General features: G+C 46.2%; 5 protein-coding genes and 1 pseudogene across 6 annotated transcripts; 1 reads left to right on the top strand and 5 right to left on the bottom strand.

Moving 5' to 3' along the window:
* Nucleotides 1–22,162: 22,162 nt before the first annotated feature.
* TSEN15 (tRNA splicing endonuclease subunit 15) lies at nucleotides 22,163–33,576 on the bottom strand. Its single transcript, XM_065842805.2, has 4 exons — nucleotides 33,360–33,576; nucleotides 31,772–31,853; nucleotides 30,684–30,819; nucleotides 22,163–22,604 (listed from the first exon to the last, which is right to left on the bottom strand). The coding sequence occupies exons 1-4, from the start codon at nucleotides 33,504–33,506 to the stop codon at nucleotides 22,400–22,402; spliced, it is 570 nt and encodes a 189-aa protein (XP_065698877.1). The 5' UTR covers nucleotides 33,507–33,576; the 3' UTR covers nucleotides 22,163–22,399.
* Nucleotides 33,577–33,912: 336 nt separating this feature from the next.
* On the top strand, nucleotides 33,913–88,476 carry COLGALT2 (collagen beta(1-O)galactosyltransferase 2). Of its 2 annotated transcripts, XM_065842461.2 has the most exons (13): nucleotides 33,913–34,029; nucleotides 34,465–34,621; nucleotides 70,478–70,588; nucleotides 72,129–72,246; nucleotides 72,932–73,066; nucleotides 76,485–76,689; nucleotides 80,567–80,686; nucleotides 81,124–81,200; nucleotides 83,064–83,170; nucleotides 84,157–84,289; nucleotides 85,466–85,593; nucleotides 86,073–86,279; nucleotides 86,885–88,476. In XM_065842461.2, the coding sequence occupies exons 3-13, from the start codon at nucleotides 70,575–70,577 to the stop codon at nucleotides 87,159–87,161; spliced, it is 1,521 nt and encodes a 506-aa protein (XP_065698533.1). In that variant the 5' UTR covers nucleotides 33,913–34,029; nucleotides 34,465–34,621; nucleotides 70,478–70,574; the 3' UTR covers nucleotides 87,162–88,476. The 2 variants fall into 2 exon arrangements, with proteins under 2 accessions (XP_065698533.1, XP_065698529.1); XM_065842457.2 differs by lacking the exons at nucleotides 33,913–34,029; nucleotides 34,465–34,621 and adding an exon at nucleotides 38,795–39,088.
* Nucleotides 88,477–93,143: 4,667 nt separating this feature from the next.
* Nucleotides 93,144–95,234, bottom strand: LOC139828334 (ral guanine nucleotide dissociation stimulator-like 1). Its single transcript, XM_071810601.1, has 4 exons — nucleotides 95,227–95,234; nucleotides 94,290–94,379; nucleotides 93,910–94,048; nucleotides 93,144–93,421 (listed from the first exon to the last, which is right to left on the bottom strand). The coding sequence occupies exons 1-4, from the start codon at nucleotides 95,232–95,234 to the stop codon at nucleotides 93,239–93,241; spliced, it is 420 nt and encodes a 139-aa protein (XP_071666702.1). The 3' UTR covers nucleotides 93,144–93,238.
* A 3,806-nt stretch (nucleotides 95,235–99,040) lies between these two features.
* LOC139828333 (ral guanine nucleotide dissociation stimulator-like 1 pseudogene) lies at nucleotides 99,041–99,787 on the bottom strand (annotated as a pseudogene).
* A 13,262-nt stretch (nucleotides 99,788–113,049) lies between these two features.
* Nucleotides 113,050–120,191, bottom strand: LOC139828332 (ral guanine nucleotide dissociation stimulator-like 1). The gene is made up of 13 exons (XM_071810600.1): nucleotides 120,111–120,191; nucleotides 118,743–118,829; nucleotides 118,092–118,307; nucleotides 117,759–117,862; nucleotides 117,467–117,608; nucleotides 117,051–117,137; nucleotides 116,720–116,752; nucleotides 115,607–115,720; nucleotides 115,275–115,324; nucleotides 114,895–115,033; nucleotides 114,254–114,406; nucleotides 113,355–113,469; nucleotides 113,050–113,168 (listed from the first exon to the last, which is right to left on the bottom strand). The coding sequence occupies exons 1-13, from the start codon at nucleotides 120,189–120,191 to the stop codon at nucleotides 113,050–113,052; spliced, it is 1,440 nt and encodes a 479-aa protein (XP_071666701.1).
* A 13,841-nt stretch (nucleotides 120,192–134,032) lies between these two features.
* LOC136104101 (ral guanine nucleotide dissociation stimulator-like 1) lies at nucleotides 134,033–141,062 on the bottom strand. The gene is made up of 11 exons (XM_071810599.1): nucleotides 141,057–141,062; nucleotides 138,981–139,196; nucleotides 138,648–138,751; nucleotides 138,356–138,497; nucleotides 137,939–138,025; nucleotides 137,701–137,733; nucleotides 136,582–136,703; nucleotides 136,269–136,347; nucleotides 135,237–135,380; nucleotides 134,338–134,452; nucleotides 134,033–134,151 (listed from the first exon to the last, which is right to left on the bottom strand). Exons 1-11 carry the CDS (start codon nucleotides 141,060–141,062, stop codon nucleotides 134,033–134,035), a joined length of 1,167 nt encoding a protein of 388 aa, XP_071666700.1.
* Nucleotides 141,063–141,681: the final 619 nt, after the last annotated feature.

Raw genomic sequence — 141,681 nt, 5'->3', positions numbered from 1 at the left:
GCAGTGCTGAGCTCCGGTGTGGCTCCTCATCAGCAACAGGACAGCAGATGCTGTCCTAGAATCATAGGATGTCCTGAGTTGGAAGGGACTCGCAAGGACCATCAAGCCCAGCTCCTGACCCTGAGTAGGACAACCCCAAAAATTCACACCATGTGTCTGAGGATATTGATCACTTTCTGGATGCTGTCAGTCTTGGGGCTGTGAGCACCTCCCTGGAGAGTCTGTTTCAGTGCTCCAGCACCCTCAGGGTGAAGAACCTTTTCCTAAAGTCCGGCCCAAATCTCCCCTGGTACATCTTCCTGCCGTTCCCTCAGGTCCTTCACCCTCTGGGAAGGAAGAAGATGGTCAGTGCTATGATGGTGGATGGAGAAGATACAGCAGAGCAAGCCAGCAGTGAATGGGTCACCACAATGCATGTGGTTGCCAACAGAGCCAAGGTGTGCTGCCAACGCTCTCTGATCCGCCGGTCTTCTCGGGTATTGACAACACAACACTCAAGCTCCTTCTGTGCATGCAGAGTAGACGTGGGAACAAAGCAACTTGACGTGTTCCTGTTTTCTCTGATTGTCCTCATTTCTACTTGTAGGGTGGCCAGTCTGCACAAACAAATGTAGGAGGCAAGCTCCTCGAGATGGGTTACACGGGGTGACCCCAAGCCTGGGTAATGACCCTACAAAGAGACGTCTGTCCTCGTGTCTCCTGCCGGGAGCTGGGAACGAGCTTGTTCCCAGGGCTACAGCCTGGGTGGGGGTGACAGATGACAGCGCGAGCCCTCTGCCCCAAGCAACCCCCAAGGCAGGACGCTGACTAATCTTTCTGGTGTGCTGGGAGAGACCCAGTTAAACCAGGACATCTGGGCATGTCAGTGGTTCCTCCAGTCATGCTGTACTTGAGCCCTGGCCCTTCTCCAGCACTCCTGGGGACTTTGCCTTGGAGAAATTGTGATCCAGGCTCTTGTTTAAAAGCTTAGAAGAAGTGTATATATATCTCCTATTGCCTTGTTCTCTAGAGGGTTGTGTTTACCTGGCCATGAGATGGGCGAGAAAGCTTGGGAGGTTTTTCTTACCGTAGGTCAAAAGCCAGTTGAGAAGAACTCAATTTTTATTCAAAGCGGTGCCCTGTCTTCTGTGTGGCAACAGACCAGCGAGTGTGAACAGGCAACACAATCTGAGACGTGAGAGATATCTGGAAATGGGGGCCCAATCCTTGACACCACCACCCATCTGCTTTTTGATAGAGGCCTCGTGCATCGCAGCATGTAAAATGCAGAACTGAAGGGTGATTTTACTCATATTCGCATGCTCTCTAATACTACTCGCTCCAAGAGCACTTGCAATGTTTTCTGTGACTCTTCACAATTCCCCTGTTCATCTCCTCCAGGCCCTTAGCTGAAAGCATAGCAACATCTCCTGGAACTGGGCAGCTATTGCAAGCTCAGTTGTCAAAGTGTTGTCCTTAAATCCTGATCCATTCACTCAATTTGAGAGACTCTGGATTTGTTCGCGGTGTGCAGGTACTGGGGATGGTGCAGGGGTAGCTCATGTTCAGAACATCTCCCCACCTTCGTGAGGAGCAGGAAGGGACCAGATATTGGGAGCTGCCCAGTCGTTATTCAGATGTCCCTCAGGGAAGTTCGTCACACCTAATGAGTCAGACCACCATGTGAGGTGATGCTTTTAAGGGTAAATCCTGGTAGGGCTGGTCATCACCTGGCAGAAACCTTTGCTTGTCTGTGTCATGGTGTGGCTTCACCCATCCCACATTGGTCACTGGTGATTTTTATGTGCGGTAAATGGTCCGACAAACCCACTGATGATCCTCATTTTCCCCCCCCCGCAACCTTATCAGAGAAGCTGTGTTGGCCACGACAGCTGTTGTTGAAGATGTATATATCAAAATAAATACTCACCAGAAACTGGAGATTCCCCTCGTTGAATTAGACCAGCACTCCTGCTCTAATAACCTTTCACCTGCAATGACTATGATGAGGTATCTCCAAAATAGAGGTACCCAGTGGCAACATCTCTGGGCAACACGTACAGAACTTCCCACCAATCCCGAATTAATTAGGGGATGAGTAAATTCCTGAAGCGGGAGGTGCCAAGTCTTCACACCACCTTTGCTATTTGGTGTGCAGTCTCGTTGGACAACTTGGCCAATGTAGGCACGAGAGGGGCCTTATTCAAACATAGCTTTGGTGGTTTTGGAGAGAGGCATCTTTCCCCTGGTTCTAACGATTAACCAACAAGATCACGTTGCAGAAAATTATTAGAAGTGGGAAAAGGAGGGTGAGGATGGATGTGAATGTAGAATTACTTTTTGTCTGATGCCACATAAAGGCGCTGCTCGTACCACAGCAAGCCCAGCAGCGTTTGCAGCCAAATTATTTGCTTAATTTTAACTGCCGTCCTTGTTGCATCTTGATGTGCTAATTAGTATTTTAAGCGCTTTTAAGATATTTTGGATGTATTCCTTTCAGCTTTCACACACATCTCCATCGCTATTGCTATTCCTTCCTCCTGCCCTGTGCCATCACCTAAGGAACATCGGTTTTGCCTCCAGATGGATTGAATTCTCTGAAGAGGGAGGGAAACACAATCTTCTTTGCTTATTCATGTATGAAGTGCTCTTATTTGCATGAAAAGAGATCAGGCTCTGGAGCAGCACTCCCTAAAGGCTGTGGAGAAGGGAACCTATGCTCGCAGGCAAGGAATAATGAGGCATAAATGTAGATAAGCTGAATTTTTTTGTTCTGCAGCTATCCTGCGTTTTCCCCCTGCTCCGTGCAGCTGACACGCGGAAATCGTGGGCTGGGATCGCTGCTGGCAGTCGCAGTTGGATTTCACGGGGCGATTGCCTTGGCGACGTAGGGCGCGATCGGCACGGCGCAGAGCGGGGTGTCCTGAACGGCTGGATTCAGAAAACAGGCAGGGATTTCTGAATGAACACAGCGGCTGGTGGGCTGTCGTGTGTCAGGCTGCTAAATCTGGCTCCACGGTAACGCTGGCAGGAGAGAAGGGTGCGGTGGTGCGTGGGACCTGTTGGACCTCAGCATCCCCTGCAAGAAGATGAACTTTGCATTACACTGACAGGGAACCTTAGACAAATCTTTTCATTTGCAAGTAGCATCTGGCAGTTGCACAAAGGACTGAAAAAGCCGCCCTTATTTCGTAGATCTCCTTTTAGTTTTTTGAATGTACCTTTCTGTAAGTACACAGTAACTATTAAAAAGCATTTTCAGCAGTGTCAGCTTTCAAAGCACGCAGCCACCCCAGTTGCTATTTAGGAAATGTGTTGCACGTTTTTGTACGTGCACCGTTCTGGATGTTGAGCACACAGAAGCACTTCCCAACCATTTTGTGAGAACAAAAAGCCCTTTCCCTGGCTGTTTACAGATGACTTGTAAAGAATAAGCGAGAGGTTTGAGCGTGGCTGAACTGAGCAGCTGCTGAGAATTCAAATAAGTGGTCTCAAACCCTGCTCTTTCCACACGTTCTGCTTTGGAAGATGCAGAAATGAGACGTGTCACAGGCTCCTGCTGTCTGTCAGAGCAGTGGTGAGAAGGAAAACTTGTCTCATTTCCATCTTCCGGCTTTGGTCTTTGGAAGTCGGTTCTTTAAGTGCTATCATCGCTGAAAGCTTTTTAGTGTTTAGGTTCCAGCCGTGATCTCGTGGGCTTTGATGAGCATTTTATTTTTTGAGCTGAAAAGGGGCTGTGTGAACGATGAAATGAAGATTATCGCTTGCATCTGTACGCTCTGTGCGCTGGGGTGTGTCAATCCATACGCTGAATAATGCACATATCAGCACCTTTGATTTTCCAAGCATCGATTTTCATCTCTCGTGTATCCTCAGTGGGGCAAAGTCTGACTTTCCAAATCTTCAAGGCTCCCCAGATGTATCTTCTGTAGCAATAAAGTACTGTGATGAAGAACACGGGATTTCTCCTGAAGCCTGGCTGGCCCTGAATCCCTGTGTTGCCAACATCTGCATCCTAAAGAGGTGAAAACAAAAAATCACCTGTAAAGTGGCCTGTATGTCCCCTGTCATCAGAACTAACAAGCTAATGCTCCCATTAGGCCATTCAAGGCCATGAAAAGAGGTGTTTAAATCACAAAACATCACACTTCACTATAAGGAGCATTTCTTGTAAGCTTGTTTCACTACTTTGTTGATGAATTGGGAACCTCTCATGTCCTGTTCAGAAGCCATTCGGGATATTTCTTTCTTTACAGGTGGGGCTACTGAGCCCATAGGAATATTTGGCTCAGAGTTTACCCCAGACAAACTGGGCATTGAAATAATGTTTAAAACAAAATCAAAGTAAAAATGTACCCTTTGCTGCATCCTGAAGGGAGGGTGGTTCAACAGTGGCTGCTTTCACTAACAGGTAGCTGTGCATCAGTCTCTTGAGGTAAAATAAACATCTTTGCTGTCAGATATAAGCCATCATTTAGGTTTTTTCACTGTAGCTTGCTCTGGGGTATCAGAGTTCCCACTGAAATGTCCACTAGAGAAAAAGGAAAGGACAAATGGCAGTGGTACTCTACTGCTGTGACATAACAAGAGAGAGACATAACAAAAATCTTAAATTTGCATCTTTACTGGAAGAGGTATATTTAAAAACAACTTGATTCACTCTACATCACCTCCTAGCTTTACCCATTAATTTATTAGGAGACAGAAGCTCACTAAATCTGGCCCAACCCGATGTCACTTGGGGGGAAATGGGTACCACATCAACCTCTGTCCTGCACAAAACAGGAACATCTTGGGGACAGATCCAAAGTGGGGGTTGCTCTGCCTTTTGCAAATGGCTTAGGGGATGTGTTTTGTTTCTTTGGTCCACAGGCACAGTAAATAGCCAAAACTTAGGTTGTCACAAAAACCCTCAGGAGCTGAGACAAGATAAACACATTTCTAGACTGAAAGGTTAAGTGGGGGTGAAATAACCCTGGGGTCAGGCTCATCAGGACAGCTTAAGCTTGTTTGTGGGTAGAGTTAACTGGGCTGTGGGTAGACTAAACCATTGTTGTTGGTTGCATTTAGTTGGAGGACTTTTCTGTAATTTAGTACCACTGAAAGGAGGATTTCTGACCTGGAAACGTGCTAGCGCTCCTGTCCATTTTCTTGGAGCAAAACCAGGGGGTCTGTGCTCCCATGCACAGCAGTTCGTGTTTGCAGCCAAAGCGTGGTCACAACTCCGATCAGACTTCTTCAGGAAGGCGTGCACGTGTTCGGTGTGGGATTTTGGAGCCGACGGCTGGGCTAGACTGAACTAAAACCTGCTCATGTGGTGTATGCTCATGTCATCCCTTCTCTGGATCAGAAGGCTGATTGCAAAAGTACATGATAACGAATTAATAGAGACCTAAGGGGACTTGGAAGTCAACTGTTTGACAGCAGCGGTCTGCTTGCCCATTTTTCTGACAGTTTCCCTGTCAGGCCTTGTTACGGAGTCACTTCCAAGTCTGAGGGATGACAACATGGATTAGCATAGCCAAGCTGGACGGCACTGTGAACAAACATCTTTGATCTGCTAAGTATCCCCTTTTGGAGCCATTTCCACCCTGATGGCTGCAAGGGTCTGCTGGAGGCTTCATGCTTGCTGCTGTCTTCTGCACAAGGACTAACATCCAGTGATGGCAGAGAATCAATCACAGAACAGTTTGGGTCGGAGTGGCCTTCAAAGCTCCCCCAGTGCCAGCCCTGCCATGAGCAGGGACATCTTCACCAGCTCAGGTTGCTCAGAGCCCCGTCCAGCCTGGCCTGGGATGTCTCCAGGGATGGTTCATCCACCACCTCTCTGGCCAACCTGGGCCAAGCTCTCACCACCCTCAGGGCAACAATTTCCTCCTCATGTCCAGCCTGAATCTCCCTCCTTTAGCTTAAAACCATCACCCCTGTCCTATTGCAACAGGCGCTGCTCAAAAGTCTGTCCCCATCTTTCTTATCAGCCCTTTTAAGTATGGAAAGGCCACAATAAGGTCTCTGAGGAGCATCTCTTCTCCAGCTGAACACCCCAACTCTCTCAGCCTGTCCTCCCAGCAGAGCTGTTCCAGCCCTCTACCTCTCAGAGATGAGATAGGGATGGGCCAGTTTGAGCTGTTATCCTAGGACTGTCATCTCCACTGGGTTTCTGCTCATGCTCTTGCAGCCCACAAGCTGTACAGCTGGAGATAAGCCGCTTGGAAGTGCTCTATGGCTCGTGTATTCCCAACCTTGAAGGCATGAATAACTCATAATGTGCTACAGCGCACTCATTGTCGAAGGTTGTAGAGGCCATTGGAGTCAGAGGAAGGTGCTCTACGGGCTTGAAACACTGTCGGACTGCATCCGTGCTCCCTCTGCAGTCAATAGGAGCTGGTAATTTGGCGTTGGACAGCACGAGCTCAGCACCCGCAGCTCTGTGAATAGAGAGCAGGAGGACGAGGCCATATGTGCATTTGTGTTTGTTAACGCAATTCGCTGACTTTCACTGCGTCTCGTGTTTCTGCTGTAACCTGACGGGTATTTGCAGGCTCGTGAGCTGCAATAGGAGTAATTCTCTGGGACCTTTCCAACACCCAGCTCTGTATGGGTGATGCTGGTGTCTCCCTGCGTGCTGGCAACCATCATGGTGGAAATGCCACGTTCACTAAAGGGCTGGATTTGATTCTTGTGTCAAGGTCTCACGTCCTACCCCACCACCAGCACAGATATGCCTATACCTTCTTGTAAAGACAAAGTCATCCAGACGATGTCTGACACTTGCCCATGATAATGCTTCTCGATACTGCTATCCACAGTGCCTCAGCGGGGATCGAACACCGCAGAAGATTCATTTCAACCCACTTGAACAATCAGGCTTGTTCCAGCACTGACAGTAATGGTCGTTTTTCTAGACAGAATTGACGTTATAAATGAGTTGCTGGTTAATTTGCTGCCTTCTTAACATCATTGATCCTATAGCTACATCCTTAAGCAGCAGGGCCTGAATATAAACTACCCAGCAGTAGGATGATAACTCCATTTGGATGCAGAGCACAGACTTCTCACCAGACTTTTAATCTCGGCAAGAGTTTTTAGGGTTACTCATGCAAAAATAGCTTGTCTGCTCGAGTGAGCGTACGAGGGCTGTTCATCGACATCGTACGGAGAGGATGAGGGTTCGCCATCGTTAGCTGGGGAGCAGGTTGAGGGAAATCTGTCTTTTTGGAGCCGTATAAACCCATCTCACAGGGAACAGCTCGTGGAGCTCTGAGCAATGCGAATGAGCCCAAGCGTTGACCCCATCTCCCATCGGCAGCACTGGATTGGCTTGCTCAGACCCAAAAGATACTCAGATTTGCTGCTTTTGATAAAGCCACCCAGCAAATTTTAGGCTGGTTTAGTATTTTAAGGAGTTTTGACTCTTGTAGCAGGACTGTGCAGGTGAGACATGAAGATGTTGCTTAATGGGGTTCAGTCTCTCTTGGTGGACAACAGGACGACCATGAGCCAGCACTGTGCCCTTGTGGCCAGGAAGGCCAATGGCATCCTCGGGTGTATTTCAAGGGGGGTGGTCAATAGATCGAGAGAGGTCCTCCTGCCCCTCTACTCTGCCCTGGTGAGACCCCATCTGGAATATTGTGTCCAGTTCTGGGCCTCTCAGTTCCAGAAGGACAGAGAACTGCTGGAGAGGGTCCAACGTAGGGCAACAAAGATGATTGAGGGAGTGGAGCATCTCCCTTATGAAGAAAGGCTGAGGGAGCTGGGTCTCTTAAGTTTGGAGAAGAGGAGACTGAGGGGTGACCTTATTAATGTTTATAAATATATAAAGGGTGAGTGCCACGAGGATGGAGCCAGGCTCTTCTCAGTGGCAAACAATGATAGGACAAGGGGTATTGGGATCAAGCTGGAACACAGGAGGTTCCACTTAAATTTGAGAAAAAACTTCTTCTCAGTGAGGGTGACAGAGCACTGGCCCAGGCTGCCCAGGGAGGTTGTGGAGTCTCCTTCCCTGGAGACATTCAAACCGGCCTGGACACCTTCCTGTGCGACCTCACCTAGGTGTTCCTGCTCCAGCAGGGGGATTGGACCAGATGATCTTTCGAGGTCCCTTCCAATCCCAAACATACTGTGATACTGTGAAAAGGCTCTCATTCAAAATTCGGGCAGCTCTAGTCTATTATACCTGTTGCCTTTCCCATCCCAGCCTTATGCAAATGCCAGCTATCCATGCGCAGGCATTGTAGGGAGCGAATTTTAGCAAAGCTTCTGGGCAAAAATATACAGAGAGTGGGTAAAAAGCGCGGGAATATCCCTGACAGGGAGAGCAGCCATGCAAAAAATAGGGAGCATGAAGAGTAAAACTGAACAGTGAGAAGCAAGCCAAGAACCCATGTTGAGAAGCCGCAGAAGCAGATAGCAGAGCTATAACATAATCATGGTTTTTTCCCCTTAAAGAATTTGCCTTGCTCTCCAAGGGAGAGCATAAAGGCCTTTTCTCACCTTACTATGACAAGTTACAAATGGAGGTTAAGAAGCAGACTATGAAACCTGGCCTCTCACGTCTGCTTGAGGAATACAAAAAACCTTCAAAACCAAATTATTTCATGTAAGTAGGACCGTCCAACCTTCATTCTTTCCCAGAGGCTTGGTTAAACAAATTGTTTTCTCTGGGTGAAAAAATGAACTTTTACAGTAAAATCTGCCAGCCAAAAATCACTTCCAGTGGGCAAGCCACAGAGCAGCCATAGCAAAACATCCACAGATACTCAAGTACAGGGTTTTTTTCCTTATTAAAAGTCTGGTTTTGATATAAATAGCCCCCTCTCTCATCTATACCTGTGTGTTTTTATGCACACCCCCGCACAGATGTATGTATGAATATCAGACTATTTATTCTTAAAGCTTAAAGCAGCTTTTAAATCCCATTCTGAGATGTAAATACTCATCTCACAGGCTGAAATATCAGGTCTGCTCCCACCGGTGTGGATGTGAATACTGAAATACACCTGGCTTGGAGCTGGTGCTGAACCTACCAGATCACAAGCAAGGAACATATAGATCTTGGTCCTATACATTTCCAAGTCACTCTAGCTAAGTCGTGTTTCCTCGGGAGCTGAGAAGTGGGAGAATAAGGTTTCTACTCCAGAGCACCGGGCCTTTAATTACGCAAAGAACCAGAGCCAGCTTCCTCCTGCTTTTCCTGATAAGTGTTTTCACCCAGAGATTACAGCCAGCAGAATCTGGCACCCGGTCCCTTGGCACAAAGAGGCTTTTAAAATATACTATTTTTTTCTTTTTACCGCAAAGACTCCTGCCATGGAAATTTGTGCTTATCCAAGGATCCATCCCAGTGGATCCAGTTGCTGTGTCAGCAGATTAACGCCTACAAAAGCCCAGCGACCCCGGGCAGACATTCAGCATCTCCCATAGCCTGTGAGCCGAATCCTAAGGATGCTCATTCGTCTTCTTCATCCCACGTGGGAAAATTTGGCTCAAGCCCCATTTTGCTCCAGTCCCTCCAGCTCCGGGAGCTGGAAAGGCATCGAGCAAACCCTTTTCCTCCTCCTCCTGAGCTGGGTGTTGCTGGCGGCTCTTTCCTGAAGAACAAACTGGTTTTGTGCCTGTGAGTGATACCTGGGCTGTAGCAAATTGCAGAAACCACCAGAAATTCAGCAGGGTCTCTACTACCGGCTTGGCAGCCTCTGAATAACTTTCACTGTCTGGTAATTAGACAAAAAAATAGTCTTGTTTTCCTCCTTTGCTATCTGGTTGTAGCAGGGCAGCCAGTAATTGAGGAGACGGGACCTTACCCAGGGAGAATCGGGACACAGCTGCCTCCAGACACAGTTTCATATCCAGAGGGCTGAATTTAGCTGAAATCAGATCTATTAAAAATGTCTTTTAAGTTCTTGTGGATACAGTGAATCACTGCACTTGCATGAAATATGTAGAAAACATCTTCAGAGACTTCGGGAGAAGGAAACCCTGATTGTAGAAGCTTGGGTGGAGGCTTTGGAAGTGGCCTCAGTGTCGGGTTAATGCTGCTAATTGAAGTGAACGCCGAAGTTAATTCAGACTTCAAGGGGAGCAGTCACCCCAAGGGTAAATCTTGAAGATAACTAGGATACTTTCTCCATATTTCAGTGTTTACATGGAGGAAAGGCTTCATAGCTGTGTGTTTACTGTGACTGTACGGGAGGGAGAGTGACATCTGAAGAAACATACGCAGGCTTTCTTCTCCAAAGAGAAAATTGGATCGAGACAAAAATGACCTAAATAAACATTGGAAGATCATAGGAAACTATTCCTTGGAGGCAGAGAGGAGGAATATATACATGCAGATAAGGGTTGTGTGCGAAAGTTGAGTATTGTTCTTTGGGGAATTGCAGTGCATCAAAGGAGCCTGATATCGGTTGGAATAACATCAGAAGAAACGTCATCTGAGGAGAAGAAGTAGAGGGAGTAGAAGAAATTTATCTGGGCAGGGGAAGGTACAATAGGGTCTCCAGTGTTAAATTCTGAGGTGGTTTCTGGTTGTAAGGTGTTTTGCTCACTGGGCTCGAGAGAGCATGGCTTCTCTCTGCTTGAATGCTTGTGAGTGATGGAGAGACGGATGGGTAGACTTTGTGGTGGGGCCAGGAAGTTTGACAATAATTTATTTGCTCTGTATGCGCTCAGTCTTCTATTACAAGCATGAGGTAACTGTGCTTATATCTGCTCTGTGTTGGTTGTCACTCAGGCACGGTGACAGACAAAACCCCAGCTTTGGGGAGAAATGGGGGTATTGATATGGCTTCTCCAGCCAGCACTGGGGAGAGGTGCAAAGCTCTGCGCTGTAAGTATACGTTGCGGATCGGGACGCATTCTACCTTTCTGCACCCAGGAGCATGTAGGGTCTATTTTAAGGTTGTAAATTAATATTTTAGCTGCATTGCAGCTGAAACATGAGGGTTTGTGGATGTCTTTAACTGTCAAGGTACCAGGTGGTATCTGCAGGCTCTTTGCTTGAGATCCCGGATGGGGTGACGGCCCTGAGCATGGAAAACCCAAACGTGGCTACATCAGATAAGGGAATTGGTTGTCTGTCATGAGCCAGGTGGTCACGGTGACACTGGGAAACACTGGAAATGGGGTGTTCGTTCACTCTGTGGTCAGTCTGTGTTTGTATCCTGTGCCCTGCAAGGAATATGAAACAACAGAAACAACCATAAAGCCAGAGGACAACCCAGGAAGGAAAAAAACATTGAAGCAAATAAGTGATGGAATTTGGGAATACTGCAAGAGGGTATACACCACCGGGCACTGATCTCAGGGTGCAGTTGAAAAGGATATCACAGCAGGGCAGTTTCGGGGCAGGATTTAGGGTTTATTGTAAAGAGGAAAGGAAAATCCAGGGAAGAATTTGCTTACCCCTCCCCACCTCCATTTTTTTACTGCAAGTAAGCCAAACTACAAGAGGGAACGTGCAGCTTCTAAAACTATTGCAAACCATCCATGAACCGCTGGAAGCTGGTGATGCCCTTGTGGCTGAACTGAGCAGAAAAAGGATGGTGTCTGGAGCAAACCGCTGGCCCTCATGAGCAAATTCCCTTGTAAAAAGAGCGTAAGAACTAAACATGGCTTCACGACAACGCCGAGTTAGATATATCATCTTCAGAGGCACCAGTGCGCTTTCTATGTGAATGAATTTACAAGTTACAGGGAGCGAATTAGCTTTTAAAAATAGACTGGTGCGCCTCAGTTCAGCTCGGGTGCTTTTCCCCTTGGGCTGGGCTGGATGCTAATGGTGCATCAGGCAGTGGTTTGTCCATCTGTCCTAGCCCCATCAGCCCAAGAGGGGTCAGAGTAATTGCTGAGTTGTATTTTTAGCTTCAGGTTCCTCCGGTGCTTGTGCCAGCACCGCTCTGTTCACATATTTTGGGTGAGTCACTTGCTCATATGGGCTGAATTGCCCTGCTATGGGCCAGCAGTTGTGCCAGGAAAGGTTCAGATTTGATATTAGGAACAATTTCTTCCCCAAAGGGCTGTGGGGCATTGGAACAGGCTGCCCAGGGCAGTGCTGGAGTCACCATCCCTGGAGGGTTGGACAGACACAGAGGTGAGGTTCTGAGGGACGTGGTTTAGTGCCAGGGGTGGGGTATGGGTGGACTTGATGGCCTTAAGTGACCTTAAGGGTCTCTTCCAAACAAAATGATTCTATGATTCTATTCTATGATTCTTCAGACATTCCGAAAAAAACAAAAACAAAACCAGTTTGGCTGGCAATGGGGTTTGAGTGGCCCAAAGTGTTTGAATGGCCCTGTTTTGTGCAACTGCAGCTCCTGCTTGGCCAACTCAAGTCACTGAGCATCCCTCTAAAAATGTCCATCTCTTTCTTCAATTTGATCACTTGCGCTGGCATAGCGAATATTTTGGAATATTTAGGAATGCCTCTGACAGAGGGACAAGGTTCTGACAGAGGGACCTATAAGAAAGATGGGGACAGACTTTTTAGCAGAGCTTGTTGCAACAGGACAAGGGGTGATGGTTTGAAACTAAAAGAGGGAGATTCGGGCCGGACATGCGGAAGGAATTGTTGGCCCTGAGGGTGGTGAGAGCCTGGCCCAGGTTGGCCAGAGAGGTGGTGGCTGAACCATCCCTGGAGACATCCCAGGCCAGGCTGGACGGGGCTCTGAGCAACCTGAGCTGGTGAAGATGTCCCTGCTCATGGCAGGGGGGGCACTGGGGGAGCTTTGAAGGCCCCTCCGACCCAAACCACTCTGTGATTCTATGATTAAAAGAGGAGGGGAATCAGTTGTGCATTGGCATCATACTGGCGGAGCTGCAGGCACCAGCTGGACCAGCACCGACCCTGGGACCAGCACTGATGTGCCAAGCTGTGCCCAGGGCAGGAGAAATCACTGCAATCTCTGCTCAGCAGCACGGGTGCCGCCATCCACACACACAGCAAAAAACACAGCTCCCGCCTCCCGGTGCTCGCACAGATCGGAGGCAGCTCAGCCTCTTTCCCAGGAAACGGCATTTACAAAAATAGAAAGCTGGAAATGCCGCCACACGGCAGCTAAATATAGATATCCTCACCGGCAGAGGAGCCCTGGCAGGGCCATGGTGAAAACCATGGCAGAGAGAGGATTCCCAACTCCTGCTAGGGCAAGGGGGATGCGGGGATACAGGGATGCGGGGATACAGGGATGCAGGGATGTGGGGATACAGGGATGCAGGGATACAGTGATGCAGGGATGCGTGGATGTGGGGATAAAGGGATGCGGGGATACAAGGATGCAGGGATGTGGGGATACAGGGATACAGGGATGTGGGGATACAGGGATGCAGGGATGCAGGGAGAGGTGGCAGAGACTGGGCCAGGAGGACGTGAGCTGCGAGCGTGAGATGCACCAGCAAGGGAGGTGCTTGGAGCTGGAACCCTGGCACAGGGTAAAAAATGAACTACAAAATGTCCCAGCTTTCCACTAAAATAATGTTTTCTTGCCTAATGCTTTATACAACATGATTAGAAGCCCTAGTTGTTGCTTTTTTCTTTTTCCCAAGACTGAGATTGGTAGTAAAATATTAACCTTTTGCCAAGTTTCTTTTTGCCAGCCCTGGTGTGGGGCAGCACCACCGCATCCCAGAGGAAGGGTTTCTCGGGCTTCACGCGGTAACTGCTGCTCGATGCTGGGAGCACACTGGGATTTGCCGGGGCCAGGGTGCTGCTGGGGCTGCTTACCGGGAACACCAGACACGGGTTGCTTGTCCACAGGGCTGATAGTTTGGCCATCCTCAGAGATGCCACGCATTCCCCCTCCCAAAAAAAAACCCTTCACTATTACAGTTGTATTTTTGCCAAAATGCTGATTTGGGGGGCTAATTCCCCAAAGCCACAGAAGCTGAGGAAGGTGGATGCAGTGTGACCCCCCCCCACAAAGATGCCGGGGGTGGGGCTGGGGGTCCCCATGTTTGGGAGCGATATCTCCTCAAGCAACATCCACCTCAGGATCCGTGTGTCCACCCCAAAACGGAATTTGGGTCTGTCATAGGAAGTTTTAGTGTTGCAAAGTCTGGCACCGGGAGATCCCAGAATTCAGGCTGCCTGTGCAACCTGGGCTGGATCTTCTTATCATCCTGTGCTTGATCTTCTTGCAGATAAGTATTAAAACAGTCTTTTGTTATACGTGTCAATAGTGTTTTTTTCCGTTCAGTAAATGGGGAGTCAATCTATAGTGCTCCTTATCCTTCTCATCCACACGTTACTTTATCAGTTATTAATCAGAGAGCGTCAGGACACGGCACTGAATACAGAATTCTTACCTTCTGGGTGTTTCACCATAATGATGCACAAGCATTAGTGAGCTGTAAGCATTGTAATCCTATATAATTAGATGAGGAAATTAGGCAGGGGTGGTGCTGCTCCCTTTTGCAGCTAGAGATCTGAGGAACAGAGATTAAGGCCATAAGCGTCTATTAATTTCCAGTGCTCACTTTCAGATAATGAAAGCTTAACTTTTTAATTTCATTTGATTTAATTGCTCATGCCTAGCAAGTCAACTGCACTTCACTGGTTCAACCCGCTGTGGAAGCAATAACCAAACCAAAAACTCTCCACACCTTGAAGTAATCCTTATTTTAGGGGGCTGAACTGGGATCTAAAGAGAAGGGACCTGCTCACGGCTCGTACGTGCTCCCACCGCTTTGGGATACAATGTGGTTCTTCTCCTGAAAAGTTGAGAGTCCCTAAGTCCACCTTGAAATAAATTCATCACAACAATAAAGCCCCACACCTCCTTATACGTTTTTTCATCTCAGAGACAAATCATGTGCATTAAGCAATGTAAAGATAGCTACAGGTCAAGGTCTCCACCTGGGGCTTGGTGCAGCTCCCAACACTTGGTGTTTTTGGGATGGGGAGCTAACAATTGGCACCTCAGCTCAGCAAACTGGCAAAAACATCTTTCCTTTTATTTTTTTAACTCATAGGATTGTTTTTCTGCCAATACACTCAAATCTTGTTGGATTTTTCAAGACCGTTCCAGCTCTGGTGGTTTTCTGCTGGATTTTCTGTACCCTTCTCAGATGGTGGCCGCTCAGTTTTGCTTGGCTCCGTTATTGCTTCTGGTCCAAAAGATCCACGCTAAATCACCTTATAATCTCCCAGTGGGGTAAATTCCACTTTTTTTCCCCTTTTGTTTCCATAAAACTTGCCCGATGTAATGACCACATGGGGGCACGGGACACAAGCAACAGGCAAGGCCAAGGCTGGAGCAGAAGGGAAACAAAATATCCTAAACCCCAGCCCCCACCCCAATAAGCTGTAATTTCAGACATCTTCAGCTGGATTCGACTTCAGAGCCTTGGCCTCACCTCTGTTGGTGATGTGCGTTGCTTTGATATACATCCCCATACATCTATACATGTGTGTGTATATATATGTATATATATATATAAACCCTGCTCTTTATTAACTCCCACAGCACAAGCTGCTTTGCTTTTCCCAGAGTTTCCAGATGGTGCTGAAATCTTCAGAGCTTTGGGGGGTTTATTTGCTTATTTTTAGATAACTTCCCACACTTGGGCCCTCACCAGGGCGCCTCAGCACTCCCATTTACCAAACAACCTCACTTTTAGCCCGGTTTTGTCCTCGTCACCAGCCCCCTTCCCGAGCGGCTCTGCGACGAATCGTCGTGGTTTATTATTAGTGTTGGTGCTGAAGTTCATTTTCTAAATCTCTGTTGTTCTTCCCCTTCCCCAAATAATCTCCAATTTCCTCTGCGTTGCGATCTCAGTTGTTTGCTTGCCTCTGCAATGGATTGAGACCGAGTTTCCCAATGCGGCTTGGCTGTTAAAAAATGGAGAGAACCGCTCATCCCATGCGCTGCTGGAAGAATCCCGCATAAATACATATAATACATATATTTCTCTATTTTTTTAGGCTCTTTTTTCTCTGTTTGTTTGAATGCTTTCTCAAAATTCTGTGATTTTGCGGAATGGGGGAGAAATCTTGCTTTGACGCATGCCAACAAAATTAATGTCCCTGAAGCCCTCAATAGAAGCGCGGCACAATGCAATCACCCTTCCTCCAGCCCAGTTCTCCCTTCCACCAACCCACTAGAACAGAATGATTTGACTAAATAACAACTGTAGAAAAGGCCGTTCCCCGCAGGCTCACAACAAAGGCGAGAAAAACGCGAGGCTAATTATTATCTTCCTTTCTTCGCAGGTCTTTCTGTGAGGCTCTAGCAATTACAGACGAAGCTGGGGAACACGCTTGACAGGAATTAGTCTCACTTGGGGAAATTACCACCCGGAGGTTTTCAGGATTTTCGTGCTGCTATGTAAATTCCTTTTGCTCAGCTTAAATTCTTTTAAATAGATGCATCACTTTGGCAACACATTTTAATAGTCAGTAAAAATAAAAATAAATATATATACACTTCAAAAATGTTTCCAACTAGCTCAGATCCCAGCCTGTGTTTCTTCTGGTGGTTTTGAAGCCAAGTTCCTGGAGGCATATGCTCTCCTGACCCTCCCTCAGCTTTCCCAGCAAACCTCCCTTGCCAGTCACACAGAGCTCCAAGCCAGACAGACAAGCCAAGCGGGTAAATCTCCACTCATTTCCCTTCCTGTGAAAACAAACCCGTCATCCCAACATGAAAGGAGGTTGAAGCATGGAGGGTGTCGGGCTCTGCTCCCCAGGAACAAGCGCCAGGACCAGAGGAAATGGCCTCAGGTTGGACCAGGTGAAGTTGAGGTTGGATGTGGGGAACAATTTCTTCCCCAAAGGGCTGTGGGGCATTGGAACAGGCTGCCCAGGGCACTGCTGGAGTCACCATCCCTGGAGGGCTGGACAGACGGAGATGAGGTTCTCAGGACATGAGGCAGTGCCAGGGGTGGGATATGGTTGGACTCCGTGATCTTGAGGATCTCTTCCAACCAAAATGATTCTATGATTCTAACATGACATCCCTGCTGTAGGAAGCACCCTGCATGCAGGAACTGTTCTTTCCTGCTCCAACCATGGGGAAGGTCTGTTTGTGTGTCCTGCAAGTCACTGTCTACTCCTCCAGCGGCACGAGGGGCCAGCTGAGTGTTGACCATCATGATCTTCCTTGCTATGGTGTTGTCCAACATCTGTGCTTACATTTCCATGAGAATTTGCTTCAGTCAAATGGTGAGGAAGCCTTTGAGCATGTTCAGCTCTCTCCCAGAGGGCACCCAGCCCTACCCAGCCAGGTAATGGCACCTGGATGCCCAACATGGCCCAGGATGTCCTCGAGACAGGGCAAGGTCCTTATTCAGTGCTGGCACCTCCTGGATTACACATCTCTGCTGGAAGTATTTTGCTGCCGAGAGGTCCTAGAAATTGCATTTGTCTTTTCACGCCCATGTTATTTGGTGGCATTTCACTGATACGTCCAAAACCCGGTTTCCATTGCTCCCAACTGACACACCAAAGTTTCCAGCACGAAATTTGTACCTGGATGTGCTACACAGGGGTATTTCCCTCCAGTTCTCAGTGCCATTTGCTCCTTCTCACATGATTTTCTCTTCCCCTTTCATATTTTTTGCTGCTTTGACACTTAATTAACTTTGTGCTTGTGCTTAGTCTAACACATCAATTGAAACAGTGATCAATAAGAGACCAAACATTAACCCTTGAACAAACCCCTGAGTAACCTCCTTCCACCCTGATACTTCCCTTGATTTGTACAACTCATTATTTCTTTCCTAAACAGTTTCTCTTCTATCCCAAAATTGAAAGTAGAAGGTACATGAAGTTTTCCTGGGAGAACGACTGCTTTCTCTTTTGCCCTACTGTTTTCTGCAGAATGTACCATATTTTTAAGCACAGCAAGTATTTCTAGTCTCTCTCGGCCACTTCTTTTGTATGACACAGTATTGTTTATGTCATCCTATCTTCTTCTATGTTAAATATGATCTTTTATGGCTAGTTTCCAGCTGGATTTTCCCCTCTAGATGTTTATTTTAAGCTTTCAAAAAATGCATGTATGAATCTAGGAGGTTCTGCGCAGGAGGTGGGAAGCGGGGATTGACATCGTGCTGGGGTCAATTTCCTAAACACCGTGGATATAACTTTATATCTTATATGGGGGAATTAGATGGGAAAGAGTGAGGACTGGGGCAGGTTTGGAGAAACCCGCCGTGCAACAATCAGTGTCCTGAACACCCTATTAGCCTAATTAAGTCATGTAGTGCTGTTAATAAGCAGGGGGGCTTAACCAAGCCTCTGGGGAATGCCAAAATCATGTTCTCTTTTTTATTTATTTAAATAAGTGCATCACGACGGAAAATCACACCCACCAAGTGGTGGTATCATAAAATGGTCAGATCAAAGCAGCTTGCAGAAGGGATGCTCACCTGTTGTGACAAGGAGGACATCAGGGTAAACCCAACCTGAGCTGGCTGTCCTGGGCTATACTGGGCTTGGCTTGGCTGTACTGGGCTTGGCTGGGCTATACTGGGCTGAGCTGTACTGGGAGTATCCAGCATGGATGAGGAGGACGGGGGGCTCAGGTCCACAGAAGGATTCTGTACCCCCAGCCTGTGGAAATGAGCGGCACAGGGAGACAAACACCTTCAGACGCTTTTGGTTTCCAACGAGTCCCTCTGTGAGAATCCAAAATTAGTACAGCAGAGTCGCTTGCAGATCCCTAAATCATTGAGAATAATCGAGTTATTGTGGCCTGTGTTTTTCTTTCTCTCTTCTCTTGTTTGTGAGAAGCAGGCAGTGGAGTTAGAGCAGAGTTTTGCAAAGCTCGGGCTTTCAGAGAAGCAAAAAGCTCCCAGCGCCCTCTGGTGCGAACGCAGCCGGCTCTGCCCTGCACATTTATCCAGCAAACAGCCTGAATGGGTGTTAATTTGGGTGTTTCTGGTGGTGGAAAAGGTGGGCGACAGCCACGCTGCACCATGAAGGGAGAGCAGGTTGGGCATTTGCATGATGCTCGTGTGACCTTGCTGAGGATTGTAGCTGGATTTTTAGTGGGAAATGGGCTTGGTCTGGTGGAATCAAGACGCTCAGTTGATGTGCACAGAGAAGGGCATAGATGGCTTTTTAGAGACCATCTCAGCACCCCAGCAGAAGATACGGTGGTATCAGGAAGGCTGGAAATAAAGGGGAGCTTCCAGGTAGCATGGAAAGATAAATTTGAGGGTAATTGAGGGATGAGGTGCTCCCAAGGGAAGTAGTCATGGCCCCAAGAGTGACATTATTCAAAAAGCATTTGGACAGCATCCTCAGATACATAGTGTGAATTTTGGGGTTGTCCTGTTCAGGAACAGGAGTTGGACTTGAGACCTTATTGCAGCATTTCCGTACTTAAAAGGGGTTGTTAAGAAAGACGGGGACAGACTTTATCAGGGCCTGTTGTGACAGGACAAGGGGTGATGGTTTAAACTAAAGGAGGGAGATTCAGGCCCGACATGAGAAGGAAACTGTTGTCCCTGAGGGTGGTGAGAGCCTGGCCCAGGTTGGCCAGAGAGGTGGTGGCTGAACCATCCCTGGAGACATCCCAGGCCAGGCTGGATGGGGCTCTGAGCAACCTGAGCTGGTGAAGATGTCCCTGCTCATGGCAGGGCTGGCACTGGGGGAGCTGGGAAGGGCCCTTCAACACAAATCATTCTGTGATTCTATGATTCTATGATTCTAAGAAAGGGCTGAAGCGTTCAACGCTACTGCTGCAGCCTTGCAAAGCACGATTTATCAGCAGGATGATTAAAATGAAAGTAAATTAAGGGAAGTGGAGGTGAAAGGCTATTGGGTTTGAGTCAGTAGGGCCTGAATTTATCTCAGTTTATTTACTTCAGCTGATGACTTAAGGAAATTTCAAACTTTGGGGTTATAAGGGAGAACTGAAACATCCCCAGAGGACTGGGGGAGATTAACAGTAAAGCCCATTTATGTAAAGTGGGACCTACAGGCTTGCTGGTGGAGTTCAGACTCCTGAGAACTACTAGGACATCTACATTAAACATCTAATTCCTATAGATCTGTAGTACTCATACGATGATAAATAAATTCATACATACTCTTTATTAGAACAAAAAAAAATGATTTAAATAAAGCAAAAAAGCTTAGTTGGGTTGCTGACCCAGAAATGATAAAGATTAAGATCCCTTGGCTTTAGTGATGTTACTGAAATTTCAATGTTGTGTGCAAGCGAAAGATGCTGTGGAAAACCTTGCCCAGCTTGAGAACGGGTGACAAGAGGAGACTGCGTCATTCTTCTAGTAATTTCTGAAGGACAGAGCAAGGCTTCCTGCTTCTTGACGGGTGTTTTTTCTGCATCGAATGTTCTGTGTGTGTTGCAAACAGTCAGGCTGAATATAGGACAGCTGGGGTGACGGTGCCAGTAGCGCTCAAAGGAAACAGAGTTTGCATAAACCAATGTGTGTTTATGTAACTGGGCATCGAGTCTCGGCCTCAAATCCTTGCCAAAATATCACTTTGCTTCTCTGTCATTCTTGACTCAGTGGGGAAGCTTCAATGCAAATATCTCTCCGAAGACAGAAAAGACTTGAAACAATAATCTACCTGACAAAGATATTCTTAAGGTTTTAAAATAACACCTTCTGTTGGTCAAGGGTGAGCAGTAAAACAAACCAAGCTGTGCGTGACAAGTAAAACTTAAGAAAATCAAAAAGATGGCAAGATGTAGCCTGTAAAATCTCCCAGACTGAAATAAGAGGTGGATTTGCAAAGGTGTCCCGGCTGACGCTTCCACTGAGGCCTCACAAACATGTAAAGCACAGGAACATTCGGATGCTTTAGGCTCAGCACCAAGACGCTGTGGATTGGGGAATTTCAATGCGTTACCACGCTGGACATTTCGTCTCTCTCCATCTTTATTCAGCATGCAAAGGGCCAGCACAGCTGGCTTCCCACTTATTTAACATACCCTTGTTAACACTGCAATACATATGGGACAAACAGTGCAGTGATATTATTATTCTTTTCTTTTTTCCTCAGAAATAAAGAACCAGCACAACCCAACAAGGCTGGAAAAAGGTCTGTATAATAATTATTTCTCAGTGGGACACGCAGCAGAAGTCAAAGCCTCCGGCCACAGTCTCTCCAGCCCCTGGGTAAGCAGTTTGCAGTATATAGAACAGGAGGCTCACGTTATGTGCCGCTTTCTGTGCCTACAAAAAGCAAAATGAAGGAGAAAAGCCACGCTAGCATCAGCCATGCAGCAAACTACACAATGGCAGCATTTCCCAGAAATTGAAGCAAATGCAAAAGAATTTGCTTCTGGGGTTGTGTGTCACTTAAGTGTAAATTCTGCAATACGTAGCATTTTTTATAGCCTTCTTCATGTATTTTCCCCGCACACATGGGGGCTGAGGCATCTAACAACGTCTAATAAGGACAATTTACCTGGCAGTTTGTAACGCAGCAAAGTACAAGATTTACTTTATGGAAGAAGCTGTAGAGTATAAGAAATTTTGATGTTAAGGTCAAACCCAGCACAGCAGGAGGCAGCACACAGGTACCTTTTTAAGGCCATACGGCATCGGACCAAAATAAGATTACGTTTTTCCTCCATGAGGGGAGGAAGACTGAGAATGAGAGAATTTCTCTTTGCCTTTCCCCATGACCGAAGCCCACAGACCCACGGTCTCACCTTGCTGTACAGGAAAAAAAAGCAACCAAAAAAGCATCCGAACATACACAGCCTCACGTAGGGCTTGTCTGGTTCCTCCAGCGCTCAGTGTTCACATCCACAGAGTGTGGACAGTAAAGCTTAAATGGTCTTTCATTTCCAACTTGTTTTTTTGGATTCCCTCCCATTCTTATACCCAAGCACAAAAAAAAGAGCTCTTGTGCTTCAAATTTTGAATGTGTGGTCCTTGGCCACACAAATGTCATACGGACATTTTTGTACTCAAGAAACTGCTTCTGGGATGGTATTTGATTGCCAAGAAACTCTAAGTTTAACCTGAAGAAGATTCCTATGTGAAAGCCATGGAAAATTCCCATAGAAGAAACTAAAAGTCAGGCTTTTTCCTCTTAATTTGCTCCTAGCTGAAGCACCTCTTGGGCAGCCAGTTTAAGGAGCAGAACTATGTCCAGTGTTAAGGACAGAGTTAAGACAAAGACACTCTGTGAGTTACTTTAACCAATATTTACAATATGGGTAACGATGTGTTTATTGTGTTAGATACAAAGGAGACCAGCTTTGGAAACATCTCACAGGTATATTTATTAGTTGGGAATAATCTGTCTCAAAGCGCAACCCATTTCATATTTTAAATAGCATTTCATTACAGCACAGCTGCACGAGCCTTTCTTCTCCCTGACCAGATGTTTGATATGCAGAAGACAGACTTCAGCACACTACTTATGCACATGCATAAGTTCCTGGATTTGTTTAGCTTTGAGGACAGTAGCTGAAGAAAAGTCCGTTTGTCTAAATCATTTGAAAAGCTTCTTTCTTTTCTTACTCGATTGTTTATTGTCCACATCTTCAGCATCGGCAGGAGGATCTGGCATCACGAGGCCATCAGTCACTTTATAGTAGACCACTGTGGAATCTGTCTCAACTATGGCCAAGGTAACCGACAGCGGGGTGTCGGGATTGTCCGGTGGGAGAGATGCTTTTGTCAGGATTTCTCTTATCCTGGAAGAGGAAACAGGCGGTTAGAAAGGAGTCCAGAACCACCTAACAATGGCACAAAGGTAGAAGTGCAGCATTGCTATTTTTATTCAGCCTAGTTTTGCTTTGCATGTTTGTCTTCACTAAAGAAAATATAACATAAAAAATAATACCAAGTCCAAAAATCCAAATCTACTAAAAATCCAAAGGTATAGAATCAAGCAACAAAATCAAACAATTAATTTAATAAAAATAGAATCAGTTATATCCATCTCTGTTGGAAATGGCTCAACACACACTTCCAAGGTTTGCTTAGGTGTACGACTGTGCACCATGCCTCAACCATCCTTCCACTACCACGATCATAGCATGACAATCTCTAACGGCCTTGTTTTCATCAAATTAAAAAAAAATATTAAAAAAAAAATATATATATCTCTAATTGAATAACACATGGTGTCCAATTAGAGAACAAAATAATTAAAGCTTGTTCCATTTGTAGAGATAAATCTTCCAGTCTCTGCGCTGCAGTTCTCTGCCAGCCTGTGATGACCCAGGAACCGACGCCAGGCTTCTCTACCTCCCCGTCTAGACTAGAAGCCACAAGACTAATGTTCTTCAAGACAGTTGGCATAAATAACATCTTCCTTAAAAATTCAAGACAAAGTTATGCAAGTTTTCCTGTTCGGCTTATTTGAAGAATAACATGCCAGTTACTTTTCAGTTCAGAGCTGAGGACAACATTAATTTCTGGAGTCCTTGCGTTAAAGTTCCGAGCGCGGAGCAAGTTCTGAAGCAGCGCAGAGCAGTAACACTCCCCATAGCAGCGTTTCATGGGGAGCTTTCTCCCTCACCCAAACCTTGGGTGCAAGAGGCCTCATCTGGGATTGCCCGGCCAGGTTACAGCCTGTGGAGAGGTCCCTGTGCAGTGGCAAAAATCACCCCTCGATTCGTGTGCCCCCGAGATCTCACTCATCAGAAAATGTCAATTTCTGAAGCTGGGCACTGTAGCTGAAAATAAGGTTCTTTGTAAATGCATCAGCTTTCAAACTTTAATCATCATCTTCCTTCCAAAGCTCTTTGATCCCCTAACAAAAGCCAAATGGGAAGTGGCAGAGAATAAGCAGCAGCCTGGAAAGCATACGCTATTAAGCCCATGACCCTCTTAAGTATCCATCTGTGTCCTGAGCTGGTCATAATTCAACTGGGCTGAACTCGGTAGTGCCTTTTCTTTTGCTTTCACCACCGGCCCATATGTAATGCAATACAATAGAGTGAGAGAGATCCTAAGGCTGTGAAAAGCCATATTCTGGTCCTCCTGCCATCAGCACATTTCATAACAAGAGAACAAGTAAGCAAAGAGATACTGTATTGGCCACCAACAGGAGACACCTACAGAAGACTTGTACTTCAAGCAATGTGACATTTTTTGTTGTGTTCAGCCTGCAGAAGAGAAGCTCTGGGGAGACCTTAGTGTGGCCTTTTCGAACTTAAAAGAGGCCGGTAAGAAAGACAGGGACAGACTTTTTAGCAGGGCCTGTTGCAATAGGACAAGGAGTGATGGTTTAAACTAAAGGAGGGAGATTCAGGCTGGACATGAGGAAGACATTTCTTACAATGAGGGTGGTGAAACCCTGGCATACCACAACCAGCCCTAACACAATGCAGCACATCTGCAGGTTCGTGAGAGGGGATCTTTTAAAAGAACAAGCTTCGGAATTCAGGAAGTCTGTATCAGACGCCTGCGTTTCCTCTCCTCCCCTGAAGGCACCACTGTGAGCCTCTGCATCCTGCACGTTCACAAGGTTTCTCTGCAGCAGCGGAGATTTCAAAGGAGCCAGAGAACAACTGGGCTTGTGCTGATTTCACTGCACTTGCTACCTGCCACGAACAGGAAGATGAAATACTGTAGGAAAGGTATAGGGTTTTTTAATCCTTTTGATGTATATAACACCCTATATGGAAAAAAAAAAGGCAAAAATTGTTCTTGGCCTTCTAAAACTCAAAGGAATGCACATCTGACCTCCAAAACAAGGCAAGAAGCCTTCACTTCAAGAGACACAGCCCTCTAGGCTGCCCATCTCACTCAAAGTGAAGTCCTAAACAAGAAGCCCACATGTAATGCCTCCCCCCAACAGAGCTAGTGGACTTCATTTACTGTTAATGGTTACAGATAAGCTCCTTAATGACCAGTACATCTGCTACACCATATGAGTGATGTCAGTAATAAAAGATGGCTTTTGCTTAAGTAAAAGTGGATTTAATGCTTCTGCAAGCGTCAAATATTAGAAGACTCTGGAACAGGAGAATTCAATACATCCAGTACTTTGGCCTATGTGGAGTCTTGACAACCTCCAGTCACCAGCATCCAGACCAGCCTTTTCCTCAAGAGTCACAACTTTGTTAGGACATATTCTGCAAACATTGATCCCAGAGATACCAAGGGGTCCACAATGACTCTGGTTTTGGTTCCCCAGCATTTACAGGCCATGCTTCAACAACATGAACCCCACAGAAGCCCTGGTGTCAAGTGTTTGGCATGGACTAGCTCTACGTGGCTCCTCATTTCCAACAGGCATCAGGTTTTAAGCAGAACATAAAGACTTAACATGATAAAAGGTGCAGCTGAGTTCTGCAGTGTCTGAAGAAAAGTTTAGTAAGTTTTTAGGCCAGTCTTAAGTAAAGCCTGCATTGGAAGAAGGCACTGTTTCACTTTGTCATCTCCTGAAGGACGCTGTGCAACACAATACTTAAAACACTTTATTACATCTTCATCCACAGGCTCAGCCTTGTTCCTCGCCTCAGACTTGTCCATGCACAGGCTCAGCCTTGTTAATACACAGGCTCAGCCTGGCGAGGAAGAGCACGGACAGTCAGCCCTGTACATGCAGCCTTCTCAGGGCTTATGCCACCGACTACCTGATAAAAAATAAAAAGCATCTCAAGCCCCAAGAGAGTGCACAGAACAATTGAGTGTGCTGCATGCACAGCAGGAAGGCTAGGAGTTAAAATATCCTGCAACCACTCTTCTCCCTTCTCATCAAGAAAAGACATTGAATGTTAAAATTGGCAGCACTGAAGCTTTAGGTTTCCCACACAAAAAGGTATGTCTTGAACAAAGGCACTATGAAAGGAAAACATATAGTAGCTAGGGGAACGCATACACCACAAAAAAACACTGGGAAGTTTTATTTAAGTCCCATAAACAGGAAAAACATTTTTTTTTAAATAATAATTCTCTTCTGTTACAGATCACACAGTCCAAAGTTTTCAAAATAGCTTGAAAATCTGTCTATAATAACTGATGGTGTCTGCATGTTCGCTGCCAGCTAGGATCTGCTCCCACCATGAGAAACACAGTTTCAACCCAGGAAGCAACCTCACATTAACCTCATTGCTGGAGATGAAAGGGATTTAACCTCAAATATGTGAAGGAGACGCATATAAGTAAGACCTGGAATTTCTAAAGCATCACAGGAAGGACTTTAGAAAAGGCTTTCTAGATACCTATAAACTACAGTGAGTAGGGATCACCTTTTTTTTTACCAGAGAATTAGTCATAAGAGCAAGTTTAATTTATTTAACATCATGCAAGGACAAATGCAGCTAAAGTAACTGCACTATGAATGTCCTGCATCTGCCTTTACTGCTGCATTCAAACTAAACAGCAATGGTGAGCTCACCTGGTCTTATATTATTGTTTCAATTAATAGCTTAAAAACAAAAGAAAACCCAACAACAAAGCAAAACCAAGAATCCATGCAAATCCTTTCAAAGAAAAGAATTTGCCATCTTTCCCCCATTTTACTTCTTTTTTATTAAAAAAAGACTTCAATATTAGGTAGGTCTTCAAAACACATCAGAAATCCGTACTGGTTTTCCTAATGATTTGCTCCCAACAAAATAACATTGCCCTTTTCACTCCAGAGAAAGAAACTGGTATATTACTGGTAAACTTCAGGAAACTGTAGCTTGAGGTTTTAACTGACTATCCAAAAAGTAAAAAAAGAACAGAATCACAAAGGCAAGATAACAGGAGCAGGAAGTTTTGTGATGAACAAAGGAGTATTTCAGTGACAGATGCCATGCAAATACCTCTGAAAAGCAGCAGAAACACTGGAAGCTCAGAGAAGTTTCATCAGGAGTGCTGCTCCAGACCCAGCTGTGGGGCAGGCAGCAATATTAACTTAGTGCTTTGAAATATATGGGGAGAAGCACACGGTGGTGGGAGGTGTGAATGGACACCACTATTTCTTGAGATTTGTTTCCAAACTACAGGAACATGAGACGCTAGAAGGAACTAATTTTTTTGTAATGGAAAACAAAATAAAAAAAAGCACAAACCTAAAGAAAACACCATGTGCCTCACTGGTCAGGAAAAGGAATTTAAACCTCAAGAAATAGAAAGTGGAAGTTAAAAAAAACCCAAGACATCATGCAAAAAGGAGGAATCGAAATTCAGCAAAGTTCTACAAGATACACCAACTATAGGATGTTCACTCATAGTACTGTGCAACCAACTCAAATAATGCTTATAGTAGAACAGCTGGGACAAAACTGTGAAGGGGATGCAAGATAAGGCGCATGTGACACTTTCAGTGCATGTATAACAGTGCTTCTTAGAAGTAAAACACCTTTAGATTAGACTAATATCTACTTCAGACTACAGATTTAAAAGAGGATAAATAATTTCCAGTCCTCAGATTTACTTCTAAGCGTGCTTCTTGGCTTTATAATGAAACATTTCTGTAGTCTTCTTCCAAATAGGGTTACCATTTTAACAAAACCATGCTTTCACTCTCCACCTAAAACAAACTTTACTTTCTTTTACTCCATAATGTCATGCAGGGGACTTCATCCTTCATGTCCAGCACTTGCATACAAAAACCAAACAGGGCAGCGATGTATCATTTAATCTGATGATTTACTAGCAACATTTTGCTTGGACAATGTTATATGTCTAGGACAGAGAGCACGTAATTCCACTAGATCCAGCACCTAACTCCCTGATCCTTGGAAGGATGAAGGCTTTCAACAGTATCTAGAAAATCCAGCTGTCATAGAATCAACCTACAAATTCCTCCTGCAAGTGTGAATCAGTGCTAAATTCAAAGGGGAACAAACACAAGGTTTTTCTGACCTCTGCCAGCTGCCTGTGGTTCAGAGATCAGTCCAAGACAGACATAAGTTGCATGTTATTCTCCAGATCTTTACTTGCAGAAGATTCAGTCATCTTCATTTTAAGAGCATGCTCACACAGCATGAAGCCACTTTTCAGACTGTACGAGGCTACATTGGTGGTCCCTTTGCTCCAGAATTTTGCAATTCAATGAGTTTCTGCACAGCCTTACACCAGTAGGGCAGGACAATCAGCTTCCATCAAGCCGTTTGTACAAGTGGACAATGAGCCCAGTGAGCACAACAGCTTCTGCCTCAAGCAATCAACTGTCATGCGTAAACTGGATGTGATGAAATCTTCTAACAGTCTAAAAACCACTGAGCAGTTTGGGTTTTTTTTCGGTAGGGCTCTTGTATTTATCATCTGCTCAGGTGTCTTGCTGGTAATTTCCACAGCAACTTTACTCTGGCCTTTTAAGGACACACTCCTCTGAGTGTCGGCCAGGACAGAATCTTGATGAGACACCTGGGAAGGCCGAGCCTGGCAGAAATGGCTTTAAGATGAAAACCAACCCTGCAGCCCCTCCCCAGGCAATCCTGCTCATACACACTGCTGTTTGCCAGCTGCTCTTGCAGTGAGCACATTTCCAGGCCCAGCAACGAGGACAGGAGGTTTTCACCTTCCCAACCCTTTCCAATGGCTTGTTTTCAACATTCAGGGAGCTGCGTTCACTCGTAGTCATACCTATTCCTCCACCTTTAGTAGGTAACACAAAAAGCCAAAGCGTTGCTTTGAACAAAATGGCAAAGTAGTGCAAAGTACTAAAGCTTTCCTGTCAAGTCAAGTGAGAAAATATCATTTAAGACCTCAGATACCTAACAAGCCTCCTGCTATCAAGAATCACAACAACAAATATGCATCACTGTCAGAACAAAGAGGCAGCGGTACTGTAATATTGGTTCCAACTCCTTCTGCAGGATCCCTTTTTAATGGCCTCCCTCTACGCAACGTAACTTCAAGCTACAATTATTGTCTATACTACATGTTTTTCACTTTCAGCAAAGGAGTCAAGCTGATGCTGTCCTTTCTCTACAAAAACAGACCAGGCCCTTCTGATCGGCGGTGAACTGCTAACAGAATTCCAAGCATGCATATGCACATTTAATAACACCAATACAAGCATATACAATCTTTCTGCCTGACAACATCTATGGGTGTTGAGCACCTACAGGCTTTAATGGACTCACCTGGCATTACAGCCCGGTATTCAGCTCATTTTAGCGACAATACACTCTGTGTAGTTGCCCTGTAGCAAAACTTAGTCACAAACTGTACTTTTAATCAATGTGACGCATTCACTCTTTGCCTCTCTAACACACATCCTTCCAGTAATGGATTCCATCCGTGCTGGTGCCAGCAGCAGAGCAAACAGTATCACCACAGTACAAACAAATTCAGAGGTTCCAAGTGAAAAGCTCCAATGAAACAGCACAAGATAGGACATACATGCAGTGCAATATCTCCCCGTCATTAAAAGCTAATTAGAACATACTTACTGGCATTGATCCATAGCCAGGAATCAAAGTTTCCTGTCCAGGTGGAAACCTACTGCATTTAAACAAGCACCACAACTCAGCACGTAGGCTGAGTTCTCAAAGATCCTATATCCTAATTTTATGCCTTCTATTCCCACCTAAAAATCAAGTCCAAAACACGAACAGCAGTGTGTCCCTTTCACACACAAACAGCACTTCTTGCAGAGAAGCCAAATGACACTCGGCATTGCATCTTGCAAGACATCTCAGCAGCTTTCCTCTGTTGAGATCACACCATATTTCTCTGGAAGACTGAGACCACAACAGTGATCGACCAGTATTTGCAAATGGAAGATTTTTCAGCAAGTGCTCAAATCCAGCAACACATAGGAAGTCATTCGCTTCCACCCCACAAGTTAATTCCTTCTGAAGATACCCTAAAAGGCGAAAACACACGGCAGAGAGACTGCAAGAGACTGATCTGTCACTTCTAAAACCTAAAAAAAAAAAGGCAAAACCCATAGTATGTCTAAACCACCACTCCTAGAGTGCACAAATGCACACAATGTCTGCAAGTGTAATATATTAGCTACCTGCTACTGTGTCAGGCTGCTGCCCACAGAGCAAGAGGGGAGAGTAAACACTAATGAGATCTGTAAAGCCAGCCCTGAGCACAATCTCCTTGCGGGAATAGGAACAGAAGAAATTGGAAAACATACTACTGATATGCTGCAGCTGAAATAGTTCAGGTCTTCAGAGAGATCATAGGGGAGAATGGCGAATACCAGCAGGAAAAGACGGCCAGGATAAGAGAGTAAATAACTCTGTGTTTGAGGCTGCTCGAAGCCTCCAGCCGTTTAAAATACACTGTAAAATTACTGAAGCGGAGTTTCTCTAAGCTGCAAATATCTGTAATATTACAGAGTCATAGCTGTGTTGTCCTCTGGTTGAGAATTATTTAGTTTTGCACATGCAAAGAGTCAGGCAAGATGACAGCTCAAAGGACAGTCACACATTAGATTCTAGATAAGAAAGGAATTTCCAGTTGAAAGTAGCCAAATTATACTTTCAGAACAGAAAACAAACCAAACCAAACCCACCATGCTTATCCATAAGATTAAACAATTTTTAGAAAGAGAACTTTTGAACAACACAAAGCATTAATGAGCAGGAGGTATCAGTTGCTGTGGGAAGCTGACACCAAAGGCGTTACCATTTTCAGGGAGGGAGAAGCAGAGACTGATGAAGCTTAGAAAATTAAAGAAAATGCAACTTTGCATGTATGTTTGCTACCCAAAATAACTCTGCTCAGAGGCTGAGATATTGCTTTCCTCTGATACTCCTTTGTTTCCTTCCCCTCGTGACCAAGGCATCAGAAGCCCGTCAAATATATCTGTTCTTCATTTTATCTCATTGGTAACGCAAGCCAAACACCGACCACATCCTCACCTCTCGTGGCTTAACGATATGTGCGCAGGGATCGGCACCATCACCTGGAACCCGTCCTGTTCTTTTTCACGTGCGTGTAAACAGATGAGCTGCAGTTCCGCTACCCCGACATGCTTCACTTCGTGCCAGTTTCTCCCTAGAAAGGTTCATCATCAACGAGAAGGATCAGAACACAAAACTCAAGTTTTAATCATTCAAATATTAAATTGGGTATTTAAGTTAATGTCTTAGGTCCTCTTTTCCCTCCCTCTCCTCACAGATCATTTCCCACGAGGGGAAACTACCCCATTCAAATGTCAAGTTCCCTTTCTGAGAATCAATCCTGTTAAAGAAACCCATGGGAACGGTACCGGTCTGCTGACTCTAGAGTTGCACTGACAGTGAATAGGGATCTGTCTGACAAAGCTTTGTTTCAAAGAGGCAAAAATTAGCTTAAAAAAAAAAAAGGTAAAAAGAAGATAAAACACATGCAGCTTTAGTCATGTACAGCATAGAAATACAATCCAAATCAGTACCCTAAACTGTGAAGGAGCAGGTGCTAAAACCACGATTAACGATAGCACACACTTCTTCAGTTCTGCTTGAAGGGATAAGGCTAAATGTTTTTGTTGCAGAACTACAGGAGACTTAACGCCTATTAAGGCATTTTCTTCAGACGCGTAACAATAACAGATACGGTGCTTTCTGGCTTGTAAAACCTGCCCTGACCTTGAGAACCACCAGCCTCCAAGAGAAATTCAAGTATTTTCATTAAGCTGCCTGCCTACAGACTGTCCCTTTTCAATAACACCAACGCAGGAGAATCACAGACAGTTTATAAATCTTATAACTCTGCTCGCTCCTACTCTCTACACTGCATTTGTCATAATTATTGCCACCAGGCTTCCAAATCATCGTGTTTCCTACAGAAATTCTTGCTCTTCCCAGGAAACAGCCATTTGCTAAATGGTAACCTTAGTGAAATGCTACGATTTCGTAACTTTGACATAAAGCTACAAATGAGGACTCTATTACCAGCACAAACTTTAACAGCAGCTAAAGGCAAACGGATTTGTTAAGATGTCTGTCTGGTCGCTTCATTGAATTACCTTCCAAGAGGTCCAGATATACCAGAAACGCAACATAGATTTGAGTACTGTCAGATATATCGAGAGACATCATTTCTGTGAACTGAAACCCAAAAAGTAACATTGGTGAAGGAAAGCAGAATTTATATTAAGAAGGCACAGATGAAACCCAGAATCTGTAAAGCTATCTAAGCCACTAAAGTCTGAAACCAGTTTTAAGGTCTAACAGGCAATTAAAAAGCAGGACATGGTTTCTGACGGTATCTTAAAAGCTCTTTTTCCCACATTCCTCCTATTTTGGTGCTTCAGAAAGCAAGCCAAATAAACAAAAAAATCAGAAATCGCAACTATTTCTGGAACAGCTCTAGCTTTGTGGAGAAGGGCTATGAATTTCACCTATTTTCGCTGCAGTACATCCACATAAGACGACAGCCAAATTAAATACCTCTATGTTTTCAGTGTACTAAAAATTAAGACGGGGTTAAAGTTCAAAACAGTTGTGTTTTCCAGCTGTGATGTCAGCATTTACAACCTCGTGCCCTATTAACAGAGACATTTACAGGATCACAGAACAGTTTGGGTTGGAAGGGACCTTCAAATGCCATCTAGTCCAGCCCCGCTCCAATGAACAGGGAGCTCATGTAATTCTATACACACAGATTAAAAAATGACTCCACTGAAAAGCTGAAAATCTAATATATTTGCTGCTGAAGGCCATGAGACGGCTTCCTGTTACAGATTAAAATGCACCAATGAGCAAGTGCCATACAACATTATACTTAGAGAAATTAGTTTTAGATGTTATATTTTAAATAGAAAATCTATTGTTTCTTTAGACTACTAAATAAAATCATTGTATGCAGCAGAATGACAGCCTAAGGTGTCCGGGTAACTTATAGAAGTGCTCATTAGCCAGCACAGCTGGTGTGGTAACACTGGTGCCTATGTTAAATGTTTTATGCGCACTAGGGAACTTCTTAACTCTGTTTCGCAGATATAGCTTTTGGTACAAAATGAGAATCTGCCTTTCCGTTAAACATTCGAGTAACATGCAGAAAAAATTGATTGTCGAGCTGTAACTGCAATAGTTCTAGACAGGTACGTTCCCCCAGCAACCCCCCAGCCTCTCAACAGGCCCAATAAAAAGACACATCTTAAAATCTCCCCCTTTCTGGAGGGGGGACACCCCATTTCCGCAGCCCCTCAGCCTCGGGGCGACCACCAATGTGCACCCCCCGCCCGAGATGTTCCTCAACGCCAAGGTGTGGGGATCCTGTCAGGGACTGGGGCAAGGGTGGGAGAGCGGGACCCCAAAGGGCTGAGGGGACCCCAGTGTGGCTGAGTCACCCCCGAGGGGACCCCAGCGTGACTGAGTCACCCCCGCAAGGGCCTGAGGGGACCCCAGAGTGACTGAGTCACCCCCGAGGGTACTCCAGAGTGACTGAGTCGCCCCCGAGGGGCTGAGGGGACCCCGGCGTGAGTGAGTCACCCCCCAAAGGGCAGAGGGGCCCCCGGCGTGGCTGAGGGACCCGCCTCAGCGCCGAACCCGTGACGATGCCGCCTCCGCGCCCGGGCGCTGAGGGGCCGCGCCGCTCCTGCCCACACCTACCGTAGGGTGAATCGCCATCCAGTTGCCGCCGGCCCCCCCCGCCCAGTCCCCCCGACCCCCCGGCTCCCGCCCGCCCGCGGAGGTGCCCTCGGCGGGGCCACTGTCCTCATCCTGCCCCTCCTCCCCCGGGCGGGCCGCCGGCTCCATGCGCTCCCCGGTGTTACGCAGCCCAGCGCTCCCCGGCAACGGCGGCGGCGCCGCTCCCGTTCCGCCTCCGCGCCGTTCCCGCCGAGCCGAGGCTGAGCTTCTCCCCGCGTTAAACCCTGCTTAGCTCATCACAGCGGGTCCCTCTGCAGTCACTTTAAGGTCTTATTTCGCAAGGAAGCTTGCGGATTTCAAGTAACTCCCTCGAGCAGGCAACCCGGAGAGCAGAGCCCTGAGGCTGCCATGTCTGTGTGGAGACCCCGGCAGCAGAGGGGAGCCTGTCAGAGAGATGTGGAGCTTGGACATGAGATGTTTCAGAACAACGAGGCAGGCTTCATAACCCAGGCATAAATTTCAGCATGTTTGGGCTTAGAATGTTTTCTATGAGAGACGAGGAGCACTTTAAAAATATTTTATGTTACAAGAGCATCTCCACATACTGAACATACCGTGTTCAGTTTTGGACCCCTCAGGCCAAGAAAGGCCTTGAGGTGCTGGAGCGAGTGGAGAGAAAGGAACGGAGCTGGTGAGGATCTGGAGCACAAGTGTGATGGGAGCGGCTGAGGGACCTGGGGGGTTCAGCTGGAGAACAGGAGATTAGGGGAGACCTTCTGATCTCTGAACTGCCTGAAAGGAGCTTGGAGCCAGGGGGGTCGGGCTCTGCTCCCCAGGAACAAGCGCCAGGAGCAGAGGAAACGGCCTCAAGTTGCACCAGGGGAGGTTGAGGTTGGATGTTGGGAACAATTTCTTCCCCAAAGGGCTGTGGGGCATTGGAACAGGCTGCCCAGGGCAGTGCTGGAGTCACCATCCCTGGAGGGTTGGACAGATGGAGATGAGGTTCTCAGGACATGGGGCAGTGCCAGGGGTGGGTTAATGGTTGGACTCGATGATCTTGAGGATGTCTTCCAACCAAAATGATTCTATGATCCTATGACTTAATGTGTTTCTTTACCACCCGCAGGTGCCACGCATACACTTGTCCGTCGTTCCCTGGGTGCGGTGGCTTTGCCATTCTTGCCACGGGGCCAGTGGAGCAGCCAGCGACACCGTCCTGCTGTTGTCCCAAAAAGCGGGATCGTTACCCGGTGTGCAGACACCAGTTCACACACAGGGTTGAGGTATTCGTTTTATTTGCAGTTCTGCACAGAAAAGGGTGCTAGCGATCTTTTGCGAAGCTGGCACACTAGAAGCAGGTTAAGTTACATGTTTATACATTTCAACTTTTAACCACTCCTAGCGTCTTCTACATATTTATACCTACTCAAAGTCTATTGGTCTAAACTTTTCTCGCCTTGGTTTAAAACATACAGTAAACAACATTTTCTACGCATTCTCAGTGAGTAGGGGTGTTCTGGAGGCAGGCAGCCTTCAGCGAGGAGGTGTGGTATTAAAATGAGTATATAATGAACATAGTTCATCCAAGTTCATAATATGTCACCTGTCCTTGCCAAATGTAATGGTTTGTTGCTATGTGCATGTTCTTCAAGCTTTATCACCAAGTTTGTCTTTCAGGTTCCTCTGGTAAGTAACCAATTCCTGTTCTGTTTGAATCGTATTCTTTGTTTTATAGTCTGCTTTGACCTTCTGTAAAACTCCATTAAACTTAATAGAGACATCACTGAGGCAGCCCTGGGGAGCCCTGAGGTGGGAGAAAACCTGTGGATCGCAGGGTAAACGGGCAAGAGGCAGGCAGCAAGGTGTTTGTGTAAAAAAAGGGAAGATTTTAATCTGTAGGGAAAGAGGGGAAAATAATTGTGGGGAGAATCAACTGCATATGAACATAACAAACCTAATCTGAGTGGAAGTCCCCTTGGAAAGAGAGATAAATGCCTGGAGGGGAAGTATGAAGTGAGAAGAAGAGTAAAACAGAAACCAGAGCAAATAATGTGTTGTTAATGTACAGTATCCAAAACTTTTATAGACTGGTTAGGAGATTTAGATTCAAGGTATTGTTATTTAATCATCTGGGACTGCTTTACTTAGGAATATCCCTGTCTTCCAGTGTGAGCACGGTTTGCCTAATGCAAAGTATCCCAGGTCTGGCTTAGCAGCTCCATTTATCTTGGCGTCTATTTGGATAAATTTCAAAGACTGACGTAAATGAAGTCAGGCCTGTCTCTTACAGCACTTTGAATAGCTTCAAGCTGGTGTCCATGCACAAAAAACAAAAAAAGCTGTGTGGTGTTTTAAACAGATAAACTGAGCGTATTGTAGCATGAGATGAGAGAGAGCCTTCAAAGCCCTTGCTTGTACACCGTGCTTGTTCTTGATCAGGCTACACCAAGAAAATTATGTTGGAAATGCCAAACAGCACTGATGAGAGGAAACACCAAGTGTGATCTTGAGACTGTGAGATTGATTCAGGGCCTAGTGAAAAATGAAGAGTGTTGTCTTTAGCCCTTCCTATTATATAATAATCATTAAGCTCATTAAACAAAGCATCAATGAAACTTAATCTGTATGTACTGAGTACGTAAATTGGTGTGTGGTTTGTAGCCACAGGAACTCATATTTGGGGCCAATCTTATTCAAGCAATTTTGAGGAGGTTGGCCTGTTTTAAAAACCATTGTTTTAGCCAGCACTTCTATTCTCTGGGCTCAAAATAAAAATAAAAATAGGAAAAAAGAATCCAGTCTCTGAGACTTTCACAGAAGAATTGATAACAGAAGTTCACTTGGCTGCTGAGAAGAGAATTGGATAGATTTGAGTCCTCAGAGGTGAAGAAGTATTACAAATGAAAGGAAATAGGCTTGTCTGTAGATTCTTATAGGTCTGTATGTATGCTATGCTTTAGCAGAAGGACAGATCCTCTGGTTTTGGCTGCGTGGGAAACAAGTCTAAATTAGAAGCAAGCTGCCTCTGAGAGAATTCATTACCTGCCAAACTGAGGGAGAATGTCACTGCCAGGGGCAGTTCTGTCAGCTAGACTGCTCTTGTTTGGTGCAGATATTTAGAGGAAGCTGAAACAAATGGCCTAAATTTATCTCTGTGGAACTTATGTCTGCAAAAAGCTGTTTCTTCCTCAAAGCTAGAATATTTCACCACAGGGTGGTTAATTGTCCTGTTACAGCAGGATTGGGGCTGGGCTTAAAAAAACACAGGGTATAATTTTGGCCACTAATGAAGAAGTCAAACTGTAGGCAGACCTCTTTGTATATGCACATAAAGGTACATGCATTTATAGATGTAAGAATGACTTGAAATGAGAGGGTTGACCTCAGCTTTCCAAACTTTGACCTGTGCTATGTGTCTTGGAGTAAGAAATGGAGTTGACACCTTTCTGTTATGCATGAAGAAACATTCCATATTGCAGGCATCTGCTGTTCCCTCTCCAGGGCAAGGCCAGATTTTTTCTTTTGTACCAACATGAGGCAGCCAGCAAAGTGGGTTGTTTGAGTGAGGGGAATGTCATTTTGAAGAGAAAATTACCATTTGTGGGATGCTGCTGCAGGAATCACATTTGCCCCCAGCAAATTTTTTTGGTTCTGCTGCTGTTCAAAAAACAAAAAGAAGGGAACATGAAAAGAACTGAAGGTAATTTGAATTTCACTGAAGACAGCAAGAGCTGCACAGGCTCCTGCAAAACCCTAATCACTTCATACGGGCTACAAAGCTGCTCCTTCTATTTGATTCATGAATCCAAGCAGAAAAGCAACATGTGGCAAACTAACCATGAAGTAAAAGCCTCATTAACGTATCATTCTGGAAGGACAATTATAAAGGTGTTGTGAAGGGCAAACAGGAGCGATATATTTTCACTAATTATTGAGGAAGATGCTTACAAATCGCAGAAGCTTCTCAAATTTTAATGCAATGATTTGACCTCTGGAGATTCTTTATTGAAGTTTACTCTTTTCCTAGGATGTTCCTTTTCATGTTAGTTTTTTGGGGAATCACCTGATCAGGAAACTGAGACAATATCATTTGGTGTGGGTGATGAATTAAGTTCTATAAACAAAGAATACTGCAAGCATGAACCTATATATTTGTACGCTACTGGGGCTGCAAACAATTCACAGTGAGATTATGGATAATTCACAAGACGTTGCTTGGTTGCTAAGTGTCTTGCAAGCACACAGGCAATGGTGCTGTTTGCTTGCAGCAGGTCTGTTCAAACTGGAGGAGCTACTGACCCACAGTAAAAACCAGATACGGTGGGATAAGGCCCTTAGAGTTAATTAGAGATTTCATCTTGAAAAGACTTTAACACACACAAATCCTATTAACTTCCAAGAGACCGGTGATTATTATGCCCCTTTTAAGCTCATGACACAATAATTTTAATTGCTGTAACATGTTTTATTTATGGTGTTGTTAAATTGTCATCAGTCCATTCATGGGAATGTTTCTGTGGTGGGTGGCTCAATGAAATACAGGGAATATCTTCATCTTCAAGCCATGTTCCAGCTGAAGACACTGCACGCTGTGCATCCTGGGGATTTTTGCAAGAGACTTTTTGACATAAAAGCACAAATCAACTTTCACTCCTTAACAGGGGGGAAGGGTGAGGGCATCATGGTGGTGAAGCTGGTGAAGGGGCTGGAACACAAGTGTGATGGGAGCGGCTGAGGAACCTGGGGGGTTCAGCTGGAGAACAGGAGCTGAGGGGAGACCTTCTGATCTCTGAACTGCCTGAAAGGAGCTTGGAGCCAGCTCCAAGTCGGGCTCTGCTCCCCAGGAACAAGTGATGAGAGGAAACGGCCTCAAGTTGTGCCAGGGGAGGTTGAGGTTGGACCCTGGGAACAATTTCTTTCCCAAAGGGCTATTGGGCATTGGAACAGGCTGCCCAGGGCAGTGCTGGAGTCACCATCCCTGGAGGGTTGGACAGACGGAGATGAGGTTCTCAGGGATATGGGGTAGTGCCGGGGGTGGGTTAACAGTTGGACTCGATGACCTTGAGGGTCTCTTCCAACCAAAATGATTCTGTGATTCTAAGATCTCCACGTAAGGAGCAAACTATGAGATCTCTGCGTTAGCATCTGCACTTGGAGGGCAGGCTGTAATGGGAACTGCCAACGCCTCTTTCAAACCTAAACCTCGCTGGATAAATGTAGGGGTTTTTTGTACCTTTCACCGGGGCCGGACTCACGCAGGTGTGTGCAGCCTGCGCTAAGTGCAGCCCTCCAGGTGCTGAGCCGATCCAACTTGGCTCACCCCGCCTGATGCGGGGGGAAGGCCGGGGGGCGCGGGGCTGGGCAGGCGGCAGCGCTGCTCCTCCTCCTCCATCATCATCATCCACCTCCCCTTCTCCCCCCCGCGGCGCCGGGCGCGCTGCAGCGGCCGCCCCGCACCGCCGGCGCGGCTCCCGCGGCCGCCCCGCGCCCATCATGGCTGCGAGCGCCGGGCCCCGAGCCCCCCGGCCCCTTCTCCTCCTCCTTCTCCTGGGCGGCTGCGGGGCCAGCCTGCCCCCGGAGCCGCCTCCACCCCCGCCGCCGAGCCCTGAGCCGCAGCCCATGCCCGAGTCGGCTCTGCTGCAGCCCACCGTGCTGCTGGCCATCATCGCCCGCAACGCCGCGCACACGCTGCCCCATTTCCTCGGCTGCATCGAGCGGCTGCGCTACCCTAAGAGCAGGATCGCCCTCTGGTAAGGGGAGCGGGGCTAGGGGGGTGATACGAGGCCGCCGGGTGCCCTCAGACCCCCGCGTTCCCCCCTGCTTGTGCCTGGCGAGGGGGCTCCGGCGGGGAGAGCGGGTGTTTTGGGGAGCGGAGAGTGAGGCTGTGCTGGGGAAGGGGGTGTCTCCGCTCCTCCGGCCGCCCCGTCCCGCTCTGCGGGGGCAGCACCGGGAGCCGTGGCTCGGGCACCGCTGCCCGGTCGAGCCCGTGGGGAGGCGGTGGCAAAACCCGGTCGCAGCCCCCGTTGGTGGAGCCGAAGAGCCGGACTTTGGGTCTCTGGGAAGGAGCTCGCCCACCCGATGAGGGGTCCCCCCGACCCGCGTGTTCGGGGAAAAGGGTCCCACGGCAGCCAGAGAACTTTGCAGTGTGGGAGGGAGAGGAGTTTTCGGAGCGAAGCTGGCCCGAAGCCTGGGAACATTCACCGCCTTAGTATTTATCCAAATCCACAGACACGAAGGGCTCGGTGCGGCGAGCCGGGCTTTGCTCCCAGGCTGGTAAATACCGGGCTTTGTGGGGAGATGGTCGGGCTCTGGCAAGGCTGGAGAGCAGACGGGCCGGGGAGGTGCGGATGGGCATTGAAAAGGAGCATTGTTGTAAAGCTGTGGTCTGAAAGATGAACTCAAAGATGTATTCAGAAATCACAGCATGGGGGCAGCTGTGGCAATCAAATGTGTGTCGGCATGGAGGAATTAGGGCAATTTGGGAACTGGTCAATTTCCCTTTATTTCTAATGGTAAAAAAACACGACAAAAAACCCCAGAAAAACAAGCAAAACCCCAAATTTCCCCCTCAGTCTGACATAAATGGTGGGAGGAACAGGAATTGCTTGGAGGGACCCAAAAAATTTTAAGTGTGGTAACTGTGTAAAATAAGAAATGAAGCTATAGGGCCAAATCCAAAGTTCACTGGAAGTCAGTGGGGAGATTCCTGTTAACTTAAAAAGTAAATAAAGTGGTTTTACTTTGTATAAAGGGATGTGGGGAGGACCTCTCCTGGATGTCACATCACAGATACTAAAGTGTCGTTAAGCAGAGGGCACTGGATGTTTCTCTGTGTGCTTCAGGAACATGGCTGTTCTTTGAGTACTCTAAAGGTCTTTGCAGAAAATCAGTGGCTGATATAACCAGTGCATGGCTCCTTTTAGCCTTTTTTTTTCTTCTATTTTGAATTTAGGATGCACAAAGCAAATTGTGGTTTCAGTGTGAACATGGTGTACCACACAAATATGGCTGTGGAATTACAAGCTGGTGTATGGCAGTGGTTGAATGCCAATCTTATCTGTGTTGTGGGTCCATGACTCTGCTTTCGTTTGTATCAGTAGGACTCTTGCTGGTTTGGATTTAATCTTAGCAGATGTGTGCAAGAACAGATATTGCCGAACCCTAAATATGGACTGTGATTCAGCTAAGCTTGGTGTCTATAAAATATAGTGAGAGTCGTAAATGTAGATGTGATCACCAAAGCAGGCTGAAATGCCTCTCGCTGTAGAAATGCAGGATAAATCTGGCTTTTTTGTGAAGTCCTGCAGAGCACTGGTTGCCTCTACAACTATTTCAGTGTGTTGCTTGTATTATCCTTACTGAAGGTCTCTGAAATATTGTTTGAAATTATTTGTGGGGACTGTTCGTGAAGTAACAGTGTAAGATCATGTCAAGTATGCTAAGATTCTTATATCAATCAATTTTTAAAAGGATTGCACAGACACAAGGCATGGTTAAGGCTCACATATTATATTCCTCTAGTCTCCTGAGAATAAATGAAACAATACAATCCATTTCTGGATGCATATTGCATTTCAGATGTTGTGCCTGACAGAATTTTCAACAGATAATTTCCAGGATGTACCTGTGTCCCTGTGCTGTTGCGTAACTGCCATAGCTTGGTGCGAAGGGTGGTGAAGTGGTGGTTGTCAAAGAGCTGTGTCCCTTCATTGGCGCTTACAGTCTGCTTCAAAATATGAAGTCGACACTTTGAAATACACAAATGTCGGTCTTGAGAATTAAAAGTAAAACCACGTATAATCTCTTTAGCTCACCTATGCTCTCTGTATTGCTCAAGGGCTTAAATTCAACAGCGGATTCCTCAAGCAGATTTCTGGGGTGGAAGTTTTATGAGTGACAGTAAAGACAGGTTAAGAGACAATGAGCGAGTTTGAACCAGACACTGAATTTTCTTTTCGTAGCCTTTATCAACTAATCTTTGTTAGCCTGATACCGAGCAAAAGAGTTACACTGGGTGGTCTTGTACTCCCTTTCTTCCCTTTGTTCTTAATTCTGACTTTTTCAGTTGCTAAGGTTGTCAGAAACCATGAAGGACTTGCTAGTGACTTGAGCAGGCTGTTTGGTAGGAGGCCAACTGGCGCCTTGTGACCCATGTTCTTTCAGTTAAACGCTTCCTTCCTTTCTCTCTTTCCCCTCCAAGAACGGGGAAGCTGCACCCAAACTGCCTCCTGGCCTCTGTTAACCCCGGCCACCCTTGTCTGGGAGATCAGCCCAGGATTGCACTAATGACTTAATGGTGGGGATTTCTATGATCAAAGCCCTTGAGGTGCTGGAGGGAGTTGAGAGAAGGGAAGGGGCTGGAGCACAAGTGTGATGGGAGCGGCTGAGGGACCTGGGGGGTTCAGCTGGAGAACAGGAGCTGAGGGGAGACCTTCTGATCTCTGAACTGCCTGAAAGGAGCTTGGAGCCAGGGGAGGTCGGGCTCTACTCCCCAGGAACAAGCGCCAGGAGCAGAGGAAACGGCCTCAAGTTGCACCAGGGGAGGTTGAGGTTGGATGTGGGGAACAATTTCTTCCCCAAAGGGCTGTGGGGCATTGGAACAGGCTGCCCAGGGCAGTGCTGGAGTCACCATCCCTGGAGTGGTTGAACAGAGGTTCTCAGGACGTGGGGCAGTGCCAGTGTTGGGTTAATGGCTGGACTCAATGACCCTGAGGGTCTCTTCCAACCAAAATTATTTTATGACTCTGAAACAGCACTCAGGTCTTTGTCCTGGCCCTGCTTAGCTTGCAAAGATAGACTTGGCCCTAGGCCTTGGCACTGGCCACTGAGGTGGGACCAGCAAAGACTCCTCACCTTCTCAGCAGAACCCAGCGTCCTTCACTGCTCCTCAAGCTGATGCTTGTTTAGCTGTGGAAGGGTAATGCTGGAGGTGACACTCGTCCCTTCATGCATGGGAGGAAGGGGCCACAGCCCTCCCCAGAGGTGCTTGTGCAAAGCCTGGTCAGTGTTTGGCTCAAAAAAATATGTAATATTGTGAGAAACAGGCTAGTGCCCAGCAACAGGAGAGAGCCTTAACAAAACATGGTTCTTGGACCCAAGTCAAGCTATTTTTTTATCTAGGGAGTGTTCTAATACAGTCTTTGTGTGGCAGTGCTTGGTATGTTTGCTGAGTTGGGCCGAGCTGTTCTCAGGGCCGTGTCAGTGACACTGAGCTGGGGAACTTGGGCACGGTAGGAAGACTTAGTGCAGTGTTTGCATTGGTGTTGGAGAACTGCAAAGGGAGGGAAAATGACCCAGAAGTTGCAGTCAGCATGCCCCAGCTGTTTTTGGGTGGTTTCAGGTTGTTTTGCTTTGTTTTGAATATTAGCAATGTTTATTTGAGATCCATTAAATTATAGGTGAGGAATATTTGTTTTCCAAACAGGTTTATCTTAGCTGTAGTGGGGAAAGTAAAAGCATGTGTGTTCAGCAGTTTATCACACTGGCTTACACCTCCCTTAGCCTCAGGCTAGGTGATGGTATAGCAAAGAAAGTTGTCTGTAATTTCATCTTTAAATACCTGTTCATAGTTTGGTCTATCTGCTCTCTCATCTCTTACTAACCTGGGGATTAAGTGCCTGCATAAATGAGTTTGTGTTTGGAAGCAATAATTAGGTTCTTTTGTGCTTGAAAATCTGTGCCTGCTTTGCAAATTAGAGTATGCTTGTATTTCAGAAATGATAATGTGAACCATAGGTGAGACTGGTGGAAAGCTGGAATAAATCCCAGACCAGAGATCAGTGGATATACTGTAACCTTGGCTCCAGTGAGTGAATAGTTTCAACTTAAAAGAACTAGTCGTAGCTGAAAATAGAAGCTGATGAGATCAGGATAATAATTATAACTTTCCTAATTATATATCGGTAGTCTACAACTAGCCAATGGTACTTTACCTGAGCATTTTCTTATTCTTCAACAGTTTACTTCTAAATGTGAAAATTTCTACGTAGAGGACAATTTCCTGTAGGACGCAGGGATCATTTGAAACTCTAATGGGTGTTATTACTCACTGTGAATTGTTTTCTGTCCTTGTTTCCATTTGGGCAACAAGGTCACTTTAGTCTTCAGGGTCCGTACTAATCACTTTGGAATGCTGAAGTTCCAGTCTGCCAGCTCTGGTGCTTCTGTCCACAGGTGGTTTGGATCTATTTAAAATCTACTCACCTGTGCTGTGGCTTCCACAGGACAATATTCAAACTTAAGTTGGCTTGTCGTTTAAACTTGGGGAATTTAGTTTCCCATTCATGTTTGTAGATATTTTAAATGTACTTATTTTATAGTTTTAATAAGATAAAGTGGGGCTAAGAGCGAGATGGGACTTGCCCAGCCTTGGGGTTATGATTAAGGTGATGATCCTGTTGTGCAAGATGTTGCGTAGGGTCTTTCTTCCAAAGAACTTGCATTTGGATGACTACATCAAAAGAAATAATGAAATAAAATACTTCCATTTCCTAGTTGAGGAAATTGGGGAAGAAATGTTAAGTAACCTGCACAAGATTCTTGAATGTATTAAGACCAGAGATAGAATTCATAACTGACTTTTCTTGAGTCTTCTTGCTGAGGTCACTTTTACACTCAAGTGTGGTGAATTTACCCAAGAAATAGAAAACCAGGTCCCATCCCAATATCCATACTAACTTTTTTTTTGTCCTTTGGGTTTGTCTCCCTAATCTAATCTTGGCAAACTTAAGCTAATGACATCATGAAATTGTTCAGTAGAAACATTCAAAGGGAAGCTGAAAATTACTGCCGTGCCTCACTGAGGTCTGCATGGCAGGATTTAAAGTGCTTTTCAGCTAAAAACTTTGCAGGGAAACATGAAACATCATTTGTGTGCTGGCAAACATTTGCTGGGTAGCAGTAGTTTGTTTATTTTTCCTCCTGCGCTCACAAATTGCTGGAATCTGATGCTTTTTTGGTGTCATTAAGGAGCATCTTGCCCTACGCTTTTTGTTAAGGTCCTCTAGACCTGAATGTGAATATCTGGACCTTTCATAAAATGAATAAGGAGCCCTCCAGAGGTGAGAGGATTATACTGTAAAAATGGCATCTTGAAATGTGTAGGAATTCTGTAAGATTAGTGAATATAAAACAATGTGTCTGCTTGAAGGTTGGGGCTTTGTTTGATTGAGGTTTTTTTGTGGGTGTCTTGTGTTTATTTGGAATTTTTGTGTTTGTGGTTTGTTTATTTGTGGTGTTTTTTTCATTTTTGGTTTGTGGTGGGTTTTTGTTTGTTTTTGATTTGGGCTGCTGTCGTTTGGCAACAACATTTTGAGACGGGTCTACCCTGTTACCTGTTTGTCACTTCCCTGATTGTCTCCCTGGTGCCTTGTACTGCAGGTGCTGTGTTTAGAGGTGAGATGCCAATAAAACAGAACCATAGAATCACTTTGATTGGGAGAGACCCTCAAAATCATTGAGTCCAACCGTTAACCTAATGCTGTCACTAAACTGTGTCCCTAAGAACCAAATAATATGTTGTCACAAAAAAAACAGCAGGATGGAGTTTGATATCAGAGCTGGTTGTTTATTATAAACCTTTGGATGTTTGTAAAGGTCAGTGAGAGCTAGTTTTTATTTATTAGTAGTATTATTTTTAATATGGCATTCATCAGCCAGTTAACGTTGTGCCTGGTGATGTCTTCTGAAGCCAAGTGTGGGGGGACTGGGGGGCTGCTGTGGGAGTGAGTCAAAGGACCAGCTGCAACAATTGTTGGCTGTAAAGTGCTGGAGTTAATTTGCCCCTTAAAAAAAAAAAGGGCGATTTCATCTATACATTCCTGGCATATAAACTATTTCAGCTGCTTAGCTGCTGGCGAATCTGGAAGCAGGGATCAGTTACATCTGACCCAGGTGAAGTCTGTGTAGCTCCTCGTGTCATTCTCTCTTTACAAGGATGAAACCCTATTCCCTTCCGCAGTGTTTCTCCAATTGGGGTGTCTTAGGACCAATGGATATCCCAGAATGGTCGAGGTTGGAAGGCACCTCTGGAGGTTGTCTCCAAAGCAGGTGCAGCTGGAGCAGGCTGCACGGTGCCATTGCAGTTCAAGTTTTGAATATCTCCAGGGGTGGAGACTCCACAACCTCTGGCCAACCTGTTCCAGGCGAGACAGTCACTGGCAAGATGTGTTTTGGGAATTCTTATCAGCTGAGGGTGACTCTAGCAGGCTGGCAGACCTTTGAGTTTAAGACACATTTACATGAAGACCGCTATGCCAATTGCATTTTTATTTTTAATCCTTTCCATTTTGCATCTTCTTTCCGCTAAATTTAGCATGTCATCTTTTCAGAAAGCTGCCTGATTGCTGCTAGTGAGACTCCCGGAGAAGATAGCCCAGATGTGTGAGCACAGCTGGAGCGTAGTTGGTTCCTGGGACATATGGCCAGGGCCTGTCTTAGGAGAGGAAAACAAGGAGTTTTTGCTTGAGGAACTGGAGAGGGGCTAGCAGGGCAGGTTGTATACTGAACCATAGATTGAAGGGTATTTTTTATATTTATATAAAGCATCACGATGCCTGCAATTATTTATGTGGGTCCCCCAGGACTGAAAGTCTTCACGTACTGGGTCAGGATGCTCTAAAAATAACGTGTGACACACATGGTGTGCAGAACTTTGGAGCTGCCCGTTGCCAGCGCTCGCTGTTGTTCTTTGGTCCTGGGGGACTCCCTGACCGACCCATATGGGCAACAGTGGAATTTCCTTCCTGGGGGAGGATGTCTCAGGCTTAATATTATTTCAATATATTTCTGTGCATTTAATTTCCTTTATTTTAGTGAAGCATAGTGTACGTTGATGATGTTCATTGCCAAAGGTGGATTATAGCTTAATGGGGCCCACATGCATCAAAATTTCAGGCTGAAGATAGACGGGAATAAAAAAGTGTGTTAGTGTTCTCTACAAGGTGGATTTTTGGCCATCTTCTGCCAGCTCAGACAGGCACGTGGCACTGCTCATAACTCATCCGTAAAGAAAAAAGGACCTTTTTTTTAATGGGACAGCACAATTTGCTGCACAGAGTGCCTGAATCCAGTTTTTAAACATAGAAATGATTGGTTTTGGTGATATCTATATGTGATGTCTTTGGACCTCAGTACTTTTGTTACCATAGAATGGCTCAATTTTTCTTCCTGGAAAGAAAGGGGACCTAAAAAATACATGCTGATTTTAAACATTTGCCAGCTGGCTGTGGAACTGGTATGTGCTTTTAAATGGAGTTTAGTCACCAAAGTTTTCTGAGATAATATTTTGTAATGTGTTGATCCTCTTCTTGACAGATGTGGCACTGCTAAATGAATGGCTTCATTTTTGTACTAGAGGCTGAATAAGGAGTTTAGTTTCACTGCAGAGGGCTACAATGATGTTCATGCAATATTTGCTATGTTGCTTTGTGAGATGTGATTGCTTATTTGAGATAAGTAGGACATGCTGGGAAATGAGACCTAATTCAGGAGTGAAGGCTGGTATATCTTCTACTTTCATTCTGACCAATTATTTACATAGTCAATATGCCTTCCCCTCTTAATAATATATAACTATACCATTAGTTAAAACACTATGACAAATATAATGTTGTTTTGGGATGGGGATCCATTTTTGCCATAGTTCTTACTCCTTTTCCAGAGACTTTTGAAAGACTGGTACTGGTGAGAATGGCAGCTTCAGTGTTTTCCCTGATGCCCATGAGGCTGTGATACACGGAAATCAGCAGGTTTCTAACCATTTCTCTTTAATTCTGTCCGTATGCATTGATAGGAATAACACGCCTCTTCTAAAGATAAGGAGATCTTGATCCAGACCTGAAAATGCATTTAGTGCAAGGCTGGAGTTAATGAGAATCTAAATAAATGCTGAAGCAGAAGATAGTGGGAGCCCATGTAAACTAGAGTGCCATGGTAGGGCTCACATAAGCTCTTTCACATTTGTTGTTGAAGGCTTCAGCTCCAATAGGGATTGATTTTAAAAATATATATACATATATATATGTGTATGTGTATATATATCTTTTCCACCCTTATATTTTTTTCCTGTAAATTTTTATTTATAGGTGGGTTGGTTGGTTTGTTTTTCCCCAGACAGGGTACAGACTTCCCTTGGTTCTAAAAGGATTGTTTGCTTATTTTTACTCTTTGATGAGGAAAGGTTCTGCATGGCTGCAGTCTGCTTTGAATTTTGCCCAATGGCAAACAATAGGTTGCATTAAGCCTGAAGTGTTAGTTTATATTATCCTGAAGCTGATAGCAGGTGGTTATCTCTTCAGTTAGCAGATCAGAATCTTGGTTTTGCTACTGGCTCAACAGCTGCTCTTAAAATGGATGCTGCATTGTACTTTCGGGGGTAGAAGAAGAATTTGAGGCTGTAATTTTGAGTTATTCGGTATTTTTGATCATTCGTGTCTTTACAAGGTACTTTGGAAAACTGGAGGAAAAGGCTGTTTTCCAGCATTTGTGCTTTGAACTGCTAATTGTGGCATGGAAATTGAATGTTAAACTGCTAAATGCAATTCCTTTTTTATTTTCTGTAATTTTTTAATTTAATTATTCCCCACCAGGCTTCAGTGAAGTGAACTTAAGCAAGTTCCCCCATCAGACTGATGTAGCCCCTGTGCGTTACAGTCAAAAGCCATCTTGTGACAAACCTTAAAAAGATGTTAATTAGGAAGCGTGAGCTTTAGACAACCAAGAAAACCGACAGGACACTTTATCTGCTTCTATATTTCATGTCTAGCAGGCAAAGAGGAAGATGGTCTATAAAGTTTTGGAGCAAGACTTTTATCTCATTTAATCATCAGCACTCGTCAGTTTATGTAAGGATGCAGGGGTGTTATTTCATCTTTGTATTAAAAACAATAAACCAACGTGTTTAAGTGAGACGAAAAGATTAATGGAGAGGAGCCACCGTGGTTTAATGTTTGCTGCAGAGAGGAGAACATGTGGAGGGCCTTGACCTTGGCTGCACTGCCGCAGCCCCGGGCAGCTCTTTAGCTGTGCCGGGGTTTGGTCCTTGGCTGCTTTATCTTGCTGCCTGCCTGCAGGGAAAGGCCTTTTTTTGGGTAGTTATGTCTCCCAGCTCAGTGTGAGAGGATAAATAAATGCTGCAACAATAACACAACCCATGGAGAGGAGGGATGGAGAGCGGGCTGGTGTACTAATTTGGGAATGTCTCAGGGTGGCTGGTTTTGCCGTGTGAAACCTGTTTTTAGGTGTGAAATCCCAGTATCCTGGGATTTAGCTGTGGATTTGCTGCTCAGTGGAGTTTCAATGCTGGGGGGTGTATTAATGCTGTTTATTGAGGGCTGTATTTTTGTTCTTGAAATTTCTTCTTGAATGAACAGTGTCTGTTCTTGTACTGTAACCAGAATTTGTAATTGACACTATAACCTATAAAGGCAGTGACCAAAAAAATATTAGAGCTAACTGAAGAGCACAGCAGTTATATGTGTAAGTCACTACAGTAGAATAGAAAGAATCCTCTCAAAAAAGACATATTGAAAGATGAAAAGTCAGAGTGGGAACTGTATGACCAGGGCAAAGGCTTGTGGTTTTATTTTTAAGAAGAGGAGAAGCCATACAGTTTTTCACTTCTGCAAACTGAGAGTTTAAGAAGAGTGCTGGTGTCTTCAGGAACTGGTGGCCTGTGTTTTTACTTCTCCTTAATTCTTGATGAGAATTGGCTAGAATTACTGGTAAGGGTTGCGAAAAGGGGGGTTGAAGTGCCTGGCTTATTACTGGGTTCACCAAGACTTTTAGTATTGCTATATTATTGATATGTTAGTATTATGTTGGTGTTGGCCTCGAATGGATGAAGACGTGAGAAGGGAGAGGCTGGAAACGTGACGCTCTGGCAGCACAACAAGGCTCCTCACGCTTCATTGTCAGATTTGGTAGGGTTAGGAAAGAGTTCGTGTTATATGTTCTGGTTTAGTGTTGGGTTTGCCCCCTCGATAAGGTTACGCTCTGGGGAAAGAGGAGGAGAAGCACCGTGCTTGTTACACTAGATCAACCACAGTGATCAGAAGCGGGCAGAGTCAAGGTTGCAGTATGTATTTGGGAGAAAAAAGCTTGATGGGGGGCAGTTTTAGGTGGCTTCTGGATAGATGAGAGAGGCTGTTGCTCATGGCACAAGGCAAATACATTGGTTCTTGATGTAGTTTTGGTTCCCTGGGCATGATTAGAGTTATTAATGTGATCTGAGGAGAGGAAAATAAACCATGTAAAGTGTTGGCATTGTTACGTTGTGTCCTGGCTGCGAGAATTAACAAATGTATTGGTGTCCACAGGGGCCTGTGCCTTATGTTCAGTTTTCTGTAGAGACTCGTCCCCTGGCTATGGTTAAGGTTAGACCCTAGAGACGGGGTGGGTTTAAGATTTAAGAAAAAAACATTCAAGTCTATTTGCCTCACTAAGGGTCCAGTCTTTTAGGGATTAGTCCCTGATATCAGTTATGGCAAGGTTAATGTTTGGGAAAAATGTTGCTTTGGATCAATGTATCCTGTTTGCTTTTTTTGTGGGAATTTGTCCTGCAGGAATAACTGAAATTAGGGTTGGTGTTAGGATTGAGAAGAGAGCTTGAAAAGGTACAAAAAACAGTGGTGGAGTTCAAATTTTCTCTAGAAATAGCCATTGACCGGGCTGGGGGTGAGGAATTGATGCTCTGTCACTGTGAGAAGCGCTGCCACGACTGGCACTGGAACTGGTACTTGGGTTTGGAAAGCCAGCTCTTCACAAAATATGTTTATTGCTGAATCGTGCAGGGCCCACAGGGTTAGGTGGGAGGCTGTTGCCATTTGGGGATGCTGCCTTGTGCTCTGATTGACTTTAGGGGTTGCGCTACTGTGTGCCAGCAGGATTATGAGCAGGTCAGGGCATTACGTGCGTGGTTGGGGAACATGGAGTTTCAAGGCTGTTGAATTCAATAAGGCTTGTGGGCTTGGCAAGGAGTCTGTGGTCAGCAGGAGGGCAACACCATGTGGTCTTTTATATGGTACAGCTTTTCCCTTATTTCTGATTATGGTGAGGAAATACAACAGTTCAGGCCCTGGAGTCACTGCTGGATTCCCCTGCTCCTGCTGAGTTAAGAGGTTTGTCAGGGAGGGACCGAAGCCTTGTGCCCTTCTTTTACAGTTTGCAGAGTGTTTCAGTGTCTTGAATACGTTTACGACAAATTCCAAACAAATCCTAGTTTGAGAGTCCAGTCTGGATGCTGGAGTCTACAAGCAATAACCTTTCTACTTATTTTAGTTCTGCATTTGTCAATACAGTGTGTTCTTTTCCCAGCAGGTCTGCTGGTTAAAATTGAGGCTAGTGTTTGAGACACTTGCAGGTCCTGCAAAACCCAGTGCTAAGAGATGGGGAGAGGGTTGGTGTCTGTGGGTAGTGGTGTATTCTCTTCCCATGTATGAAAGGGACCCCTGTATATCACGTCTGGAATAGCTTGAAGTTTCGCTTCCAGGTTTTTAAATCTAAGTATTCAAGAACCACTTTTACTGATGGGTTGTACAGGCTTAGGAGTCAGGAGAAGGAGTCGTGTCAATACGGGCCAATGTCTGGTAATCTCTTTTATTGTGGAAATGATCTCTCGGTGAGGATTTGACGTGAAGTTACATCTTGGGAGTGGAAGACATTGAGAACCCCAGTTACTTCTGACCTGTGCAGTTCCTGCAGATGTAGAAAAGGGGCTTATGTTGGTGGAGCATGTGCATTATGATCTTTTATTATAAAGTGATCCTCCGGGGTTGAACTGGGTGTTTTGGGGGCATTGTGGTGAGATTTGGAAATCTGAATTTGCTGCTGGATTCTGTGTGGCCAGCAGAGCTGGGAAGAGGGTTGTGTTGACTTGGGTGCGTTGCATTTTATTCTCTGACAGTGGATTTGTGGAGTTTCTGGTAATAATTTTACTAGAGTTAATGCCTGGAACTCCATAGCTTCTATAGTTTGGCTTGGCGCTGTCTTCTTTGGTGCCTTCAGATGAAAATGGGGTGTTGGTAGAGGTGAATTTCTTCTGTTCTCTTTTGCTGCATGGAACAGCCTTTGTCAAGGTTAGGATTTGGGAGTGTCAAGCTGCTACCTACTGAGATATTGAGCAGATTAGGCCAGGAGTTGGAACAGGCTTAGGCCTGACCTTTTCCTTACAAAGTAAAAGGCTTGAAATTTCCTTGGGCCTGGGATGAAACGGGTCAGTCCTGGTTGGGAAGAGGCGCCAGCGCAACCAGTTCTTGTAACCAAGCAAGGGAACAACAGAGCAGTAGACCAGCACTATGCTCATTTTTCCCAGTCCTATGCCATTAGATTTATTTGACTCGCTCGCGTAAATCAGTTTCTGGATGCTGCCGGTGTTTGCTCCAAACGATACATCCTTCTTCAGTAGGAGGTTCTGGATGGAGTTTCCATTCAGTTGGCCCTGAGATGATGTCTCCTCCAGGGTTCTGGAGGAGCCTACCCAGACCCTTCTAAATAGGTTAACAGAGAATAGTAATTGCTTTTGGGCCTGTTGCCTCTTCAAATATTTTTTTCCTCTGGCTCTGGATGTCAGAAACTTTGGTTATACTCATTTTTCAAAACATTAATTTGAAATAAGTTCAGTGTGTGTGACTGGAATATGAAAATGTCACTGCTGCTAAATACCTTCTCTTAATTTATGATTTTTAAAAAGGGTTTAGTTTTACTTAAAGCAGGGTTTAAATGCAAATTATTATTGTTAAGTCATGGTTTGTGGCACTTTTTTTAATCACTCCTAGCACACGCTCACTTCCCCCCCGCCGCTTTATTTCTCACACAAACAAGTCAGTTGTTGCTTCCCCAAAACCCCTTGTCAATGAGTTGTTATTTCAGACTGGTGAGCTCACAGCTGTCTGCTGGCAGAGCTCAGCTCTGACTTCATGCAAACTGAGGCTATTGCCAGGACTTTTTGCCTCATACCTGAGCCTTGAAGGAAGCTCTGTTTCACAGAACAAGAACCAAACAGCTATTGGTGATGTTTCCAGAGGCCTTGATTACAAACATTGCATATGTTTTTATATATGTGCTGCAAATTTAAGGGGGGAAGAATATGTTTCCAGAGCTAGACTGGGGCAGGTCTAAATCACAAATGATAACGAGCGTAAATTCAGCGTACCACATAGGAAGTGTGCTGAGGAGAAACAGGGTTCAAGTCTCAATTATATTTACCTCTCTAAGAGTGTGAGGTCTCTTAAGGGAAAGCAGTTGCATGTTACATCTAACAGCATTAATCACCCACCTGACAAATCCGACCAGCTCCTGTTGCTGCTGCAGAATATGTGGCCAAGGTGGTTAGTACATATAGGTTTTTGGGACAGCCCACAGATAAAGAAAAACATCTGGTTATCACAGTACAGGCACACAGCTGGACCAAAACTCCAGCCTTTTCTGCTCAGGAGGTTGTATTTCTTCCAGATCTACTCAACCAAAAAAGTCGTATTTCTTCCAGGTTTCTTGAACGGACAACACAGATGGAGCTAAAAAGCTGTGCTAACTCTGGCATGGAAGTTAAGAATATACTTAAAAGAAACCAACTAAGGAGCCAAAGAAACTGAGATTTCAGCATGTTAGATCTTATATCAGGTGATGTGATCTGAATAAGTTAATGAAATACTTTAAAACAGAAGTCCTAGCCAACTGTTCCAGGGCAGAAGTATTAAGTTTACGCTGCAATGTCTGTGAGGTGCCTGCTGCCGTCTCGGGTCGTTTGGAGCCTGAGAAACAGGAGCTGCAGCCTCCCACCAGTGTCTGCTCAGTTGGGCCTCCCGGTGCATGTTTAAGAGAACAGAACGGTTTTCTCAAATGAGACAGAATTAGTCTCTCCCTTTCTCCGTGAGGAAATCAACTGATGACCTGTATTTCATTTATTTAAGAAATCCCTCTAGTGGCCAGTTACTTTGGTGACACATTGTCTGGTTGTAGCTGATCATGCACATCAGTTGCTGCTGTCAGATGGATTTCAGATGAAACTCATGATGAATTATTTGAAGGTCTTCAGAAAATGAGCCTAAGAGAGTTTCAGATGAAAACAAGGAGAAAAAAAAAAGGGTTGTTCTTTTGTTTGGTTGGTTTTAAGTGGCAAGGTGATGCTAAAATCTTTTGCTCGTTCATAGGAACATGAAGTGTTGCTTTGCCTGTGGTCTATAGTAGGTCAGATTAAATAATCCGTGGTGGATTTATCAGTTATGCCAAAAACCCAGTTTTACAGCCTTTGAAATTGCCTGAAAGCCCTGGGGAGCTCAAACATCTACGCATGGGAACGCTGCTGGCCCTGCGGGGACAGACACATCTGATGCCTGCAGATGGGTGTGGGTCTCTGCTCTGCTGAGGTTGTAAAGCACTTTATCTTGTGCACTTCATCCACTGGCAGTGGATGTATTTCAGCTGTGAATCTTTCCTGTTGGAGGTGGCATAGTTGGGAACCAGGCTCTGCAAAATAAAGAAGATATCTATTTTTATGGGGCTTCCAATTACCCAGGACAGTGGTTACTGAGGTTAAGTGCCCATCTCTTCTCTTTATTTACATCCAAGCAATGAAAGGGAAAGAATTAACTATCAAACTAGGCATTCACAGCCAGGATTAAACCTTAAATATTTAAAATGAATTGTGCATTTGCGTTCTTCTCCATGTGCAGTTACCACACTTGCTGATGCAGCCCTCAGTACTTGACTCTCCCCGGAATTTGCACCTCTCCAGTGATGCTTCCCAAAACCCACAAAGAGGGCAGACCAGCAGAAGTGAGAATTGCGATGTTGTGTCCTGTAAGGGGGACAATCCCATACTTTAAATGTCACTTTTTTCTTTTCCCCTCAGTTGGGGATGAGAAATGCACAGCCCTACTTACAGAAGGCTGCAGAGCTATTGACTTACAAGAGAAATGTTGAACTCACTGTTTTTCGTTCTCTTCTCTTCAGAGTTCAAACAACCATTGATGCAGCACCAGTTTTCCATCAGTTTGAGTCCAGAGTCAGCCTTTTCCAGGAGAAAATGTGTTCTGACTCTGGCAGCTGCAGTGTCACGTGTGTTCCCCAAGCAGTAGCCATGTGTCCCGCACATGTGTGCCCGTGTCTGCTCTGGAGGAGCCGCGTGGGTTCCTGTGCGCCTTAGCGAAACATGAGATCGCAAATGAAAGGGATTGAGGGTCGGAAATTTGAGCTAGCCTCAAGTATTTGGGATTTAAAGCCAGAAATGCTTTGCTTACATGTAGCTCCATTCAGTGACGACGTTATTGATTGTGTAGTGTTAATTCCGATGCCCATGTTATTCTGTGCTGTTGTCTGTATGAGAAGGCAGAAAAACCTTATATTTTTTTTCCACCTGAGTGCTGAGTTAGGCAGGAAAAACAGAGGTTTAACCGCCTAGTTTGACAGCTTGTTTAGAAGCACGCCCTTCAAAATACAAAAAGATGAAAGGCAGTTAATAAACGAACGCGGAATCGCATCCCTCTGTGATTTGCAGCTGTGGGGACTGGAGCTGGGGAGGGATCACCACGTCAACAAAGGAAGCAGTTAATGCTTTGGCTCTGGTGGAGATCAAGACCTGTTGAGCAAGGAACTCAGCAGACGGGGGCCTAACTTTGAATTTTGGGACACTACAGCAGTATTAAGTCATATTTAGCACTGTGGAAGCTGGAGGCTGGGCCTCAGCTCCTGGGTAGAGTTCATCTTCTTGTTTCTCAAAAGTGTGTGCAAAGTATTTCTAATGCTGGGGATGTTTTGGGGTTGGTTTATTTATTTTTATCCAATACGAGTGCTTCAGTGATTTAAAAAATTAATCTAGAACCACATCTCCAAAAACTCTGAGTGTTTGGTTTGGTTTGTTTTTTTCCAGTGATGCAGGCAAAATACTTGAACAGGAAAAGAGGCTTTGCCTTTGAGCTTTTCAGAGTTTCTTAACAGCAACGTGAAGGAAAAGTTGTTCTTGAGATTGTCATGGCCACAAATTTACCACTAGCCTGACAAAAACTCTGTCAATGTGTTAAGTAAACTGCTCTACAAAAACTGAGTATCTGTAATTTATTTCAGTGTATATTTTGGAAGGAGTGGAGGCTTTTATCATTCCTAGCTGTGACACCTACTCCTTTTTTGTGATGTGAGAAAATCCATTAATCTCTTTGCTTTAGTTTCCCTCTCTGCAAAATAAAGCTGTAATGTCGCCTCAATGCAGTGCTTGGGCAGGTTGAGACCCTTGCCGTGGTTTTTGGGGGGCCTTGGCACTCTGAAGATGAGCACACTTGAACGTTCAAAGTGAGAACACTGTAAAATCTGTCTCTGGTAGAAATTAAGAAAATTTGAATTGATAAGTTGACTATTTCATGCTTGCAAAGTGTTAATTTTCCAGCTATTTCTTCATGATGGACAAAATTACATCCAGGAAAACTCTCTACTGCATATGTAAAGGTTGAATTTATTTTTTTCTCCTGCTTGGCTGCAGTGGTTGTTTTTCTGATTTCTTACTTAATTACGTATAAAACATTTTCAGCCGTTTGCCAGCAAATATGACATAATTCATTTATTTTGAAGCACTGTACTATTCGTGCAATTCGGACAACTTCCATTTTCCAGTATAACTGGCTACTTGAGAAAGGTTAGGCCAGAATTATGCAGTTTCAGGTCCCATGCTGGCTCCAGCAAAGTGCAACTCTCAAGTATCTTACTGATGACTGTAAGGTTTAGCTTAATGTTGGTAAAAGCAAAATCTGGCATAAACTGCTCTATGCCAAGTGAAACCTGTGCCAGTGAGAGGATGATGGTCATAGAATCATTTTGGTTGGAAGAGACCTTTAAGATTATGGAGTCCAACCATAACCTAACTCTGGCACTAAACCATGATCTTAAAGAGTCTTTTCCAACCTAAATGATACTCCGATTCTATGATAATACAATCCACCATGTTTACTGTAAATTTGCAATACAGCAAGAGAAATGTGAAGTCCGATGTCATTAGGTGCTGTGTATGGTTAACTTCATCCTGTAGGTTTGCAGAAATTATTGGTTGGGCTATTAAACTGCTTGGGGCGGTTGTTTTTTCTGGAACGGAAGGGCTGGTTGTATCGCCAGCATTAACACTTTGGTTTTGCTTTTTTAGTGCTGATTTCCTTGATCCCAGAATACAGGAAGGTTAATGACTTGTTTCTGGCTCTGTTCTTTTCCAAGGGTGCTCTCTGAAGCTCTAACGATGCCTAGACTGCTTTAGCCTTTGGCTGTATGAATTGCTTTGGCTCTGGTGGAGATCAAGAATAGTGCAGGTGGTGAAGAGGAGGGTCTGCTAGCCATTCAAAAGATGAACAGAGAGGAAAAGTCAGAACCAAAATGTGAAATCTAGCCTAACAGTGCGACGAAGATGTCAGCAGCAGCTGTTGGAAACACCTTAGATACCTTTGGAAGAACCTGGAGATGGTGTTGGGTGGATTTTGTACCTCCCAGGAGCATCTGGTACACAGATAATTTCTACTATTGTGTTTTGAAGTTTCTTTGTTTGTTTTTGATGCTGTGGGTCAGATCAAGACCTGTTGTAAAAAACCAGCAACTCTTTGGTGAGAGGTGTTAACCCTGTGACTTCTGGAGGACTGTGACATTTCCCACCAGCTGTGCACCTGAGTGGCCAAGAATGTGCCTCAGCACGTGGTGGTGTGGGATGCTTCTATACATTGGGGTGAATAATGCAAATCGCACATCAGCTGTGATGTGACTTGCTGGTGAGATGGCATCTGAAGCTCTTCTGGCTGTGGAGCTGTGCTGTTCCCAGTTTTCATCTGGAGCTACGAGCCCTTAGGCCATGACTTTTGGCTTCTCCCAGTCCGTTCCTGTTGGTGCTCTTGGTGCACAGCTGGCTTGGGGTGCTCTAGACAAAGACTTTGACATGTCTCTTGGCTGTAGAAGCAAGGAGAACACTTTCCCTCACCTGCAGACTCAAGACTGATCCTCCTTAAAGGCTGTTCTTCCAGAAACGTTGGAGTTGGTTGCTCCTTACGATGGGTCTAAGGAGTGTTGTGGTCTGAGCAAGACCAGCTTCTGTATGGATTTACCTGCGATGGTCCATGGTGGAGATGCTACATAGATGAGCTTTCTGGGCCAGTGCCTAGATTCTTTATGAAGCAGAACGCAAAAAGCATGGCAGCTCTCCTCCTTGTGAGGAATTTATTACAGGTCCCCAGTTGACTTTTACTTGCTGTACCTCCTGGCCTTATTTTAAAAGCAGATTCTCTGGTAATACTTTCCATCCCAGAGGATGCTTGCTTGCCCGTATGGAGCCTGTAGAAGCAGCAGCCAAGAAATTTTACTTCTGTTGCTTCTCCTTTCTGTCTGTACTAAATGTTATAAGCCCTTGCGGCTTTATGGTCTTTACGTTTGCCCGGAAGCGCCCAGTAATTCACAGCCCTCCTAGGAAAGCAGGAGTGTTGATTCTGTGCCCTCGCCAGCCTTGATCCTGTTATCTTGCACTGTAAGAATAAACTCAAGTTACTGTTAGTGTCAGAAGTTATATGAGGTTCTAGGTGCACAGGTGGTTTATTGTGCTGAGAATCACAGGGTGAAGGTTGAGATGGGGGTACTGACTCTGATGGGGGGATTAGTACTGATCCTTCTAGCAGAAATGAAAGGGGAATGGTATTCTGTCGACCGAGCGTAAACCCAACACATTTTTCATGTGGGAATGTACACGCCTGTATAGCAAACTTGGACTTATGTGTGCTGAGCTTTTTTAAGTTACCTTTCACAAACACACCAGAAATAATTCACAGGTGTCTGCTGATCACAGTTTGAAAACTGATGTTCTCGAGCCATCCCGAAGTTGAATTCCTGGGAAAAAGTCTTGCCAACTTTGTCTGTTTCTGTAAGTCTGATACCTGGTACAACACACCCACGTACCTGAGATTGATCTGCTCCAGTAATTGGGAAGGAATGACCCTTCCTGACTGCATTGAGATTTGTCTCTGTATTCTGTGTTACCTACTCCTGGAGGTAGCATTGCAGCTCATCAGAATGGAAAGAGTATCACATATATAAGCAATGGCAAAAAAACTTAAATTGTTGAAACTGCTTTTGCCTATGCAAGGCAAGCCTGGAGCTCTGTCTCTGGGCCTAAACCTTTACACTTGGCCAAACTCTCTGCAAGCGCAGCGAAGAGAGAGCTCCGCATCCGACAGCAGTGCCCTCTGTGCTTCGACGGCAGCGCTGGGGTTTCTCCATACGTCTCTAATGATGTATTCATCTGGTCCACGCTCCTACGCAGCCCTCGCCGTGCCCAGACAGGGAGTCCTTTCATGAAGGAGAAGTGCAGAGTCATATTTCTGAGTGCAGAGTTGGCCAGGGGATTTATTTGTAGCGTTGGCTCGGCCAAACTGATTTCTCTCCGGAGCTGTGCTGGGAGTGAGCCGCAGGGAAGGAGTAAATGAACACCAGTGTGCCCAGTGCCTGCAGAGAGCAGCTGGGGCTGGCCCTCCTCTGGTGGAGAGCAGGTTATACAGAGGGCCAAGAGCTCCTCAGCCAAATGCTGAGCGTCCTTGACTTTGTCTTGGTGTTATTTGTGATTAGATGCTTCCCTAGGATGCTGCAACAGAAATATAGGTGCCTTGCGCTGGGCTCATCATCCAGCCTTCTGGAAGCTGATGGATACTTTCTCACGGTTGCTGGTATTGCCACTGGACCATCAAATTTGGGATGGTGGCTAAGTCCAGACTTTCCCCCTGCCTGTAATTCCGCTTTTCTGAGCCTTTGTGGGCAAAGCTGTATTGTTGCTGCTGGTGGAATGGATTTGTGTACCCACAGGGCCTTTTCTGACTCTGTACAGGTCTTGATTGAAAGGTACCTTCTCAGGAGGTGGGCTGCAGAAAAGCTTGAGGTCCTCCATTAATCTGTGCAGGTTTAGTACCAAGCGCTGTAACACAACTGCTGTCCAGAAGCCTGCACAGGTAGAATATTGCAAGATGTTGCTCAGTGAGCATGTACCCGAATCCTCAAAGCCTTCCAGACCTGCTGAACTGAAAGATATCTCCTAGCGTTTGTGCCATGGTTTTCGGAAGTCACCGCATGAAATATTTCACTGTTTTCTTTGTACACCTGAGTAGGTAGACAATTTGCAACTTGTTGGAGACGGAGTCTGGAGTGGTTGGTGCCATTCTCCGATTGACAGCCCCGTTCAGCCTGCAGCAACAGCAAAGGAATTCCTGATCCGCTTCGCTTTGGAAGCCTGCACATCACTTGTAGAAATTCTGCAGGATGCTGAGAGTGCGGCACAACTCATCTTTGTCCCGTTTCGTGTCCCAGCAGTCTGGTTACACAGAGTTTATACCTCTGCTTTCCATAGGAGAAAATCTGATTTGAAAAGAAATGCGGCCCAGGGACTTACTGATCTGTGACAGTGACCTGTCTTTATTAGTTACGGTCCACCTGCACAGCTGCTTGAAGGGAAAGCTTACGCTTTTGGAAATAAATGAAAATTGTAAACTACTGGACAGAGTAAATAGCTTTCCTCGAACATCAGGAAGCCGGGGAGCTGTAATCTGAAGGTCACTGCAGGTCAAAGAAATCTGTGTATTACAGTGATGCTTGCATCAGGCTGTACATAGAGATTAGAAGTTCCAGAATCTCCTACTGATGTGAAAACATTAAATACCATTGATTTTCAGTGACTATTTAGCTTTGAGCATCTCCTGCTGTTCTAAACGTATCTATTTTTCTCTTTCCAGAGGCAAAAATCTTCCCGGATAGCCAAGCATCCTGTGCCACTGGGCTTGTTTCTGGTCTGTTCTTAGATTTCTCTTGCATTTCTTCACTACTTTGAAGCAGATCCCATCTCCAAATGCTAAATTTTTAGTCTCAAAAAACCCACTGTTAGTAGTCCTCATTGGCTTCTTCCTCCGTCTTGTTCTGGTTTGAGATGCAAATCGTTCTTATTTTATATTTTCTGTGTCCTCAAAGGAACACCTTTGAGAAGAATGTCTTTATTGTTGCATATCAGCGAAGTTTTCACATGGAAGGGTCCAATATTGTGTAAAACTCACTCAAGTTTCACACAAAACATCCCGATCGTTTCCAAATCACAGATTCTCAGCTGGTTAAAAACTTGAATTTTCCTTTGCTCCACAATTAGCTTGGTGTGTGGTTTTTTTTTTAATTACTGCTCAAACTCCTCCTAATTAGTGAAGTTATTTAAAATGTTCTGTTTAAGTTTACTATTTTCTTACATTGTCAGCCTGCAATGGACAAGTGACAACAGTTTTTTTTATTTGTAGCCATTTAATTGAACAGTATTTGGATTACTATCAAAGGCACTTGTATGTGTATTAAAAATGCTTTGATTAAGTCTTGTAGGATATGATTAGAATGAAAATCCATAATGGAAAGGAAGTAATAAGTCAAGAGCTTGTCAAAATATCTTGTCTGGAAAGGGACATTGTGTAACACTTTGGAAGAATGGAGCATACCTGTCTCAACCTCATAACCTGGCTGTGTTCAGCTAAACCTGTTCTCTGCAGGGTGGGGTAATCCTGAGATAATAATGGAATACTTATTTCACTATTATTTCTTTGCCTGCTTTGAAGGAAAATAAGTCTGTCCATCCATACCAGAACTGTCACAAAACAGATGTTGGTCTGCAGTAATAATGACAAGCTTTGGACCTTTAAGCTCGGAAAGGAGGTGAGGGTCAAGGGAAGGTAAAGGAAGATGTAGAGAGGTATTAGGTTTTCTTTCCTGACCGCAAAACCTGCTTTTCCATTCTGAAAATCTCAGTATTATGTATGTAGAACTATAAGAAATGTAAGATCTACCTGCGGATGAAATCTCGGGCTGGGAGGCAAGCGCTGTGTGCTTACCAATACTTACAGGGCATGGTTCTAACTTTTTTGGGGAGAAAAAACATTAAAAAACAGAACAAAACACACCACTAAATTAAAAATGTAAGCCACTGAGTGCGATAAACTGGGTCTGCCTTTCACTCCAATACTGGGTGTCTAATGGGAGCCTTGTGCTCGTTCTTCTGCCAGCTTGGTTCGGAGATGGAGAGCTTTGCAGATGTTTCTATTTTGGGGGACCCTTGGTAATGTGGTGTGGGTCCATCTTCAATGTGCCCATTGAAAAATCAGTGGTGCTGGGCACCTAAATTTGAGCGGATTCTGCTCTTTGAAAAACCTATCCATTTTGCATGAGCAGAGCCAAGAATATTTCTAAACACCAGTGTTCCTTCCCAGTGGCTTACTCACTTTCATTAATCTTGAACAGCTGCATTAGCTGGTGTCTCAATTAGTATTGGTGGGAACAAACTATCCCCTCAGAAATTACAGCGCTGTTGTAGTTAATTCTTTGTTTGAGCAAATTGATTTCAGAGGCTCGTCACAGCCCTGATCCTGTGCGTATGAGATTTCCTGGGCTTTCCTTATGGGAATTGTTCCCTGGAAGCCAAGTCTGCTTGGAAATATTTACAAGGCCAGATGCAGATGGTTTTTTTTTGTTGTTGTTTTGGGGTTTTTTTATTGCTTCTAAAGCTTTGTCTGCAACAGGGTGACCGTGGGGAGAACTAAAGTAAGATTAAGAGAGAACTTGGGGTTGGAGCAGTCAGAACCTCTGCTGCACTGCAAGACAATTCCCCTCGCACAGATGCCAGAGAAGCTGTTACATGGGGTTTTTTAACTATGGGCATGAGAGAACCATAAGCAACCTCAGCCTGATGGATTTTCTGGGGAGATGTTGTTTGCCTTGTTGTGTCATAAAATCACAGAACAGTTTGGGTTGAAGGACCTCCCCAGCTCCCCCAGTGCCAGCCCTGCCATGAGCAGGGACATCTTCACCAGCTCAGGTTGCTCAGAGCCCCGTCCAGCCTGGCCTGGGATGTCTCCAGGGATGGTTCATCCACCACCTCTCTGGCCAGGCTCTCACCACCCTTGGTGTAAAAAAAATTTCTTCCCCGTGTCTGGTTTGAGGTTGTGTGGAAAGAGCCAAGATCCTGGTGTGTTCCAACGTATGTACGCAATAATGTACATCTGTGAATCATTCCCTTGGCCTTGGAAGATCATTGAAGGCTTTAAAGTAGCTGCTGCTGCCAGCAAAATGCATTATCCACAAGCTGCTGAAGGGCATAGGGAAAAAGTCAGAGAAGAGACATATTTGTTGCATTCCTGGGCTGTGAGGTCCTGTTTTTGTCCGACTGCCCAGCCGGGAGTGTTGCTGCTCTTGTTACTGGTTCCGCACTCCCACGCAACTCCTGCCACTGCTCGGGGCTCAGACCATCTCTCCACAGGAGCTGACATCTGGGGGACCAAGTTAAAATGGTTAAAAAATAAGGTACTTCCAAAAGTCTGTCCTTAATTATGGAAACCCTAGAACAAATGCCAAGTCCCCATGAAGCCAAGAAGTCTTATGCATACATTCAGATTTTTAGCAAGTTGATTAAATGCTTAAACAATATTTGAACTTGGGCCTGAAGGATCAGGCTTTATTAATTGTGTGAGTATAATTGTGATAAAATAAGTGGTGGCAAGGAAGGTTTAAATCTGCTCACAGGTGCTGAACTGCGTTGTTGTGAGATAGCTCGGTGACATCTCGTGGTGCGTTATAGAATCATATAGGTTGGAAACGAGCTTCAATATAATTGAATCCAACTGTTAACCCAACACTGCTGAGTCCACCACTGAACCACGTCCCTAAGCACCACATCTACGTGTGTTCTAAACCCTCCAGGGATGGTGACTCCACCACTGCCCTGGGCAGCCGTTCCAATGCTCAACAGCCCTTTTAGTGAAGAAATTTTTCCTTTCAGGCAGTTCAGAGATCAGAAGGTCTTGTTTTCCAGCTGAACCCCCAGGTCCTCAGCTGCTCCCATCACACTTGTGCTCCAGCCCCTCACCAGCTTTGTTACCCCTGATCTGTTGGTATCTGCAGGATTTGAGGTGTCAAGTCCCAGATTAATGCATGCAAGGTAGGACAAGCACACACAAAAATATCTACAAAGCAACAGAGTGTTTCTAATTAAAAGAAAATTGTTAATTAGTTGAGCCTCCTCGGTCAGTGCTGGGTGAACAAGAGCCCCATACCTGCCTGTTGCTGCGGGAGTGCTTGAAAAAATATAATGAACTCTGCTTGGTTTGCAGAATTTTGGGAAAGGTGCTGAGCTGGAGAACGTAAGTCATGAATAGTAGCAATGCCACTTGTTATTGTGTGGTAAAGAAGGACGTTTTCACAGCTGGAATAAAACACCAGAATTTGGGAAATCTGGGTATACTGCCCAGCTGGGTGCTGAACAGCTCTTCACTTGTGCATCAAGCCATGGGGTGAGTAGTGTGTTCTGTTTCTTGGCAGGAAGGTGATGGAGCCAGACCTACAAAAGCTTTGTCTTAAGCCATTGTAATAGTACAGCTGCTTTTTTGGTAGCTCTCCGCTGCCTTGGCAGACTCCCTCTCGCTGGATTTTAAAAGTGTTTTGCCTCCGTCGTGTTTTGAATTTTTATTTTATTTTTTTTTTTCCCTTTAGGATCCATACCTTCTCTTCTAGGCTCTCCCAGCCGCAGTGTTTCCTAGTCAAGCTAATTCATCACTGATTCACAGTGGAAACTGCCAGTTTGGTGGTTTTTATGTTTTGAGTTAGTTTTCTAAGTCTGGCAGCATCCAAACACAAAGACAGGGAGAAATGACTCGTCTGTTACTTAATTTAATGCTTGTTTTGGGAAATCTAAATCCAAATGTGTATGCAACTCATACTAGGACTCCAGTGCTGGATTTTATTTTTCTTTTTGTCATTGTTGGCAGGGCCGAATTCACCTCCAGAATAAGCACAGTCATCGGTCTGTGTGACACTGAGCTCGGTTCTCTGCTCAGACCAGGCAGCTCTTGGAGCTGCCCAAAGTGACTGAAAGCTGAAGTGGGCTTTTGCTGCAGCATCTAAATGATTCTGAGGGCTCTAGTGACCCTTACAAAGCCAGAAGTACCTTGCTATCTTCTTTAGTCTCTCACAAACATGCTGAGTCCTGCTTTAGGGGGCTGAGCTCTCCGGAATCATCGGGTGGGACCAGCTTTGGCTGTAGCCCTCATAGCAAGAGTGGGGGACACAGCTCTGACTCAAAGACCAAGCCATTTGGTGACAGTGACAGAACCTTTTTGTCTCCTAGACTTCTCTGGAGATCCCAGACTAGCCAGATTGCCCATGAGGGTTTATGCTTGTGTGAGGAAACTTCTTAGAAATAACTGTAGAATTCAGCCTTTTTCAGTAGGCTGGAAGGTGGCAGGTCAATTGGCCTTGCCAAACTTTAACCAACAGTAGGAGAGCAGGGCCTGAGCTGCCATAGTCTGAGTCTGTATTATTTCTAATAAAAGAGGAAAGATGGGGCTCTGCAGGTGATCTCCTTCCTATTCTGTCTTGCTACTTCAAACATGTGAGGGCACGGAGGGGTTCAAGGTCCGACCTGAGTATTTGGGCATCTCTGGCATGCAGAGATATGCTTCCTCCATTGCAGTTTCTTTTGAGACATAGACTCTCTCTGAATACTTTATTGCCGCTCTGCTTTGTGGAGGATGGCCAAGGGGAGCTACTGCTGCTTTTGTCACCAGTTTCTGTGCTACGGTTGTTAGGAGTGATCTGCTGACAGGCTTTCCATTGACTTTGGGCTTCGCTTTGGACGAGGCTCTGCAGATTTAGGGCACGTGGCCAACTTATGGCTCTTGTTTCAGTGGAACTCAATCTTGGACTACATCCCATAGCAAGCCTGGTGGGTAAACTGGATCTCTGGCTGCAAGCGGAGAAAAAGCGAGAGGGATGGCTAAACTGGATCTCTGTGGCTTTTCCTGGGACTTGGTTATGTGCCCAGCTCAGTCCTGCAGCGTGCAGGAGCCCTGGAAAGCCAAGGATGTCCTCCTTCTGGGAGCCGTTCTCAACGCAACCCCAGCCATCAGCAGCACCCCCACCATCATCGTCCACGGTACTTGCTTGGCAGGGCGATGGGAAGGGGCCGCTTGGACCTGGGGAGCTGAATTTGGCTCTCGTAGCAATCAAGGATTTGGGAGCAGATGACTCAAACAGTGCTGATCCGTTCTCTGTGTACGTTTTTTTTGCTGTGTTATGTTACACTGGGATGGGGGCAGAACCTAACGCCCTCCACAAGCCTTTACAGTCTTTGAAACATCATCAGGATTGGAAAGGATCCTCTAAGGAGCTTTAGTTTTCCATAGAATCATAGAAACTGCCTCTAGTTCTGGCTCTGCTTTGCAGGATGCACTTCTTGAATGTGAAGTACTTACATCTCTTCAAAGCCCTTTCTCCCTGCCTGTTTGCCAAAGGGAAGAATTGATAAATGTTAAATTCAGTAGCAAAATCACTGCAAGCCCCTGGCCATAGAGTTTCCCACAATTTGTGTTACGAGGTGACCCAGATTCTGACGAACCAGAGACACACAGGGTTGGCTTTGTCTTGTAGTACTTTTCCTATACAGATGGTGAAGGTGATTTTTTTCCTCTGACCTAGTGCCTGAGGTAAATAAACCGTAAATAGCTTGGGAGAGCAAGCTGGGATGTGGAGCAGTAAAAAAGGGTGATTTTTATTCTCGAGGGTGTGGAGGAAAACAGGAGGAGAACCATCGAAGCCTAAATTAACTCCCTCTTGCAAACAGTTTGAACAGACATTATCAGGCTAAATATATGAGCAGTCTGTAAAAGGAGCAGTTTTCCTCCTGTGCTACTACTCACATGTTACTTAATTAAAACAGTAGGAGCTTAATGTTGTGCTTGCTTTTCCGCTATTAGCGGTACTTGTGTTTTTTTGGGAGGGGGCTACTTTACTGAACATGGACAATGAGGGTTTGTGTCCATGGTAAGACTTCTGCTTAAAGCCAAAGTAAATATTGAAGTGGTTATAGTTATACCGACATACGCCCCTATATGAACATTCTCGCTCAAGCTTTTCTAAAATTTGACTTCTATTTATTGGAAATAGGTTTAAATCTGAATGGAAAAAATTGCCGTGTTACTGGAATAGGTGTGTCCATCTGTAGAGCTGTTCCAGTTTAATTTATTAAGCTTTATCTTCAGAAAAGAGTGGCAGGAATTTAATATATATTTCTTTGTTGTTGTTTTTTCCTTGTCACTCCACCAATCTTAACTGGTTGTGTCGCACAGGCTGTAGGTTGTAAATCTTGCAGGAGACCTTTTTTCTTTAAGTTTTAGCCTTTGTTAATCAGCTCTTGAACATGAAGTTGCCTCCCTTTTAGTGCAAAGGTTGTGGATCTAACTGGTCTCTTTTGAGGGAATCCCGCTGTTGAAGTCGTCTCCCCCGATAACTGGTTGCAGGCAGAGTGTGTTGGCTTTGGCTTGAGAGGTGCCTGCAGGGAATCTCTTGAAGTTCATCAGGTCCTGCACCTGGGATGGAAGAACCCTTCACAGGGATGTAGGCTGGGGACTAACTAATCCACTCCAAAAATGTGATTTACCTCACCTATCAGGAGCATTTCCCAAGGGGAGTCAGCACGGGACGCTGCCAACAGTGTCCTCCATGTGGTGCTTTCTTACCCTTGGTTTATCACACCTACGGTCTCATCCCATGGCCTCGTCTCACTGTACCAGCCCCATCACAAGTGTTGGCTGCTCCATCCCTGTGTCTCAACCCTTCCTGACTGTCCTCACCCAGGGAAAGGACGCTCAGTTTTCCAGAAACAAGGAGATATGCACCGTGGACAACAGACCACCAGTGACGGTGGTGACAGCTGCAGCAGAAATGACCTTAAGAGTCTCCAAAATGGATTTAGAATCCAAGTGGTCCATCTGAGTTAGAACAATGAAGGTTTAACTGTCTACTCAGCTTCTTGACGTCCTACAAACTATTACAGAAGTATGTATGATGGGGAATGTCCTGGTGTTCCTCTTGTGGCTTGAGGAGCTCTCACTGCCAGTGGGAAGTCCTGCTCATATTTTTATTTGCCTGTTTTTTCTTGTGCGGGGGTTGTTATTTAAAAAAAGGGAGGAAAAAAAGAAGTGTCTGTTTTTCCATACAATGATACCGCAAATACCATAGCTGCTATTTTTTTTCTGGGGGGATAGGTGGACTGGTTCAGATATTAAAATAGGAGTAAGCGCAAATTTTGTTTGATCTTAAATGTTAATTGTTCAGAGACTAATAGTGATAATTACTTTTCAGAATAGCTTGAGTCATTTGTTGTTTTTTTTTTTTTAAATTGTGTTGTTTTTGAGGCTCAAAGCTGGAAAAACAAAGGTTTGCCAATTTGCTGGTCATAGGGCATGTTTCGTCCAGGGTGTGACAAATTTTACTGCCTTTGAGAACTCTTGGGCTTAGAAATGCTGCTGGGTGGATAGTCCTGGAGACTTGAGTTAGTTATTTGCGCCAGAGTTTTGTCTCATCAATGTCCTTGTTAAAGGTCTACTGGGCTGTGAATTTACCTTTTAAATAACACCACCATTACAGCCTGGGCAGTAAAATGCCATTTTTCTTCTGGCAGTTTCCTTGTGGGTAGATGTAGAGATTCCTGTGTCTCACGTCTGTCTGGGGGTTGTCAGGTGTTGGGGTCTTCTGGGGTGGATTGTGTGAAGAGCATGCTGCCCTACCAGGAGCAGGATGGAGAACCCCAGGTGTATGGGGTCTGGTTGTCCCCACTGATCTTACACAAGGATAGAAGGTCTGGGATGGGGCTTGATGAGAGAAACGGGCATGTACACCAGACTCTAGGATTTGTAGGCTTACTTTAAGGGTTTGCAAGATCTTTAAGACTAGCCTGGGCCTGGCAAAGAGGTGGTAAAACACCAGCCAGAGACGTGGTGGATGAACCATCCCTGGAGACATCCCAGGCCAGGCTGGACGGGGCTCTGAGCAACCTGAGCTGGTGAAGATGTCCCTGCTCATGGCAGGGCTGGCACTGGGGGAGCTTTGAAGGTCCCTTCCAACCCAAACTGTGATTCTGTGGTGTAAGATGGACTCTGACGTTCTTCAGGAAGGCCACCATCATCTTTGCTTGGTTTGCATGACATGTACTTGCAGTGTGGTCCTACTGTGTGGCAGGAGCTTCCTGGTGCCACTGCAGTTCCAGCAATGACAATGAACAACAAAACCGTTTTCACGGTTCTCTGGTATTTTAGGAATTTTGGAGCTGTTGACTGTGCAGCTGGCGTGTGGGAGGAAAGCTGAACAAGAGCAGTGAAATGCGCAAGGGCAGCAGGAAGCCCAAGCAAGTGTGTTAGAACAGGGACTGGGGTGGAATCTGCGATCTGTGAAATACATGGAGCAAGTTAGACTTAGTCTGTTCTACCAAGTCAACACTGACTGGTTTAGTTCAGTTAAACATCCTCGCAAAGCTAGATTTGCAGTGCAGTCCAACCCAGGGTCTTGGTCAAAAGCAAACCCCGAAGTTATGACTAAACCCAGCCTTGCTCTGGCATAGGAGAACAGCTAATAGCAAAGAAACCAGCCCTCATTCACTTGCTGAACTTTCCTTATTTATTGCTTTGATAGACAGGAATAAATACTCAACAAATAAGCTTCCTGTCCTTAAATTATTGCATTCTTCTGCGTTCTTGATTCCTTTTATTTTTAAATCAAACCAGGCTAAACCCCACAGGATTGATGTCCTCTCATTGCATGAGCTAGAAAGGGTTCATGGTCTGATTATTGTCTGGAGGATCACACGATGACTTGGGGTGGAGGTATTTTCCTGAAATAGTTTGGAGTAGCTCTAGGGTTTGGGATGTGCTCCCTTTCTCCCTTCAGTGTCTCCACTCCCTCCTTTCTTCCCTCCCAGCTACAGGTATCTCTGACTTCAAGTAGGATGGAGAATGCTGTGGGAGATGCCTTTGGGTCTCTGGAGCTGGAGGACAAGAGAGGCGATTAAGAGCAGCTGACGGGGGCTTAGCACAGCCTTCCAGCACCCTCCCCTTGGGGATGTGTTCCACACCCTCTTTGCTGTCTCTCCACGAGACGTTTTGGAAGTATTTCTACTCCAGAGGAATTTAAAGGGACTGTAAATTCTCAGTGGAGCTGTGGCTGCACAGGTTGTGTCCTGCCATGGGGCTGTGCTGCCGTTTGCCTAGGGAAAAATGAGCAGCCCTTTGGCTGGAGGGAATTTTCGGTGGGATCTACCATGGCCAGGTGTCGGATCCGCAAAGTCGTGGTCTCAGGGAAGCACAGGCTGGGAATGAGGAGCCGGGCTGTGCCGATGAGCTCCTGGCTTCTTTGGGAGCGTTTCCGCGTGATTCCCGTCAGAAACATGGATCTGTGCATCCTGTTCCAGTTTGTGCAGCTACACAGCTCAACCTCAAGGAGGAAAAAAAACCCAACATTCTTCAGATGCTGCTTTTGGGGAGGGTGGGGGAAGGAGCAGACGGGTTCCTTCCGCACCGTTGTTTGAGACTGAGCGCTATTGCAGCGTTTTAAGAGAGCACAGCATCTGCACAAAGCTCCTCTGTGTGTTTTTACAAACTTAGAACCTCCATGTGAGGAAACAGTAGCCGTCTCTGAGCCTCAGCCTTTTCAGCTTAAACACAGAGTATGGGGACAATACAGCAAGCAGAACAAAATCCTGGTGCCTCTAGAGGTAGGATCTTCACGGCTATAATAACTTACCTGCAGCCATTCATGTTGTGGTGGCCTGTCGTGTCTTTTCCAGTGGGTGAATTGGACATTTAAAGGGACGTGGCTAGAATCATAGAACCATTTTGGTTGGAGAAGATGTTTAAGATCATCAAGTCCAACCGTTGACCTCACACTGCCAAGTCCACCTCTAACCCACGTCCCTGAGAGCCTCATCTATGCGTCTTTTAAACCCTCCCAGGGATGGTGACAGTCAGCAAGGAGAGTTCACTGTGTGGTCATTAAGAACAGAATTCAGTCCTGTACCTGCTTGATGCTAAAGCTGCTGTGGTCTCGGTGAGGCAGGAGGAGATGAGCAGAGGGGAGAGATGTGCAAGGATGCCCACATTCTGGCTTTGTGGGGAATCTGGGCTTTGCTCTGTGCTTAAACAAGGACTTGCACCTCTGTGGAGCTGCCCCGAGTTCTTCCAGGAGCTGGATGTGCCTGTAATAAATAGCTCGTGCCTCTGTTTGACTCAATTACTGGCTGGGAAAAAGCGAAGGACCTAAACCGTGTGTTAATGGGGCTCTTTGTGCTCTCATTTTTCCAGGGTGGCCACTGACCACAATGTTGACAACACCACAGCAATCCTTAGAGAGTGGCTGAAGAACGTGCAGAACCTCTACCACGATGTGGAGTGGAGACCGATGGAAGAGCCACAGTGAGTACTGCAGTGAGGGGCTGACTGTTTGGTCTGTATCTCCAGTTTTCTAGATTTTCTGTTCTCAAACAAGGAGGTGTACTTAAAATGTAGATTTTGGGGGGGAGGCGGGTCTGTCCCATTTAAATTGTGTCCTTATGGAGCCCATAAAAAGGTCTCTGACTTCGGTGAAGCAACTCATGCAGAACTTTAGCAAATATTTTCCGTTCAGTTACTTAGCGTCTGCAGCTGCTCTCTGTGCCTGGTAAACAAATCACATCAAAAACTACAGGGAATAAAATCTGTCATTCTTTATTTTCAAGGAAGCAGAGAAATCGTAGCCCATTCCCATAGTGTCTATGAAAGTTCTGTTCGAGACATCGAATACTCAGTAAGTTCTGAGCCAGAGAACTAGATTTAATTCAGCATATTATGCCTTTGCATGACTTGCAGGATCATTGCTTTGAAATACGATGGTAGGTTTAAAGAGCATCCTCTTATAAGGAATGAAAAGCAACACCTATTTATATGCAGAATTTCAAAGAGGAAGAACTGTGTGTGTTTGGTTTGTATTGCTCTTTTTTTTTAAGATAAGCTGTTCCTTTTTTTGTTCTGTTTTCTAGTTCTTCCATCAGGGAAAAGTACATTGTTTTCCCTTTTCTTTAGGCTTGTTTTTACTTTCACGGTCCTCAGTGCAGTGGTGAGGCTCTTGTACAAACCCACAGGGAATGCTTGTAATATTGACTTTTTAAATCCTTTCGTTGATATTGAATTTTCTTAATCCTATCAAGCTTGACTTTTTAAAGTTCTGTCAGAAGTTTTTTAAATTCTTAGCTCCTTCACTGGCTTATGCTGGCACTGTTTCAACATCCTGACTTGTTATTCCACATAGGGCTCTGTCCCTGCGTTTCCTTCCATCTTTGTAACAAAGCGTTTGCTTTTGGACCTGATCCTGAGAACAAGAGACACGTGGGTAACTTCACTCACGTGCTTGGGCCCCTGGGGCTGGGCGTTGGGTGTCTGTAGATTTAAGAGCTGTTAGCAGGATGTGTTAACAGTTGCTAGTGATGCCCAGACCCCAAGGGAATCCAGATTGCCTTCATCTTCTCATCCTCCGTTCTGTTGATTCTACTGGGCTCAAGGAAGCTGTGTTTATAGTTTAAACTTGAATTGTAGCAGAGGGGAGATGACTTCCTACCGGAGGGTCAGATGAGGTAAATCAGCTTCAGCTCATTTTGGTGGTGTAACCTCTGCTTACATCAGGGCCTGTTGCTGCTGAAGAAACTCCTGGGTTTGTTTGATGGTGCTGTTTTGCTTTCAGTCACTTGGTCAGCCCAGAACACTGCAGCGCTGCTTGTTTTCCAGTGCCCTATGTACACATGCCAGCACGAAACTTGGAATCTTTCTCTCTCAAACCAATCCTGGGTTACCTGAGGTGACTCTAACACTGTTTTTATTTTGGAAAGAAGGTAGCAAGGGAACTTTTTATTTTTCTAACTAGCGCAATAGGTTTCTAGACATGGGTTGCAGTCACTTTCTTTTGTTTTTTTTTTTTTGCTAGGTCTTACCCAGAAGAATTTGGGCCAAAACATTGGCCAAGCTCCCGATTCACTCACGTGATGAAACTCCGACAGGCAGCCCTGCGTGCTGCACGAGAGAAGTGGTCAGACTACATCCTGGTAAGTACAAGGTTTGATTTATTAACTGTCCTCAGGCAAAAACTTTTCAGATAGTCACTCTGATAACTCCGGGGCTGCCAAAAAGTTTCCTGTCCATCTAAAGACAAAGCTCTCTGCAGTGAGATGCCGTGTATCGTTTCTTGGTCTGATGAGCAAGAGAGTTTGCAGCTGGAGAGAGAAGTCCATGGGTAAGCCCAAGGTTTGTTGCACAGCGGTCAGGATTGAACGTAGTCCTGGTGGTGGGTAGGTACCTGCAAGGGCCCCTCAGATGGAAACCCCACCTGTTAGTGATGAAATGTAAGGGAAATAGTTCCACGGAACAATTGTGAACAGATGTGTGGCTTTGGTGACTGCAGCAGCCTCTGAGACCACTTTTTAAGAGTGATCCTCTTTGCAGAATAAATGCACCCTGAATTTTCAGCAGTGATGTTTTCCCTCGCAGCTCCATTGCCCCAGTGTTGGAGGAACGTTCCGTGGAGTGCGAGGGAAACTCCGCATCTCTTCCCATCTCATAATGTACCTTTAACAGAGATGTGTCCTACGGTATCAAAACCAGCAACTCAGTGCTTTTTGGGTTTTTTTGACAACCTCATGCCTCTGGCTGCTGTGTTCCCAAGAAAGCATCAGGGCAAGCATATCATTTAATCTAATAACAAATTTATTTTTGTCTTCCTCTCTTCTCTAGTTTATTGATACAGATAACTTACTGACCAACCCAGAAACCCTGAACCTGTTGATAGCAGAAAACAAGACCTTGGTGGCACCAATGCTCGAGTCTCGCTCTCTCTACTCAAATTTCTGGTGTGGCATCACCCCCCAGGCAAGTGACCTCCTGAACGCTGCTGGGTGACTGTGCAACCTGTGTTTGCAAAGGCCTCTTGTGTTTGTGAAGTGGTGGGTTATGGTTTCTGTCCTGTGGGCTTTCCGTCTGTTTTTGTAGCATCCTTTTCTGAAAAGAAGCTGCTGTAGCTCGGTGACGTGCACTCAGCTCAGCTTGCGCCTCTCTGAGTGACGGCATCCCAAATCTTGGTGGGTACCTTTGGGAAAGGTCCATACGTTTATAGGACATCTGGGAATGAGGGCAGAGAGGACACTGTGGTCTATCAATGTTTTTCAGGCTTTGTTTTCTAACCGAGCTGTAGGTACAAGCAAAGCAATGCGTGTTCTGCATTGGGTGTGCAGGCACGTAGCTGGAACTTGCTGCCTTGTCTGAGATTTCTCGCTTGAAAAAGCTGAATCTGGAGGAAGCTGAGCTTGTTTAGCCAAAAGTCCTGGGAAATGATACAATCCCACTAACTACATAAAAAATACTGATATACACACCAGAATTTATTTGAGGTCACTCCATGTGTTTGTTTAATGGCCTTAAATCTCTTGGTACATAATTTTAGACAAGCTTTCCTGTATAGTGATGCTAATCAGAGAGGAATTTGCTTTTCTTTCTACAGCTTTCTGTTGTATATAGGCTGTTTTTCTCACACGCAAACAAGATTTATGTGTTGGGGCAACACTGTTTGCCTTGTAGAAATTAGTTTTGCACTTCTTTCTCAAATCATATATGCTGCAGTAAATATTGGTACAAAGATGCTGCCTAGTAGGAGTAACATCATTTTTAGAGCCAGAATGAGATTGAGCTATCACTTGACAAGTAGATCCACATCGCTGTGGTCAATGTGGGTCAGCAGTGATTTGATTTTTTGCCTTTTTTCACTCTTTTTCTTTGGAATGTTCTTGACTAAGCTCTAGATGGGCTTCCTCAGACATTCAGCCTTGTGGGATCGTTTCTGGAAACAAATGGACATCCATGCAGTGAGCAAGACTGCATCGAGCTGATCTAGGCCACAAGTGAAGGGTTATTGAAAGGTCCTTGGCCACACAGAATGGGGTAGAAAGTTGATGAAGCAAGAGGAGAATGAGGAATTAAAGTAGTTTGTGGTGAGACATGAGCGGTGATGATTGTCTAAGGTAGCAATCAATCATGTATTAGCTAGAGAAATGTAAGCAGCACGTAATCTAACTATAATTATCCAAGTATAAATAATGTAACTACAAAATCAGCAGTTTAAGACTATATAACCTGATCAAGCTTTACATTAAACAGCTTCAGTTTATAACTCTCATAGGGTTGTCGGAATCCATTCTTCTCCTGCACAGTCTGAGGTGAGGACTATAATTAATACTCGTTTCTCCAAGCCCACAGGTAAATCTCAATAATGAGATCGGGTTTTTGACCTGTTTGCTACTCTGCTGCTGGCAGGTGTTTCGTCATCCCTTGGGGATGTTAGAGAGGCTCCATGCTCCAGCCATTTCCTGCCCTCTTGCTTTACTCCAGAGAGCTAGCCAGTTACTAATTATTGTCGTTATTGCTGGAGTGAAACGAAGAACAAACTCCATTTCCCACTTCTGGTGTAAAACATCCTCTGGCAGTCTCCTTCTGTAGGGTTTCTTGAGGAAGGTCTTTGTTTTTAAAGCTCTCGGTGATTATATTTTTTCTTTTACAGAAATCACCGAATCTTTTCTTTTTTGGCCCCCACACCATCTTATGACAAGGAGTTCCACAAGTCAGACTAACTAATTGAGTAAAAATAGCAGGAAAAGGTCCTGAACTCGCCAAATTCTTGGAAAGTAAATACACGGATAAGAAAAGGGGTGTGTGGGGGGGTGTGTTTACTTGTTTCAGTTTTTGTTTTAAAATGGAGAAATAAACTTTATAGGAAAGGCATTGTCCTTTAAGTGTTTAAGGTTAAGTCCTGATGTAAATCAGCAGTTCTCCACAACCTGACACGGGTCTCTGCCAGTGTGCACCAGCCTCAGCCCTGGCCCCTGCTGTTACCTCTCCAGCAGAAAATCTCCATCATTACCAGGATTACTGAGAAAAGGAGGGGAAAAAAAAACTAGCAGCAAATGCATCTTGCAGAATTTGCTGAAAAAAGCTGCTCAGATGAAGAGGAAAGTTCCCACTTTATTTTTTTTCCTTTTCTCTTAGTTACTGCTGCTTGTTTCTGTGCTCGCAGTCCTGCAGCTTCGTGCTCTCAGCCTTGCTCTCCCTGGGGACTCGGGGAGGGAACAGGAACTGGAGAACGCCCTAAAACACAAAGCCAAACCCAGCTGCAGACAGCCTGACATTTAACTGTCGTGAAGCTATCCTTAGGAGAGCACAACAGTGCTGACAAGTTGGAGTCTTTCTTGGCTACAGGTGATTTATGAGCCGTGAAAAGCCCCACAAGCCTGTAGTGAGCGAGTGGAGGAGGACAAAAATTAAGTTTCCAGCATCTTTCACCTGTGGGCGTTCTCGAATGTCTGTTAAAGGTTGAACGTTTTAACCCTTCCCGCAGCGGGAATGCCAGTGAGGGCTCTGCCCGCTCGCTGCTCTTCGTGAATACCTGAGACACCCAGTCCTCACAGCGTGGTCAGAAGGTTTCTGAAGGGCAGACCAACAGATGCATAAACAGACAAATGCACCACATGGTGCTTCTGCGCAAAGGCAGGGTAAAGTGGTTCTGCAGTGATTTGCTCGGCTGTTGCTAGGATGCTCTTGGAAAATATAAATCAAAAGTAACTTCAACTGATTTTAGTGACTCATCACTTCTGTAAAGACCAGAATCCACTCCGGACCCAACCGTCGGCCGTGTTCAGATGTCTAATTGGTGCATTAGGACTTTCTTTCAGGGGGAATTCAGTGTATTGATTTCCAAATCTGATAGCTTTAGACATATGGCACCTGCAGAACCAGCTGTGAGCTGCACAAGGTGGGTGTTGCACCCAGAGTGCCGAAAGGTTGGCAAAGCTCTTTAGGTCATGGCCAGAAATAATTTGCAGGTCCTGTTCGGTGAGACACTGAATGTCCTTTGTGCTTGTTGAACACAGAGGATGCCACAGATGCTCAGCAGCTTCCAGGGTCAGACCTGAGAGTCTATGTGCAAAAAAAAGGTTTCCAGAGATCCAGGGGAAAAAAATCTGAGATTTGAAGCTCTGTTGCAAGGGAATTTTGTAGCAGAAAGGCTTGAATTTCCATTAGCTGCTGAAAAGCAGAGAGAAGGTCATATTTTAACTTTTTTGGTTGAAGATTGTTTCTGAATACTTGACTGAGCCCTTTTCAAAATGGGGACACTTCAAAATCTGAGAACTGAGCACTGATCTGTCTCTGCTGAGCAGAACTAAGGGTAGGAGCTTTTGCTGGGGAGCAGCTGTGAAACTGAAGTCTTCTGTAACATCCAGCCCTCTGCTTCTGTTTGCAGGGCTATTACAAAAGGACCCTGGATTACCCCCTGATCCGGGAATGGAAGAGGACAGGCTGTTTTGCTGTCCCGATGATTCATTCCACCTTCCTCATCGACTTGAGGAAAGAGGCCTCCACCAAGCTGATGTTCTACCCCCCGCATCAGGACTACACCTGGAGCTTTGACGATATCATGGTCTTTGCCTTCTCCAGTCGCCAGGCAGGTATGTCTGGAGACGTTGCTGGGCAGGATTCACTCGTAGACATGCAGATCTCTACTTTGGAGTTCACAGACCAAAAGCCAATTTTTTGGCTTCAGTGGTGAGTTAAGACCCTGTTCCCTTTTCTCTTTCGGATCTGGTCAGGGACAACCAGCAGCAAGTGAGTGGCAGTGCAGTTTTGAATCACAGATAGCTTGAAAAGACATGGGAACTATTCTAGAGACAAAGGCAATGTTTCAGAGACAAAATTAGTGGCATCTGCCTTTGTTTTTTGTCACAGTGAGATGGTAGCGAGCACAAGTGAATGCTGTGAGAGTGGAAGGCACTCTGTAGTTGTCTAAAGTCACCACTTCCAGGAGACTCCATGAGGAAGGGGTGAGGACAAGAGACACTTTTTAGACGTTGCAGTGTTTGTGCAAAATAAAACCCAAGTTGCTTGCCTGCAGTGCTTGATGAAGCTTTGCTTTGTGGCAGCTCAGCAGGAATTGTCTGAGAGTTAAGAGGTTTTTCTTTTGTTGGTTCTGTTTGCTTTAAGCAAAATCAGTGCAACTTTTAGGGAATGATGTGGGGTCTGTGGGCTGTGCTGAGAGGAAATTTCTTGCTGGTGTGAGAGCAGTAAAATCTCCACAGACCTGACGCCTCACTGGGACTTCGGGAGAATCAGTCAAGAACCAGTCCTTGAGATGTTTGGGGCTCCAGCTGGTACTGGGACCAGTTTCTACCAGACATTGGGAGGATTTCAGTTAGATCTGAAACTCAGGAGTCCTTTCAGGCCTAGGCACCACCTCAGTATCTTCTTCTACCTGGAACGGCTGTTGGTGTGTGCAGAGCTCCATGTGTCTTGGGGGATTCGCTGTCTCTTAGTGCACGATACCACTGCTACAGCTGCTTGTTCTTCTGGTGAGGATGATTAGTCCTGTTTATTTTTGGATCTGGTGGGTATTCTGTCTCTAGCGAAGTCCTGGCTGGCAGAACTGTGTCACATCTATGAAAGGAGCTCCTGGGAAGGGTATGTTTTTAATGGCCATCTGTATTGTTCTTTGCCCTCCTGTGTTGAAAGGGCAAAGTTTGGGGCCTTATAAAGGAAAAAATGACTGATGAAACCTCAGCGGCACTGATGAAACGCGCTTCTGTTCAGAGCTTCACGACTGGTTTGCTGGCTTACTGACGTGAATTACTTGGGAAAAGTCGGGTTTTGGGTCTACTGAGTGATGTGCAGCTGGTGTTATCTGTCCTCTCCTTGTAAAAAGGTGAGAAGGAGGGGCTGTTCTTGGGGTGCAGACAAGTAGAGAGAAAGTGAAGAAGTGTGGCTTGTCAACAGTGGCTTCTAGAGAAGAGCCAGGCTGAGAAATCTGCCTTCTGCACCACTTACCGAGCAGCGCAGTGACTGTTCGAAACTTTCTTTTGAGTGATCCTTCTTGTTGCAAACAGCACTGCGAAAGACTGTGTTCTTGACATGACAAGCAGGGCTTTTTAAAACTTAGCTTCAAGGGGATGTGGAGCATGGATGAGTGGGAGAAGAGACGCAGCAAGAGCTGAAATTGAGCCCTTGGGAGGCAGAGGAAGATGTGAGCTTGCAGGGCACTTTTGGGGCCCTGACCTTTTGAGTCAGGACATGGGTATGTTGGCTCCAAAAGAGAACAGAAGTTTAGGTCCAGTGAGCAAAGCAGGTTCCCTCAAATCTACCTGCCCCTTGTTCCCTCTGACAGCATCCAATTAGTCTGGGAACTGCATTGCATTAGCTCCAGCTGCTTCAGAAATATTTCAGGGATTCAAACCCATCATTTTTTCCTTCCATCCTAGAACACTTTAGCTTTTTCCAGAGCTGACCTCGGCAGTCTGGCCCACTGATCTTCTCAGATTGTTGGCTTATGTCCTGGGCTGAGTTTTGTCACCCAGGATAAAAGGATGACATCCAAGTTCAGAAATGTGAAAAATGTATGGACTTTGAGGTATACTTCTCTTCAGAGTAATTCCACTTATTTCCCTGAAGCCATAAACGATGTTGGCTTTTGTCTGGGCCAAGTACTGCGCTTAACGCCTCAGATCAACCCATTGATTTTTCCAACTGTGAATCTTTTGCTCAAAGCAGGTGGTTTGTGATGCTCCACAGAGACCGTCCCACTCGTCCCACTTCTGCCAAGAGGACGTGGGCTGCGGAACACAGAGCAAAACTCAGCACAGGTGTTTTATTGAGGAGGGTGGTCTCCGTAGAGCCCTTTGCACTGGCAAGATAATGTTTAGCTGGCCAGACCTTCTGAGCTTCCTTCAGCCTGAGGCTCTGAAGACCTCAGGCCAACCAGGAATGTCCAGTCACAGGGATGTGGGGGAAATTTAGGTTGCCTAAATATGACTGTGGATTTATTTAAGGCATATGGCTGTGAACCCTACTCGCTGCCTTACAAAGGCTAATAGTAACACCAGTATCTATAGCCTTCTGTCCTTTGTAGCAAACGTTTATTTTATTATAAAAACAGAGCCGGAGAGCGAGTCCCCGTCCCCGTTTTAAGGTAGATTTACCATTTTGAAGTAACTTTTATCCCAGAAGAAACAGAAATACTGGTGTGAATCTATGCAGATTAACTGTGTTTAAGCCAGCGGAAGATAAAAATGGAGATCAGTGAGCCAGATAAGATTAGTTGATTAGATCAGTGCCAAATCCATTAATATCAGCAGGTAGTATTTTTTATTTTGCCATTTACCTAAATTGCAGCTGACAGCTGAATGTGTTTTGGCAAGTAGTGTAGCCAGCAATTTCCTTGCAGAACTTAAAACAGTAGAAACACCGGGGTCATTAGTGCAGATAATTCTGCCTTGCTAAAAATACCGGGGATTTAGGAGGATTAATACATGAAAGCACCAACTCTCACCAGGTAGTGTCTGCTTTTCATTTATTTCCTAGAGGGACAAGGGTGGTTCTGCTTGTTTAATTAAAAAAAAAAAAGAAAATTTATAGCTGATAATGAGCAAACTCTTGGTGAGCCTGGAGGGAACAGCATCTTACTGATCACACATTGCGACATTCCCAGCAGCGTGTGGGTCTCTCCCTTGCAAATGGATCTGCTCAGAAGAGAAGCTTTGCATCATCTTTTTGTTCCACGCCTTCAGATTCAGCTCCTTGAACAAGCAGTTGCAAAAGCTTTTGAGCAGAAGGAAGTTACAGTATTCTATTTTTGGAAGCATCTCTTTCTCCCTGCTGCTCTCTCTCTCTAGGATTTGGTTGATTTGGATGGTGCAAACCTGCTCCTGCTTTTGGCTCTGTGAAGGGATTGCATCAGGTCTGAGCGGTGCAGGTGGGGTTTGGGGGATACAGGGGTTTCTGGGATGCTCCCCAGTTCTCCCAGCAGATCCACTGTGTGCATCAGACATCGCTTTGCCAAAGGCCGGTTCTGCCCTCTGCTGAGAGATTGTTTTCATAGCATGAAGGCAAAGGCCAAAAAAGACCCTTTCTCTGGGCTAAGAGGGAGTTTCCAGTCTCTCCTAGGAGAAAACTCATGGCAATTAAAAATACCTTCGGTTATGGAGCAACTGGAAATTGTTTTCAGAGGAGAGACCATGTGCTGCCAGCCAAATGATACAGAAAATGGCACTATGATGTTTTTGAATTTCATAGAATCATTTTGCTTGGAAAAGACCAAGATCATCGAGTCCAACCGTTAACCCACCCCTGGCACTAACTCATGTCCCTGAGAACCTCATCTCCACACTTGTTCAAACCTTCCAGGGATTTAAGTTAAACCCCTTCATTTGCTTATGAAGCGGAACTTTTTGGGACTGGGCTCCTGGCAATAAATTTGATTGTGGCTACATAGCAACGGAGCAGCAAACTCCTCTATTAAGAGACCTGACTCTATTTTCTGTTTTTTTCTGTGATCCCCAGGGATACAGATGTTCATCTGCAACCGTGAACACTATGGTTTCCTTCCCATGCCCCTGAAATCGCACCAGACGCTGCAAGAAGAAACTGAGAACTTTGTGCACACCCTCATCGAGGCAATGAGTAAGTTACTGTGCCTTGCTGTGATGGACACCCCCAAGTTAAGGTTTGGAGAGCTCTCTTACCCCTGGGAATCTGCCTCCTGATCCGACTGTTCTCATCCTGGTTTGACATGCAGTTTCCCGTTTTTCTACCGAGAGATGCAATCGCTTCACGGTCAGGTCAGCTCCGTTGACAAAACCCCTTAACTTGCCCGTATCGAATGCAAAAATGCATCTTTAACATGGCGAGGATGCTGCAGAACCTCGTGTCTCTCCTGAGCTGTGTCTGGCAGATGGCTGCTGGCTTCTGTTCTGTGACATGGACGCTTTGTGCTACACCCACTCCTGCCTGACTTCATCAACCAGGTCCCTGGGGCTTTAGGTCCAGAGATGCAAACACACACACACACATATTGCTAGTGCATGAAGGTGATGCTTGGGATCTCTTCTCTCTTCCAGTTGATCGTCCTCCTGTTGAACCCTCGCAGTTTGTCTCTGTTCCGCCGAAGAACCCTGACAAGATGGGATTTGATGAAGTAAGGAACTTATTTTGCTACCATTTTCTTGTCTTCCTGTTTCTCACGTAGAGGAGCTGGGCTCTCCCTGTAACTGACCTTCCAGCTGTTTCCCTTTCCCATCTCTTCACACGTTTAAGCTCTTTCCCAGCCACTCATCTGTTGGATTTTAGCTTTTTGCCAGGAGCAAATAGCCATCCTTATGTGGGGAGAACATCTGAGGTCAGGGAAGCAGAAGGGAAAGGGTTCAGGGAGCGTTCTTGCCCTCTGGCATTTGCTGGGGAGAAATGAGGCCACTCAGGTCTGTGGGCATTTCATACCTGCTACAAAACCCCCGATTAAGGCTGGTGTGCCAGGGCAGTGCCCAGCAAATCTGTGGGCTTCCTGCATTGATGGTACGGATGTTTTAATCCAGCCAGGAAGAGATGGCAGAAGTGAGAGTCAAAAACACGTCATTTAACTCCCCCGATTCTTGTGCCATTTCCTCTACATCTGACTCTGTGGGGCAGCATAGCCATCCTTCCATTCTGCAGCAAAAACTGGTCGTTCGGGAAACCCCTCCTGTTTTCCAGTGAGAGGCAGGAATGATTTTCTCCCCTGAGAGAGGCACTGGGGAGCCTGGAGAAGCTGGGGTAGGCTCTCAGCCGAGTTCTGCCCAAGATGGGGACGTCTAGGAGGGCTGGAAACCATGTGTGCTCCCCCCTTACTGGGGCAGCTCTCCTCCTGCCCTGCTCGGTCACCACATTTTTCTGCCATGGCCTTTAAAAGTGCATTAGAAAGGTGGTTCCTGACAGCGGTCCTGCCCCAAAACCCTGCAGAAATGCCTCTCCTCGCTGTTCTTCACATTATGGAGGGTGCAGGCCTTGAGGGGAAAGGCTGGAGAGGGATCTGCTGTGCTTTAATTAACCAGGAGTTGTGTTTTTATGCAGCTGCCAGGGTGGCAGTTGTGGAGACCAGAGAAGCCTTTGTTTTCTTGGCTTATTCTGTTACATCTGTTTATACGACCCGTGAATTCCAAACACGATTTGTTGGAGCGTCTGTGTTTAGGGCGCAGCTGTTGTAGGTTTTTTGCCATGTTGTCCTTTGTGGCTGCGCTCTATTTATCCAATTTATTATTTTTGCATTTGTGCTGACCTAGAATTGGATCCGCTTCTTACTGGCTCGAGGTTTTTGCTCCACAGGCTACAAAGCTGCACTTGTCTGCCTGGGACTGAAAAACATCCCAGCCCCTCTGCAGTTTACCTGCAAATGAGGGTTTTGGTCTTCTGCCCCCCACCAAAAAGTCTGTCTGCTTAGGCTTGGGCAGAGCCTGGCCCAGACATCTCTAGTTGTGATCTGGGCTCTGTGCTGGGCTTTCTGCTCTGGCAGGGGAAGCAGCAGATTTTTTTTGGTGAAAATTCTGTGAATTTTCAGTGCCTGAAGTAATTTACAAAAATTCTCTTTACTGTGTCCTTGTGCTTGGGTGGTGACCCCGCAGATAATCCTAAATACAGGTAGTGGTGGCGTTGTGGAGAAACATGTGGGTCGATGTTCCGCTGGGACTGGAGCTGGACATTTGACTCTGTATTTAATATAAATCAAAACATCTTGTATCTTTGGAAATTATAGACTTGGCTGTAGCTGGTCTGTTCTCACCCTTCTTCATCCTTGACGAGCAGCTTTTCCTTGTGACATAAAACGTCCTTAAAAAGTAGTTGTTAAACAAAGAATGAGCCTCTAACCTTCCAACTCAAAACCAACCCCAACTTTCTGACAAATTCTACGCAACCTGGGATAAAATCACAGCTGGTATTTTAAGATCTGCTACTGGAGAAGGGTAGACGAGAAGTCACTTCTCCTCCTCGCTCCCAGGCTGTGAGCTTGATGTCTCTCTCTTCAACCCAGATTTTCATGATCAACCTGAAGCGCCGGAAGGACAGGCGGGATCGGATGCTGCGGACTCTCTACGAGCAGGAGATTGCGGTCAAGATAGTAGAGGCTGTGGATGGGAAGTGAGTTTCGGCTGGGGTTGCTGATGTTTGCAAAGAGGGGGTTGTGCTGGGCACCATCTCCTTGGGTGCCCTGACCTCCCTCCTGCTGGGGATGGATGGGCTGAGGGAGAGGTGGACATTTTATTAACCTAACTGCCCCTGCTTTGGGGCAGTTTTACTCTGTTTGTGTCTTCTTTTGTAATTAGTCTTCATGAGAGAACCAGGGCGGTGTGGGTCAGGCTAATAGAATCACAGAATCATTTTGGTTGGAAAAGCCCCTCAAGTCTAACTGTTCCCCCACCCCTGGAACTGCCCCATGTCCCTGAGAACCTCATGTCTGTCTGTCCAACCCTCCAGGGATGGTGACTCCAGCACTGCCCTGGGCAGCCTGTTCTAATGCCCCACACCCCTTTGGGGAAGAAATTGTTCCCCAGAGCCAACCTAAGATGAAAATCAGGTTAAAATCATATTCCTTTCTGTGAACTGTAACACTTGCACACAATTAGAAAGCAACAAAAGTGTGTGAGAGCAATTATCTCCTGAGAGATTTGTCTGTCCTCGTGCTACAAAGCTGTTGGGCTACAGTATTAACCCTGACACAGCCCTTACTTTAAGGCATGTTAAGATGTTTTTATCATGAGAAATCAAGGCAGAAATTTTTGGTCTGGGACTCGCAAAGAGGGAAGTGGGAACCCACATGCCATCTAGTGGTCTCGGAGCCTTGCACACCCATCAGGACCTCTTAGGAAAATATATGAAGCCAAGCTCCTGACATATTGATGTTCCCACAAGAAGTCGTTGGCAGAGTTAAGGATATTATTTCTAAGCTTGATTTAGAATGTAAATCAGTTAGTTAATTTTTCTCCCGGTTTTTGAGCAAAACAAGTGCAGGAGTTTCGTGAGTTACAGCTTATCTCTGAACATCAGTAGCACTTTCCCCGTTGCATCTGCGTCCGACTTGAATTTACTTTCTATTTAAATGCTGATAGGTGTTCTCTCTTTCTCAGAGCGCTGAACACGAGTCAGCTCAAAGCTCTCAGCATCGACATGCTGCCGGGTTACCGGGACCCGTACTCCTCGCGGCCCCTCACCCGGGGAGAGATCGGCTGCTTCCTCAGCCACTACTACATCTGGGAGGAGGTGAGGGGGGTGCGGGTGCCCTGGGGAGGGTGCTGAGGGCAGGAGCAGTGGGAAGGCACACGGACAGTCCCAGGACAAATATAATACCGGTTTCTGGAAGCGTAGGATGGTTTTACTTGGTTTGTAGGGGATCGCGTACAGGGGTTCTCTTGAACACATTGCTCAGCTTTCTCAGCTCTGCTCTCCGTTTGCCAAGTGATTTTTATCAGAATGTTTTCACGATTGGTTTTGCAGACCATCTGATAGCCTGTTTGGAGTGAGTTTACTTAGGAGAAAGGCAGGGAGGTTTTGAAGAACAAATGGTATTAAAGAAACTCCTGTTTTATTTCCCTGGTTCTTCATGTGTGCTGAAGCAAGTTCCAGTGACTCTGCTAACTGTTTTTTTTTGAGCTGGTATATCATAAATAAATTTAGCAGCAGGGATCTCTGTTACCTGAGCTAACAGGTATTGTTTGGGTTGTAGTAGCTGTAACTTCCATCTGTCCTGGTCACCTGGGGAGTGACACTTGAGAGGATCTGGGCTGTGCTGGTTGGAGGTGCTGGAGTTACACAGCCTGACATCAACGGGAGGGTTTATTTCGAGCGAGGTGGGATGTGGAGGCAGGGAGAACAACTTGGTGCTTAGAGAAGACTGGTCTAAGGCAGCGGCTGCCCAAATGTGACTGTGATGGTTCGATGATCCAAATACCTTTCAGCCAGCAGCAGGGACTTCAGCACTGAGAAATCAGGTGATGGTTTGGGGCTTGAGACTTCGGCATCACCAATGGTCAGGTGGTAACATGGGAACCCACTTGCAGGATCCCTTTGCATGTGTGTTCTTTAAGTTGCCAGGGCCAGACTTTGGATATGCTGGATCATCCTCCAGATTCCAGAAACACTTTTTTTCCCAACAGAAACAGGTTTTTCTGAACAGTGGTTTTGTTGTCAAAGGAGGAGGTGGTCGTGCAAGATGGTAGCTCACGGGGCTGAGGTGCTGCAGCATCACATGGAGGGTTTTTCTAGGTTGCAGATGCTCAGCCACAGGATATTTTTGGGCAGCTCGTCCCAACTGAGCTGTGAATCTGGGGCTGGTTCTCCAGCCTCCCTGCCTGTGTGGTTCAGAGGGCAGGGCCAGGTCAGGATGACCCCCAGAGATTTCGGGGCAACTGTGATCACTTCTGAACCATCTTGTTTCAGGTGGTGAACAGAGAACTGGAGAAGACGCTTGTTATTGAGGACGATGTCCGCTTTGAGCACCAGTTCAAGAGGAAGCTCATGAAGCTGATGGATGACATTGAACAAGCCCAGCTAGACTGGGAGCTGATGTAAGTCACTGGCCCTCGGGAAGCTCTGGGCACGCAGGGGACATGAGCAGCAGAGATGGAGGGTGACGCTGGAGTGCAGGGGAAGGTGGCAGAGGCTTCTTGGTGGCTCTTCCCGTCAGGATAACTCTGCTCCTGGGCCAGGCTGGTGCTGGGGTGCCCCAGCTGTGCTGGGTACCACTGGTGCGCTTTGTGGGCAGTGTTGGTCGTCTGGAGACACTGCTGTGACAGAGGAACTGCCACAGCTCAGCGCTGAGGCTTGGACCGTGTCATCTCAGCTGCCTTACCAAGTCTTTCACATCTGTACCACCCGCTGGGGTAAGATTTGAATGTCTGAGAGTGGTACAGGATAGAAATGTGTCAGGGATTGCTTCTTGGATCCACCCTTTGTCCTTCCCCACTTGACATGGACAGTTGTGTGGTCCTAACTGCCGCAGATTCGCATTTAGGTTCCGATTTCTGTGGTCTTTTCCCCCTTTTAGCTACATTGGCCGGAAAAGGATGCAGGTGCAGGAGCCTGAGAAAGCAGTTCCCAACGTCATGAATCTGGTGGAAGCCGATTACTCGTACTGGACCCTGGGCTACGCGATCTCCTTCCAGGGGGCTCAGAAGCTCATCGGAGCGGAGCCTTTCGGCAAGATGTTGCCGGTGGATGAATTTCTGCCAGTCATGTACAACAAGCACCCGGTGTAAGTAGGTCAGCTGTCTTCGTTACTCGGGTTCACGTGAGCTTGGTCTTGCTGAATGATTAAGATCTGGTTCGTAGATTTGTGTAGTGTATATCATATGTGTTAATATCTATGTATGCCTATGTATACCCTTGTTTATGTGTGCACACTTAGTATGGTACATACAAATGATCAATTTTGGAGCTTGGAGTCCAAATTATTCACGTTACAGTTTTCAGCAGGTTGATGACTTGAGTGCTCTGTGGGGCACTTCAGAAAATGGAGCTCACTTCGTGCTCTTCAACTTCATCTGCAAAAATGTTGATTTATCAATCAGTACTGAGACCTAAACCGACAAAAGATCAGGTTAATAATCATTCGGTTCTTGAGTATTTTAATGCTGTTTGACTCAAGCTACGCAGAACCTCACGGTGCTTAGTATGCAGCGTGTGATGTTGTGATCCTCGCGTTTTATTTTTCTAAAGCTGGATGTAGTGGGTAGAAGGTCAGACTCCACCGCAGCAACTACCTGTGCTGCTTGGGACACGTTCGCTCGGTGGATGGGCTTGTATCTCGCAGTTATAAGCATTTCACTCTGTCCCTGACGATTTTTCTCTCCTCTATAGAGCAAAGTACATGGAGTACTACAAGTCCAGAGACTTGAAAGCCTTTTCAGCAGAACCCCTGCTCGTCTACCCCACGCACTACACAGGGCAGCCCGGCTACCTTAGCGACACAGAGACCTCCACCATCTGGGACAACGAGACCGTGTCGACGGACTGGGACAGAACGCACTCCTGGAAATCCCGGCAGCAGGGCACGATCCACAGCGACGCCCAGAACAAGGACGCTCTGCCCTCCCAGTCGTCTCTGGACGCACCGTCCTCCAGGGACGAGCTATGACTGCCCGCGGCCCCGCGGCTCTGTCGGCGGCTGAACCTGCCTCGCGCTTCGGCTTTTCACCCTTGGCAGTGGTAGAGCAGCTCTTCGTGTGGTCTCCATCCCGCTGCTTCGAGTGGCAGAGCGCAGAGCTTGGACCTGATGTGACAACTGACCGAGACGCGCAGGACGAGGCGGGAGATGAAGGAGGAAAAAGAACGAGTGATGCAGACTGGCAGGAAAAAAACCAGAGATCTGAACAAAAGCCCTCGCAAGCTTTTGTAAAAGAAAAACCAAACCTTGAATGACGTCTTTCTACAGTTCCTTGTGTAGAATACTGTATTTATAAAGATTAATATATAGAGGTGTACAAGTGTTCATACCTTTCAGGATAGCTGTAACTAGGCTGCTGTGTAACTGTTAGTCCTCGTAGGTTTGTAGGCTTTTTATAACCCTGTTCGCTGAGAGAAACTGCGGGCGAGTGTTTGGGTATTTGGGTTTTTTTTTTCAAAGGGAATCAAAATGGTTTCCAAAACCATCCAGCTGACTGGAGCAGCGCTCCTCTGTAGGGTCATCTCCTTCATCGCACGGTGATAGAAAAGGATCGCTGGCTTCCCCTCTGCAAATCACAAAACTTGCCAGATCTGAACGGGCCTCCCAGTCCGGAGCTGCCATCTTGGCGTGCCTAAAATCCTGGGAGCTGGCAGCAGAAGTGGAGGTTGCAAAAGGGAAGAGTTGGTCCATGTCATGTCCTGCTTCACCCCTGTGCCTCCACTTATTCCTTCAGGAAAACAAAGCCTCACAGCCTGTTGGCAGGCCTGTTTAATTAGGCCGTAAAACCAAGTGTTAGGACTTTCAGGAACTTTAAAATGTTTGGTTACGAACTGCTTGACATTATCCTTATCAAACCAAAGCAACTTACCAAGATGTTGGTGGTGTCAACCGTACTGTTCTCAACAGCCCCGACAGAATTATTGTGCGTTACAGGACGGAAAGGCAACTTGTCTGGATATTTTTTCACGTGAGGAGCAAACTTGTCTCTTTATTTGGATGGGTTCTGATGTACTTGCTGCAGAGTACGGTGATTATTTTTAAAAAAAACCGATTCTCAGAGGGCAGGTGATGCCGGCCTGCACTGCTCGGGTTGGCTGGGATGTTCTCCCGTGCTTCCCACCGAGAAACTCACCTGCTGGAGATCTGTACGGTTGGGTATGTGTGCCTGGGCTTTCATTTGTGTTTGTTTTTTAATAATTCCTGGCGGATGTTGTGCTTTCTGCTCAAGAAGACGTGTTCTTACCTGTCAGCCGGTCTGATAATACATAGAACCTGGTGCAAAATGGCAGCTGTGTGTGTTGTATCATGGGGTGGGAGCAGGCCTGGCAGGGAAGGCCAGCGCAGGTCGTTCATCTCTGTCGCTCTACCATGGAGTCCCTGCCCGTAGAAGTGCGCCTGTTGTGCCGGGAAGCCGAGTTCCTTCTGCTCCGCAGGCTGGAGCAGCGTCCGCGTTGCGTGGTGAGTGTGCAGAGCGGCTGCGCCGCGGGGGCATCGCTCTCTGACAGCTCCTCTCCTTTCCTCCTCAGCTCTGGCTTTACGAGCGGCAACCCGGAGCTGTGTGAAGCGCTGTGCAGCACGGCGATGCTCCAGATGGTGGCAGACGCTCGGCGTGGCCTTCAGCAGCAGGACGTCAGCAAAGCGGGAGCATGCAGCGCGGTGCCGCTGTCAGTGTGGGTAGGAGCAGCACGTGTGTCAGCACAGCTCTGGGTTCCCAGCCGTTCCTCTTCTAACCTGTTGTGATCCCACGGGAGCAGTTTCTCCATGAAATGGCCCTGGTGTTCCTCACAGTTCTCCCCGCTGGGGGCTGGAGAGGGAAGGGAGAGACACGCTGCAGAGTTCTGTTTAACTTCGATTTCCCTAAGCAGAGCAGTAGCAATTTATTATAAACTACTTGACACTGCAGCTGGGGATTTTGCTTTTTTTCTTTGTTTGTTTTGGGGTGTGTGGTTTTTTTTTCTTTTCAGTTGATTTAGGAAGCGAGTTATTAATAGTACAAGGGGTTTGACGGTTTCACGGACGGGAGAGAAATAATTAAGGATCTAAATGTAATGAATTAGATGAATGTGTCCATTTCATGGCCTCAGTGGAGCCAACTGTTCTTTCGCCTGTACGTGTGTGTGTAGGTGCAGTGTTCTATTTATTTCCATCTGCAAGACCCGGTGGCTGCCCAGTGGTTCCACAGCCCTGACAGGCGCTGGTTCTCTCCCTGTGCTTTCAGCTCCTGGGCTGGTGTTGTCCGGGCTTTCCCTGCTCAGCACTGACTGTGTTTTGGAAAGGCAGGAGCCAGTGCAAACCCTTCTCCGCTGTTCTGCTCTTTTTCTGCTATTTTTCCCCTTTCCTGTGAAGCTCGGCTGCTCCATGAGTTATTGTGTTCTCCTGTGAGTGTGGGGTTTGTCCTCTGCTGTGGAGCACGAGAGCGAAGCCCCCGGAGCCCCGGCTGGTGCAGACCCCGCAGTGAGGGTGACAGACCCGGAGCCAGGAGCAGTTTCCCCAGGGTGAGGAGCAAGTGGAGCTGCTCACACCAAGGTCACAGGCAGGGTTGGTGCGCATCACCGGTTCTAAGGCTGTCACCAGAACCTGACAACCTGACAACAGTGTGCTGTCTCCCTGGGTAGTTTAAGTACAACCAGAACGCAAGAGGCGGCTTAAATTCGGGGTCGTCTTTTTGCCAGGAGCAGAAAATGCCGTGATGGAGACAGTGGGGAAAAGGTGGAAACTCTCAGACCACGGTGCAGTCTCAGAGAGGAAAAGAGATGAACGAGACACTGATGAGCGGGAAAAGTTGACATATTTATTATAGAAACATTAAAGGTTCTATAGAGATTGAATGTTACATAAAGGTCAAATATTTAAATACATTAGCTCCAGACGTAAATTAGTGTTAAAAAGTTCATCTATTTATTATAGAAACATTAAATATTATACAAAGCTCAAACATTTATATAAAGATCAAACATTAAAATACACTAACTCCAGACAAGAATTGGTGGGAAAACGTTTGCATATTTATTATGTAAGTATTAAATATTAAATAAAGATTAAATAGAATACAAAATCAAACATTAAAATATATTAACTCCAGACACAAATTAGTTGTCAAAAAATAATCTATTTATTATAGAAACATTCAATATTATATAAAGATTAAATATCATATAAAGATCAAATCTTATCTAGAGATCAAACATTAAAATACACTAACTCCAGACAAGAATTGGTGGAATAAAGATCAAGTATTTATTATATAAATATTAAATAAAGATTATGTATTATATAAAGCTTAAATATTAATCCTAGTAACTCCAGATCAAAAACTACTGGAAAAATGTTTACATACTTTTATAGAAACAGTAAATAATATATAAAGATTAAATAAGATATAAAGATCAAATATTAAACTATATTAACTCCAGACAAAAATTAGTGGAAAAAAGTTACGTATTTATTATAGAAATGTTACATCTATATAAAGACTAAATACTACATAAGGATCAAATATTAAAATATTTTAACGCCAGACAAGAATTGGTGTGAAAAAAAGTTCACATATTTATTATGTAAATAAAGATTATCTATTAAATAAAGATTATGTATGATATAAAAGCTCAAATCTTAATATACATTAACTCAAAAGAAGAATTAGTGGAAAAAAGTTACGTATTTATTATAGAAATGTTACATCTATATAAAGACTAAATACTACATAAGGTTCAAATATTAAAATACTTAACGCCAGACAAGAACTGGTGTGAAAAAAAGTTCATATATTTATTATACAAATAAAGATTATGTATTAGATAAAGGTTATGTAGTATATAAAAGCTCTAATCTTAATATATATTAACTCAAGAGAAGAATTAGTGGAAAAAAGTTACGTATTTATTATAGAGATGTTACATCTATGTAAAGATTAAATATGACAGAGGGATCAAATATTAAAATATTTTAATGCCAGACAAGAATTGGTGGAAAAAAGTTCAAGTATTTATTATATAAATATTAAATAAAGATTATGTGTTATATAAAGCTCAATTATTAGTATCTATTAACTGCAGAGAAAAAGGGTGGAAAAAAGTTTATCTATTTATTTTATATGCATATATATATATGTGAAATAAAGCTCAAACACTATATACAGAAGAAACATTAAAATACATTAAGTCCAGAGAAAAATGGGTTGAAAAAAGTTGATATACTTATCATATAAATATTAAATATTACACAAAGATCAAATATTATATAAAGATTTAATAATAAAATATATCAACTCCAGAAAATAATTATTGGGGAAGGTCTATGTACATATTAAATAAATATTAAATATTAGTACATTAAATACAATTTTAAATAAATGTTAACTATTAGTACATTTTAAAAATATTTTAAAAATATTAAATATTTCTACATTAAATAAAAATATCAAATAAATATTAAATATTAGTACGTTAAAAAAATATTAAATAAAGCTCAAATATTATATACAGCTAAAACATTTAAATATATTAACTCCAAGGAGAACTTAGTGGAAAAAAGTTTACGTACTTATTCTATGAATATTAAATATTATACAAAGCTCAAATATTCTATAAAGCTAAGCTATTTAAATATAGTAACTCCAAGCAGAAATCAGTAGAAAAAAGATTATATAATATTGAATGTTTCTATAGAAGTATGGAAAGATTAAATATTATAAAAACATCAAGTATTAAAATACATCAACTGCAGACAAAAAATGGGAAAAAAGTTACTATACAAAGCTCAAACATTATATACAGGTCACATGTTAAAAGATATCAACTCCAGACAAAAACTGGGGGGAAAAAAGTTTACATACTCATAATATACACAGTAAATCTTATACAGAGCTCAGCCATTACAATCCATGAAGTGCGGGCTCCTCCTGTGCTGCAGCTTTTCTTCTCAGGACGAAGTCGAAGTTGGCCTGGGTGTTCATGGCGTAGAACACGTTCGCCTTGGGTGGGATGGCCAGCTCTGCAAGAGAGGGAGCAGAGCGAGCGTTAATGGGCGCCCCACTCAGCGTTAGGGGTTTGTTCTCACCGGCAGCTGGGACAACGTGGCGATGGCGTTTCTGACGTCGCTTCGCGTGTTACTCTTGCCGGCAAAATGCAGCAGAGCTCTTCAAGCAGCAGCAGCAGCAGCAGAGTTCTGCTTCCCCACCTTTGTCCGCGGAGATGATCTGGACCAGCTCGTAATCCTCAGCCGAGCCAGACTGCAGGTTGTGCTTCTCCATGGCTCGCTGGATGACAGCAGGAGCCTTCTCTTGGTTACTCAGCTGCAAAGAGAGGGTTGCAATGAGGGCTTCTGCTTTATTCACTCTATAATGATTTAATAATTAGCAAAGGCCTGTCCTTCTGCAGACTGCTTGGTCCTGGAACGATTTCGAAGAACTGAAAAATTACAGTGGCTTAGTAACTAAGTCGTAGATTCTGCCAGACACTAAAACACGCTCTTTGTGACACCTGGTGGTGGAGTTAGTTCAAGACAACAGACACTGCTCTAGAAATGCAGCAGCAAATCACAGCCTCTGCTCTCCTGAGCAACCACTCGCAGAGGTGAGACCTTGTTCTCAGCAGCCATCGAATCCGCAGCAAGAGCTGCCCCAGCTGCTCTTTGCAGACATCCATTCATCCACAGTCTCCCCTGCTAAACACTTTCTGTGATGTCCTGCAAAGATTCTGGGCCTTGGAGCTGGGTTTGCTGGGGAAGGGGCACCTTGCGTCACAGCTCACACACCCCAGTGCTGAGCTGGACACACAACAGCCGGCGCTGGCAGAAGAGCAGGGGCAGCAAAGCCGGCACTTGCTCAGAGTGCTTCCCTTGGCTTTGTTGATCAAATACAAGCTTCAATTTCAAGGCCAGAAACCTTGAGAGATGCTCTTTGCAAACCTCTCATTCATCCCCTGCTCCACATGTTTTGATTTGTAACATCTGTCATGTTCCCTGTCAAGGAGGTTTGATCAGGGAATAGGTGTTTCCAAAACTAAAAGCACCATTCAAGTCACCTGGGGTGAAAACACCACCCACAGTCACAGCGCTTTGCTGTTCCCACCACTCACCAGGATGCTCCTGTAGATGTTGCCACTTCTGTCCTCTTCTACGCTGGTGCGGATGATGCAGCTGTCTCCGCTCTGCTGGTTGTAGAGGGGCAGGACTGGCGGCACTTCTTTTGATGGAATGGGAGTCACGGAGCCGGGGCACTTCTTGGAGCACTTGTCACCAGATGGCAGCAAGGGGGGAGATGAGATCAAACACATTCATTACCATTTAATTTCAAAGATCCAAAAGCTAAAGATGACACTCTTCAGCACAACAGCCTTAACGAGGGCTTAGGCAACCCAGTTAAGGCAGTTTAGGTCAAGAGAGCAGAGTCTGCAGGACAAAGCTCCCTGGGAACGGAACCCAGCCCAGACAAGGCTTGGTCTGGGCAGTTCCTGGCAGGTCAAAGCACAGGGCTGGTGAGCTCTGACCTCACCTGCTTCTCACTCGCTCAGCTGCTCTGCCTGCCCCAGAATTAGGCTGGGCTGATGCACATGAGCCCTCCCCCCAAAATCGCCTTTCCCAGAGCTCAGGTCCCTCCATTCCACTGCCAGCAACGCTCCAGTCAAGACCCACAGGCTTGGGCAAGCGCCTGGGGCCTCCGGCAGCGTCAGCAGCCTCGCACAGGCTGTTTGTGCTGAACACAGGGCCCGGGCCCTACCTTGTGCTGAGGCTCCTCAGCAGTGGCGGTGGGAGGGACGATGGTGACGGTGCTGTCCCCAGAGCTCCCACCTGGAGCAGGTTTGGGCTGCGCGTTGACGGGGGTGCTGTGGGCGCTCACCCCCAAGCCCAGGAACGGCCTAGGGGGGAAAAGAAAGCACAACAGAGCTGGGCTGAGCAAAGCTGTCACTTGCTTCAACAATCTGACCTGCTGTTGTGTTTTCCTATCTCGAGTGGCCTATTGCTTGTGTGTGTTTATCAAATTAGACTCTGTCCTTATTTGCACCGCAGTGCTCTGGATCCCCAGCCAGGTTTGTCAGCTGGTGTTTGATTTATTCCAGTTCATATTCAGGCACCAAACCCCCTCCCCGTTGTACTCACAGGCTGAATCTCTTCACCACGCTCTTCTGAGCTCTGCCCGACGCGGTGCTCTTGTCAGCTGCTCCTTCGATTTCACGTGAAAGACGGAAACTGCAGAACGGGCAATACCATTAGTGAAATATCTCAGAGTGGCCATATTTGAGAAGCCCTGGGTCACTCCCACGTCCCAGAGGGTTCATCCCCACAAGGAGGAGCGCAGCTCTGTGCGTGTGTATTTCCACTCTCCGGGAGCAGCTCCTGGCAGCGCAGAGCTCAAGGCTGAGAGAACCTGAACCTGCCTGCGGGGGAAGAAAAGCTGCTTCGCCAGCTGGGCTGAGACCCTACCTCTCCTCATCACTTAAATGCCGCTGCCTCCTAAACCACTGCACGAATTTCTCATCTTGTGCCATGCAATAGCTGTTACATGAGGACTGCAACAGCTTAATCTGTGTGATTACTTCAAACTCCTAAGAAAACAAATAATAAAATAGGAATTCTAATTAGAAAAATAAAGCCAGTCTCGTTAATACACTAAACACACGCAGCAACAGACCCAGGACAAACTGAGTTGGACCCACGGGTCGGTTTCAGTTGAAGAAGTGACTATTTCGAGAACCACTGTTTCAAACGCTGCAACTCTGCAGCTCACCCTTCCCGTCACCCCTGCGTGGCCAGAGCGGCGCCGAGAGAGGAATCCCGCTCTGTACGTAGGTGGTTCTCAGGCACTAAGCAAGGGAAAGAACGAGAGGTGCCTGTGATGACAGCAGAGCCTGATCCTCCCTGGCTCTGTGCACTCACACTTGGCCCAGGGGAACACAAAACGCTGCCCCCAACGTGTGACTGGAACGCGCTGCTCTTCCCTCACTCCGCTTGCACACACACTTGCCCAAAATAATTCTGTCCGAGATCTGGCGCGACTGCCCTCGGACAGAGGAAACCCCGGCACCTTCGCTCCTACTGATCCATGACCAACAAGGGTCAGGCTGGAAGGCAACGCTCAGCCTTGATTTCTCGGTCCCAGGTACCTGCTTCGCTCTCTGCACCTTTTACCCACAACTATTTACTGCAGCACAAGGAAGATGGTCACAGACTGTATCTTGTGGCCAGCAAAGGTCTCACGCCAGCAGGTCTGATTCGCTCCCAGCACACAGAACACGCTCGTGTAACGTGTTCGCGTGAACACCAAACGGGGGGAACGTGCCCCAGACGTAAATCCCGTGGCAGCGAGTGCCCTGCAGCTGCTCTTCCCCTGCTGCCCCCATGTAAAAGGAATTTCTCTTCCCGCGCTGCCCCTCACAGCCCGGCAGAGGTTCACAGCGTGCCGGGGACTGTTCCTTCCTCACCCTCTGAGTAACGTGAGCGCCTGTTGGATACGCCCGAGCAAAGACAACAGGCCTCGCCAAGAGAACGCTCTAGCAGAGAGCGTCAGGCACTAACGATCACAGAACAGTCACCGTTCCACTTACCCTTCGCCGCTTCTCAAAATTGATCAGGCCGCCCTGTTGGAAGGACAGAGAAGGGATCAGAGGAGAAGAGCACAGGCTCAGCTGGAGTTAATCACAAACAGGATGAAGTAGCGAAACCAAGGGACAGGCCACACCTGCCCTGACCAAAGGCTACTACAAAAACCCATTTCCAGCTCTAGGATAAACCACAGCGCTCGTGTACCTAAGTCTATTTGTTAAATATATTGCCCCAAATTACCTCGAGATAGTCCTGAAGGGCTGTGTCCAGCATGACAAGGTCTGTTAGGAAGGTACCCAGGTAAGGTACCGTGCCTTGTGTGACTTCCTGCAAACGGTCAGAGCAATGGTGGGTTAACTGACTGAGAAGTAATAATAATAATAATACTAATTAGAATTCTCCTGTGGAAGCAAACAAAATACAACTCGTCTGCTTCACGAAACAGCACTCTTGTAAATGATGCTTTCATGACATCATCGTTGGTATCTCAGCCAGCAGTTCATGTCTGCACAGAGCGGTATATAAGCCAAAGTGCTCATTCGTAACTCCTCTGTGTCAAATCTCGCTGTGCGGCACCTCTCGCCCCAGCAGAAAAGCCGGGATTTACAGACCCGTCTTCCCCAAAGCACCACATACGGGAGCTCATTGGTTAGGAACAGGGCTGAGCTCGGCTTTGGGTGAGATCACAACCTGGCAACTCAAGCTAATTCCCACCTTCATCAGCAGCTCCCTGCTCATCGCAAAGTTGTCAGAGTCGGAGAAGATTTCTGAAAGCTCCTCGAACATCAGCATTGTGTCCCTGTACAGGAAAAGATTAAATCATTTAAGTTGTTTGTAAGCACTCTGAATCAGATCAGGGTACTATTTTTTTCTCAACAATCGTTAACAGTTGGGCACAGAAAAGATAAAAGCACCAAAACACATCCAGTGACACACTGCACAGCCTTACTTTGGAACGCAGGCCCAGGTCTTCTTCAGGCGATAAACCGAGGTGGACTGCAAGGCGGAAACGATGGCCTTCAGAGATGAAAAGTTGTTCAGGACCCTACATTGCTGTGAAAGGAGCGGTTAGAAACACAGGAGCGTTAAACGTCAGCATCACCAATAGTCAGAGCTCTTCTGTCTGCCCCGTGTCCTGCTTGCTGCACATTCTCCCTGCTAAGCGGGCAGCTCTACAAATACTGAGCATCAAAAATATCACTGACCAACAACCCCCCTGTCCCCTCCCAGCTCCACGGCACCCGCACAAGGAACGTGAAACAGTCGTGAATAAACGCTTTACACGTGCGATACGGATCCACTTCTCCAAGATCTTCGCTCGCTGCTGTGTCTTTAGTTCTTTGCTCTCCAGGATGGTGCTGAGCACGCAGTTGGTGACGGCGTTGAACTGCGAGATGGTGGCTCTGATGCTCTGTGCCAGCTGTTTGTTCTCCTTCTTGTCCCTTCGGGACCAGATGCAGCCCAGGCAGTGGTGGGGCACAACGTTCTGGAAGAGTGTCTAGAGGGAAACAGAGGTGTCCAACTCAGCCTGGATCGCTACTGCCCACAGCAAGAAATGCATGGTTACAGTACAAACTGCATCTGAATCTGATATGGTATCAAAAGGGAAATACTGATTTTCTCTCCAGTTTAAAATATACACTTTGATATAACACTTTAGATCTGACGCCCTAAAAGAACTGTCAGATAAACTGTCCTAGCAAAATAACAGACACCTTTCTATCACTTACTTTACCAAGGGGAAAGATTTCCATATAATGATATTTTTGAAGGAGATTGATACAAATAAGCCAAATTGGAGCATTACAGTTACAAATACTTATACATCTCCAGGTGAGTTGGCCTAAGATACAGTCAAAATACGCTATATCTGAGGGGTCAAATATTAAACTTTGCAAAAGAGGCCACACAGCCTACATTCACACCGTAAAAAAAAAGACAAACACCTTCAGAAGAACTGAAGGAAAAGCCCAATCAATGAAGCAAGTTTGGATAACCAAGTTAAGTTAAAAAACAAACAGACAAACAAACAATGAGAAGCCCAGGACTATTTCTCCGAGCATTTCAAGTAATACGTATGATCTACGCACCGCGTCCATGTATGTCAGCTGTTCTGCCACCAGATCTTCTTGGAACAATGAGAATTCTTCTGGGCCGCTGATCTCCAGTTCCTCTTCCTCATCCGGGTTGCAGGGAGAAAGGCTGTGGAACGCGTCTGGCCAGCGGGGAAAACACGAGTCAGTGAATTTATACAGAAAACAAGTAATCAAAGCAGATATTTGGAAAATCACTACATAGAAGAGCAGAACATGCAAAGGGACCTGCCTGGGGTAACGGCCTCACTGTGCTGCATATTTTAGGGAGAAAGAGAAGGACCCGAAGATTAAATGGGCAAAGAGAAGGTAGAAGAAAAAGAAACAGGGAGAACTGAGCTGTTCAGGGTCTCTTACCTGAGAAGTGCCTTGACATATTCACTAACCATTCTTTGGGAAGAAAAAACCTACCAACCCCCCCCCAACAACTCCTTATTAACACTGCAGAACTTTGATAATCTACTTGTCAGCATTTATGCATTCTATAGTCTGAAAAACAGCTGAACTGCAAAGAGACAAGACTGCAATTATACCCCCAAAATATTACACTGAATATGCTCTTATGTCCACGTTTCAAGGGAAGAGGAGGAGAAGGGAGCGAGACCAGTTGGAAAGTTAAAACATGCTTTGCTAGTACTACTGATGAGGAGAGAAAGTAATGCAAAATATACAAAACCAATCGTGGCTCCAGCAGCTGCAGGACAAACCCCCGGATGGCCTGGGCTGGACTCGGCAGTAAACCAGAGCTGGATTCAGGGCTGCAGGGCCTGGAACCAGGCCTAGGATGGCAGGCAGGCTCCTCTTCAGATGCCGGCCATGGATGAGGAGAGCGAGACCCTGGTGATCTCCCAGTTCCAGATGCTGCACAACGTGGAAAACCTACCGAGCTGGTCACTTTGGGTCCCCTGTTCTGGCCGCCCCTCCCGGCAAGTCCGCCCCTCTCACGGGATGTGCAGAATTGATCAGCAGCCTTGGCTGCCGCAGCACTAAGTCTAAACCTGGGCCTTTTCTGCACACCAGTCCTACCCTTATGTGCTCCAGAGCCAACGGGGACTGAAAAACACGCAGCCAATGTGAGAATAATGCATGCAGAAGAACTTAGTCCCCCTACTAAGGCTGGAAGTTGATTTCAGTTCTCATTCACATACCACGTGAGCCCTTACGAATTTTCGGCTCACGGCACAGGAAGCTTTGTGTCCTGGATAAGGGGACATGTCAGGCTTGACGCTGGGAGAACACACAGACAGCAGAGAAAGGTACTTTACCATCATTCTCCCGTTCTTCTTTCCGGAACTCCTCCAGGAGGTTCTGCGCCTTCTTCTCCAGGTCAGAGCCAGGCATGTTCTTCTTCAGATAACTCAGCACCTTCTGCAGACACACGTAGTCGGGTGGCTCTCGGAAATCGTCGGCACACTGGTCGAGCCAGGCTTGTAAAATCGATGCCATCGCACTGTGAGCAAATTCAGAGAGAACACATGGGTTGTATGCAGCAGGTATTGATGCAATCGCATGGATCTGTACCTCATATAACAACAGGAACACTGAGACATTCATCCCCCACGTGAAGGCAGTACGGACACTTCTGTGAGCACAGAATTTAATTTGTTCTTTTTATGCAAGAAATGTTATTAATACTTCATAGGAAACTAAAGGCTGCTTCTTCAATTACACCTTGAGAAACCAGCGCAGTCATTCAAAATCATTAAAGATTTTCTCTGCGTTGTATTATTTGATGTTATGAGACAGCTGATACCCGGCCTTTACACAAGCCCCTTGAAGCAAACAGGGCTGTGAATTGTCACAGGAAACAACAGCTCTGCTGCCCACTTCCCGCTCCAGCACCGAACCCTGACTGGGGCTCGCTGGGCGCTGCAAAACCAAACTTACGTCCTGAGCACTGTGCTGGATCCGGGGGAATTCTGCTTTCCATGTTCTTCAGAGCCCGAGATCTCCAGGTTTCCGTATCTGAAAAAATGAGATGGCTGTTTAGAGGAACCTCTACTGAGCAACCCAAAGCGCGTAATCCATATACAACTGGCATAAACATATAGATATTGGCATATTCATATACGATTGGCATGAAGACAAGGGCTTCATGCTGGACAATTCCACCGTGGCTGGGGAGCTGTGGCAGAGATGAAGGGTTTGCACATATCCCCCGTGCACTGGTCTTTTATTAAGGGACAAGTTGTATTGGTTTTCTTGTGTCGGTCCCAGTTTGGCTCCTTAGCGGTCAGACCACGCACGCTTTCCCCACCTGGCGCTTAAGCTTTAATGAGATTTGGGATGTGGGCAGCGTGCATTCACACATGGTGTGTTTATGCTGAAATCCTGAACTTTGCAGGATTCTTTTCTGTCAACATCCCCCTGTCGTGTATAATAAATGACGGCTCAGTTTCCATTCTGTCCCGGCTCTCACCTGTCCAGGAGCAGCTCCAGGACTGTGCTGGTGGAAGCAAAGGCCCTGTACGTGGAGAGGAAGATGTTGATGTATGTGAAGTCATTATCGGCAAAGGCCGTCGGAAGCGTCTCCACCAGCTTTTCCAAAGTTCCAGCTTTCAGGGCCCTGCTTTTGCACGTCTCGTCCAGGCTGACAGTGTGTTCTGCAGGTAACTGGTCCCCTTCAGCCTACAAAGTGGAAACAAAGACAAAGCACAAAACTCAGACAGAAGCCAGAGCCCCGACACAGCCTGCACAATGAAACGCAGATTCCATTCCACCTTTTCACAGGAATAGTCCATCTCTAGTTACTAAACAATGTTGTCCGTTTGGGCTCTCCAAACACCAAACGCTGTATCAAATACTGGAGGACAATAAAGACATTTCTTATTTAAACAGGCAAGTGTTGCCAGTGCTTAGGCTGTAATCTCATGGTTGGCTTTGAAACTGACCATTCTCTCAGAACAGGGCCAACCATTCAAAAAGCCCGGATGCTTTCTTAGCATCCAGAAGTTGAAGAAAGGTTTATTAGACTTCTTGTAGCATGAAAGATCTAAGTTCCTTCACCTACTGGTACCTCGAGAAGAAGCTACTAAGCAAGATTTCAAGCTTCTCAGTACTTAAAGGAATTGGTAATAAAGCCCAACTCACTCAAAATGAACAAAAACTGTTGTATTCCTTTCAACATGGGTTCTATGAAATTTGCAGTTAGAGCTGCATTTCTCTCAGACACATCCAATACCAGCCAACGCTTTTCAGCTGAAAAGCCTCCAAATCACTCTACAAATGCAGCATCACTAAAAACTCTTCCCATCAGCTGGGAAATGTACCACAGGTCAAAAATACTTTCAAATATTTCTCCTGGTAAAAACAGGAGGCAGAGATGGGAAATCTGCCGCTCAAAGTCTCTATACTACCAACCTGGACACTACACCAAAGCAAGTTCTTATATTATTGCCTTGGATCCTGAAGAAAATGTAGAAACATCGCAACATAACACAAAAGTTCTACCCACCTCCTGACCCTCTGGCTCAAACTGCCACAGCTGCTCTGATTGCAGTGAAGTGAGGACACTTTAATCAGCTGGGGGCTTGGCCACCTTGCCAGCTTTACTTACCCCGAGCCATCTTGCTCCTTCGCTGTCAGTCTGCTGGATCTGCGCTCTTCTCAGGCTGTCGCAGTCAACAACTCCTTCTTGTGTGTCTTCAGCTCCATCCTCAGGTGTGCTCTGCCAGGAAAAGGGCCAAGAGAAACAAGTCAGAGAGAAAGGAACATGGTCCCTGCACAAGCGCAGGCTGCAGACACCAGCATGCCAGCACCAGGATCTCACAACACCTCAACAACGCTCACTTCAGTTGCCACTTTTTAGCTGCCTTTAGTTACCTGGGGCTTTTTGGCCTTTTAACTGAAAGTACAGAAGAGCTGAGTGCAGAACTTACTGCACAAGCCAATGAAAGAGCTAAGAATTAAACCAGAGAGCCCAGATCTCCTGAACCCCAGCACTAACAGCTGCTGTATTAACATGCTGATACACGCTGAGGAGCAAAGCACTAGAGAACTGAAAATAGACGTAACAATTGACTTTAGAAATAGATATACTGGTCCCCCTGCAACCACATAATGTTTGTTCTTCATATATAACACTTGAATAATTAAAGTTTCAGGGCTATACTGAGTACCACAGCCTTAAGCACAGCAACAACTCAATTAGAAAGGATCTGAGTGCAGTGCAACCAAATCCTGGTTTGGGGAAGTCGGGGTTTGGGTTTTTTTGGGGGGTTGCTTTTCTGTTTGTTTTTACCTCTTTTATCTCTAAAATAGCCCTATGTCATATAGAACTGCCTGTGCACCAGTGACTTGCCTTTTGAACGCTCTGTGGAACCTCCACATCTTCCCCAGGTTGGTTCCTCACATTTTCTTCCAGGCTTTCTGAAGTCTCCACGTCTTCTTCAGTTGGCTCGCTTGGAGTCTCCTCTGTGCACTCTGCAGTCTCGGTGTCTTCCTCTGTTGCCTTGCTTAGACTGTTCTCAATGCGCTCTGGAGCTTCTGCATCTTCCTCTGTTATCTTGCTGAGAGTGTTCTCGATGCGCTCAGGAGTCTTCGCATCTTCTTCTCTTATCTTGCTTGTAGTCTCGTCAATGTGCTCTGGAGTCTCTGCATCTTCCTCTCTTGTCTTCCTTACTGTCTGCTCAAAGATCTCTGGACTCTCATCAACGCGCTCTGGAGTCTTCTCAATGTGCACTGGAGTCTCCACTTCTTCCTTGGTTGGCTTGGTCAGGATCTCCTCAAGGCTGTGTAGAGACTCCACATCTTCCTCATGTCTCTTCCGCCTGGGTGTCCTCCTCTTCGGTCTGCTCCAACATCTCCAAAGAGACAGGTTCCGAAAGGGGAAGTTCCGAGCCTGTTACAAAACAACGGAAAAACAGTTTTGAATCACAGATAGCAACACATTTACTTTTAACGTCCTTGCAAAAGTTCCAGGACAAGATCACATGAACCCTGAACTTTAGGCACTATTACAATGCAAAAAATAGACTGTACAACAGGATCATAGAATCATTTTGGTTGGAAGAGACCATTGAGTGAACTGTTAAGCCACCCCTGGCACCGCCCCATGTCCCTCAGAACCTCATCTATGTGCCTTTTAAACCCCTCCAGGGATGGTGACTCCACCACTGCCCTGGGCAGCCTGTTCCAATGTTTAATAACCCTTTCTCAGAATTACAGAATCACAGAAAGTTAGGGACTGGAAGGGACCTGGAAAGCTCATCCAGGTCAATCCCCCCATGGAGCAGGAACACCCAGCTGAGGTTCCACAGGAAGGTGTCCAGGCGGGTTTGAATGTCTGCAGAGAAGGAGACTCCACAACCTCCCTGGGCAGCCTGGGCCAGGCTCTGCCACCCTCACCATGAAGAAGTTCCTTGAAATTTAAGTGGAATCTTTTGTGTTCCAGTTTGCACCCATTACCCCTTGTCCTGTCACTGGTTGTCACTGAGAAGAGCCTGGCTTCATCCTCCTGACACTCACCCTTTAGATATCTGTAAATATTAATGTGGTCACCCCTCAGTCTCTTCCAAGCTCCAGAGCCCCAGCTCCCTCAGCCTTTCCTCACATGGGAGATGCTCCACTCCCTTCAGCATCTTGGTGGCTGCGCTGGACTCTCTCCAGTGGTTCCCTGTCCTTCTGGAACTGAGGGGCCACAACTGGACACAATATTCCAGGTGTGGTCTCCCCAGGGCAGAGTAGAGGGGCAAGAGAACCTCTCTGACCTACTGACCACCCCCTTCTAACCCACCCCAGGTACCATTGGCCTTCCTGGCCACAAGGGCCCAGTGCTGGCTCATGGTCACCCTGCTGTCCCCAGGACCCCCAGGTCCCTTTCCCCTACACTGCTCATTCCCCAGCTTACACTGGAACCTGGGGTTGTTCCTACCCAGATGCAAGACTCTACACCTTCCCTTGTTATATTTCATTAAATTTTTCCCTGCCCAGCTCTCCAGCCTGTCCAGGTCTCTGGATGGCAGCACAGCCTCTGGTGTATCAGCCACTCCTCCCAGCTTGGTGTCACCAGCAAACTTGCTGATAGGACACTCTAGTCCCTCATCCAAATCATTGATGAATGTACTGAATAATACAGGCCCCGGCACTGACCCCTGAGGCACTGCATGAGATCCAGGCCTCCAACTGGACTCTGCCCCATTGACCACGACTCTCTGGCTTCTTCCCCTCAGCCACTTCGCAGTCACCTCACTGCCCGGTCACCCAGACCGCACTCCCTCCCGTTTCTGGGAGGAAATGTTCCCAATAGCCAACCTGAGCCTCCCCCGCCCAACTGGAGGCCGTTTCCTCCCATCCCGTCACTTGTGCAGGCACCAACTCTCTTGTCTCGCCACTCGGAGCTGGCCCCCCACCCCCGGCCCCGTGTCCCCCGCGGCCCCGGGGCAGGGCGGGCGGCGGGGCCCGGCTCGCTCATACCCGTCCGCAGCAGGGCCCGCAGCTGATCCCGCACATGGCGCTGTGTCCGCGTCCGCAGGCAGGGCTGCTGCCGGCTCCGCCAGCCCCGCACTCCCGCTCTCTCTCGCACCGACCGCTCGCCCCGACGCCAACGGCGGCGACGGCTCCGCGAGCACCACGGCGACCGGACGCGGCCTCGCGGCGGCACGTGCCGCCCGCAGCCGGCCAATCGCAGCTCGCCGCCGCTCCGCGCGCGCCCCCTTGCCCCGCCCTCAGCCCGCCCGCAGTCCGAGCCCTTGCTCAGCCGGACAAAGCGCCGGGACCGGGACAGACGGGCCGAGCTGGGAGCGTGGGCATCGAACTGTGCGTGGAACACAACTTGTGCTGCGGCAGAGCCCGGGGCGAGCGCAAAACTGCAAAGTCCAAGCATAACCGCGGAAGGAAAAAGGAAGTTCTTGTCATTTACAGTGATGTTTTCACTTTGCCATTCAATATATTCGCTGTTCTACTAAAGGTTTTAAAGAATAGGCAACTGAAATCAAGAACGTGTTCTTCCCGCGCAAAGGGGGTTCCTTCCCCAGAAATGTGAATTGTAGTTAAACACACTGGCTCATTTCTCAGTGTTTCTGCTCTTTTTTTCCCTCTTTCTATGGTCAGAGCAATTACACAGCTGAGTGAAAAAATGAGGCTGCTTCGTAGTGAAATAAATAACTTACGCTTTTTCTATGGATAAACAACGTTTAATCCAATTCCTTCATTGTATTCCTTAAACACGTGTTCATTAGAGCACAATCAAAACAGCGCTGGGTGCGCGGGGGATTCGCTCCGCCCAACACTCACACCTTTTAACAATGAGAAGTGTGCTTAAAGACAGTAAGGTGTTACATATTCATAATGACCCCAGGAACGCCCATACATATTCATTACCTTTCACGATTCTTATTAAAATGAGTCTCAGATAACCCTTTCCACAGTCTCCTCTTGACCCTCCCCTGCTGCGCCTGCGCAGTCACTTGGTGGTTTTGAGGAGGGGTCGTTGGGGGTCTTTGGATGAAGGATGAACATCGTTCAGCTTCGTCACAGTGAACGTTTTACCTTTGGCTCACTGCAATGATTTGCCTGGAACCCAAGCTGCCAAGTCGACCGAAACCAGACTGGCGCCCCCTTTTTGCTGTAAATCTTGGCTCTCTTGTCTGCTCAAGGTTGCAGTTGGTGCTGCAAAACTTCTTATCTCGGCATTCGATGAGGTTCTGTTTTTTTCTTAATACAACTGCTTACATACAGCTCTAAACTAGATATTCATTCTGTGGCTTAAAGTGTTGGTTCGCTAGTAGGCTCTTATTATGTAGTTATATAGTTGACCTTTAAAATGTTAGTTCCCTCTATCAATATAACTTCATAAACAAGTTTCATAACTTTTTACACAGAACTTAACCACCTTTTCCTTTTCCAGGTTCAGAGCCCGTGCCTCCTTTGGTTATATCTGTAAACATTAAACATCTTGTCACGAATCACCACCTCTTTTCTCACAATTCCCCCTTTTTCTTTCTATCCTATTGATTCGTGCTTTGGCTGCAAAGTTAGCCAGCACCTGCCTAGGGGTGGCTACATCCAGTTTGGTGTTATCTTTCAAAATCATTAACTCATACCCCGTTCTTTTTGTTGCCATTTCAGGATCGATAGGCGTGCCTGAGATTTGCATGCCTTGGACTGCTGAATGTATTAACTGAATAAAGCAGGGGATCATGCATGGCACAAACAGTTTCGAGACCAATATCCATTAGGTGGATCTGGCCACCAAGTGGGAGGAATAGAGGTACTTGACGAATTTGCCCTCAACATTAACTGACAAGGGGTTCGTCCAACATATTCAGTCATTTGAGACCCTCCACATATCCAGCATGAGGTGACATTTAATTCACAGTATCACAGTATCACAGTATGTTTGGGATTGGAAGGGACCTCGAAAGATCATCCGGTCCAATCCCCCTGCTGGAGCAGGAACGCCTAGGAGAGGTCGCACAGGAACATGTCCAGGCGGCTTTGAATGTCTCCAGGGAAGGAGACTCCACAACCTCCCTGGGCAGCCTGTTCCAGTGCTCTGTCACCCTCACTGAGAAGAAGTTTTTCTCAAATTTAAGTGGAACCTCTTGTGTTCCAGCTTGATCCCATTGCCCCTTGTCCTATCATTGTTTGCCACTGAGAAGAGCCTGGCTCCATCCTCATGGCACTCAGCCTTTACATACTTATAAACATTAATAAGGTCACCCCTCAGTCTCCTCTTCTCCAAACTAAAGAGCCCCAGCTCCCTCAGCCTTTCTTCATAAGGGAGATGCTCCACTCCCTTAATCATCTTTGTTGCCCTACGCTGGACCCTCTCCAGCAGTTCCCTGTCTTTCTTGAACTGAGGGGCCCAGAACTGGACACAATATTCCAGATGGGGTCTCACCAGGGCGGAGTAGAGGGGAAGGAGGACCTCTCTCGATCTACTGACCACCCCCTTTGCAATACACCCAAGGATGCCATTGGCCTTCCTGGCCACAAGGGCCCAGTGCTGGCTCATGGTCATCCTGTTGTCCACCAGGACCCCCAGGTCCCTTTCCCCTACACTGCTCTCTAATATGTAATTTCCCAACCTATACTGGAACCTGGGGTTGTTCCTGCCCAGATGCAGGACTCTACACTTGCCCTTGTTAAATTCCATCAGGTTATTTCCCGCCCAACTCTCCAGCCTGTCCAGGTCACCAGCAAACTTGCTGATAGTACACTCAATTCCCTTGTCCAAACCGTTAACGAATATATTGAATAATATTGGCCCCAGTACTGACCCCTGAGGCACTCCACTAGATCCAGGCCTCCAACTGGACTCCGCACCATTGACCACCACTCTCTGGCTTCTCTCTTTAAGCCAGTTTGCAACCCACCTCACTACTCTATTGTCTAGACCACACCTCCTCAGTGTAGCTGTGAGGATGCTGTGAGGGACTGTGTCAAAGGCTTTACTGAAGTCAAGGTAGACCACATCCACCGCTCTGCCATCATCCATCCACCTTGTTACATTCTCATAAAAGGCTATGAGGTTGGTCAAGCATGACTTACCCTTGGTAAAGCCATGCTGACTGCCCCTAATGACCCTCTTATCCCTGATGTGCCTTGAGATGACACCAAGGATAGGCTGTTCCATTACTTTCCCAGGGACAGAGGTGAGGCTGACCGGTCTATAATTACCCGGGTCCTCCTTCTTGCCCTTTTTGGAGACTGCAGTGACATTTGCTTTCCTCCAGTCCTCGGGCACCTCTCCCGTTTCCCAAGACTTGGCAAAGATGATGGAGAGCGGTCCAGCAATGACTTCAGCCAGCTCCCTCAGCACCCGCGGGTGCATCCCATCTGGACCCATGGATTTATGGATGTCCACACTATTTAACTGCTCCCTAACCCAGTCCTCATCGACTAAAGCAAACTCCTCCATTGACCTGGCTTCATCCGGGGTCTCAGGGGTACAGGGTTCCCCAGGACAGCCTCCAGCGGAGTAGACAGAGACAAAGAAGGCATTCAGTAATTCTGCCTTCTCTGTGTATTCTGCCACCAGGGCACCCACCCCATTCATCAGTGGGCCTACGTTGCCTCTGGTATTAGTTTTATCTGCTATGTATTTGAAAAAGTTCTTCTTGCTGTCCTTGACCAGTCTCGCCAGCTGTAATTCTAAGGAGGCCTTGGCTACCCTAGCTGCCTTCCTACACCCTCTAACAGCAGCCTTATGTTCCTCCCAACTGGCCAGCCCCTGCTTCCATGACCTGTAAACTCTCCTCTTCTGCTTGAGCGTACCCAACAGATCCCTATTCAACCACACAGGCCTCCTGGCTCCCTTCCTCGACTTCCTACGTGTGGGGATGCTCTGATCCTGAGCGTGGAAGAAGCAACCTCTGAATGCAATCCAGCTCTCTTGGGCCCCTTTTCCTTCAAGCAGTCTTGCCCATGGGATTTCCCCCAGCAATTGCTTGAAAAGGCCGAAGTCAGCCCTGCTGAGGTCCAGGGTTGCAATTCTACTTGCTATTCTGTTCCTGCCACACGAGATGCTGAACTCCACCATCTCATGGTCACTGCAACCCAGGCAGCCCTCGACCTTTACTGCTTCGACCAGAACCTCCTTGTTAGTGAGGATGAGATCCAGCAGTGCACCTCTCCTGGTCGGCTCCTCCACCATCTGCATGAGGAAGTTGTCATCAATGCACTGGAGGAACCTCCTGGACTGTGGCTGGCTGGCTGAATGGTCCTTCCAGCAAACATCAGGGAAGTTAAAATCACCCACAACAACCAGGGCCTGTGACTGTGAGGCCACTCTCAGCTGCGCATAGAAGGCCTCATCAACTCCCTCAGCCTGATCTGGTGGCCTGTAATAGACACCTACAACAGTATCACCCCTGCCAGCCTGCCCCTTGATCCTGACCCATACACTCTCAACTCGCTCCTCATCCGCTCCTGGGCAGAATTTAGTACATTGCAGTTGCTCTCTCACATAGAGAGCAGCTCCACCACCACGCCTGGCTGGCCTGTCTTTCCTGAAAAGGGCGTAGCCATCCATGACCACATTCCAGTCATGTGAACTGTCCCACCACGTTTCTGTAATTGCCACCAGATCATGATCTCCCGACCGAACATAGGATTCTAACTCCTCCTGCTTATTCCCCACGCTGCACGCATTGGTGTACAGGCATTTCAGGGAGCGGGCTATCTTTTCCATAAGATCTATAAACAGGTTTTTCCCTACTCTTGGTAACTGTAATCCTTTGTCTTTTTGCCTTAATTCTTCACACCAATCACTGCTGTTCTGTACCAATTTCTGTTGCTCTTGCTTTCCTTTTAATTCCTGAGTGGCACTCTTAACTAACTCCTCCTTCTACTGATCTTGCACTGCCCCTCCGTCTGAATAGCCCCACTCCCCAGCTTGTGTAAAACGGGTATTCTGTTCTCCCCTAGGGCAGGAGACACAGCCTACAGCCAGTCCACCTTTCCCTAGCTTAGTTGCTACCTATAATTCCTGCCCTTGGATTTCAGACTTCTCCAATTTTGTTCTATCATAACATCCAGAATTAGTATGAGCGTGATAATGTAGAACATATTGGGTTAGTCTCCCTATTCTCACACGCTCGTAGCACTTGGTACAGGGATTGGCCAGGCTAAGTTGGGAACAATAAGTCGCCACTGCTAGCAAGAGGATCAGGTCCAGGGTTCTGCACCCCCTGCCTCTCTGGCCGACCAGGCTGCAGCCGCAGCCGAGTTCGTCATCTTCTCGGCAGCAAGGGCCACGTCCCCACCTTTCCTATTTTTGCCGTTAGCGTGGCGACTTTTTATCGTTTCCCAGCTCTTGGCCTTCACTTCCCAGGAACAACAGGAGCAACACGGAATGTGGTTTCTCTTTCTGCACTCTGTTCTCCTCATCACTGGTGGGCTCTAAATTCCCATTCACCCCTTCAGTAAATACCTCCCACCATTCTCCGCTATTCTTTTTCTGTTCCTCCAGTGGCGACCGGAATCCTCAACCGAGCCCTGGTTTCCTTATCTTCTGTTCTTAGACATTTCTTACACAATCCTGTCGGGAAGTTCCCTTTGTGGATATGCTTATACCACAGTCCATTTACAACCTAAACATCAAATATAAAATGAGAATTCCATATACAACTCGGTTCAACACATTTAACTATTAAGCCATTCTCATTTTCATTCACATCCATAACACTAATAGTAGTTACATCACCAATCCCGTGTCAATTTCAATTTCAGTTCCCCTGGTTCCTGAGTTACTTTCCAGGTTCTTTCTTCCATCAGGGCTCCTCTAACTCGAGAGACGCGTGTCCATCCTTTCTCTGCCCTCCCGACAGCTGTTTCTGTAGTTAACAAAACAAGAAAAGGCCCCTCCCATCATGGGGTTGGAGTTTCTTCTTTTCAGGTTTTAATTAGTGTTGCCCCCATATCTATCAAGAATTCTACTTGTTTTGTTCTTTTGGGTTTCTTCTTCCCAATGCGGTGAGCACCACCCAGGCTGCTCACCCAGAAGGACTAAAACTGCTTCCCAGTGCAACCCCAAACACCCTTCACTTCAGCAGGTGACCACACTTGTGCTTTCAGCTCCTGGGCTGGTGTTGTCCGGGCTTTCCCTGCTCAGCACTGACTGTGTTTTGGAAAGGCAGGAGCCAGTGCAAACCCTTCTCCGCTGTTCTGCTCTTTTTCTGCTATTTTTCCCCTTTCCTGTGAAGCTCGGCTGCTCCATGAGTTATTGTGTTCTCCTGTGAGTGTGGGGTTTGTCCTCTGCTGTGGAGCACGAGAGCGAAGCCCCCGGAGCCCCGGCTGGTGCAGACCCCGCAGTGAGGGTGACAGACCCGGAGCCAGGAGCAGTTTCCCCAGGGTGAGGAGCAAGTGGAGCTGCTCACACCAAGGTCACAGGCAGGGTTGGTGCGCATCACCGGTTCTAAGGCTGTCACCAGAACCTGACAACCTGACAACAGTGTGCTGTCTCCCTGGGTAGTTTAAGTACAACCAGAACGCAAGAGGCGGCTTAAATTCGGGGTCGTCTTTTTGCCAGGAGCAGAAAATGCCGTGATGGAGACAGTGGGGAAAAGGTGGAAACTCTCAGACCACGGTGCAGTCTCAGAGAGGAAAAGAGATGAACGAGACACTGATGAGCGGGAAAAGTTGACATATTTATTATAGAAACATTAAAGGTTCTATAGAGATTGAATGTTACATAAAGATCAAATATTTAAATACATTAGCCCCAGATGTAAATTAGTGTTAAAAAGTTCATCTATTTATTATAGAAACATTAAATATTATACAAAGCTCAAACATTATATAAAGATCAAACACTAAAATACACTAACTCCAGACAAGAATTGGTGGGAAAACGTTTGCATATTTATTATATAAGTATTAAATATTAAATAAAGATTAAATAGAATACAAAATCAAACATTAAAATATATTAACTCCAGACACAAATTAGTTGTCAAAAAATAATCTATTTATTATAGAAACATTCAATATTATATAAAGATTAAATATCATATAAAGATCTTATCTAGAGATCAAACACTAAAATACACTAACTCCAGACAAGAATTGGTGGAATAAAGATCAAGTATTTATTATATAAATATTAAATAAAGATTTTGTATTATATAAAGCTTAAATATTAATCCTAGTAACTCCAGATCAAAAAATACTGGAAAAATGTTTACATACTTTTATAGAAACAGTAAATAATATATAAAGATTAAATACGATATAAAGATCAAATATTAAACTATATTAACTCCAGACAAAAATTAGTGGAAAAAAGTTACGTATTTATTATAGAAATGTTACATCTATATAAAGACTAAATACTACATAAGGATCAAATATTAAAATATTTTAACGCCAGACAAGAATTGGTGGGGAAAAAAAGTTCACATATTTATTATGTAAATAAAGATTATCTATTAAATAAAGATTATGTATGATATAAAAGCTCTAATCTTAATATACATTAACTCAAGAGAAGAATTAGTGGAAAAAAGTTACGTATTTATTATAGAAATGTTACATCTATATAAAGACTAAATACTACATAAGGTTCAAATATTAAAATACTTAACGCCAGACAAGAACTGGTGTGAAAAAAAGTTCATATATTTATTATACAAATAAAGATTATGTATTAGATAAAGGTTATGTAGTATATAAAAGCTCTAATCTTAATATATATTAACTCAAGAGAAGAATTAGTGGAAAAAAGTTACGTATTTACTATAGAGATGTTACATCTATGTAAAGATTAAATATGACATAGGGATCAAATATTAAAATATTTTAATGCCAGACAAGAATTGGTGGAAAAAAATTCAAGTATTTATTATATAAATATTAAATAAAGATTATGTGTTATATAAAGCTCAATTATTAGTATCTATTAACTGCAGAAAAAAAGGGTGGAAAAAAGTTTATCTATTTATTTTATATGCATATATATATATATGTGAAATAAAGCTCAAACACTATATACAGAAGAAACATTAAAATACATTAACTCCAGAGAAAAATGGGTTGAAAAAAGTTGATATACTTACCCTATAAATAGTAAATATTAAACAAAGCTCAAATATTATATAAAGATTTAATAATAAAATATATCAACTCCAGAAAATAATTATTGGGGAAGGTCTATGTACATATTAAATAAATATTAAATATTAGTACATTAAATGCACATATTAAATAAATAGTAAATATTAGTACATTAAATAAAATTTTAAATAAATATTAAATATTAGTATATTTTAAAAAATAAATATTTGTACATTAAATATAATTTTAGAATACTAGTAAATATTAGTACATTAAATAAAAATATTAATTAACGCTCAAATATTATATACAGCTAAAACATTTAAATATATTAACTCCAAGGAGAACTTAGTGGAAAAAAGTTTACGTACTTACTCTATGAATATTAAATATTATACAAAGCTAAAATATTCTATAAAGCTAAGCTATTTAAATATAGTAACTCCAAGCAGAAATCAGTAGAAAAAAGATTATATAATATTGAATGTTTCTATAGAAGTATGGAAAGATTAAATATGATAAAAACATCAAGTCTTAAAATACATTAACTGCAGACAGAAACTGGAAAAAAGTTAATATACTTGTTATATAAAGATTAAATATTATACAAAGCTCAAACATTATCTACAGGTCACATATTAAAATATATCAACTCCAGACTAAACCTGGGGGGAAAAAAGTTTACATACTCATAATATACACAGTAAATCTTATACAGAGCTCAGCCATTACAATCCATGAAGTGCGGGCTCCTCCTGTGCTGCAGCTTTTCTTCTCAGGACGAAGTCGAAGTTGGCCTGGGTGTTCATGGCGTAGAACACGTTCGCCTTGGGTGGGATGGCCAGCTCTGCAAGAGAGGGAGCAGAGAGAGCGTTAATGGGCGCCCCACTCAGCGTTAGGGGTTTGTTCTCACCGGCAGCTGGGACAACGTGGCGATGGCGTTTCTGACGTCGCTTCGCGTGTTACTCTTGCCGGCAAAATGCAGCAGAGCTCTTCAAGCAGCAGCAGCAGCAGCAGAGTTCTGCTTCCCCACCTTTGTCCGCGGAGATGATCTGGACCAGCTCGTAATCCTCAGCCGAGCCAGACTGCAGGTTGTGCTTCTCCATGGCTCGCTGGATGACAGCAGGAGCCTTCTCTTGGTTACTCAGCTGCAAAGAGAGGGTTGCAATGAGGGCTTCTGCTTTATTCACTCTATAATGATTTAATAATTAGCAAAGGCCTGTCTTTCTGCAGACTGCTTGGTCCTGGAACGATTTCGAAGAACTGAAAAATTACAGTGGCTTAGTAACTAAGTCGTAGATTCTGCCAGACACTAAAACACGCTCTTTGTGACACCTGGTGGTGGAGTTAGTTCAAGACAACAGACACTGCTCTAGAAATGCAGCAGCAAATCACAGCCTCTGCTCTCCTGAGCAACCACTCGCAGAGGTGAGACCTTGTTCTCAGCAGCCATCGAATCCGCAGCAAGAGCTGCCCCAGCTGCTCTTTGCAGACATCCATTCATCCACAGTCTCCCCTGCTAAACACTTTCTGTGATGTCCTGCAAAGATTCTGGGCCTTGGAGCTGGGTTTGCTGGGGAAGGGGCACCTTGCGTCACAGCTCACACACCCCAGTGCTGAGCTGGACACACAACAGCCGGCGCTGGCAGAAGAGCAGGGGCAGCAAAGCCGGCACTGGCTCAAAGTGCTTCCCTTGGCATTGTTGATCAAATGCAAGCTTCAATTTCAAGGCCAGAAACCTTGAGAGATGCTCTTTGCAAACCTCTCATTCATCCCCTGCTCCACATGTTTTGATTTGTAACATCTGTCATGTTCCCTGTCAAGGAGGTTTGATCAGGGAATAGGTGTTTCCAAAACTAAAAGCACCATTCAAGTCACCTGGGGTGAAAACACCACCCACAGTAACAGCGCTTTGCTGTTCCCACCACTCACCAGGATGCTCCTGTAGATGTTGCCGCTTCTGTCCTCTTCTACGCTGGTGCGGATGATGCAGCTGTCTCCGCTCTGCTGGTTGTAGAGGGGCAGGACTGGCGGCACTTCTTTTGATGGAATGGGAGTCACGGAGCCGGGGCACTTCTTGGAGCACTTGTCACCAGATGGCAGCAAGGGGGGAGATGAGATCAAACACATTCATTACCATTTAATTTCAAAGATCCAAAAGCTAAAGATGACACTCTTCAGCACAACAGCCTTAACGAGGGCTTAGGCAACCCAGTTAAGGCAGTTTAGGTCAAGAGAGCAGAGTCTGCAGGACAAAGCTCCCTGGGAACGGAACCCAGCCCAGACAAGGCTTGGTCTGGGCAGTTCCTGGCAGGTCAAAGCACAGGGCTGGCGAGCTCTGACCTCACCTGCTTCTCACTCGCTCAGCTGCTCTGCCTGCCCCAGAATTAGGCTGGGCTGATGCACATGAGCCCTTCCCCCAAAATCGCCTTTCCCAGAGCTCAGGTCCCTCCCTTCAACTGTCAGCAACGCTCCAGTCAAGACCCACAGGCTTGGGCAAGCGCCTGGGGCCACCGGCAGCGTCAGCAGCCTCGCACAGGCTGTTTGTGCTGAACGCAGGGCCCGGGCCCTACCTTGTGCTGAGGCTCCTCAGCAGTGGCGGTGGGAGGGACGATGGTGACGGTGCTGTCCCCAGAGCTCCCACCTGGAGCAGGTTTGGGCTGCGCGTTGACGGGGGTGCTGTGGGCGCTCACCCCCAAGCCCAGGAACGGCCTAGGGGGGAAAAGAAAGCACAACAGAGCTGGGCTGAGCAAAGCTGTCACTTGCTTCAACAATCTGACCTGCTGTTGTGTTTTCCTATCGCGAGTGGCCTATTGCTTGTGTGTGTTTATCAAATTAGACTCTGTCCTTATTTGCACCGCAGTGCTCTGGATCCCCAGCCAGGTTTGTCAGCTGGTGTTTGATTTATTTCAGTTCATATTCAGGCACCAAACCCCCTCCCCGTTGTACTCACAGGCTGAATCTCTTCACCACGCTCTTCTGAGCTCTGCCCGACGCGGTGCTCTTGTCAGCTGCTCCTTCGATTTCACGTGAAAGACGGAAACTGCAGAACGGGCAATACCATTAGTGAAATATCTCAGAGTGGCCGTATTTGAGAAGCCCTGGGTCACTCCCACGTCCCAGAGGGTTCATCCCCACAAGGAGGAGCGCAGCTCTGTGCGTGTGTATTTCCACTCTCCGGGAGCAGCTCCTGGCAGCGCAGAGCTCAAGGCTGAGAGAACCTGAACCTGCCTGCGGGGGAAGAAAAGCTGCTTCGCCAGCCGGGCTGAGACCCTACCTCTCCTCATCACTTAAATGCCGCTGCCTCCTAAACCACTGCACGAATTTCTCATCTTGTGCCATGCAATAGCTGTTACATGAGGACTGCAACAGCTTAATCTGTGTGATTACTTCAAACTCCTAAGAAAACAAATAATAAAATAGGAATTCTAATTAGAAAAATAAAGCCAGTCTCGTTAATACACTAAACACACGCAGCAACAGATCCAGGACAAACTGAGTTGGACCCGCGGGTCGGTTTCAGTTGAAGAAGTGACTATTTCGAGAACCACTGTTTCAAACGCTGCAACTCTGCAGCTCACCCTTCCCGTCACCCCTGCGTGGCCAGAGCGGCGCCGAGAGAGGAATCCCGCTCTGTACGTAGGTGGTTCTCAGGCACTAAGCAAGGGAAAGAACGAGAGGTGCCTGTGATGACAGCAGAGCCTGATCCTCCCCGGCTCTGTGCACTCACACTTGGCCCAGGGGAACACAAAACGCTGCCCCCAACGTGTGACTGGAACGCGCTGCTCTTCCCTCACTCCGCTTGCACACACACTTGCCCAAAATAATTCTGTCCGAGATCTGGCGCGACTGCCCTCGGACAGAGGAAACCCCGGCACCTTCGCTCCTACTGATCCATGACCAACAAGGCTCAGGCTGGAAGGCAACGCTCAGCCTTGATTTCTCGGTCCCAGGTACCCGCTTTGCTCTCTGCACCTTTTACCCACAACTATTTACTGCAGCACAAGGAAGATGGTCACAGACTGTATCTTGTGGCCAGCAAAGGTCTCATGCCAGCAGGTCTGATTCGCTCCCAGCACACAGAACACGCTCGTGTAACGTGTTCCCGTGAACACCAAACGGGGGGAACGTGCCCCAGACGTAAATCCCGTGGCAGCGAGTGCCCTGCAGCTCCTCTTCCCCTGCTGCCCGCATCTAAAAGGAATTTCTCTTCCCGCGCTGCCCCTCACAGCCCGGCAGAGGTTCACAGCGTGCCGGGGACTGTTCCTTCCTCACCCTCTGAGTAACGTGAGCGCCTGTTGGATACGCCCGAGCAAAGACAACAGGCCTCGCCAAGAGAACGCTCTAGCAGAGAGCGTCAGGCACTAACGATCACAGAACAGTCACCGTTCCACTTACCCTTCGCCGCTTCTCAAAATTGATCAGGCCGCCCTGTTGGAAGGACAGAGAAGGGATCAGAGGAGAAGAGCACAGGCTCGGCTGGACTTAATCACAAACAGGATGAAGTAGCGACACCAAGGGAAAGGCCAGAGCTGCCCTGACCAAAGGCCTCTACAAAGACCTCTTTCCAGCTCTAGGATAAACCACAGCTCTCGTGTACCTGGGTCTATTTAAATAGAGTCCTCCATTTTTAGGAACTGCACTAGCACCCAGTGGAAGATGCAGGAGCAGACACAGTGTCTGCAAGGGAGGGAGGATATTTAGGATTCCAAAAATTGCCCCAAATTACCTCGAGATAGTCCTGAAGGGCTGTGTCCAGCATGACAAGGTCTGTTAGGAAGGTACCCAGGTAAGGTACCGTGCCTTGTGTGACTCCCTGCAAACGGTCAGAGCAATGGTGGGTTAACTGACTGAGAAGTAATAATAATAATAATACTAATTAGAATTCTCCTGTGGAAGCAAACAAAACACAACTCGTCTGCTTCACCAAACAGCACTCTTGTAAATGATGCTTTCACGACATCACCCTGGTATCTCAGCCAGCAGTTCATGTCTGCACAGAGCGGTATATAAGCCAAAGCGCTCATTCGTAACTCCTCTGCGTCAAATCTCGCTGTGCGGCACCTCTCGCCCCAGCAGTAAAGCCGGGATTTACAGACCCGTCTTCCCCAAAGCACCACATACGGGAGCTCATTGGTTAGGAACAGGGCTGAGCTCGGCTTTGGGTGAGATCACAACCTGGCAACTCAAGCTAATTCCCACCTTCATCAGCAGCTCCCTGCTCGTCGCAAAGTTGTCAGAGTCGGAGAAGATTTCGCAAAGGTCTTCAAAGATCAGCATTGCGTCCCTGTACAGGAAAAGATTAGATCATTTAAGTTGTTTGTAAGCACTCTGAATCAGATCAGGGTACAATATATTTCTCAAGAATTGTTAACAGTTGGGCACAGAAAAGATAAAAGCACCAAAACACATCCAGTGACACACTGCACAGCCTTACTTTGGAACGCAGGCCCAGGTCTTCTTTAGGCGATAAACCGAGGTGGACTGCAAGGCGGAAACGATGGCCTTCAGAGATGAAAAGTTGTTCAGGACCCTACATTGCTGTGAAAGGAGCGGTTAGAAACACAGGAGCGTTAAACGTCAGCATCACCAATAGTCAGAGCTCTTCTGTCTGCCCCGTGTCCTGCTTGCTGCACATTCTCCCTGCTAAGCGGGCAGCTCTACAAATACTGAGCATCAAAAATATCACTGCCCAACAACCCCCCTGTCCCCTCCCAGCTTCACGGCACCCGCACAAGGAACGTTAAACAGTCGTGAATAAACGCTTTACACGTGCGATACGAATCCACTTCTCCAAGATCTTCGCTCGCTGCTGTGTCTTTAGTTCTTTGCTCTCCAGGATGGTGCTGAGCACGCAGTTGGTGACGGCGTTGAACTGCGAGATGGTGGCTCTGATGCTCTGTGCCAGCTGTTTGTTCTCCTTCTTGTCCCTTCGGGACCAGATGCAGCCCAGGCAGTGGTGGGGCACAACGTTCTGGAAGAGTGTCTAGAGGGAAACAGAGGTGTCCAACTCAGCCTGGATCGCTACTGCCCACAGCAAGAAATGCATGGTTACAGTACAAACTGCATCTGAATCTAATATGGTATTAAAAGGGAAATATTGGTTTTCTCTCCAGTTTAAAATATACACTTTGGTATAACTCTTTAGGCCTGACACCCTAAAAGAACTGTCAGATAAACTGTCCTGGAAAAATAAAAGACACCTTTCTATAACTTACATTACCGAGGGGAAAGATTTCCATATGATGATACTTTTGAAAGAGACTGATACAAATAAGCCAAATCGGAGCACTACAGTTATAAAGTACTTATACATCTTCAGGTGAGATAGCCTAAGATACAGTCAAAATACGCTATTTCTGAGGGGTCAGCCCAAAACTACTTCCCCAAGCATTTCAAGTAACACGTATGATCTACGCACCGCGTCCATGTATGTCAGCTGTTCTGCCATCAGGTCTTCTTGGAACAATGAGAATTCTTCTGGGCCGCTGATCTCCAGTTCCTCTTCCTCATCCGGGTTGCAGGGAGAAAGGCTGTGGAATGCGTCTGGCCAGCGGGGAAAACACGAGTCAGTGAATTTATACAGAAAACAAGTAATTGAAGCAGATATTTGAAAAATCACTACATAGAAGAGCAGAACATGCAAAGGGACCTGCCTGGGGTAACGGCCTCACTGTGCTGCATATTTTAGGGAGAAAGAGAAGGACCCGAAGATTAAATGGGCAAAGAGAAGGTAGAAGAAAAAGAAACAGGGAGAACTGAGCTGTTCAGGGTCTCTTACCTGAGAAGTGCCTTAACCCATTCACTAACCATTCTTTGGGAAGAAAAAACCTACCAACCCCCCCACAACAACTCCTTATTAACACTGCAGAACTTTGATAATCTACTTGTCAGCATTTATGCATTCTATAGTCTGAAAAACAGGTGAACTGCAAAGAGACAAGACTGCAATTATACCCCCAAAATATTACGCTGAGAATGCTCTTATGTCCACGTTTCAAGGGAAGAGGAGGAGAAGGGAGCGAGACCAGTTGGAAAGTCAAAACATGCTTTGCTAGTACTACTGATGAGGAGAGAAAGTAATGCAAAATATACAAAACCAATCGTGGCTCCAGCAGCTGCAGGACAGGCCCCTGGATGCCCTGGGCTGGACTCGGCAGTAAACCAGAGCTGGATTCAGGGTTGCAGGGCCTGGAACCACGCCTAGGATGGCAGGCAGGCTCCTCTTCAGATGCCGGCCATGGACGAGGACAGCGAGACCCTGGTGATCTCCCAGTTCCAGATGCTGCACAACGTGGAAAACCTACCGAGCTGGTCACTTTGGGTCCCCCGTTCTGGCCGCCCCTCCCGGCAAGTCCGCCCCTCTCACGGGATGTGCAGAATTGATCAGCAGCCTTGGCTGCCGCAGCACTAAGTCTAAACCTGGGCCTTTTCAGCACACCAGTCCTACCGTTATGCGCTCCAGAGCCAACGGGGACTGAAAAACACGCAGCCAATGTGAGAATAATGCATGTAGAAGAACTTAGTCCCCCTACTAAGGCTGGAAGTTGATTCCAGTTCTCATTCACATACCACGTGAGCCCTTACGAATTTTCGGCTCACGGCACAGGAAGCTTTGTGCCCTGGATAAGGGGACATGTCAGGCTTGACGCTGGGAGAACACAGAGACAGCAGAGAAAGGTACTTTACCATCATTCTCCCGTTCTTCTTTCCGGAACTCCTCCAGGAGGTTCTGCGCCTTCTTCTCCAGGTCAGAGCCAGGCATGTTCTTCTTCAGATAACTCAGCACCTTCTGCAGACACACGTAGTCGGGTGGCTCTCGGAAATCATCGGCACACTGGTGAAGCCAGGTTTGTAAAATCGATGCCATCGCACTGTGAGCAAATTCAGAGAGAACACATGGGTTGTACGCAGCAGGTATTGATGCAATCGCATGGATCTGTACCTAATATAACAACAGGAACACTGAGACATTCATCCCCCACGTGAAGGCAGTACGGACACTTCCGTGAGCACAGAATTTAATTTGTTCTTTTTATGCAAGAAATGTTATTAATACTTTATAGGAAACTAAAGGCTGCTTCTTCAATTACACCTTGAGAAACCAGCGCAGTCATTCAAAATCATTAAAGATTTTCTCTGCGTTGTATTATTGGATGTTATGAGACAGCTGATACCTGGCCTTTACACAAGCCCCTTGAAGCAAACAGGGCTGTGAATTATCACAGGAAACAACAGTTCTGCTGCCCACTTCCCGCTCCAGCACCGAACCCTGACTGGGGCTCGCTGGGCGCTGCAAAACCAAACTTACGTCCTGAGCACTGTGCTGGATCCGGGGGAATTCTGCTTTCCATGTTCTTCAGAGCCCGAGATCTCCAGGTTTCCGTATCTGAAAAAATGAGATGGCTGTTTAGAGGAACCTCTACTGAGCAACCCAAAGCGCGTAATCCATATACAATTGGCATAAACATACAGATATTGGCATATTCATATACGATTGGCATGAAGACAAGGGCTTCATGCTGGACAATTCCACCGTGGCTGGGGAGCTGTGGCAGAGATGAAGGGTTTGCACATATCCCCCGTGCACTGGTCTTTTATTACGGGACAAGTTGTATTGGTTTTCTTGTGTCGGTCCCAGTTTGGCTCCTTAGCGGTCAGACCACGCATGCTTTCCCCACCTGGCGCTTAAGCTTTAATGAGATTTGGGATGTGGGCAGCGTGCATTCACACATGGTGTGTTTATGCTGAAATCCTGAACTTTGCAGGATTCTTTTCTGTCAACATCCCCCTGTCGTGTATAATAAATGACGGCTCAGTTTCCATTCTGTCCCGGCTCTCACCTGTCCAGGAGCAGTTCCAGGACTGTGCTGGTGGAAGCAAAGGCCCTGTACGTGGAGAGGAAGATGTTGATGTATGTGAAGTCATTATCGGCAAAGGCCGTCGGAAGTGTCTCCACCAGCTTTTCCAAAGTTCCAGCTTTCAGGGCCCTGCTTTTGCACGTCTCGTCCGGGCTGACAGTGTGTTCCGCAGGTAACTGGTCCCCTTCAGCCTACAAAGTGGAAACCAAGACAAAGCACAAAACTCAGACAGAAGCCAGAGCCCCGACACAGCCTGCACAATGAAACGCAGATTCCATTCCACCTTTTCACAGGAATAGTCCATCTCTAGTTACTAAACAATGTTGTCCGTTTGGGCTCTCCAAACACCAAATGCTGTATCAAATACTGGAGGACAATAAAGACATTTCTTATTTAAACAGGCAAGTGTTGCCAGTGCTTAGGCTGTAATCTCATGGTTGGCTTTGAAACTGACCATTCTCTCAGAACAGGGCCAACCATTCAAAAAGCCCGGATGCTTTCTTAGCATCAAGAAGTTGAAAAAAGGTTTATTAGACTTCTTGTAGCATGAAAGATCTAAGTTCCTTCACCTACTGGTACCTCGAGAAGCTACTAAGCAAGATTTCAAGCTTCTCAGTACTTAAAGGAATTGGTAATAAAGCCCAACTCACTCAAAATGAACAAAAACTGTTGTATTCCTTTCAACATGGGTTCTATGAAATTTGCAGTTAGAGCTGCATTTCTCTCAGACACATCCAATACCAGCCAACGCTTTTCAGCTGAGAAGCCTCCAAATCACTCTACAAATGCAGCATCACTAAAAACTCTTCCCATCAGCTGGGAAATGTACCACAGGTCAAAAATACTTTCTAATATTTCTCCTGGTAAAAACAGGAGGCAGAGATGGGAAATCTGCCGCTCAAAGTCTCTATACTACCAACCTGGACACTACACCAAAGCAAGTTCTTATATTATTGCCTTGCATCCTGAAGAAAATGTAGAAACATCACAACATAACACAAAAGTTCTACCCACCTCCTGACCCTCTGGCTCAAACTGCCACAGCTGCACTGATTGCAATGAAGTGAGGACACTTTAATCAGCTGGGCGCTTGGCCACCATGCCAGCTTTACTTACCCCGAGCCATCTTGCTCCTTCGCTGTCAGTCTGCTGGATCTGCGCTCTTCTCAGGCTGTCGCAGTCAACAGCTCCTTCTTGTGTGTCTTCAGCTCCATCCTCAGTTGTGCTCTGCTAGGAAAAGGGCCAAGAGAAACAAGTCAGAGAGAAAGGAACATGGTCCCTGCACAAGCGCAGGCTGCAGACACCAGCATGCCAGCACCAGGATCTCACAACACCTCAACAACGCTCACTTCAGTTGCCACTTTTTAGCTGCCTTTAGTTACCTGGGGCTTTTTGGGCTTTTAACTGAAAGCACAGAGGAGCTGAGTGCACAACTTACTGCACAAGCCAATGAAAGAGCTAAGAATTAAACCAGAGAGCCCAGATCTCCTGAACCCCAGCACTAACAGCCGCTGTATTAACATGCTGATACACGCTGAGGAGCAAAGCACTAGAGAACTGAAAATAGACGTAACAATTGACTTTAGAAATAGATATACTGGTCCCCCTGCAACCACATAATGTTTGTTCTTCATATATAACACTTGAATAATTAAAGTTTCAGGGCTATACTGAGTACCACAGCCTTAAGCACAGCAACAACTCAATTAGAAAGGATCTGAGTGCAGTGCAACCAAATCCTGGTTTGGGGAAGTCGGGGTTTGGGTTTTTTTGGGGGGTTGCTTTTCTGTTTGTTTTTACCTCTTTTATCTCTAAAATAGCCCTATGTCATATAGAACTGTCTGTGCACCAGTGACTTGCCTCTTGAACGCTCTGTGGAACCTCCACATCTTCCCCAGGTTGGTTCCTCACATTTTCTTCCAGGCTTTCTGGAGTCTCCACGTCTTCTTCAGTTGGCTCGCTTGGAGTCTCCTCTGTGCACTCTGCAGTCTCGGTGTCTTCCTCTGTTGCCTTGCTTAGACTGTTCTCAATGCGCTCTGGAGCTTCTGCATCTTCCTCTGTTATCTTGCTGAGAGTGTTCTCGATGCGCTCAGGAGTCTTCGCATCTTCTTCTCTTATCTTGCTTGTAGTCTCGTCAATGTGCTCTGGAGTCTCTGCATCTTCCTCTCTTGTCTTCCTTACTGTCTGCTCAAAGATCTCTGGACTCTCATCAACGCGCTCTGGAGTCTTCTCAATGTGCACTGGAGTCTCCACTTCTTCCTTGGTTGGCTTGGTCAGGGTCTCCTCAAGGCTGTGCAGAGACTCCACATCTTCCTCATGTCTCTTCCGCCTGGGTGTCCTCCTCTTCGGTCTGCTCCAACATCTCCAAAGAGACAGGTTCCGAAAGGGGAAGTTCCGAGCCTGTTAGAAAACAACGGAAAAACAGTTTTGAATCACAGATAGCAACACATTTACTTTTAACGTCCTTGCAAAAGTTCCAGGACAAGATCACATGAACCCTGAACTTTAGGCACTATTACAATGCAAAAAATAGACTGTACAACAGGATCATAGAATCATTTTGGTTGGAAGAGACCATTGAGTGAACTGTTAAGCCACCCCTGGCACCGCCCCATGTCCCTCAGAACCTCATCTCTGTGCCTTTTAAACCCCTCCAGGGATGGTGACTCCACCACTGCCCTGGGCAGCCTGTTCCAATGTTTAATAACCCTTTCTCAGAATTACAGAATCACAGAAAGTTAGGGACTGGAAGGGACCTGGAAAGCTCATCCAGTGCAATCCCCCCGCCGGAGCAGGAACACCCAGCTGAGGTTCCACAGGAAGGTGTCCAGGCGGGTTTGAATGTCTGCAGAGAAGGAGACTCCACAACCTCCCTGGGCAGCCTGGGCCAGGCTCTGCCACCCTCACCATGAAGAAGTTCCTTGAAATTTAAGTGGAATCTTTTGTGTTCCAGTTTGCACCCATTACCCCTTGTCCTATCATTGGTTGTCACCGAGAAGAGCCTGGCTTCATCCTCCTGACACTCACCCTTTAGATATCTGTAAACATTAATAAGGTCACCCCTCAGTCTCTTCCAAGCTCCAGAGCCCCAGCTCCCTCAGCCTTTCCTCACACGGGAGATGCTCCACTCCCTTCAGCATCTTGGTGGCTGCGCTGGACTCTCTGCAGCAGTTCCCTGTCCTTCTGGAACTGAGGGGCCACAACTGGACACAGTACCCAGGTGTGGTCTCCCCAGGGCAGAGCAGAGGGGCAGGAGAACCTCTCTGACCTACTGACCACCCCCTTCTAACCCACCCCAGGTACCATTGGCCTTCCTGGACACAAGGGCCCAGTGCTGGCTCATGCTCACCCTGCTGTCCCCAGGACCCCCAGGTCCCTATCCCCTACACTGCTCTCTAACAGGTCATTCCCCAGCTTACACTGGAACCTGGGGTTGTTCCTGCCCAGATGCAAGAATCTACACCTTCCCTTGTTATATTTCATTAATTTTTTCCCTGCCCAGCTCTCCAGCCTGTCCAGGTCTCTGGATGGCAGCACAGCCTCTGGTGTATCAGCCACTCCTCCCAGCTTGGTGTCACCAGCAAACTTGCTGATAGGACACTCTAGTCCCTCATCCAAATCATTGATGAATGTACTGAATAATACAGGCCCCGGCACTGACCCCTGAGGCACTGCATGAGATCCAGGCCTCCAACTGGACTCTGCCCCATTGACCACGACTCTCTGGCTTCTTCCCCTCAGCCAGTTCACAGTCACCTCACTGCCCGGTCACCCAGACAGCACTCCCTCCCGTTTCTGGGAGGAAATGTTCCCAATAGCCAACCTGAGCCTCCCCCGCCCAACTGGAGGCCGTTTCCTCCCGTCCCGTCACTTGTGCAGGCACCAAATCCCTTCTCTCGCCACACGGAGCTGCCCCCCACCCCCCGGCCCGTGTCCCCCGCGGCCCCGGGGGAGGGCGGGCGGCGGGGCCCGGCTCGCTCATACCCGTCCGCAGCAGGGCCCGCAGCTGATCCCGCACATGGCGCTGTGTCCGCGTCCGCAGGCAGGGCTGCTGCCGGCTCCGCCAGCCCCGCACTCCCGCTCTCTCTCGCACCGACCGCTCGCCCCGACGCCAACGGCGGCGACGGCTCCGCGAGCACCGCGGCGACCGGACGCGGCCTCGCGGCGGCACGTGCCGCCCGCAGCCGGCCAATCGCAGCTCGCCGCCGCTCCGCGCGCGCCCCCTTGCCCCGCCCTCAGCCCGCCCGCAGTCCGAGCCCTTGCTCAGCCGGACAAAGCGCCGGGGCCGGGACAGACGGACCGAGCTGGGAGCGTGGGCATCGAACTGTGCGTGGAACACAACTTGTGCTGCGGCAGAGCCCGGGGCGAGCGCAAAACCGCAAAGTCCAAGCATAACCGCGGAAGGAAAAAGGAAGTTCTTGTCATTTACAGTGATGTTTTCACTTTGCCATTCAATATATTCGCTGTTCTACTAAAGGATTTAAAGAATAGGCAACTGAAATCAAGAACGTGTTCTTCCCGCGCAAAGGGGGTTCCTTCCCCAGAAATGTGAATTGTGGTTAAACACACTGGCTCATTTCTCAGTGTTTCTGCTCTTTTTTTCCCTCTTTCTATGGTCAGAGCAATTACACAGCTGAGTGAAAAAATGAGGCTGCTTCGTAGTGAAATAAATAACTTACGCTTTTTCTATGGATAAACAACGTTTAATCCAATTCCTTCATTGTATTCCTTAAACACGTGTTCATTAGAGCACAAGCAAAACAGCGCTGGGTGCGCGGGGGATTCGCTCCGCCCAACACTCACACCTTTTAACAATGAGAAGTGTGCTTAAGGACAGTAAGGTGTTACATATTCATAATGACCCCAGGAACGCCCATACATATTCATTACCTTTCACGATTCTTATTAAAATGAGTCTCACATAACCCTTTCCACAGTCTCCTCTTGACCCTCCCCTGCTGCGCCTGCGCAGTCACTTGGTGGTTTTGAGGAGGGGTCGTTGGGGGTCTTTGGATGAAGGATGAACATCGTTCAGCTTCGTCACAGTGAACGTTTTACCTTTGGCTCACTGCAATGAATTGCCTGGAACCCAAGCTACCAAGTCGACCGAAACCAGACTGGCGCCCCCTTTTTGCTGTAAATCTTGGCTCTCTTGTCTGCTCAAGGTTGCAGTTGGTGCTGCAAAACTTCTTATCTCGGCATTCGATGAGGTTCTGTTTTTTTCTTAATACAACTGCTTACATACAGCTCTAAACTAGATATTCATTCTGTGGCTTAAAGTGTTGGTTCGCTAGTAGGCTCTTATTATGTAGTTATATAGTTGACCTTTAAAATGTTAGTTCCCTCTATCAATATAACTTCATGAACAAGTTTCATAACTTTTTACACAGAACTTAACCACCTTTTCCTTTTCCAGGTTCAGAGCCCGTGCCTCCTTTGGTTATATCTGTAAACATTAAACATCTTGGCACGAATCACCACCTCTTTTCTCACAATTCCTCCTTTTTCTTTCTATCCTATTGATTCGTGCTTTGGCTGCAAAGTTAGCCAGCACCTGCCTAGGGGTGGCTAGATCCAGTTTGGTGTTATCTTTCAAAATCATTAATTCATACCCCGTTCTTTTTGTTGCCATTTCAGGATCGATAGGCATGCCTGAGATTTGCATGCCTTGGACTACTGAATGTATTAACTGAATAAAGCAGGGGATCATGCATGGCACAAACAGTTTCGAGACCAATATCCATTAGGTGGATCTGGCCACCAAGTGGGAGGAATAGAGGTACTTGACGAATTTGCCCTCAACATTAACTGACAAGGGGTTCGTCCAACATATTCAGTCATTTGAGACCCTCCACATATCCAGCACGAGGTGACATTTAATTCGCAGTATCACAGTATCACAGTATGTTTGGGATTGGAAGGGATCTCAAAAGATCATCCGGTCCAATCCCCCTGCTGGAGCAGGAACGCCTAGGAGAGGTCGCACAGGAACATGTCCAGGCGGCTTTGAATGTCTCCAGGGAAGGAGACTCCACAACCTCCCTGGGCAGCCTGTTCCAGTGCTCTGTCACCCTCACTGAGAAGAAGTTTTTCTCAAATTTAAGTGGAACCTCTTGTGTTCCAGCTTGATCCCAATACCCCTTGTCCTATCATTGTTTGCCACTGAGAAGAGCCTGGCTCCATCCTCATGGCACTCAGCCTTTACATACTTATAAACATTAATAAGGTCACCCCTCAGTCTCCTCTTCTCCAAACTAAAGAGCCCCAGCTCCCTCAGCCTTTCTTCATAAGGGAGATGCTCCACTCCCTTAATCATGTTTGTTGCCCTACGCTGGACCCTCTCCAGCAGTTCCCTGTCCTTCTTGAACTGAGGGGCCCAGAACTGGACACAATATTCCAGATGGGGTCTCACCAGGGCGGAGTAGAGGGGAAGGAGGACCTCTCTCGATCTACTGACCACCCCCTTTGCAATACACCCAAGGATGCCATTGGCCTTCCTGGCCACAAGGGCCCAGTGCTGGCTCATGGTCATCCTGTTGTCCACCAGGACCCCCAGGTCCCTTTCCCCTACACTGCTCTCTAATCTGTAATTTCCCAACCTATACTGGAACCTGGGGTTGTTCCTGCCCAGATGCAGGACTCTACACTTGCCCTTGTTAAATTCCATCAGGTTATTCCCCGCCCAACTCTCCAGCCTGTCCAGGTCTCTGATGGCAGCACAGCCTCTGGCGTGTCAGCCACTCCTCCCAGCTTGGTGTCACCAGCAAACTTGCTGATAGTACACTCAATTCCCTCGTCCAAACCGTTAATGAATATATTGAATAATATTGGCCCCAGTACTGACCCCTGAGGCACTGCACTAGATCCAGGCCTCCAGCTGGACTCCGCACCATTGACCACCACTCTCTGGCTTCTCTCTTTAAGCCAGTTCGCAACCCAACTCACTACTCTATTGTCTAGACCACACTTCCTCAATTTAGCTGTGAGGATGCTGTGAGGGACTGTGTCAAAGGCTTTACTGAAGTCAAGGTAGACCACATCCACCGCTCTGCCATCATCCATCCACCTTGTTACATTCTCATAAAAGGCTATGAGGTTGGTCAAGCATGACTTACCCTTGGTAAAGCCATGCTGACTGCCCCTAATGACCCTCTTATCCCTGATGTGCCTTGAGATGACACCAAGGATAGGCTGTTCCATTACTTTCCCAGGGACAGAGGTGAGGCTGACCGGTCTATAATTACCCGGGTCCTCCTTCTTGCCCTTTTTGGAGACTGCAGTGACATTTGCTTTCCTCCAGTCCTCGGGCACCTCTCCCGTTTCCCAAGACTTGGCAAAAATGATGGAGAGCGGTCCAGCAATGACTTCAGCCAGCTCCCTCAGCACCCGCGGGTGCATCCCATCTGGACCCATGGATTTACGGATGTCCACACTATTTAACTGCTCCCTAACCCAGTCCTCATCGACTAAAGCAAACTCCTCCATTGACCTGGCTTCATCCGGGGTCTCAGGGGTACAGGGTTCCCCAGGCAGCCTCCAGCGGAGTAGACAGAGACAGAGAAGGCATTCAGTAATTCTGCATTCTCTGTATCTTCTGTGAGCAGGGCACCCACCCCATTCATCAGTGGGCCTACATTGCCTCTGGTATTAGTTTTATCTGCTATGTATTTGAAAAAGTTCTTCTTGCTGTCCTTGACCCCTCTCGCCAGCTGTAATTCTAAGGAGGCCTTGGCTACCCTAGCTGCCTTCCTACATCCTCTAACAGCAGCCTTATGTTCCTCCCAACTGGCCAGCCCCTGCTTCCATGACCTGTAAACTCTCCTCTTCTGCTTGAGCGTACCCAACAGATCCCTATTCAACCACGCAGGCCTTCTGGCTCCCTTCCTCGGCTTCCTATGTGTGGGGATGCTCTGATCCTGAGCGTGGAAGAAGCAACCTCTGAATGCAATCCAGCTCTCTTGGGCCCCTTTTCCTTCAAGCAGTCTTGCCCATGGGATTTCCCCCAGCAATTGCTTGAAAAGGCCGAAGTCAGCCCTGCTGAGGTCCAGGGTTGCAATTCTACTTGCTATTCTGTTCCTGCCACACGGGATGCTGAACTCCACCATCTCGTGGTCACTGCAACCCAGGCAGCCCTCGACCTTTACTGCTTCGACCAGACCCTCCTTGTTAGTGAGGATGAGATCCAGCAGTGCACCTCTCCTGGTCGGCTCCTCCACCATCTGCATGAGGAAGTTGTCATCAATGCGCTGGAGGAACCTCCTGGACTGTGGCTGGCTGGCTGAATGGTCCTTCCAGCAAACATCAGGGAAGTTAAAATCACCCACAACAACCAGGGCCTGTGACTGTGAGGCCACTCTCAGCTGCGCATAGAAGGCCTCATCAACTTCCTCAGCCTGATCTGGTGGCCTGTAATAGACACCTACAACCGTATCACCCCTGCCAGCCTGCCCCTTGATCCTGACCCATACACTCTCAACTCGTTCCTCATCCGCTCCTGGGCAGAATTTAGTACATTGTAGCTGCTCTCTCACATAGAGAGCAGCTCCACCACCACGCCTGGCTGGCCTGTCTTTCCTGAAAAGGGCGTAGCCATCCATGACCACATTCCAGTCATGTGAACTGTCCCACCACGTTTCTGTAATTGCCACCAGATCATGATCTCCCGACCGAACATAGGATTCTAACTCCTCCTGCTTATTCCCCACGCTGCACGCATTGGTGTACAGGCATTTCAGGGAGCGGGCTATCTTTTCCATAAGATCTATAAACAGGTTTTTCCCTACTCTTGGTAATTGTAATCCTTTGTCTTTTTGCCTTAATTCTTCATATCAGTCACTGCTGTTCTGTACCAATTTCTGTTGCTCTTGCTTTCCTTTTAATTCCTGAGTGGCACTCTTAACTAACTCCTCCTTCTACTGATCTTGCACTGCCCCTCCGTCTGAATAGCCCCACTCCCCAGCTTGTGTAAAACGGGTATTCTGTTCTCCCCTAGGGCAGGAGACACAGCCTACAGCCAGTCCACCTTTCCCTAGCTTAGTTGCTACCCATAATTCCTGCCCTTGGATTTCAGACTTCTCCAATTTTGTTCTATCATAACATCCAGAATTAGTATGAGTGTGATAATGTAGAACATATTGGGTTAGTCTCCCTATTCTCACACGCTCGTAGCACTTGGTACAGGGATTGGCCAGGCTAAGTTGGGAACAATAAGTCGCCACTGCTAGCAAGAGGGTCAGGTCCAGGGTTCTGCACCCCCTGCCTCTCTGGCCGACCAGGCTGCAGCCGCAGCCGAGTTCGTCATCTTCTCGGCAGCAAGGGCCACGTCCCCACCTTTCCTATTTTTGCCGTTAGCGTGGCGACTTTTTATCGTTTCCCAGCTCTTGGCCTTCACTTCCCAGGAACAACAGGAGCAACACGGAATGTGGTTTCTCTTTCTGCACTCTGTTCTCCTCATCACTGGTGGGCTCTAAATTCCCATTCACCCCTTCAGTAAATACCTCCCACCATTCTCCGCTATTCTTTTTCTGTTCCTCCAGTGGCGACCGGAATCCTCAACCGAGCCCTGGTTTCCTTATCTTCTGTTCTTAGACATTTCTTACACAATCCTGTCAGTAAGTTCCCTTTGTGGATATGCTTATACCACAGTCCATTTACAACCTAAACATCAAATATAAAATGAGAATTCCATATACAACTCGGTTCAACACATTTAACTATTAAGCCATTCTCATTTTCATTCACATCCATAACACAAATAGTAGTTACATCACCAATCCCGTGTCAATTTCAATTTCAGTTCCCCTGGTTCCTGAGTTGCTTTCCAGGTTCTTTCTTCCATCAGAGCTCCTCTAACTCGAGAGACGCGTGTCCATCCTTTCTCTGCCCTCCCAACAGCTGTTTCTGTAGTTAACAAAACAAGAAAAGGTCCCTCCCATCATGGGGTTGGAGTTTCTTCTTTTCAGGTTTTAATTAGTGTTGCCCCCATATCTATCAAGAATTCTACTTGTTTTGTTCTTTTGGGTTTCTTCTTCCCCATGCGGTGAGCACCACCCAGGCTGCTCACCCAGAAGGACTAAAACTGCTTCCCAGTGCAACCCCAAACACCCTTCACTTCAGCAGGTGACCGCACTTGTGCTTTCAGCTCCTGGGCTGGTGTTGTCCGGGCTTTCCCTGCTCAGCACTGACTGTGTTTTGGAAAGGCAGGAGCCAGTGCAAACCCTTCTCCGCTGTTCTGCTCTTTTTCTGCTATTTTTCCCCTTTCCTGTGAAGCTCAGCTGCTCCATGAGTTATTGTGTTCTCCTGTGAGTGTGGGGTTTGTCCTCTGCTGTGGAGCACGAGAGCGAAGCCCCCGGAGCCCCGGCTGGTGCAGACCCCGCAGTGAGGGTGACAGACCCGGAGCCAGGAGCAGTTTCCCCAGGGTGAGGAGCAAGTGGAGCTGCTCACACCAAGGTCACAGGCAGGGTTGGTGCGCATCACCGGTTCTAAGGCTGTCACCAGAACCTGACAACCTGACAACAGTGTGCTGTCTCCCTGGGTAGTTTAAGTACAACCAGAACGCAAGAGGCGGCTTAAATTCGGGGTCGTCTTTTTGCCAGGAGCAGAAAATGCCGTGATGGAGACAGTGGGGAAAAGGTGGAAACTCTCAGACCGCGGTGCAGTCTCAGAGAGGAAAAGAGATGAACGAGACACTGATGAGCAGGAAAAGTTGACATATTTATTATAGAAACATTAAAGGTTCTATAGAGATTGAATGTTACATAAAGATCAAATATTTAAATACATTAGCCCCAGATGTAAATTAGTGTTAAAAAGTTCATCTATTTATTATAGAAACATTAAATATTATACAAAGCTCAAACACTATATAAAGATCAAACATTAAAATATACTAACTCCAGACAAGAATTGGTGGGAAAACGTTTGCATATTTATTATGTAAGTATTAAATATTAAATAAAGATTAAATAGAATACAAAATCAAACATTAAAATATATTAACTCCAGACACAAATTAGTTGTCAAAAAATAATCTATTTATTATAGAAACATTCAATATTATATAAAGATCAAATATCATATAAAGATCAAATCTTATCTAGAGATCAAACATTAAAATACACTAACTCCAGACAAGAATTGGTGGAATAAAGATCAAGTATTTATTATATAAATATTAAATAAAGATTATGTATTATATAAAGCTTAAATATTAATCCTAGTAACTCCAGATCAAAAACTACTGGAAAAATGTTTACATACTTTTATAGAAACAGTAAATAATATATAAAGATTAAATACGATATAAAGATCAAATATTAAACTATATTAACTCCAGACAAAAATTAGTGGAAAAAAGTTACGTATTTATTATAGAAATGTTACATCTATATAAAGACTAAATACTACATAAGGATCAAATATTAAAATATTTTAACGCCAGACAAGAATTGGTGTGAAAAAAAGTTCACATATTTATTATGTAAATAAAGATTATCTATTAAATAAAGATTATGTATGATATAAAAGCTCAAATCTTAATATACATTAACTCAAAAGAAGAATTAGTGGAAAAAAGTTACGTATTTATTATAGAAATGTTACATATATGTAAAGACTAAATACTACATAAGGTTCAAATATTAAAATACTTAACGCCAGACAAGAACTGGTGTGAAAAAAAGTTCATATATTTATTATACAAATAAAGATTATGTATTAGATAAAGGTTATGTAGTATATAAAAGCTCTAATCTTAATATATATTAACTCAAGAGAAGAATTAGTGGAAAAAAGTTACGTATTTATTGTAGAGATGTTACATCTATGTAAAGATTAAATATGACAGAGGGATCAAATATTAAAATATTTTAATGCCAGACAAGAATTGGTGGAAAAAAGTTCAAGTATTTATTATATAAATATTAAATAAAGATTATGTGTTATATAAAGCTCAATTATTAGTATCTATTAACTGCAGAAAAAAAGGGTGGAAAAAAGTTTATCTATTTATTTTATATGCATATATATATATATGTGAAATAAAGCTCAAACACTATATACAGAAGAAACATTAAAATACATTAACTCCAGACAAAAATGGGTTGAAAAAAGTTGATATACTTATCATATAAATAGTAAATATTACACAAAGATCAAATATTATATAAAGATTTAATAATAAAATATATCAACTCCAGAAAATAATTATTGGGGAAGGTCTATGTACATATTAAATAAATATTAAATATTAGTACATTAAATGCACATATTAAATAAATAGTAAATATTAGTACATTAAATAAAATTTTAAATAAATATTAAATATTAGTATATTTAAAAAAATAAATATTTGTACATTAAATATAATTTTAGAATACTAGTAAATATTAGTACATTAAATAAAAATATTAATTAACGCTCAAATATTATATACAGCTAAAACATTTAAATATATTAACTCCAAGGAGAAATTAGTGGAAAAAAGTTTACGTACTTACTCTATGAATATTAAATATTATACAAAGCTAAAATATTCTATAAAGCTAAGCTATTTAAATATAGTAACTCCAAGCAGAAATCAGTAGAAAAAAGATTATATAATATTGAATGTTTCTATAGAAGTATGGAAAGATTAAATATGATAAAAACATCAAGTCTTAGAATACATTAACTGCAGACAGAAACTGGAAAAAAGTTAATATACTTGTTATATAAAGATTAAATATTATACAAAGCTCAAACATTATCTACAGGTCACATATTAAAATATATCAACTCCAGACTAAACCTGGGGGGAAAAAAGTTTACATACTCATAATATACACAGTAAATCTTATACAGAGCTCAGCCATTACAATCCATGAAGTGCGGGCTCCTCCTGTGCTGCAGCTTTTCTTCTCAGGACGAAGTCGAAGTTGGCCTGGGTGTTCATGGCGTAGAACACGTTCGCCTTGGGTGGGATGGCCAGCTCTGCAAGAGAGGGAGCAGAGAGAGCGTTAACGGGCGCCCCACTCAGCGTTAGGGGTTTGTTCTCACCGGCAGCTGGGACAACGTGGCGATGGCGTTTCTGACGTCGCTTCGCGTGTTACTCTTGCCGGCAAAATGCAGCAGAGCTCTTCAAGCAGCAGCAGCAGCAGCAGAGTTCTGCTTCCCCACCTTTGTCCGCGGAGATGATCTGGACCAGCTCGTAACCCTCAGCCGAGCCAGACTGCAGGTTGTGCTTCTCCATGGCTCGCTGGATGACAGCAGGAGCCTTCTCTTGGTTACTCAGCTGCAAAGAGAGGGTTGCAATGAGGGCTTCTGCTTTATTCACTCTATAATGATTTAATAATTAGCAAAGGCCTGTCTTTCTGCAGACTGCTTGGTCCTGGAACGATTTCGAAGAACTGAAAAATTACAGTGGCTTAGTAACTAAGTCGTAGATTCTGCCAGACACTAAAACACGCTCTTTGTGACACCTGGTGGTGGAGTTAGTTCAAGACAACAGGCACTGCTCTAGAAATGCAGCAGCAAATCACAGCCTCTGCTCTCCTGAGCAACCACTCGCAGAGGTGACACCTTGTTCTCAGCAGCCATCGAATCCGCAGCAAGAGCTGCCCCAGCTGCTCTTTGCAGGCATCCATTCATCCACAGTCTCCCCTGCTAAACACTTTCTGTGATGTCCTGCAAAGATTCTGGGCCTTGGAGCTGGGTTTGCTGGGGAAGGGGCACCTTGTGTCACAGCTCACACACCCCAGTGCTGAGCTGGACACACAACAGCCGGCGCTGGCAGAAGAGCAGGGGCAGCAAAGCCGGCACTTGCTCAGAGTGCTTCCCTTGGCATTGTTGATCAAATACAAGCTTCAATTTCAAGGCCAGAAACCTTGAGAGATGCTCTTTGCAAACCTCTCATTCATCCCCTGCTCCACATGTTTTGATTTGTAACATCTGTCATGTTCCCTGTCAAGGAGGTTTGATCAGGGAATAGGTGTTTCCTAAACTAAAAGCACCATTCAAGTCACCTGGGGTGAAAACACCACCCACAGTCACAGCGCTTTGCTGTTCCCACCACTCACCAGGATGCTCCTGTAGATGTTGCCACTTCTGTCCTCTTCTACGCTGGTGCGGATGATGCAGCTGTCTCCGCTCTGCTGGTTGTAGAGGGGCAGGACTGGCGGCACTTCTTTTGATGGAATGGGAGTCACGGAGCCGGGGCACTTCTTGGAGCACTTGTCAGCAGATGGCAGCAAGGGGGGAGATGAGATCAAACACATTCATTACCATTTAATTTCAAAGATCCAAAAGCTAAAGATGACACTCTTCAGCACAACAGCCTTAACGAGGGCTTAGGCAACCCAGTTAAGGCAGTTTAGGTCAAGAGAGCAGAGTCTGCAGGACAAAGCTCCCTGGGAACGGAACCCAGCCCAGACAAGGCTTGGTCTGGGCAGTTCCTGGCAGGTCAAAGCACAGGGCTGGCGAGCTCTGACCTCACCTGCTTCTCACTCGCTCAGCTGCTCTGCCTGCCCCAGAATTAGGCTGGGCTGATGCACATGAGCCCTCCCCCCAAAATCGCCTTTCCCAGAGCTCAGGTCCCTCCATTCCACTGCCAGCAACGCTCCAGTCAAGACCCACAGGCTTGGGCAAGCGCCTGGGGCCGCCGGCAGCGTCAGCAGCCTCGCACAGGCTGTTTGTGCTGAACACAGGGCCCGGGCCCTACCTTGTGCTGAGGCTCCTCAGCAGTGGCGGTGGGAGGGACGATGGTGACGGTGCTGTCCCCAGAGCTCCCACCTGGAGCAGGTTTGGGCTGCGCGTTGACGGGGGTGCTGTGGGCGCTCACCCCCAAGCCCAGGAACGGCCTAGGGGGGAAAAGAAAGCACAACAGAGCTGGGCTGAGCAAAGCTGTCACTTGCTTCAACAATCTGACCTGCTGTTGTGTTTTCCTATCGCGAGTGGCCTATTGCTTGTGTGTGTTTATCAAATTAGACTCTGTCCTTATTTGCACCGCAGTGCTCTGGATCCCCAGCCAGGTTTGTCAGCTGGTGTTTGATTTATTCCAGTTCATATTCAGGCACCAAACCCCCTCCCCGTTGTACTCACAGGCTGAATCTCTTCACCACGCTCTTCTGAGCTCTGCCCGATGCGGTGCTCTTGTCAGCAGCTCCTTCGATTTCACGTGAAAGACGGAAACTGCAGAACGGGCAATACCATTAGTGAAATATCTCAGAGTGGCCGTATTTGAGAAGCCCTGGGTCACTCCCACGTCCCAGAGGGTTCATCCCCACAAGGAGGAGCGCAGCTCTGTGCGTGTGTATTTCCACTCTCCGGGAGCAGCTCCTGGCAGCGCAGAGCTCAAGGCTGAGAGAACCTGAACCTGCCTGCGAGGGAAGAAAAGCTGCTTCGCCAGCCGGGCTGAGACCCTACCTCTCCTCATCACTTAAATGCCGCTGCCTCCTAAACCACTGCACGAATTTCTCATCTGCTGCCATGCAATAGCTGTTACATGAGGACTGCAACAGCTTAATCTGTGTGATTACTTCAAACTCCTAAGAAAACAAATAATAAATTAGGAATTCTAATTAGAAAAATAAAGCCAGTCTCGTTAATACACTAAACACACGCAGCAACAGATCCAGGACAAACTGAGTTGGACCCGCAGGTCGGTTTCAGTTGAAGAAGTGACTATTTCGAGAACCACTGTTTCAAACGCTGCAACTCTGCAGCTCACCCTTCCCGTCACCCCTGCGTGGCCAGCGTGGTGCCGAGAGAGGAATCCCGCTCTGTACGTAGGTGGTTCTCAGGCACTAAGCAAGGGAAAGAACGAGAGGTGCCTGTGATGACAGCAGAGCCTGATCCTCCCCGGCTCTGTGCACTCACACTTGGCCCAGGGGAACACAAAACGCTGCCCCCAACGTGTGACTGGAACGCGCTGCTCTTCCCTCACTCCGCTTGCACACACGCTTGCCCAAAATAATTCTGTCCGAGATCTGGCGCGACTGCCCTCGGACAGAGGAAACCCCGGCACCTTCGCTCCTACTGATCCATGACCAACAAGGGTCAGGCTGGAAGGCAACGCTCAGCCTTGATTTCTCGGTCCCAGGTACCCGCTTTGCTCTCTGCACCTTTTACCCACAACTATTTACTGCAGCACAAGGAAGATGGTCACAGACTGTATCTTGTGGCCAGCAAAGGTCTCATGCCAGCAGGTCTGATTCGCTCCCAGCACACAGAACACGCTCGTGTAACGTGTTCCCGTGAACACCAAACGGGGGGAACGTGCCCCAGACGTAAAACCCGTGGCAGCGAGTGCCCTGCAGCTCCTCTTCCCCTGCTGCCCCCATCTAAAAGGAATTTCTCTTCCCGCGCTGCCCCTCACAGCCCGGCAGACGTTCACAGCGTGCCGGGGACTGTTCCTTCCTCACCCTGAGTAACGTGAGCGCCTGTTGGATACGCCCGAGCAAAGACAACAGGCCTTGCCAAGAGAACGCTCTAGCAGAGAGCGTCAGGCACTAACGATCACAGAACAGACACCGTTCCACTTACCCTTCGCCGCTTCTCAAAATTGATCAGGCCGCCCTGTTGGAAGGACAGAGAAGGGATCAGAGGAGAAGAGCACAGGCTCAGCTGGACTTAATCACAAACAGGATGAAGTAGCGACACCAAGGGACAGGCCACACCTGCCCTGACCAAAGGCTACTACAAAAACCCATTTCCAGCTCTAGGATAAACCACAGCGCTCGTGTACCTAAGTCTATTTGTTAAATGTATTGCCCCAAATTACCTCGAGATAGTCCTGAAGGGCTGTGTCCAGCATGACGAGGTCTGTTAGGAAGGTACCCAGGTAAGGTACCGTGCCTTGTGTGACTCCCTGCAAACGGTCAGAGCAATGGTGGGTTAACTGACTGAGAAGTAATAATAATAATAATACTAATTAGAATTCTCCTGTGGAAGCAAACAAAATACAACTCGTCTGCTTCACCAAACAGCGCTCTTGTAAATGACGCTTTCACGACATCATCCTTGGTATCTCAGCCAGCAGTTCATGTCTGCACAGAGCGGTATATAAGCCAAAGCGCTCATTCGTAACTCCTCTGCGTCAAATCTCGCTGTGCGCCACCTCTCGCCCCAGCAGGAAAGCCGGGATTTACAGACCCGTCTTCCCCAAAGCACCACATACGGGAGCTCATTGGTTAGGAACAGGGCTGAACTCGGCTTTGGGTGAGATCATAAGCTGGCAACTCAAGCTAATTCCCACCTTCATCAGCAGCTCCCTGCTCATCGCAAAGTTGTCAGAGTCGGAGAAGATTTCTGAAAGCTCCTCGAACATCAGCATTGTGTCCCTGTACAGGAAAAGATTAAATCATTTAAGTTGTTTGTAAGCACTCTGAATCAGATCAGGGTACTATTTTTTTCTCAACAATCGTTAACAGTTGGGCACAGAAAAGATAAAAGCACCAAAACACATCCAGTGACACACTGCACAGCCTTACTTTGGAACGCAGGCCCAGGTCTTCTTCAGGCGATAAACCGAGGTGGACTGCAAGGCGGAAACGATGGCCTTCAGAGACGAAAAGTTGTTCAGGACCCTACATTGCTGTGAAAGGAGCGGTTAGAAACACAGGAGCGTTAAACGTCAGCATCACCAATAGTCAGAGCTCTTCTGTCTGCCCCGTGTCCTGCTTGCTGCACATTCTCCCTGCTAAGCGGGCAGCTCTACAAATACTGAGCATCAAAAATATCACTGCCCAACAACCCCCCTGTCCCCTCCCAGCTCCACGGCACCCGCACAAGGAACGTTAAACAGTCGTGAATAAACGCTTTACACGTGCGATACGGATCCACTTCTCCAAGATCTTCGCTCGCTGCTGTGTCTTTAGTTCTTTGCTCTCCAGGATGGTGCTGAGCACGCAGTTGGTGACGGCGTCGAACTGCGAGATGGTGGCTCTGATGCTCTGTGCCAGCTGTTTGTTCTCCTTCTTGTCCCTTCGGGACCAGATGCAGCCCAGGCAGTGGTGGGGCACAACGTTCTGGAAGAGTGTCTAGAGGGAAACAGAGGTGTCCAACTCAGCCTGGATCGCTACTGCCCACAGCAAGAAATGCATGGTTACAGTACAAACTGCATCTGAATCTAATATGGTATCAAAAGGGAAATATTGATTTTCTCTCCAGTTTAAAATATACACTTTGATATAACTCTTTAGGCCTGACGCCCTAAAAGAACTGTCAGATAAACTGTCCTAGCAAAATAACAGACACCTTTCTATCACTTACTTTACCAAGGGGAAAGATTTCCATATAATGATATTTTTGAAGGAGATTGATACAAATAAGCCAAATTGGAGCATTACAGTTACAAATACTTATACATCTCCAGGTGAGTTGGCCTAAGATACAGTCAAAATACGCTATATCTGAGGGGTCAAATATTAAACTTTGCAAAAGAGGCCACACAGCCTACATTCACACTGTAAAAAAAAAGACAAACACCTTCAGAAGAACTGAACGAAAAGCCCAATCAATGAAGCAAGTTTGGATAACCAAGTTAAGTTATAAACCAAACAGACAAACAAACAATGAGAAGCCCAGGACTATTTCCCCGAGCATTTCAAGTAATACGTATGATCTACGCACCGCGTCCATGTATGTCAGCTGTTCTGCCACCGGGTCTTCTTGGAACAATGAGAATTCTTCTGGGCCGCTGATCTCCAGTTCCTCTTCCTCATCCGGGTTGCAGGGAGAAAGGCTGTGGAACGCGTCTGGCCAGCGGGGAAAACACGAGTCAGTGAATTTATACAGAAAACAAGTAATCAAAGCAGATATTTGGAAAATCACTACATAGAAGAGCAGAACATGCAAAGGGACCTGCCTGGGGTAACGGCCTCACTGTGCTGCATATTTTAGGGAGAAAGAGAAGGACCCGAAGATTAAATGGGCAAAGAGAAGGTAGAAGAAAAAGAAACAGGGAGAACTGAGCTGTTCAGGGTCTCTTACCTGAGAAGTGCCTTGACATATTCACTAACCATTCTTTGGGAAGAAAAAACCTACCAACCCCCCCACAACAACTCCTTATTAACACTGCAGAACTTTGATAATCTACTTGTCAGCATTTATGCATTCTATAGTCTGAAAAACAGGTGAACTGCAAAGAGACAAGACTGCAATTATACCCCCAAAATATTATACTGAATATGCTCTTATGTCCACGTTTCAAGGGAAGAGGAGGAGAAGGGAGCGAGACCAGTTGGAAAGTCAAAACATGCTTTGCTAGTACTACTGATGAGGAGAGAAAGTAATGCAAAATATACAAAACCAATCGTGGCTCCAGCAGCTGCAGGACAGGCCCCCGGATGCCCTGGGCTGGACTCGGCAGTAAACCAGAGCTGGATTCAGGGCTGCAGGGCCTGGAACCACGCCTAGGATGGCAGGCAGGCTCCTCTTCAGATGCCGGCCATGGACGAGGACAGCGAGACCCTGGTGATCTCCCAGTTCCAGATGCTGCACAACGTGGAAAACCTACCGAGCTGGTCACTTTGGGTCCCCTGTTCTGGCTGCCCCTCCCGGCAAGTCCGCCCCTCTCACGGGATGTGCAGAATTGATCAGCAGCCTTGGCTGCCGCAGCACTAAGTCTAAACCTGGGCCTTTTCTGCACACCAGTCCTACCGTTATGTGCTCCAGAGCCAACGGGGACTGAAAAACACGCAGCCAATGTGAGAATAATGCATGTAGAAGAACTTAGTCCCCCTACTAAGGCTGGAAGTTGATTCCAGTTCTCATTCACATACCACGTGAGCCCTTACGAATTTTCGGCTCACGGCACAGGAAGCTTTGTGCCCTGGATAAGGGGACATGTCAGGCTTGACGCTGGGAGAACACACAGACAGCAGAGAAAGGTACTTTACCATCATTCTCCTGTTCTTCTTTCCGGAACTCCTCCAGGAGATTCTGCGCCTTCTTCTCCAGGTCAGAGCCAGGCATGTTCTTCTTCAGATAACTCAGCACCTTCTGCAGACACACGTAGTCGGGTGGCTCTCGGAAATCGTCGGCACACTGGTCAAGCCAGGTTTGTAAAATCGATGCCATCGCACTGTGAGCAAATTCAGAGAGAACACATGGGTTGTATGCAGCAGGTATTGATGCAATCGCATGGATCTGTACCTAATATAACAACAGGAACACTGAGACATTCATCCCCCACGTGAAGGCAGTACGGACACTTCCGTGAGCACAGAATTTAATTTGTTCTTTTTATGCAAGAAATGTTACTAATACTTCATAGGAAACTAAAGGCTGCTTCTTCAATTACACCTTGATAAACCAGCGCAGTCATTCAAAATCATTAAAGATTTTCTCTGCGTTGTATTATTGGATGTTATGAGACAGCTGATACCCGGCCTTTACACAAGCCCCTTGAAGCAAACAGGGCTGTGAATTGTCACAGGAAACAACAGTTCTGCTGCCCACTTCCCGCTCCAGCACCGAACCCTGACTGGGGCTCGCTGGGCGCTGGAAAACCAAACTTACGTC

Source organism: Patagioenas fasciata, chromosome 6 (assembly GCF_037038585.1).
Source record: "Patagioenas fasciata isolate bPatFas1 chromosome 6, bPatFas1.hap1, whole genome shotgun sequence".
Classification (NCBI taxonomy): domain Eukaryota; kingdom Metazoa; phylum Chordata; class Aves; order Columbiformes; family Columbidae; genus Patagioenas; species Patagioenas fasciata.
This window is presented reverse-complemented; position numbering and strand designations above follow the sequence as displayed.

Excerpts from the sequence above, each read along its gene's own strand:
- TSEN15 (XM_065842805.2), bottom strand. The coding sequence starts at position 33,506 with ATGGAGCCGGCGGCCCGCCCGGGGGAGGAGGGGCAGGATGAGGACAGT. Across the intron at positions 31,854-33,359 it reads GGATGGCGATTCACCCTACG|TTCACAGAAATGATGTCTCT; the intron begins GTAGGTGTGGGC and ends TTTGGGTTTCAG. Across the intron at positions 22,605-30,683 it reads ATATCGTTAAGCCACGAGAG|GATAAGAGAAATCCTGACAA; the intron begins GTGAGGATGTGG and ends TTCCTCTTCCAG.
- COLGALT2 (XM_065842457.2), top strand. The coding sequence starts at position 38,832 with ATGGCTGCGAGCGCCGGGCCCCGAGCCCCCCGGCCCCTTCTCCTCCTC. Across the intron at positions 73,067-76,484 it reads GGTGTGGCATCACCCCCCAG|GGCTATTACAAAAGGACCCT; the intron begins GCAAGTGACCTC and ends TTCTGTTTGCAG. Across the intron at positions 81,201-83,063 it reads ACAAGATGGGATTTGATGAA|ATTTTCATGATCAACCTGAA; the intron begins GTAAGGAACTTA and ends TCTTCAACCCAG.
- LOC139828334 (XM_071810601.1), bottom strand. Across the intron at positions 94,049-94,289 it reads GTGGTGAAGAGATTCAGCCT|GCCGTTCCTGGGCTTGGGGG; the intron begins GTGAGTACAACG and ends TTTCCCCCCTAG. Across the intron at positions 93,422-93,909 it reads CTGAGGAGCCTCAGCACAAG|TGCTCCAAGAAGTGCCCCGG; the intron begins GTAGGGCCCGGG and ends TCTGGTGACAAG.
- LOC139828332 (XM_071810600.1), bottom strand. The coding sequence starts at position 120,191 with ATGGCATCGATTTTACAAACCTGGCTTCACCAGTGTGCCGATGATTTC. Across the intron at positions 117,609-117,758 it reads ACCTGGGCCTGCGTTCCAAA|GGACGCAATGCTGATCTTTG; the intron begins GTAAGGCTGTGC and ends TTTCCTGTACAG. Across the intron at positions 113,169-113,354 it reads GATCATCTCCGCGGACAAAG|AGCTGGCCATCCCACCCAAG; the intron begins GTGGGGAAGCAG and ends CCTCTCTTGCAG.
- LOC136104101 (XM_071810599.1), bottom strand. Across the intron at positions 135,381-136,268 it reads CTCAGAAGAGCGTGGTGAAG|AAGTGCCCCGGCTCCGTGAC; the intron begins AGATTCAGCCTG and ends AAGTGCTCCAAG. Across the intron at positions 134,152-134,337 it reads GATCATCTCCGCGGACAAAG|AGCTGGCCATCCCACCCAAG; the intron begins GTGGGGAAGCAG and ends CCTCTCTTGCAG.